This window comes from Melospiza melodia, chromosome Z (genome assembly GCF_035770615.1).
Source record: "Melospiza melodia melodia isolate bMelMel2 chromosome Z, bMelMel2.pri, whole genome shotgun sequence".
NCBI lineage: Eukaryota > Metazoa > Chordata > Aves > Passeriformes > Passerellidae > Melospiza > Melospiza melodia.
The window spans coordinates 76,874,432-77,011,852 of NC_086226.1; the positions used below are offsets into that span (position 1 = coordinate 76,874,432).

General features: G+C 47.5%; 1 pseudogene; it reads right to left on the reverse strand.

The window, feature by feature from the left end:
- Nucleotides 1-41,441: 41,441 nt before the first annotated feature.
- On the reverse strand, nt 41,442-115,962 carry LOC134432560 (uncharacterized; annotated as a pseudogene).
- Between the last annotated feature and the right edge of the window lie 21,459 nt (nt 115,963-137,421).

Below are 137,421 nucleotides of genomic sequence, written 5' to 3' on the forward strand. Positions count from 1 at the left end.
AGAGGTACAAAGAGAAACACAGGTGATAAAGGTTTCTAATGCAGTTCGGGCTGAGAATGTAATGATTGGATTAGTCAAAGATTTTGCCAAAACGCAAAACACCAGTCGAATAACTGCCTGTCTGCCAATACCAAAGGCAGCAGGAGACCCAGTAAATTGGGGAATCATAACATCAAAACTACCTGAAATACAAAAGAACAAAACAATTACATGTAAAAAGGCACCAAATCGAGGCAAGCAATCAAGGAAACTTGGGAGAAAATAGGAACATGGAAGAGACCCATGAGCGAGAAAGACTGTATGCTAACTGATGGCATACTAGGAACCCCTTATGGGAGAATCAAGAGGCATCATACAACGGCAATGCCATTTATCACACTATAAAAAGAATTTAGAAAATGTTACATGGTTTTGCAAGGGTTCCTCAGGGTGAGAGAGATAGACGAGAATCTTGGCTTCATGATCAGAAGGCTGGATTTATCATTTTATGATATATAATACATTATGACTATACTGAAAGGAATAGAGAGAAAAGTTCAGAAGCTGCTAAGCTAAGAATAGAATAGGAATCTGCTAAACAAGAGAGCTCTCTGTGAATCTGTCCCACAGAGCTTGGTCCTGTGATTGGCCCTTAATTGTAAACGTGGAACATGAGCCAATCACAGGTGCACCTATTGCATTTCACATCAGCAGATAATTATTGTTTACATTCTCTTTCTGGGGCCTCAGCTTCCCAGAAGAGGAAAAAATCCCAAAGAAAGGATTTTTATGAAAAGATGTCTGTGGCAAGAAAATGTTACAGAAACCACTCTGGTATGGAAACGTGCGGCCAAGGATAAGAAAAATCAGATAGAACCTCGGGACAGTGCGTGGTCTGTGAGTATTCTTCAAAGATTCCAATATATGGCAAACACTCCTTGGTGTATTAAGTGGGAAAGCCCCGAGAATGAAACAGATCCAGCAAAAACGAACACTGCCATTAGCAGCAGAAAGAGGGCAGACAAAGTAAGTTGGTGGGCATGTAATAAAACTTACGACTGCACTTCAGATGATGAAGAGATAGAACAGACACCCCCCCCGGCAATAGCCCTACAAATTGGTTGTGCTTGCAGAGGGATCAAACATAAACAAGGCAGAGTGAATTATAGAGTAATTATAGGGTGTACCAGGGTTACAGTCCAAGGTCCAGGACAATCTGTATGGGCAGCAAGTGATGGTACCTGGACAACACATCTGCCTGTGGACAGGAAAGTAAAGGAGATTACTTTAGGCCTGCCAACCTTATGCCCAATTTGGAAAAAGTCCCCATTTAATGGAAAACATGAACTTCTGCAGATAAGAGCAAGACGAGAAGTTCTAGACAATGAAAATCCAGATGACACTTGGCAAGAACCCTCTAGTGGAGTGAAATCTGGATGGGCCCTAGAGTCATTGCTTGGTCCTATAGCAAACTATAAGAGCAGAGAGATGCTATACAAACTTACAGGTCAGGTAGGTAGACTGGCAAGAGTCACCCGGGAAGGATTTAAAGAATTAAATATACAATTACAAGGCACCACAAAAATTACTTTACAAAATCGATTGGCCCTAGATATGTTACTCCTGAAAGAGCATGGAGTATGTGGATTCTTAAAGGGACAAGTTGATCATTGCTGCATTCATATCCCAAATGTAACTGCAGATGTAGAATATGACATCAATCAGTTGAAACAAATAGAGCATGAAGCACAAGAAGAGCAAAAGGATTTGGCTACATGCTGGTTAGGAAAAATCTTTAAAGGATTCAGGTGGAATGTGAGTTCATGGATTAAATCTATCATTGAGAGTGTGATAATCTTACTGATTGTATTCTTAGCAATTTGGTTAGTTTACAGCATCTTAAAGTGAGAGATACAGAAGAAAACATCCTGAAACCAGAGGATAATAAAGGCACTAAGACGAGATTCACACCCACCATCTTCTGGTTCTCCAGTTCGTAACAGTATCCACGACAACGTTTACATCAACCCTGATTTGAAGAACCAAGTACAAACTGAGGAATAAAGGACTGCATCAAGTGAAAACATTTACACCTATAGAAAAGTGAAAATGCTTTCAAAGGGGGGAGAATGATAATGGAGCCCTGGAAAAAGTAAAAGATAGAATCTAAAATGTTAGGCTTTGTGCTTTCCCAGATCAACTGCACCTGCGTAAGCATTATGATAAATTATATAATTGTTAGATGTGATGATAGTTTAATAATTAAACATAATTATTATATAACCATAAGAAGAATAATGACAAACTATGTTGGAAATTCAGAGGGGAGCTAAGCTTAGTTGAAATCTATGTATACAATAGAACAATATAAGTTTAATAATTAACATGAAAGTTATATAATGATAAAATATAAAAACATGATCATCGGATGTATGGTCGGAATCAGGTTTGGGTAATACCCTGATTCCCTGAGCTCTTAAATAAAAAGCACCGCATATAATCGCTCCGTGATTATGTGTTTTTGAACGCTAACACAGCAACCCCCTTCCATGATGTGCAGACATATCCAGCTGCTCCCTGGAACTCAGTCCCTCTGGGCACACAGGCTTCTGGAAACATCTGATGATTCCAGCCTTTCTCCTGCTCAAGAGAATCTAACCTAAGCTGAGCTCCAGTTTGTTCTACAAAGCTAAGGATGCTCACTTCCATGCAGCTGACAGTGTCCATGGAACTCAGCAGGTCTTCCTTATACTCCTCAGGCCAAGGAATTACTGTGTAATTTGGCAAGACATCAAGGGTACAATATCCAATGTGGTTCATGCGGAACCAAGCTCTAACACGCTAACAAGCCAAAGGGAGAGAGCTCATTCTGCTTTTGCAAGATGGCATTTAGAAACAGACTTGGAAGTCCTCAAACCTCAGCTTGCAGAATCCACCTAAAACAGACAAAAATAACAGTGGCAAGAGGCCTTGGAGGCTCTATTAAAATACCAGGATAATAATAACTCTGCACTAGTGGCAGTGAAATAGCTGGTGGCCAAAGAGACTTGTTACTTTCCTCTTCCACAAAGGAAAGGAAAAATTCCAAGCCTAAATAGGCCAATACACTCTCCTTGATTAAAAGCAATTATGGCAATTCATTCAAGTATGCAGACACGAGCAGAACAGAGGGATCACAGGTCATGCTGACATTCCCTCTTTATTGGTGGAACCTGCAAACTCTGATTTTATGCTATTTAGAAATGTGTCAATTGTTGATATAGAGCTTTTTTTGGCAAAAGCATGGGGTTTTGTTTTGTTATGTTATGGATTCCCTCTCTTGGACTTAGAAAGGTAAAATTTTAGTTAAAGGTCAAAAGCAAAGGTTTTAAATTGAAGAGGATATGGGAGGATCTTTTAGCTCACGAAAAGCATGGAACAAAATCCAATGATACGCTGGTGTTGGTTGGTGGATTTAATTGCTTTTGTAGTGCAGATTTGCCTGTGGAACAACCAAAACCAAATGTTTGGGTGACTTAAGCCAAGGCATCAGGTTTGGATATCATGTTTGTCTAATTCAGAACCAGAAAAGCCTTTCTCAACCTGTCTAGTCGGTGTGACAGTAAAGGATTTGCCCTTGGTCAAAAAGCAAGTCAGTAGTAAGCCTGATGAAATTGACAATGGGAACCATCCCCAAAACCATTTAGGACAAAGAACTTCCCAAAGCAGTATCTGAGCCCCAAGAATTAGAAATCCTTGGTCCTTTAATGATGGATTTCTGCCTTGCCGCTACATTCTGCCTTACATTGCCGAGAAGGTGATCCTGAAAACTGCAATATTACTCCCCATTATTTTGCATACAGAAATTCAAGGTTTTGGTGTAAATATTCAGACAGCACCGGTGTCTGCCACCATGTTCAGTTCAATGGACTTTCCCTTTTGGGAAATAACAGAAGAAATGAGAGGTCTTTCTTTACTTAAAATCTTAGAAAAAGAGATATGAAAGTCATTATCATCATCTAAATAGTCTTGTCCAGATAGGATATACATTTGGGAAAATAGGGACCCTATGAACAGGGTATAGGGGGGGGTCGTAACATTTTACTGTAACAGTGATTTCATTCCCAGGATCAATAGTTACTACTTCGGGGAGGATGGTAAGTTTGTCCAGTGTATGATGAGTGGCTCCAAGGAGGAACATGGTGGTGATGTGATCATGGTGAGGGGGACCCAAGTATCCTGCAGAGACCCTTACCAGATCCTCGTCGGCAAATAGCAGATGGACAGAGCTATATGAAATTGGACAAGTGTCTTGGTTCAGGTTGCAGGTTCTCCCGAAGAACCTGAGTCCCTCTTCATGGCTCCAATCCTGGGAAATGAGCCATCTGGGAATTGGGTCTCCTGGATGGTACAGAGAGAGAGAGAGAGAGAGAGAGAGAGAGAGACTTTGGCAATATGCCCTGCCATTTGGTGTCTCAGTGAGAGTCTGCTCCGCACTCTGCCACTCATTTCCTGGATGGTTTGGGGGCTGGTAATCTCCAGGCATTCTTGGAGAAGGCATACATGGTTGATTAAAGTATCCGGGGGGCAAATGAGGGCAGTTAAATTGGAAATGGCCTAATTGGCCACAGTCAAAACACCTCACATTGTTTCTGTTCACCATTGCCTCCCCCACTCCTTTACTAACAGGCAGTGCCAAAGTGTTTTTTGACAGACGAGGCTTTATTGCAAGCAACAACCATCTGGGGGATGGTCGGCTCAGGCTCTGAGGGAGAGTTCTGAGGATCTTTTCATTTCTACGTTGGCATTGGTTGTGGCCATTTTCCTCAAGAGCTCATCCCTGGCCTCAACATTATCAATTTGGTGCTCAGTGACTTCTCAGAGACGGTCAACAGACTTAATAAATGTCTCTTGAATCCCTTGGTGGATGGAAGAAAAGTTCTGGAGGGGGGTATTTCCATCAGGGGTCTTTAAAAGAGCAGTCTTTGCAGCAGCTTTGCTATCATCTAAAACATCAGTGGGTAGCATGACCTGGTCTTCTGGTCTGGAGAACTCCTCCTCCCACACTAAATCCTCAAGGCCTTCTTCCCCTTCTCCTAGCACAGTATTTAAATCTTATTTAGAAAGAATGGGCTTTAACAGCTTTCCCCATTTCATCTCCCATATTAAAAATTCAGTGGGAGAAAGTAGCGCAGTGGCAATATATCATTAAGTTATGAGGGATTAAGATGTGTCCAGTAAAAGTCCAGAATATTTTTAAATTAAGGTGAATTGCAGCCATAATCTTTGGCCACCTTTCTCAGCTCCTTCACCTCGGTGTAAGGAATTTGCTCCCATTGCAGATTCCTCCCTTGTTTTGCAATGACCATTGCCACAAAACAATCAAGGTCTCACACCAAGCCCAAATCACCCTCCCATAAGGCTTCCTCCTTGATCCGCGTCCAGCTTCCTCCCGGTTTGATTGTGCTGCCAGGGGTGTTAGTGTTCCCATTATCCTCAGAGAATGAGACCCGGCAGGCTGGGGCACAGAGTCTCTGACTGACTGGTGGGACCTGGTGTCTCGGGTCCCAGCAGACTAAGATGGCCTGCTTCTGGCCAGGCCTACTTCTGCTTCTGGCAGCATGGGAATCGGAAGAGGCTGAAGAGGGAGTGGCATGGCCTGGTGGTGGGCCTGACACACCCACTGGGGTGTGGCCTTCCTGGAGGCCAGCACACCCCACAGGAGGTTCACCCAAGGGTGTGGTGGAACAGACGGAAGGGGTGGGTCCCGACGGTGACACCATTGACGCATTTGCAACCAAAGGGAAGGGACCCGAGGGGCGGGGCTCGGTGCACAATAGACAGGAGGTGGAGGGGCCGGAACATGAGGGGGTGAAGGAGATACACCAATTTGTGGAAAATATGCTGAGCACCTGTGAAGGTCCGCCCGAAATAAACGGGTGACGAATGATTTTTGGGTGCAAAAATAACCAACAAGAGGCACAAGGGTTTTGCAGTAACAAATCAACAAGGTGCAATTTATTGATTATAACCACAGCTAAATATGCATTTGGTTAAGGGATCCGGGGAAGAGAAGGGTAAGACAAGGAAAAAAAAGGGGAGGAAAGAAGGTCAGGGAATGGGGTATAGCTACCAAGACGTGATGTCTTCGGGGTCCCGCCGCCGAAACTCGCTGGTACACGTCTTGGGGAGATCTCAAAGGACAGTCGGGCCGAACCCCAATATATATACTGTTCTTGGTTGGGGGAAGGTAACTGAAATTAGGTTTCCATGGAGGGGAGAAGTCCATTGTTTTCATGGCTGAATCCTCACATGTACGTTAAGTTTTCCCCCTCCCTGAGTTGGGAGGGAGTACAGTCCCAGTCTCTGGAAGGAGGTTGCCGGGGGGTGCCATGGGGGTGCCATGGGGTGTCAATAGGGTGCCAGAGGGGTTCTTGGTTCCTTGATGAGGAGATTTGCATCTCTGTTGGTCTGTCACGGTGGTTGAAGACAGGCAAGAGGGGTCTTCTCATGGAGCGGGGGGGAGCCACCCCAGAGCTCAGTCCAGCCAGCTCAGGAGTTTGGAAGAAAGTCCAGTTCAATTGTCCAGAAAAGGGCAGCATGCCCCCTTCGAGTACAGCATGGCGTGTTCTGCAAGCATCACTTGTGAACACACTAGATAAGCAGGAGACTTTCTTTCCCAACCGGCTCAGCACTTTTAACTCTTCGGTAGTCTTTTCTCATGACAATTGTGAGGCAAAAAATGAAGGATTTTCGGATGGACTTCTACACGACCCCGTGACTCACGATTGTCTTGAGGAATCTTCATCAGCAGAGCTCTAGAGTGTCTTCGAAACTCGTTGCACGTTGGTAGCATAACCCCGGAAAAGTAGGGATGACAGGAGAGAGGGGATAAAAGGGGAAGAGAAGGAAAAGAAAAAGGGAAAAGGGGAACCAACAAACATAAACATAATTATTACTGATCATCATAACAACTTCACACGTGGTTATTTTTTATAACGATTTCAAAAAATTATGATTAATTTTAACAATTTCAAAAAATATTCATCACTGAAAGCAATATCATTTGTTTAACAATTTCAAAATGATTAAAACAAATCACAAATAATCAAAACAACAAACAAATCATAATATTATCATCGTCTTTTAAAATTATTTTCTAAAAATTAAAGTAACTTTCTGCAAATCATACTTGATATTTAAGAAGTTGTTCTAAAGCACATATGCTTGATTCATAACCGTTTCGTATCAAGTGTTTTGGGGACATCTATTGTATTGAGTACATCAGCTAAGTGGTGTGCATTGACTACAGCTGATAGTGTCTTAAGCTTTTTCATCATTCTCCAATTCAAAATGAATAGGGCTGCTGACAAGATAAAGCCAAGCGTAACTAGGATCAAAAGAACAACAATTGGATGGCACACACTGTTCAGAACACCTGTGGCAGTAGGTAACCACCCAAAGAGAGTATCCCACCACCTATGCTCAGCATCTTGCTTTACCCTCTCCATAACCCAGTGTATTTGTCTCACGTTGTGATGAACAGTCACCAGGGTCTTCTGTCCGCTCTCCTTGATTTTCTCGAGGATGTCAATCAGGTCTTGATGGAGCAATAGTTGTCTCACGAGGGTGAGGTTCATTCTAATAGGAGTGGGCATCAGCTTCTGGATCAACGTGTAGTTGGATTGCAGTAGGTAACTGAGAAGTTACTGAGCTTCATAAGTAACTGGAGCTTCATAAGAGAAATCGCATCCTACTATCTTAGTAAAGTTACAAGCACAAAAATCTGAATGATTCTTTGCATCTACTACAACATCTTCTACAAAGACAGAATCACATGTGGTTCTAAAGCATGCACAGCCATTGCCTATGTATATAAGAGCTGTCTGGGTATCCTCATGTGGACGAATCTTGAAATGACAGATATTTTGCTTTATGTCTAAACAAATATTTGATCTATGATTGCATTGCTTTCACAGATGAACTCTTGTTGTTCTCGGACAACACAAGTTTCCAGGTTAACAGTTTGCCATTTGTCATCAACCTGACGGGCCCATCCCCTATGTTCAGTAGGATAGAGAACAGCTCCGTCATGGTTTAATCCTAATGCAATAACAGGGAAGACCAAATGTACAGAGGCATTGCATATGGTTAGGACAAAAGCAGTGGCTGTGTTTGAAATGGGATCATAGGTAAAGTTCACCAGGTTCCACCAGGATTGGAATTCTCTTTCAAATTCAGTGGCACTGTCCCAGATTATTTTCCGAATTTCTGTGGGGAAGGTGCCTTCCTCGCCCTCTCTTATAATTGCAGCAGAGACAGATTGCATCTACAATTGTGCCTGGATACAGCTGAGGGCTAAGGAAACATTGTTCTGTGTAGCACTAAGTGCATCAATTACCAATTTGTGATCATCCACATTCACTCTTTCCCAATTTGGTAATATGCTTGATAGCAGTCTCTGGTGTGTTCGCAAAAGCCAATAAGAATGACTGCAGTAGTTGCTGTAATTTGGTCAAATCTCTAATTGTGACAGCCAATTTATTCAAGTTCAATTAATTTACATGTTATGTATAATATCATCACCTGGTGTTACCATAAGGGGAAGGAAAAACATTATTTCTGTTGTTCATCACTAGTGTTATCATGGTTTGTCAGGTCTTCATGTCCCTCGGAGTTCTTCTGAAAAAGTAAACACAACAGACTCTGCCACGAAGAGGCAGAAAAGGTTAGAACAATGGAATTGTCAGAGAGGTTTTGAACAGCAGTGGTACTTCCCCTACAGCAGCAGGGGGTCCACCAAAAACAGGTTGTCCAGGGTAATGCCCTGGGTTCTTGAAATCATCTGCTCCCTGTAGTGAAGGAATTGTGCTTGGAGCTGTCTGGCAAAAAGCAGTGATTTTGGAACACTCATTTACCCCCCATCTATAGTAAGAGGTGTGAGAAGTCCATTTAATCTTTTCACCTTCTGCCCTATCCTGCACACTTTTGACAGTAAAGTGAGAAACATTACCAGATTGAATTTCCTGTGGGTTTAGGAAAATCCCAAACCATCCCTGCATTGCTTTAACAGTATTATCTCCTGTACCTCTTTTAAAAGCATCAGCCTGGAGCAACCCAAATATAAACATAGCATAGGACTTGGTGTTAATACAGACAAGAAAGTAATTCTGTCCCTCACTTTGGAAAATACTCCAAACAGTTAACAGTTCCCCAACCTGGGCATTGTCCTGTTCCTCTCTGTTAGCAGAAGTGGGGGAGAGAGGAGGGGTTGCTTTAGTCACAGAGGCAGGTTTATTTTGGCTGCTACCCAAGCTCCCAGTTTCTTGGATTGCCCAGTTCTCCTTCACCTCCCTGGGAGCCAAGCCAACCACAAACACCCCTTCCCAGGTAGTGTACCTATTCTCAGCATCTTTGAAACCATAGGAATAAAACCCAACAGGCTTTGTCAGACCCTCGGGACCCTGCTGCCAAATGTTTACTGAAAGTTGTGAGGAGGCAAATCCCCACTCCACCTGAAAGGGGTCTGTAGGATAGATAGGGTCCAGTGCTTGGTGAGCTGTCACTTCAAGAATCAGCAATTGCAATTTTTCCTTCTGAGAAGAAGTCCAATCCCATTTTATTCTTTTTCTCAGCAAGTCATAAAGGGGAACAAAAGGGTCATTCTGGTTACTAAGAAGTTTATCTGGTCTTTTTATAGGAGACAGAGCTACTATGGTTTTCTGAAGGAGAATTGCTGTAGGTTTAAGTGTTCCCGGAAGCCTTTGAGTTAAAGAGGTCATAATTTCAGGCTTTACAGGTGATTGGATTGGAGATTCAAAACCAGGAATTAATTTCTTTTCATGAATCAATTGCAGGCAGCCGGATTTGTGAATGTTTTCCAGGAGTTGGTCAAGGGTACCAACCAAAGGGTCTCTCCTTTCCAAGGGGTTAAGCCCCTCAGCCCAATGAGCTGTGTGCTGATTTGGGGACCATGGGATGCATCTGTCTGCTGTTGTTAGGAACACCCCATGTCTCCAGCACCTGCCGGCTTCTTGTTCTGACAAAAGAATCTGATCTCCCCCAGTGAGAGACACTTGACAAATGTGTTCTGTTTCAGATTTTTGGGGGAGAAGCCCGTACTGCTTTGCAAGTTTTGTTAATTCAGTAGCAGTGTACGGGATTTCTTTAGTGGTTTTGTGCGGGCTAAAATCTTCATTATTGATATAGTTGTATTCTGTTTTAATTAGAGGTTTTATGTTGTTACAGCAGTGTTTCCCACAATTTTTCATCAGGGTTAATTCTGTTTGAGAACAATTTTGACTAGTGTGAGGAGTTTCTTTCTCCTCTGTTTCTTTTGAGGAATCAGAGTTCTGTGAATTTTTAACATGTTCCTCTCTCAGGGCAGTCCGTAACAAGTTATTTACATTTCTTTCTTCATCCAATTGTTTTTGCAAAACTTCAACTAGGTTTTGGAGGGAGTCTATGATAGCATTTTCCTCACTTTTTCGCTTAAAGCAAGTTTCTATGGCTGCTGTGAGACAGGCACCCAAGACTGAGCAGAGGATGGTTTTATTTTTGCCCAGTTTAAATTTTGTTTCATGTTGCAAAGAAGATATTCTATCAATAACATTTTCTAAGTTAAACCAATTGCAGTTTGCCCATCCTTCTCCCTCCGGAGAAGGTGTGGCATTGTATTTAGCAAGCAGAGCATAAAATTCAGCTTTACCTTTTGCACTGAAGTTTTTAGTCATTTTGTGAGGGGACCAAAGCTACACCAGGGAGTTAACTTAAGTTACACAAATCACACAGCCTTTCCACTGTCCCCTTGCTTCCCTGGGTAGTTGAAGAGACAGAATCAGTCTGGGAGGCCCTGTGAGGTTGCTTCAAATTTGTCTCTTCCTTCCCAGACAGTACAGATACGCACTCACATGAACACATACACACAGAAATGTTTTCTTTGTGAGGGGACCAGAACCTAGAACAGGGAAAAAGCCACTCAGCCTTCGCTGGGCCACCCCTCGCTCCCTGTGTAGGTGAAGGGACAATATCTGTCTAAAAGGCACTGCTTAATTACTTCAAGTCTGCCCCTTCCCTTTTAGACAGTCCAGGTACAAAAAATACAGCAGTAAAAAAACAGTAACAGGTTCAAATTCACCTCAAAAACAACAGTAACAGGTTCAGATTCAATTCAAATACAACAACAACAACAACAGTATCAGTATCAGTATCAATATCAGTAACAGCATCAATATCAGGATCAGGAGAAGTATCAGTGTCAGTGTCCGTGCCGGTAAAATCAGTAACAGAAATGACAGTAACAATTTCCCCTGCTTTTGCACCGAAAAATCTTTTGTGTCAATTCCGGAGCCTGTGTGCTCAATCGAGCATGAGATTTGGCTTTGGCGTGTGTAGTTTGTGAGAGGTTACAAACTACACAAAACCTGCAAAATCTCACTGGCTGCTGGAATCCTTGTCCGTGACGCCAATTATGTGAAGGTCCGCCCGAAATAAACGGGTGACGAATGATTTTTGGGTGCAAAAATAACCAACAAGAGGCACAGGGGTTTTGCAGTAACAAATCAACAAGGTGCAATTTATTGATTATAACCACAGCTAAATATGCATTTGGTTAAGGGATCCGGGGAAGAGAAGGGTAAGACAAGGAAAAAAAAAGGGAGGAAAGAAGGTCAGGGAATGGGGTATAGCTACCAAGACGTGATGTCTTCGGGGTCCCGCCGCCGGAACTCGCTGGTACACGTCTTGGGGAGATCTCAAAGGACAGTCGGGCCGAACCCCAATATATATACTGTTCTTGGTTGGGGGAAGGGTGGCTGAAATTAGGTTTCCATGGAGGGGAGAAGTCCATTGTTTTCATGGCTGAATGCTCACATGTACGTTAAGTTTTCCCCCTCCCTGTGTTGGGAGGGAGTACAGTCCCAGTCTCTGGAAGGAGGTTGCCAGGGGGTGCCATGGGGGTGCCATGGGGTGTCAATAGGGTGCCAGAGGGGTTCTTGGTTCCTTGATGAGGAGATTTGCATCTCTGTTGGTCTGTCACGGTGGTTGAAGACAGGCAAGAGGGGTCTTCTCATGGAGCGGGGGGGAGCCACCCCAGAGCTCAGTCCAGCCAGCTCAGGAGTTTGGAAGAAAGTCCAGTTCAATTGTCCAGAAAAGGGCAGCATGCCCCCTTCGAGTACAGCATGGCGTGTTCTGCAAGCATCACTTGTGAACACACTAGATAAGCAGGAGACTTTCTTTCCCAACCGGCTCAGCACTTTTAACTCTTCGGTAGTCTTTTCTCATGACAATTGTGAGGCAAAAAATGAAGGATTTTCGGATGGACTTCTACAGCACCTGACTGTTTGGTTGGGACCATTTTGCACTTAACTGTTAACACTTTTAGAACTGGGGATTGAACAGGGAACAGGGGAGCTAGGGACAAGGGAGTGGACAGGGCTCGGGCTGGAGTGGCCAGGTCCAGCACAAGAGCGGGACTGAGTGGGGTGAGAGGCAGCAAGGAGCAGGAGAAAACCCTGTGCCTGTGGGCAGGATCTGGCTCCCATCCCACTCATAGGGGAAGCAGGGTTAGGATCAGGGAGAGAGGAACATGGGAGAGGAGAACTGGGGACCCTGTATTCCCACTTAGGTTTTAATAATTTCAGAATTGAATCTAAATTAGGATTAAACTGGCCTATTTTATAATTCCCCTTAACTTGTATATCATAAATGCTTCACCCAACTTTTCCCCAAAATAAAACCAGAGAAATGTCATCCCGAGTAATCTTGGGAAAATGTTCAAACAAAAAGCGAACGAAAGATTTGAGGTCCCTCTTTGAAAAAGAAACACCTCCCAAAACCAGGGTAGTTTTAACTTGGACATAGAACTTTTGTTGGTCTGGGGACAAACGATTACCCACCTTGGGCTGCCTTGACAACTCCCCCAGCCCACCAGATGCCTGAGCCTGGATGGTGAAATCAAAGCCTCACCAGAGTGATGAGAGGACTCTCTGCATGGCAGATCCAGCAGGGTTTATTGAGGGAAAATCCAAGGGTCCAGGTGAGGTAAGGGTGAGGCATTCCAGGTTCATCTTCTCCATGGCTGTCTCCCACACTCTGGCTTACTGTATGACATTGTGTGTCAGGTCAATGTATTTTATTTCTTCTTGTATCTCCTTCCTGCTGTTTCACATCCTCTGAAAAGGGTTTAGTATGTCCTCCATAAATTTGACATGGAATTCTCTAATTGTCCTCTGGTGCTGTGGTTTGTGTCAGGGTTTTCTTATCACTTGGACAGGTTGGTCAGTGGATGACCTTATACTGTTTTTAGTTACACACAAGCCTTTTTTTTCCCCCCCCTTATGTTTTGCTAGGGTCTATAACACAATACACTCATCACACGATTTTTTCCATAAGTGACCCATAGATATTATATTCATTACACTACTGTTTCTATCAGCAGCACAGTGCACACTTAAGCTGATAGATTGTATTAGTTTAACAAGCAGATAGAAAGAGTTGTAACTTAGGCTATTTCTAAATACTTATAATCACCAACAATATGCATAAGCTTATACATAAATGCCAAAGCCAATATTACCTGATTATTTGTCACCCAGCTGTTCATCCCAGAGCTGGAGGTTGTTTTGGAGGAGCTGTGGCTCACTGCAGAGGGCAGGTTGCAGATGGCAGGGAACGGTGATAGTTCATAACTCAGCTCCCAGCACCTTCAGCTTCAGCCATTTCAGTGAGGACTGAGGTCTCTCTATCAGCACAGAGAAAGAACCAGGCTGGGCTTCTTTGTGGCAGCTGGCACTGTCTGTGTTTCAAGCTCTCATGGGGGCCCTTTGCACTGAGAGGGCTTTGAGTTTATTGGGATACTTCAAAACTTCAAAAGTTTTGAACACTTGGGATGAGTCTGGCTCTTTGAAGAGCAGGCTTCAAATTACCAAGTGAGATTCTGCCTTTCCAGCCATCTTTTACAGTCTTTGACAGAAGGACAGTTACCTCCAAAGGGAAAGATGGACACAGGCCAATATTGACCCAGCAGTCCGTATGCTTCCCAGATTTCCACCTGATCTGCCTTGCCAGGAGGGCTGCCCTGCATGGGAAGAAGGATCAGAGGGAGAGCCTGTGACCACTGGGCAATTGGAATCCTTTCTAGTATACATAATTTATAAATTTCTATAATTATATTTCTATATCCATGTTGCTACACCGACGGACTTATAGAGATGTGTTTATATGCGCATATATATACATCTACATAGTTAAAAAATGTATATTGCTATAGATGGGATAGTTAAACTTACAGTTACATTTATAGATAGTTGCCTTTATAGACTGGGATTTCCATTGAAACTTACATTTAGACGTCTACTTTTAGATGCCTACATTTAGATGCTTACATTTAGATACTTAGATATAGATTTAAACATGTGCATAGTTATTTAGTTAGAGGTATGTGGAAGTTTAGATGCATAGATTGAGCTGTGTAGGCCTAGGCTGCATTTTCACCTGTTTCCCTCCACGGCTGCAGCAGCGACGGCCTTGAAATTATTCACCCAGGCTAGCCGGCCAGCATCAGCTAACAGCACGGGGGGACCCGTTCTGATAGCCAGGCTTCGGGACAGTGCCTCAGGGAGACACCCAGCGCTATGTTGGCAGGTGCTGCCAGGTGTGGACAAGACCGAGTAAAAGCTGCAACAAACAGGAATAAAAGAGCGCTCTCCATTTGGGGCAAGCCCAGGCATTAATACAGTTCAGGGAAGCCAACAAATGAAGAGGCCAAGGGAGTGGCAACATGGGTTTATAAAGGGAGTGGGAGGTAGGGGTGGAACTGGTACAAGGACGAATGGGAATCCAGGGGAGAGTGGGGTACATAAGATGGACATACAGAGAAAACCAATGGATACAACTCAAAGGAGGGCCCCAGTCCCTAAGCCAATCACTCCAAGCCCTGGAGAGAAGTTTCTGGATGAAAAGGTGTGAGCAGGGAGTGACTGGCAGGGCCCTGGGGTGGAGTCAAGGGAAGGATACATTGGGTTGCTGGGGTAACTGGGGAGGAGTATAAATGGATACATTTGCAACCATGGGGACCAGGGAGATTGACACATAATGGGGAGGGGAGGGAGAACCTGTGCAGAACCACTCTAATATAGGGGGAACAGAACAATCCAGCTTAAATAAAGGGAGAGCAAAACAAGTACAACACAACACACGGTTGCCTTTTTCACCTCTTGCTTTTCCCCCGGTGCCTCCTGTGTCCCCTATCCCTGTGCTGAGTTCGAGCTGGCGGCCGGGCCGGGCAGAGCAGCACTTCCAGCCCCGGCTGTCCCTGGAGCGGCGGGAGCTGCCGCTGGCCCCAGGCACTGTCCCCTGAGGAGCTGCTGAAGGACGGTGAGACAGAGGGGACTCAGGGGGCTCAGGGGGTGGTGGCGCCGAAGGGACACTGACCCTGAGCTGCTGCTGGGGCTGAGGGCTGTGGGGCAGCCGAGGCCCATGGTGGCACTGAGGTGACAGGGAAGTGGCACAGGGTCTCAGGGGTGGCGGGTCTCAGGGGACGGGATGGCTCAGAAGGGACTGAGGGGGGTGAGAGGACTGTGAGGGGCTGAAGAAACTGAAGGGAGCTGGGACTTCACCCAGAGCATGGTGGGGCTGAGGGGATGGAGCAGGCCAACAGGGAGCACAGAGGGCTCTGGGACTGCAGCTCTGCCAGACCTTGGAAGCAATTCCAGAGCCTCCACTTTTGCCACAGCTTGCAAGGAAGAGCTTGAGGACAGCCGGACTGACAGGAGGCAGCAGGGAGGAGCTGAAGGCCAGTGCAAGAGCAGTGAACGGGGACCTGCTGCTGCCAGCCTGCAGAGAGACCGGCTGAGGCCACAGGCCCGGGGAGGCAGGCTGGGGCTGAGGCTGCTGTGGGCTGTGGCCGTGGGCGCTGCCCGGCGGGGCAGGAGCGGGCCCTGCCTGTGCTGGGGCTGCTCAGCGCAGATGCCCCGGCTGGCACAGGGGCTGTCCTTGGGCAAGGCAGCTGTGCCGGCAGGGCCTGGGAGCTGTGCCGGCTCTGCCGGGCTGCCGGGGCTGCAGGACAGTCTCGCTGTGACTGCGCTCACCACAGCCTGGCCCGCTTGGCTGCTCTCTTTCTGACTCTACTGTAGAGGCTCTGACATTTCCTCTTCCTTGATGGAAGTGCAGCTGCTGCCAATGAAAACATCCCCATGCTCACTCAGTGTTCCCTTTGCTTGCCAGATGTCCCATCTGCTGTTCCTGTCCAGGAGAGCTGCTCTGCACGGGAGGAGGAGCCCAACAGAGAGGCTTTGAAGATGGGGCAGCTGGGATCCCTCTGCTTGGAGTTCCCTTTAAACATACATAGACTTGCATGTGACAGGGATTATTATATGGACATATACATATGTAGCCTGCTATTTACACAGGCATATTTCTATACATATGGCGTTATATTTATCAATGTACTATGTATATATGTACGTATAGGTACCTGCATACATACAGGTTTGCAGTTACACATTTGTATGTAAATGTAACATTGCGTCCTGGTCGTGGGAGGTGATTGGCACGCTCTCCAGAAGAGGTCGCATCCTGCCTTACACACCAGCAGGCAGGGTCACGGTACGGTCACTGGCTAGGATCCTAAACCACCGAGCGACTGCTAAACTTGTACCCAACACAGAAGGAATGAGCTAAAGGAAAAAGGAAGGACTCTGTGCTTGCATCTTCAAGCAGCTTTATTTCTTTCCCATGCAGAAGCAGTGCCGGGGCGGTGCCACTTGGAACCAGCAGCATGGCACAGGAGTTACTCTTTTCCCATGGCAGGCACAACGCTGAAGTGAGGCAGTGGAGGTAGTGGCAGTGGCAGTGGCAGTGGCAGTGGCAGTGGCAGTCTCTCCCCCGCAGCGGTTCTGTGCAGGCAGCAGCAGAGATTCCCTGTGACCGTGGTCAGAAGTGTTTGCAGGTGAAGAGAGAGGCGAGAATGTTGGTTCCATCATTAGAAGTCTTGATATATTATTTTATGAGATATATATTACGTTACGACTATACTAAAAAGAAATAGAGGGAAAAGTTCTCAGAAGGCTAGCTAAGCTAAGAATAGAAAAGAATGAATAAGAAAGGAGCTCTCTCCAACTCTGTCCCATAGAGATCTCGGTCCTTGATTGGTCATTAATTATACACATCCAACATGGGCCAATCACAGGTGCACCTGTTGCATTCCCCAGCAGCAGATAACCATTGTTTACATTCTTTTTCTGGGGCCTCAGCTTCCCAGAAGGGAAAATCCTAAAGAAAAGATTTTTATGAAAAAATGTCTGCGACAATTCCCTTCATGGTATTCCCTTCATGGTATGAGCTGTGCGGGCAATGGCAGCAACAGCAGAGTTGGTCACACAGGCTGCTGGCAATATGAGCGATCTCTCTCAGCAGGAGCCGCTGCAGTGCCGGTGGTTCAGAGGGAGCACTGGGGAGGGAGTGCAGGAGCGGCAGCATCTTTCCCCTCACCAGGACGGGACAGCTGATGCCACATGGGTGATCTCCTCTCTCGCAGCAGAGAGTGGTGCTGGCTGCATAGGGCTGCACTGCGACGGGTGCCGGTGGGCACAGGAGCTGCGCAGCTTGAAGGGAGACAGTGGCAGAGAGTGGAGAAAAGAGGAAAACAGTGGCTTTTATGCAGGAGGGGGATGGAAATCCGAGAGGGGGCTGTCTGGCTAGCTCTAAACATAACCTGAAGCAGGTAGGACACAGACCAATCGCAAAAAGGAAAAATCCTAACTGACAGGGAACTCTCCAGAAAAAGGGACCAGATCTTTGAGGATAGACAGGGAAGAATCTGGAAGTATTAACTGCCATGGTGAGACAGGGGGCAAACAACTTCAGACAGAGACCAAACATCTTCAAAACACCAATGCCACAGGCAGGGAGAGACCAAACATCCACAAATCACCACTGCCACTGAGGCAGAGTGGAAATTTTCCAGAGTAGAAATCCATTTTGATTTAGGTGGAATGTACATCTTTGAGTTAAGTCTGTAGCTTGCTGTTTAGTCTGACTGCCTGTTCTTGCAAAGGACCTGCTCTTAGAGAGACTGCTTCAGCCGAAGGACAAGAGGTAGGGGGGGAGCGGGGGGGCAGACAGAGCAGGGCAACCTGACCCAGGAATTCTTTCTGATAAAGAAGAATTAGCGGCAAGTGTCATGCCCTTAAATCAGTGGAATGAATATATATGAACCTATTGTAAAATAACATGCATATGTATTTAAGAAGGAAATAAAAGGTGATGTGTGTGGGAATCCATAAAATCAGAGGGTTTTAGGAAGGTTGTAAGAGACAGGCCTCAGATACACCAGAATTATGAACAGCACTAAAGCAGCAGAAAAAATTATTTAAGCTGTAGAGAAGATATGGGAATAAGAACAATAGAGCTGTGTATTAGTATTTGTTTGGCTTTCTAAGTTGCCAGAAGTTTATCTAGGAGATATTAAGAAGGTTAAGCTTATGAATGGTGCTCTGTGTGTTGTCTCTTATAAACAGGTATTGTACTCGAAAATAAGCAAGCACTGTTTTAGCCAAAGGTCCGTGTGCTTATGGTGATTGGATAGAATTACTGTCAATATGCTTTTGCTTTGTGTAATTGGCTTAGAAGGCTATATGGTATGCTGTAACAGTAAGTTTTCTGGTCTGCTGCCTGGACAGCGAGCTGTTCGCATCGTTCCATTATAATAATCATGTAATGAGACTGATGCTGAAAAATAAATAGCTCAAGACACTCTCCCAGCAGCCCCATCCTGTTCGCGTCTGTAAATAAACTGCCAGCATCAGATCTGGAGTTTCCGGAGGTACGCATGTGATTTTAGGGGAATGATTCCCACATGCGTCCAGCACTGTAATAAACATAAACAGCTTTACAACTTTGACAAAAGTTATGGAGTTTGTTTACTTCCACAAATCACCACAGGCAGGGCTTCAATCCCTCACTGCCACATGTATGTATCAAATTCTTTATGTATGTTGTAATATCTGTGTTTAGATTTCCATAAGTATACAGTTGTGTAGGTATCTATTTGTATTGATGTAGTTTCTGGTATATGTCTTTTTAAATAGCTATATTGGTATTTGTATTGGTATATATGTCTGATTTTATATTTTTAGCTGTGTACTGATCTATTTCTATATATGTTATATTTACATATATATCCAAATAGATACCTGTATATTTGTATTGATGCAGTTGTTTAGATTGGTAGTGCTTTTTGTCTCTTTATAGATAGGTTTGTTTTATGTATCTGTTTCTGGAATGTAATACCTAACTTTTAATCTGTATTCACATCTGTATATTGTGGTACTTGTATATGTATTCAATTCTATGTAAATGTGTATGGAGTTGTACAGTGGTAGAATTCTATTTGTTGAGTTCTTGAAAAATTCACCCAGTATTTGTCAATAATTTGTGGCAAGAGATTTGACAATACCCTATTCCTGACCCAGAGATGGAGCAACTTAGAGGCGTTTTAAAAACTTTTATTCCCTTTTCAGTCTCATGAGAAGGGTGAGACAATACAGATGTTAAAATTCACACCATCACAATCAGAAGCCAACCATTTCCTAATTCCAGCATACTAGCAGCGCTTCTTGGCCTATCAGCTTTTTGCCACACCATGCTGTAGATGCCTGAAAGCCAATCACCGAAAACTACCCCTCGTACATCCCACTACAATGCATCTTTCATATTTCTGTTTCTCCAAAGTATCAAGTCTCATTTGCAAGGCCATCCTTTGAAACCTTTTTCTAGCTCCATTTCTTTTACAACAATATCTGTCCTATTCCATGGCTAAGTCAGCATTTCTTGTCTCAAAGTTTGCATACAGATGCATATTGTGTAGGCCTCCTGTCAGGCCCTGAGAACTCTCTACAAATCCATCTCCAATGCATGGTTATGACCAAGGTTATGACCCCATAAGTAATGATTATGACCATAGTTATGACCCCATTACAAATGCCACCACTGCCTTTGCACTTACCATACATAGAGCCACAACTGATGTTATCCACCCTATCATTAATCGTGAGAAGGCAGTACTTTACCTCTCTGAACATCGGGTATGAGCCAGAATGGTAGAAAAGAAATGGCAAATTGCAAACATAGAATCCTTTGTTACTCAACAACAGTGGGGATTCATCTGTGAAAGCAATACCATTGATGCCCAACACATATGCTTAGATACTGAACAAAGTGTGTGCCACTTTGAGATCCACCCAGACATCATTCAGAAAACAGCGCATATACACACTGGTCAAGGCTCTGTATGCTTGAGAACTGCCTGTGCCTCATTAAAAATAGACAATGAAAATAGATACTTACTTATTAAAAATTACTCCAACTTTTGCATTTGTAATTTTGTTAACATTATAGACTGTGATTTTACATATTCAGTACCAGTTGTCTCTCACCAACTGATGAAGGCCAACTATAAAATGTATCACCCTTTATCACTTGCACCCATTGGCATAAACCTTACTTTAGTAAAACAGTTGATTAAAGATAAAGATCTTAGTGATATCTTGTGAAAAATGAAAGAGAATGGAGAGAAAATTTTAATAACTGTTCATCATGATGCAAAAGAAATTAGCAGGGTTCTGCAAAACATAAAGCAAGGAGCAAGTCATCATTGGTGGGATGTACTTTTTGGATGGTCACCAAAAGCAACTGGTATACTTAATGCCCTAATCCCTCCAATTATTGTTTTGCTCATTTTAGCTGCCAGAAGCTTAATTTTGTCCATTGCAACACTTATTTGGAATTGGAGGATGCTACAACTAATGGCAGTCTTGAATTCATTGCCAAGAACATATGGAATAGCCTTCAAAGATACTTACTGTATGACTTGGTTAGATGAGGAAGAAACTGTGTATTAGTAAAAGAATTTACTAACCCTATAGAAAAAGGGGGGAATGAATCAAGGATTTAACAAAACTGAAAGAATTAAAAGCTTACTAGATTTAGTATGGGGGGGAGAGTATAGCAAGAAGAGTAGAAATAATAAGGGATAGGTAACTTTTAGCAGGTAAAGTAGTTAAGGCTAGGGTAATATATCACTTGCCTGTCTTTACTACGTTTAAAGAAACAGGATGGGATGCAGATTTCTTTGTGACAAAGAGGAGGACCGTAGCCTGCACCTGGGCCCCAAAACTTCAGCTAAAGCCAAGGGGTGTGGAAGCCTGCAAACAGGTCATAAGTAAAGAGGTCAAATTCAGGAAAATGTCTCGGCCTTCATCAGAAGGAGACCATTCCTCACTTCAAAACCCACCAACCCATTTGAAGTGAAAGAATCCACTAACGTGAAGGAACTTTGAACTCAATTATAATACATTTTAAAGTGGGGGTGGGTGGATTAGCTAATGAATATGTATTAGGCATTTTGGGAATATATGAATATATAAGACATTTTTAGATAAAGAGCCAGAGCCTGTGATTCTTCGCACATGTCGTTAGGTGAAGACTCATTGTGTGCCTGCTGCTGTAATAAACACACCAACATCTAACTTTAACTAGTGGCGAGTTTTATTCTGTGCTTCACCATGATGGCTCACGATACCAACAACGTGGCAACAACAGCTCCATTATGCACTGTTCCTCTTTCAAAGGTTAACTACCCATGTGTTGTGGTGTGATGTCATGGGTTGCCTCAGGTACCTCAGGTACCCTGTAGACTTCTTCCCCAGGTGTGTCAATCACCTCTCCTTTCCCCCACCCTGACCCCTGCTGAGCACTGTCTGTCAATCCTGGCATTCCAGAAGGACATTGAGTGATTGGCAGAGTTCAAAAGATGCCTTAGACCCTGGAGGACATTGGGCCATCCAGGTGCCATTTGTCTCCTGAGACTTCCCCCCCCTTACCTGGTTTGTGGGATCCCTGCCCCTTCCCTCCCCCTCTCCCTGGGGTTAAAAGGAACAGCAACCACGCGGTTCGAGAGGTTCTGTTAGAGCTGTTACTGGATTCAGAGGCCTGTGGGCCAGGAATGAAGCTCTGGATCGAAGCCCTCTAGCAGAACCCGACTCCTTTCCTTCATCCTCGCCTTAAAGCTTCTCCACCAAGGTAAACAAGAGCTCCTGCATATCTGGACTTGTCTCTAGCACCCAGTTGCAGCATCCAGCTTAGCCAAAGTTGTGTCTGAGGTGAAAACACCACAGTTGCCTCCTTTTGATCAAGCAGCAAGGGCCAGATAAGCCCAGGCACTTCTCTTCTGGCTATATTGGTAATAATTCCAATATATTGGTGCCGCAACCTGGCAGCCCCGAGAAGACACTCCGGAGCTCCCAGAACCTCGGAAAGACTTTAAGGCAGCTTAGTGTCCACTGGCAGAGCTTTGACAGCATAGCTCTCCAGCAGAGATTTTGGGACTTATCCCACAGAGGACACTCTGCACCTCTGAAAAGTGCAGTTCCTTTTTGGTGAGCAGACTTTCCGAGAGGGAGAATAGGGTAGCCCCTCCTGCCCGTGGGGTCCTATTCAGGTTGAAGAAAAGACCCTACCAGACCATGGCAACAACATCACCAGTTTGGGCTGAGTATCTCTGCTCCATAGAGGGGTAGACGCTCAAATACAGTGTCTGCCAAGAGATCTGTTGTTGTAGTATGCTAGGTTAGTTTGTTTAATTGCTCCCCCATTTTGTATAATGGTTCTGCCCTCAACTGTCTTTCCTGCCACTGTGTTGCCAGTCATTCTGTTGCCTTGGTTACTCCCGCCTTGAGTTATGTCAATCCCCTGGTTAACTCCCAGTTCCCCTCCCCTTGTTTCCTTACATAGAGCATACTCCTCCCAGCCAGGGCCCTGCCAGTCACTCCCTACTCCACCTAATTTTCTAGAAGGTTCCTCACTTTGGGAGTTATGATTGGCTGTGGGACCGGAGCCCCTCCTTTGTGGTGTATCGATTGGTCTCCCTTTATTGTCTATTACCATAGGTTCACTCCCTCTATGCCCTGGATTGGTTCCGGTTGAACCCCTTCCCTGGATTCCTCCCCCCTTTATAACTCTGTCACACTCATTGTTCTTTGTCACTCCGTGTTGGACTTATGTTAGGTGCAAGCCAGATTGTCACTCCTTGGCTGGCCTCCATCTAGGCAATAAAGCTGACCGTCCCCAGAGAGTGTCCGTCTCTCATCTCGTCATTCCTTGCAGCTTGATATTGGACTCTCAGCGTGATCTCGTCCACACGGATGCAGCCCAAAGCCATTGCCGCTGAGGGGCGTCCATAGGAGCAACCCTGGGGCCCTGCCACCGGGGTTGACTCCCCACTGCTGTAGCAGCCAGCTGGCTGCTCTGCTAGCCAGACGGATTTTATTTTAAGGCTGCTGACCGCTCCAGTTTGACGCCCAACGTTGGGGCCCAACTGGACCCCACGGACGAGATCGCTGGATCTCACTGGCCGTCAGACTACCCTCAGTTGCAGCAGACTCCGTTTTAGGAGTGGCGCTCCTGAGGGACGCAGGACCAGATCTCCATGCATCCAAGGAGGGTTCTGCCGACGGGACCTGTTTGCCCAGGATTTTCGTTTGCTGCCGTTGGTTTAGGTAAGTTAATCTGAAACCCCAGACTTGGGGACAGTTTATCTTACCCCCCTGTCTTTTTCATTTTTCCACTGAAACCCTAGACCTGGGGACAGTATCCTCCGGCACCGCGCAGCGTTTCTCTGCCTGCCCCTTCCCTCTGCCGCTTTTCGCGTGCGTGGTTTCCCTCTGCCGCTTTTCATGCGTGTGGTTTTGCAATCACGGCACGCCGCCTGCCCCTTCCCTGCATGGCGGCGCCGGGGCGGGTTTCAGGCTCTCTTGGTGCAGCGCTGAGCAGCTCCTGCGGGTTTTTTTTGGTGCGGGGCGGCTTTTCGGCGTGGGGCGGCTTTTTCGGCACCGAGCGGCTCCCGTGGTTTTTTCAGCGTGGGGTGGCTTTTTGGCGTGGGGCGGCCACTTCCCTGCCCCCGCGGTGGAGCCCCTGCCGCTTTACGCGATTTCATAAGTGGCTCCGAGCTCCCGCATGGCGATCACATGCCATGGGAAGCCTGGCAGAAGCCACCCGCCATTTTCCCCTGTTACTCTCTGTCCTTTTTAAAACTGCGCAGTTCCCTAGCAGGGGCCAGTGGCAGGCGTGTTTGTGGTTTAGTTGCTCCTTTTCCCTGAGCAAGCAGCAATAACATCAGAGTCGTCGCTCTTTCTCTAAAACCCCAGACTTGGGGACAGCAGCGATGGGTGCTAAACAGAGCACGGCTCAAAAGAGAGTTCTTTATCAAGTTATAGGTTATCTAGTTGGGGGAGGGTTCGATATCCCCAAAGTTGAATTAAAAGAGTTAATAAAATGGGTTTTAACTCAGTTGCCCGACACCTCCCCAGAACTTGTTAGAGAGCCGCAGTTTTGGGATGATGTTTTAGCTAAATTAGAACAAGCGGTTAATTCTGGTGAAGCACATCTTTCGTCCGCGGCATACTGGGCGGGCAAGGTACTGATTTCGCTGCGCCTGCCCGGGGAACTGAAGAGGAGCCCATCCCATTTAAGTTTAGCCCCCAGTTTACCCAGTTCGTGTGTCCCTACCCCTTCTTCGTCACTCTCTTCCCCTCGGTCCGAGCCCTTGAGAGGAGCCCTTAAGGCCAGCAGCATGCAGAGGGCCCATCCTTCCTCTGCCTCCTCTTGATCGGGTCGACCTCCTCCTCCAAAGGAGGGTCTCCGAAGAGGTCCTGGCCAGACTCTTTGGAGCTCACTTTCCTATCCCACTGCCCTTCTCCCCAAGTCCCCGGTTCTCACTCCCAAAGTTGTCAGGTCCGCCTCATCACCCCAAGATGGGTCCAGGGAGTCCAAGATGGCAGCAGCCATGTGGCTTTTCCCGCCACAGCCCCTTCTTTTTCCCAAAACCCTTTTCGCTCCAAGTTCAACCCCTTCCTATCCCCTGACCCGTCCCCTTCTTTGCCTTCTCCGCCCTCTGCTCCTTCCTCTGCTCCACCCCCTGCAGACTCCACCCCAAAAGACCAGCCTCCTTATGATGCTCCACCTCCTGACTCCACCTTGGAGGCAGAGAATCCAAAAATGCCCTGCCCATGTCGCTGCTCCGCCCAGTCTCCCAGCCACACCTCCGATCCACTCCCTTCCGGTTCCCACGCTCCTCCTTCCAGTTCCCATGCTTTGGGTTCCGGGGGGGGGAAGGTGGGAGCTGGGAACTGGGGCAGGCCTCAGTACTATCAGCCGCCCTGGCGGTCACTTACCATCATAGTGGGGAGGGGAGGCCGCAGGCCCAATGGGTACCAGTATCGCAGGCTCAGATCAATGAGCTGTGCAAGGCCCAGAGGGAGTTTTCCCGGGACAGCGAATACTTCCGGGGACTCCTTCGGAATGCCCTTGCAGATCTGGTCCCTGCGGGCCATCTTCTCCAGCCTCCTAGGCGCCATTGAGTTTAGGGTTTGGGAGGTTGGGTGGAAGAAAGAGATTGTGGAAGCTCTCCCGGGGAAGTTTTCCATGGGGGAGCCCATCCACATCTCATGATACGGAGGGCTTGGTGTTGTCCACCAAACATCTGGTGGGCACTGGGAACTGGGCAAACGGGGCGGCCCAAGCTTGGGCCCTAACATCGGCCCAGATTAGTGAGACGTGTAAAGCTGCTGTGTGAGCTTTCTTCAGGCTTCCCTCTACCACTGCCCAGGGTGATTATGGGGAAATAAAACAGGGTCCTAACGAACCTTTTCTTTCATTTGTAGAACGGTTAAATAGAATAGTAGACGTACAGGTCCCAGGAGATGCGGCTAGGGAGGAGGTTTTACGCCAGGTGGCTTTTTTGAACACTACCTCTGCGTGAAAGGAGGCCATCCAGTTGCTTCCCTTGGCCCTCATCCCACAGTTGAGGAGATGATTGAGATATGCGCCAGGAAGGTGCCGCTAATGTCAACTAAGCTGGATCCGAAGGTTCTTCTCCCACCCCGTCGGGCATCTGTGGCCTTCACCGCTGAAGCTGACCCCTCGGAACAACTAGAAGCCGTGGCAGCTACCGGCTCACAAACACTGGAGCCATCCTGACGGGCATCTGCACCCTGCCACCTCTGCGGGAAACTTGGGCATTGGATGCCGCAGTGCCCATTGTGGCAAAAATTCCTTGAATTCAGAAAAAAAGAGCGCTCTGCTGCTAAGCAGGACAGTGGGGAACAAAAAAACTGAGAGTGAAGAGCAATCCCTCCTTGTGCTCAGACAAAAATAAGGTGGGAAAAACATCATCGTGCGGGGAGGGAGGAGTAGGAAAACCGCCACATGACTTGTCTAAGCAAAATTTTACGTTACCGGACTTGACACATTGCACCTGCTGGTTACAGCCCTAGCCTGTTTTAACAACCGTGTCATCTTTTTCACCCTACAGGCTGCAGCTGACCAAAGTGGTACATCTAACTAACGGCAATTTCCACCTGGTGTCTGCCGATGTTCAACATCCTGGCAGCTGGAGGAAACTTGGACGTTGCAGGTGGACCATTGTTGGTGACACTAAACATACACTGCACAATTTACACATTGTGCCGGGCCTTGTCACAATGGACCGGGACAGGTTTGCGGTGGGGCTATACTGTGTCCGACCCCCACTCTTCCTTCCCAAAGGCCAAGTTATCGCCCAGGCCATCCCTGTGCTGGAGGAGGTGCAGGAATCCAAGCCACCTAAGGGATCCTTGCCTCCAACGGTGGCCTGGGCCCAGGTCGTGGGGAGGGAGAAACCTAGATTAACATGCCAGTTATCACTAGGTAATGATAATAAGATAGTGAGGGGTATTTTGGACACTGGAGCAGATATGACGATCATTCCCTCTCGGGAGTGGCCGTCACATTGGGATCTGCAAAATGCGGCCGGTCACATTCAAGGTGTAGGGGGCCTAAAATTGGCTAAACAATCGAGGAGCTTTGTGCAAATTACGGGACCAGATGGGCAATTGGCTTCAGTACGCCCATTTGTTTTGGATTATACTGAGCCCCTGTGGGGAAGAGACCTATTAGCCCAATGGGGAGCCAAAATTGACCTTCCAAAGGCTTCCCAGGTTTTTCAGGCGGTGGCCACTGAGGAGCGCCGTACCTGGAAGCTGGAATGGTGGTCACATAAGCCAGTACGGGTATTGCAGTGGCCACTCAATAAACAGAAATTAAAGGCACTCAACGAGCTTGTTCAGGAGCAGCTGCTTAAGGGCAACATAATCTCCCTGGAATTCTCCAGTGTTTGTAATTAAAAAGCCCAATAAAGATAAGTGGCGGCTCCTGACCTGCCTCCGTCAAATTAATGATCAAATTGTTCATATGGGGTCTCTTCAACCAGGGATGCCATTCCCTGCAATGCTCCCTCAAAACTGGGAATTATCCGTTATTGACATTAAAGACTGTTTTTTCCAAATTCCCTTACACCCTGATGATGCCCCGCGTTTTGCATTCACGGTTCCTTCCATCAACCGTGAGTCCCCGGACAAGCACTACTACTGGCGAGTCCTTCCACAAGGAATGAAGAACTCTCCAGTGATTTGCCAGTGGTACGTCGCTTCTTTGCTGTCTCCGATCCGTACAGCCCTTGGGGATGTCATTGTTCTCCATCACTATATGGACAACATCCTCATGTGCGCCTCTAACAATGATCTGCTTTCCCATGCGCTTGACCTGATAATCAATGCATTGATCGCTGCAGGGTTCGAGCTCCAAGCCGAGAAGATTCAAAGGATGCCACCCTGGAGATACCTGGGCCTTGAAATTACTAAGCGGACCATTGTGCCGCAAAAATTGGCTATCAGGACAAATGTCCAGACCCTACCAGATGTCCACCAACTGTGTGGGTCCTTAAATTGGGTGAGACCCTGCCTGGGTATACCAACTGAAGACCTAGCTCCCCTTTTCAATGTATTGAAAGGGGGAGAGGAGCTTAATTCTCCAAATCCGTTTCGGCCAGGCAGGCTCATCGCTACCATCCGGGCCTGCCATTCAAATTCATTATACTGGGGAAGTTGCCACACCTTCACAGTTTGATCCATCAGTGGGACAAGAGCTTGAAGGATCAGGGCTTGAGGGACTCCCTCTTAATCATAGAGTGGGTGTTCCTCAGCCACCACAGATCCAAAAGAATAACAAGGCCACAAGAGCTGGAAGCCGAACTGATCCGGAAAGTGAGATCTAGGATCAGGGAGTTGGCAGGTTGTGACTTCTCATGCATTCACATCCCAATTGAATTAGACTCGGGCCAACTAACGAAGACTTTTGATGAACTGCTGCAAACAAACACAATGGTCCAATTTGCCTTGGATAGCTACACTGGCCGGATTGCAGTTGATCGGCTGGCCTACAAATTGTTTAATTCAGAGTTTAAATTATCCATTAAAAGGATTCAGAGCAGAGCCCCTCTGGATGCCCTGACAGTTTTCACTGATGTGTCTGGAGCATCTCACAAGTCAGTGATGACTTGGAAAGATCCTCAAACTCAGAGGTGGGAGACTGATATTGCCATTGTGGAAGGTTCTCCACAAATTGCGGAGTTGGATGCAGTTGTCCAGGCATTTGGGAAGTTCCCTGGACCTTTCAATTTGGTGACAGATTCTGTGTATGTAGCTGGTGTAGTCTCCAGAGCGGAATCAGCAGTTCTTCAAGAAGTCTCAAATCAAAATTTGTTTAATTTGCTCTCTGGCCTAGTAGAGTTGGTCTCCCACCGAGAGCATCCCTTTTATGTAATGCATGTGAGGTCGCACACAGATCTGCCTGGGTTCATCGCTGAAGACAACCAGAGAGCCGATTCTCTGGCTGCGGCTGCAGTCACGGTGGGCCCGCTCCGAGATGTGTTCGGCCAGGCTAAGATCAGCCACCAGCTCTTCCATCAGAATGCGCCTGGCCTGGTCAGACAGTTCAGACTGACTCAGGATCAGGCCAAGGTGATCGTGGCTACTTGTCCCCAATGTCAAGCCCATCAAATGCCGACCATCGTGGCAGGGGCTAATCCCAGGGGCTTGGCAAGCTGTGAAGTGTGGCAAATGGACATGACACACATCCCATCTTTTGGGAGGTTGTGTTACGTCCATGACTCAGTAGACACCTTCTCGGGTGCTATCTTTGCCTCTGCCCACACAGGGGAAAAGGCAGCGGATGTCCAGAAACACCTTCTTCAGGCATTCGCTGTTTTGGGCATCCCTAGGGCTCTAAAAACAGACAATGGCCCTGCGTATACCTCCCAGGAGCTTTGGAGCTTCCTACAGCAATGGGGAATAGAGCATAAGACTGGCATCCCCTATTCCCCAACAGGCCAAGCCATGGTGGAGAGGGCCCACCAGAGCCTCAAGAAGGTCCTAGAACATCAACAAGTGGCTGTGAAGGTGGAGACCCCCCATGTCCGATTGTTAAGGGCACTTTACACTCTAAATTTCTTGAACTGCTCCTTTGACAATTTGAACCCTCCAGTTGTCCGGCATTTCGGCAGTCACCAGCAGTGCAGCCAAAAGCCAGGCCACCGGTCCTGATTAAGGATCCGGAGACCTGGTGGACGGAAGGGCCTTTTACCTGGTCACTTGGGGGAGAGGGTACGCTTGCGTATCCACTCCCTCCGGACCAAAGTCGGTCCCATCTAAGTGGGTCAGGCCCTTTCTCCCCAAGCAAGCCAAACAACAGAGGGTTGTACCACAGGTGCATGTGGTATGTTGGTGGCGGAGAAAGGAATTCTCCTCACCTCTTGCTTCTCCATTTTCCTCCGACCTCAATCTGTTTGAAGAAACTGAGTTCTCTCCCTCCTCTTCCCCATCCCTTCCAGACTTACCTTTAATTTGTGACACCAGACCATCCTCTCCCGTCTCCTCCCAATCTTCTTCTGAGTTGAATTTATTGTTTGAGGCAGAATCATCTGTTTAAGTTTTAAGTGTCTAAATTATTTTCCTTTTATCTTTTAGCACCTCTCCTCAAGTGCCCGCTTGCCACTTCACTGATGGCCCCCAACCCAAGCTACATCCTGCTACTGATGGCCTGCGGTGTCCTGACAACACCAATGGAGTCATGGGTCGTCCCCCAGCCGAAGGCCAACATCTGGCGCACCTTGGCGCAAACATTAGGGCAAGACCATATCTGCCTAGACACAGGTTCAGCAGAGGACCCGATGTCGTCTTGCCTTGTGGGGATCCCTTTTTCTCCAGGCGAGTTTCCTCCTACCTTTCAAGTTGTCCCTTGCCCCGATTTTGGCCCGGAGCCTCCCTCCGATTTTGGCCGGAGACATTCCCTTTGGATTTGATACCAATGCTGCCTGGAGAGACAGAGTAAAGGGGCTGGTCCCCTTAGCCTCCGAGCCTGCTGAGTTAGAACTACTCGGTTCCTCGAATGCCTCAGTATGTTTTCAGTTTGATTACCCATTTGCTCCTGTCAAGAAGGGCGTTGAAATTGTCAAACAACAGAAGAAAGAATATCAGGCTCAACAGTGGTGTGCAACAGTTTTAAAGATCAACATACCCACCACCACTGGTGAGACCCCCTTCGCCCTTCCAAAGGGAGCGTTTTTAATTTGTGGCACCTGAGCGTGGGCAGGCATCCCCTCTCGTCTGATTGGAGGGCCGTGCACATTTGGGAGGCTGTCGCTGTTTACCCCCAACATGACACAAATTATAAATTGGAGAAAGACAAACATCACATCAGAATTGGCCAGATCTAAAAGAGATCTTAAAGATCTCACAGCTGAATGTGATGATGAAATTACCCATCGGTCTGAACCTAAAGCTGTCGCCCTTACCCTGTTATTGCCTTGGGTATTGGTGGCCAAATCTCTAGGTGAATTGGGTTGCCTAGAGTGTTGGGTGGCTAACCAAGCCAATCTTACATCAGCTGCTCTTTACGACCTCCTTATGGACGAGGAAATAACAAGAAAGGGCAGCGATTGATTTCCTACTGCTGCTCCACCACCACCACTGTGAGGAGTTTGAGGGCCTCTGCTGCTTGAACCTGTCTTCTAGAGCCGAGGGCGCCAGACATACCATCCAACGCCTGCAAGACCAAATCCATCAGGTGAAGCAGGAAACTTCGGACTGGCTGGGGGACATTTTTAAGGGTTGGGGCCTGAACAGCTGGGCCAGTTCCATTTTAGAAACTGTTTGTAAGATTGTGCTGGGTTTAGTTTCACTTTTGATTTTGGTTTCTATAATCCACGGGCTGGTCAAAAGACTTGTGCTTAAGATGACATTGCCAAGTGTGAATCAAGCGGTCGCTCAGTACAACGAGCTGATTGAAATGGACGACCACTCTTCAGAGGCAGAGAGAGCCGCTAATGAAGAGGGGCCCACCGCACCACCATACAGCTGCCAGTGGGTCGATGGACTCGATCTAGAAGAAGAAAACACTTGGCATGACCAGCCGTGGGTCCCTTCATTTTAAGTTCTTTACGTGGACATTTCCGTTCTTTTCAATTTTATTTAACAAAAAATGGGGAGATGTTGTAGTGTGCTAGGTTAGTTTGTTTAATTGCTCCCCCATTTTGTATAATGGTTCTGCCCTCAACTGTCTTTCCTGCCATTGTGTTGCCAGTCATTCTGTTGCCTTGGTTACTCCTGCCTTGAGTCATGTCAATCCCCTGGTTAATTCCCAGTTCCCCTCCCCTTGTTTCCTTACATGGAGCATACTCCTCCCAGCCTGGGCCCTGCCAGTCACTCCCTACTCCACCTAATTTTCTAGAAGGTTCCTCACTTTGGGAGTTATGATTGGCTGTGGGACCGGAGCCCCTCCTTTGTGGTGTATCGATTGGTCTCCCTTTATTGTCTATTACCATAGGTTCACTCCCTCTATGCCCTGGATTGGTTCCGGTTGAACCCCTTCCCTGGATTCCTCCCCCCTTTATAACTCTGTCACACTCATTGTTCTTTGTCACTCCCTGTTGGACTTATGTTAGGTGCAAGCCAGATTGTCACTCCTTGGCTGGCCTCCATCTAGGCAATAAAGCTGACCGTCCCCAGAGAGTGTCCGTCTCTCATCTCGTCATTCCTTGCAGCTTGATATTGGACTCTCAGCGTGATCTCGTCCACACGGATGCAGCCCAAAGCCACTGCCGCTGAGGGGCGTCCATAGGAGCAACCCTGGGGCCCTGCCACCGGGGTTGACTCCCCACTGCTGTAGCAGCCAGTTGGCCACTCTGCTAGCTGGACGGACTTTATTTTAAGGCTGCTGACCACTGCAGTCTGGGTTTTTTCGCTCTTATTCAGAGCACAAAAGGGCTGCACAGCCCTGTTGAGTGGTAGCGATAGCGCGTTAGGCATAGCCCAGAGAAGCGCGGCTTTGCCGTTTTTAGAACTCACATGGCAGTGAGCTTGCAGTGCGGCGCCGGCTCGGAGGAGCCAGGGGGACTCTCGCTTACCCTTACCCTTCACAGCGGCACCAGCCTGGCTTCCTGGCTTTCTCAGTGTGGGGCGGCACAGCTCGCATGGCAGCGCAGGGTGGCTCCGGTTTCAGGTTTGCTGTGTGGGCGGGGAGGCTCTGTCTATCCCCCGGGCAGCACGGTGAGTTCCAATTCCGTGCTGCTGCCGGCAGCACTTTAAAAAGCCGTACAAGCAGCTGCACTGTGAAGGGCTAAAGGTCTGTGTGCTTGTACTTCTTAACCATGGTTTTTGGAAATCACTAGCTGATTTGGTTTTATTTTTGGTAGGCAGGATATTGTGCTGTGCCTTTTACATCTAAAATGGACTCTAAGTTAAGCACAGCACAAAAAGGAGTATATTATCAGATTGTTGAAATTTTAGTTAGTGGAAATGTAACATTTTCTAAAGGAAAATTGAAACATTTTATAAGGTGTTTTTTTCTACACTTCCCACACATTTCTCCTGAACAAGTCCACAATATTCAATTCTGGGACAAAGTAGGGCATGAATTGATAACCTTGGGAAAGTCCAGGGACACGTCCTCAGCTAAATTTGTGTTTTGGAGTTCAATCAGCCTTACTCAAAAAAGAAGAAGTGGAGAAAAAGCCACACAAGGAATGTACCTCTGCTCTTCCTGTTTCTCCTCCCCCCCAGCTCTGAACCCTCTACCCCAAATCTTGGTGTTTTTAGGAGAGCAGATTCTGCTCATGCCCAGGGAAGCCGGCTCCCTGAGCACCTTAAAATGCCTGAGTTCAGCTGTCCACAAAGTCCTGGCCAGACCACGTGGAACTCTCCCCATACCCCTGTGTCCCCTGCTCTGAAACCCTGAGCACCTGTTAGCTTTTCAGAGAGCAGTCACCCCTAAAATGGCTCCCAGACCCTAGGGGGTCAAGAAAATGGAGGATGCCATGTGGCACCATGTCATATCTGGTCTCCTTCTTCCCATGATTCCCTGCAGCATCCCAAAAATCCCTCCTCACCCCCCACCCTCTCTGATCCTCCTGACACCTTCCCTCCCCCCACCTTGCCTGCCATACCCTCAGCTCCACCCCTCTACCCCTCCCAGGGGGCGTCGGCCAATGTGGTGTCACCAGGTGTCCCCGCCCCTGCCACCCCCCTGTCCCCACCCCCTGTTCCCACAATGTCCCCACCCCGTCCTGCAGTGGGGGCATGGCCACTGCTTGTCCCCATGGCTGCACCTGTGATCCCAATGCTTCTGATTCAAAGGATATAGGGCAGGGAACTGCAGACTCAATACAGGGTTCCACTTTGTCATTTGTCCCTGTTACATATCAGCATGAGGGCAAGGGGGAGGAGCCCCAACTGCTAATTGAAAAGTTTTTGGATGAGAAACTATAAGAGAGGTCTGCAAAGCACACAAAGAGTATGTGGCCCACATAGCCCACATAGCCTATACTTCTGTGGCCTTTTAAATGCCAAACGGGGTAGGACTGTAGTAGTCCCACATGATTTAAAACAGCTTTTTTCGTTCCTCATGGCCTCTACAGAATTCAAATTATGGGAATTGGCATGGAAACAACTGCTTAAAGAAGCTCTCACAGACTTGCTGATACGAACACAGCAAAAGATGCCAATGGCATGCCAATCACCATTGAGCATCTCTCCAGTGATGGCCAATGGTCCTTAGCGCCAGTCCAAGCTGCAGTATTCCTGTAGAAGCACTTGAGAGAGTCAAAGAAGCAGCTGAAAAAGCCTTCTTTACCCTCCAACCTGAAGGCCCATTCGTGCCATACAGTAAGATTAAGCAGCTACCATCAGAGCCTTTTTTTTAATTTGTAGAAAGGTTAACTAGAGCTATTGAAATCAAAGTTGAGAAAGAGAAGGCAAGAGGTTTTAGAGGAAATGGCAATTACAAATGCAAATGAACATTGTCAAGCAGCAATTTTAAGCTTACCTCTAGAAACTCCCCTGTCCTAGGTTGACTTTATGATGCTTTTATCCCAAATCATCTTGTTCTGTTTATGCTGAATAATAAGTTTTGCACCTTTAAAACTTGTTCCAGAGAGTGAAGAGGGGAGAAAAAAAATGTGCAGTTTGTTTTCAGACACTGCACTCACTCCTCCACATTCCTGCTCCTACACTGTGTTGTCTGTAGATAGTCAGTGAGACAGAGCTCTCCTTTGCTTTTAGTTAGTTTAGCTAGCTGAGGCAAAGAAGTTCCCTGGACTGTAGTTTTTTTCTTTCCTTTTCCCCTTCCTTTAGACCTGTTCAAACCTGCTCTTGACTGAACACCAGAAGAGCACTGGTAGCTCTCATCTGTGGCCCACCGGGCCGGGCCTGGGCCACGGCATTTCCAGCTCCAGAAATACTGATAAGAGACTGAGTGATCTGGGTTGCAACCTAGGGAGGGGACTTTCTGAATTTGTCATCTCTTTTGGTGCAGCAAGGAGTTTTATTGATTAATATTGTTTAGGTTTTATTGTTTAATAAACAGATTTTTTCCACTTTTCTCCAAAGAGCTATTTTCTCCTGGACCAGCTGGGGAGAGAAGTCAAATTAATCTGCTTTCCTAAAGGAACCCCTTTAGAAGTTCTCTTCCAAATCTGCCCTGAACCAAGACACCCCCCTAACTAAAAGATAATGCTTCTAGTTTGTAACAGGAAAGTGCCTCTGGTGAGTGTTGCTGAAGATGCCAGACCAAAGCTGCTGTCAAGACCAACAGAGAGTGGCCGTTTCCAGCCCAGCACCCATTCCCTCTTCACAGCAGTACCCTGGGCAGCAGCAAAAACCAGCAATGGTTGACCCCACAAAGCCATGCCTACTTTGTAACCACCTTGGGCACTGGAGTAACCAGTGCCCCCTGAAAAAGCAGTTTGATGAATTTAGAAATAGCAGGGGAGGAGAACTACAAGCACTCTCTGGTGGTCAATAACAACAAAAAAACTGAGTGGGGAGTGCCGGCCTGCCAGGCACGCAGACACAAAAACAGTAGGCCAAGGGAATGAGGAAAGCAAAAAGGACCAAGTATGCAGTAACATCCCTATTCCTCTGAGTGAAGCAGATGCTTCAAGGACCAATTCTGCTGGTCCACCGCTGAAAGTGAAACCAAATAACCTTTGCTATGACTTAGGTGCACCTATGTTGACCACAACTTCTGTAACTGAGCCTTTCACTTTGCAGCTGACAGAGCCACTCCTGAAAGACACTGACTGGCATTTTTTCTCCGTCAGCCCACAACAGCAGGGTACTTGGCACCGAATTCACTGTAAGTGCATCATCATTGGGGACACCAAACACACACCACAAGAGATCAAAATTGCTCCAGGAATGACAACATCAGATCCTGAGCAATTCGCTCTCGGCCTGCACTGTTTCCACCCACCCATTTCTTCCCAAAGGACAAATCCTTGCACAAGCTATCCCGGTGCCGAGTTTACCTGAAGGCACTGAAAAACAAGGGCCCACAGTCGCCCTGGTCCAAGCTGTTGGGAAGGACAAACCCAAAATCTGGTGTAACGTCAGAGGGAGTGGAGAGTCAAAACGTATTGAGATGCTCATAGACATGGGTACAGACTGCACAGTGATCCCAGTACAGGATCTGGGACTGGCCAGCACATTGGCCTTTGCAAAATGTGGCTGGTCACATTCGAGGTGTAGAGGGCATGCAATTGGCAAGAAAATCCAAAAGTGTCATCCAAAACAAGCAGCCAAATGGACAATTGGCAAATATACATCCGTTTGTGTTAGATTATCTGGAACTGTTGTTAGGGAGAGATTTAATGGCTCAGTGGAAAGTCACAATTGATATTCTGGACTCTCCACAGGATTTTGGGCAGCGGTCACTGAAAAGCACCTTACCCAAAAACTGAACTGGAAGACAGACACACCAGTTCGGGTAGAGCAGTGGCTGCTCAGTAAACAAAAACTGAAGGCGCTTGAGGAGCTAGTGGAAGAGCAACTGAAAAAAGGTCTCATTGTGGAGACCACATCTCTGTGGAACTCTCCAATGTTTGTCATCCAGAAAGCTGAAAATATGAAATGGCGGCTTCTCCACAACCTCCAACAAATTAATAATGTCATTGAAGAGTTGGGCTCTCTCCAACCTGGTATGCCATGCCCAGCGATGCTTCCCCAAGATCGGAAATTGGCCATTATTGATATAAAAGATTTTTTTTTTCCAAATTCCCTACACCCTGATGATGCACTGCGTTTCGCATTCTCAGTCCCCACTATCAACAGGGAAGCCCCGATGAAAAGGTACCATTGGAAAGTTCTTCCTCACGGACTAAAAGCTTTACCATCGATCTGTCAGTGGTATGTCTCTTCCTTGCTCTCCCTGGTGCTTGCAGCCGCAGAAAAGGCCATCATCTATCATTATATGGATGATATCCTTATGCCCCCAATGATGATTTACTCACCCATGTGCTTGATCTAACGATCGATGCATTGATTATTGCAGGGTTCGAGTTCCAGGAAAGGAAAATTCAAAAGATGCCATCTTGGAAGTATTTGGGAATATTCCAATTCCTTAGTAATTGGAAATAGGACCATTGTTCCTCAAAAATTAAAAATCAAAACAAATATCAAGACCCCTGCAGATGTCCACAAGTTTTGTGGGTCTTTAAATTGGGTAAGGCCCTGGCTAAGTCTGACCAACAAAGACCTTGCCCCTCTTTTTGATTTATTGAAAGGGGGAGGGGACCCGAGTTCTCCTGGGGCTATTACCCCAGAGGCACAGAAAGCTCTAGAAAAAGTTCAGACAGCAATGTCCACAAGACAGGCCAATTGATGTCGGCCTGACCTGCCATTCAAATTTATCATCTCAGGTAAGTTGCCACACCTCCATGGAATCATTTTCCAGCAGGAGAAAAAACAAACACCTAAGGCTAAGGAAACACCTAAAAAGGGCCAGGACCAGAAGGACCCTCTCTTGATCACAGAATGGGTTTTCCTCAGTCACCAAAGATCCACAAGAGTGACAAAGTCCCAAATGCTGGTAGCAGAAATGATCCAGAAAGCTAGGACCCGGATCAGAGGTGTCTAACATTGCACTTTTTGAATTGTTCTCAAAACTCGTAAAGTTAGTTTCCCCCTGAGAGCAACCATTTTATGTGATGCATGTCAGGTCACACACTGACTTGCCAGGGTTTTCTCTGAAGGCAACAGAAGGGCAGATGCTTGTGCTGCGCCTACAGAGATGGGCGCTCTCCCAAATGTTTTTGAACAGGCAAAAATCAGCCACCAGCTTTTCCAACAAAAATGTACCTGGCCTGGGTTGTCAGTCTCACATCACTCAAGAACAGGCCAAAGCAATTGTGGCCACATGCCCCAATTGCCAACAACATGCACTCCCTACAGTGAGTATGGGAGCAAACCCAAGGGGGTTGAACAGTTGTGAACTGTGGCAAACAGATGTAACACACACACACAGTCATTTGGATGGCAGAAATACGTTCATGTTAGTGTAGATATCTTTTCTGGAGCGGTCTATGCCTCTGCCCACACAGGAGAATCATCTTCCAAGGCCATAAAGCACCTCTTACAGGCTTTTTCTTTCATGGGCATCCCCAGAGTTAAAAACTGATAACGGGCCCACTTACAAATCCAAGGAATTCAGGAGTTTCCTGCAGCAATGGGGAGTAGAGTACAAAACAGGCATCCCCTGCTCCCCTACAGGTCAAGCCATAGTAGAAAGGACTCCCCGTGATATCAAAAGAGTCCTGGACCACCAACATCAGGTTCTGAAAGTAGAACCTCCCTACATCCGGTTATCCAGGTCTCTGTTCACAATCAATTTTCTGAACTGTTCTTTTGACAGCCTGAATCTGCCCTTCGTACGCCACTTTGGGGGGAGCAGTCAGATGTCAGTGAAAGAAAAACCTTCAGTCTTAGTAAAGGACCCTGAGACTTGGAAGACAATGGGAGCTTAGAAATTAGTTACATGGGGACGTGGATACGCCTGCGTGTCCAGCCCCTCTGGTTCAAAGTGGGTTCCTTCCAAATGGGTAAGCCCTACATCCCCAAATTCTCAGGGAAGTCTACAGAAGCACCCCAGGTTGCTAATGCTGCTTTGGAGAAGGAAATGCTGGGTGTGTTCCCTGGAAGAAATTCCATTTAGGCCTCCTAACTGGAATAGTTTGAGAAATATAGTAATAGTAATACTATGAGTAATAGTAATATATGTTTAAGTTCCTTGTACCAGTTGAGATCACGCTGTTCGTGTGCAGTGTCGAGACACCATGAGACTGAGCCTGCTCCTCATGATCATTTCACCAACGATCTCCTGCATTGTTCGTCATCCCAAAGCAAACATATAGACCACCCTGAAATTACGACATCAAGAGAGAAACAGATGACTGGCTGAGAGGACTGTTCAAGGGCTGGGGACTCTCAGACTGGTTGGGACCTATGCTGAAAACTGTACTTTAGTATTGTTTATTCCAGTTATTGTTATTGTAGTCATTAGCATTGTTTTCGGACTAATCAAGCGCATGGTTCACAAGTTAATTTCAAGCTCATCTTCCCCTCTGGAAGTATACCATTTGGAAGTCCTCAGTGCTCCAGTAGATGACATGGAAGTTGCAGAAGAAAACACTGACCCTCCTGAAGAGGAGGAACCAATTTACCAACTGTGGTTTGCCAAGAATTTTTCCCCCCAAACCCAGTCCTCTTCATTTTAAACAAAAAAAGGAGGAGATGTTGCGGTGTGATGTCGTGTGTTGGCTCAGATATCTCGGGTTTCTCCCTGTAGACTTCTTCCCCAGGTGTGTCAATCACCACTCCTTTCCCCCACCCTGACACCTGCTGAGCACTGTCTGTCAATCCTGGCATTCCAGAAGGACATTGAGTGATTGGCAGAGTTCAAAAGATGCCTTAGACCCCTGGAGGACATTGGGCCATCCAGGTGCCATTTGTCCCCTGAGACTTCTCCCCCCTTACCTGGTTTGTGGGATCCCTGCCCCTTCCCTCCCCCTCTCCCTGGGGTTAAAAGGAACAGCAACCACGTGGTTTGAGAGGTTCTGTTACTGGATTCAGAGGCCTGTGGGCCAGGAATAAAGCTCTGGATCGAAACCCTCTAGCAGAACCCGACTCCTTTCCTTCATCCTTGCCTTAAAGCTTCTTTGCCAAGGTAAACCTTAGCTTCTGCATGACTGGACTTGTCTCTAGTGCCCAGTTGCAGCATCCAGCTTAGCCAAAGTTGTGTCTGAGGTGAAAACACCACAGCTGCCGCCCTTTAGTCATGCAGCAAGGGCCAGACAAGTCCAGGCATATCCCTTCTGGCTATATTGGTAATTAATTCCAATACCCACAGATTGATCAATACACTGTTTCTCTTTCAAAGATTAAGTTCCTACCCATTGAACAATATACTTTTCTTCATTTCTCGTTGACCTGCTCAAGCACGGATCAAATATGACAGGGCCTCGGACGCAATTCCATTCCTGTCACAGTTGTTTGCAAAATATCCCATTCTTCAAATTCTCCTTTGCTGGTCAAGAGCCTCCTAAAAACACTTTCTTTCCCTTAAAGGGGTTCCAGCTACCTTCTTAGAAGGAACACTCTCTCTATTCTCAAGGCCAAGAAAGCCACTTGCACACATTAAGCACTGCAATGAGGAAATACAGGGTTCAGCACTGCCTGCTAAAGCTAAAGGAATTCACAAGACTAAGCCCCATTGGTTACACCTAAATATTTTCCCAGCGCCTCTCCTTCCTATTCTAGGAATCAAACAAAACATTTGTCATAAAGTCCTGCAAGTGCTATTGAAACATTACAATTTTCTTTCTGAAATTAATGAAGCAAACATAGATTCCCTACTGAAATTATTCTGCTCCCTTCCTAATCACTACTCAGGCAAAACCCTCAGGCACATCCCCAACTCCCTCTCTCCCAGCAGCTCAGAGCTGCATTGCACAGCGCTTGCTGTGTGCCAGAGAGCACAAAGCAGGCTGGCCTGGATATTCCTGCAAAACATTCTGCATCTCACACCTTTGCTCTGGCTCAGTGCAGAGCTGCAGGATTGCAGGCGCTTCCTCCCAGAGCTGTGTGAGGCGCTGGCTCCTGCAGATGGGCCCTGCCAAGCTGTCCCTACCTCACGCTGGCCTCGCTTCCCCTGGCACAAGAGCCGGGCCTGAAGGAGGCTGCCCTGTGCTCCAGCCTGCCGAGCAGCCCGGCTCCCTGCCCCGGTGCCCAGAGTGCTGCACACACTGCTGACCTTTGTCAGGAGTTGCAGGGCAGCCAGCAGAAGAGGAGGAATCCCCAGGCAGCCCAGCGGCCCTCGGCTGCCCTGGGCCTTTCTCTGATCCTGGGCACACTCCAGACGGCCAATGCCTCCAGGCTGGGCTGTGCCCAGCACGGCTGCGCTTCCCCACGGCAGCAGCCAGCTGCCACCTGGGCTCTGAGAGCAGAGGATTCGCCCGCTGCCAGGAACAGGCACCCAGGGCCCGGCTGCTGCCTCTTGCAGCTCCAAGGGCCTCCTTCCAGCCTGCCTCTGCCGGGGCTCAGCCTGCTCTGGCCTCTGCCGGGGCTCTGCTGGGGCTCCACCCCGGCCAAGGCCGGGCCCGCTCTCACCTCCCAGGCGCTGACAGCTCTGCACCACAGGAGACCTTCCCGAGCACCCTCTCTGATCTTTCTGCTTTCTCACTTGAGCAAGGCTCTCCTTCCGCCAAAGACATTGCATTTAGGGATACAAATCCAAGTGGCAGGAACCCAAATGCTCTTGAGTGACGACTGAAGTCCTGAATCCACACAGGATGTCTTGGCTGCCTCACCCCTCCTTTGGTTTTGCCTTCAAATGCCATTACCTTTTCTGCCTCAACTACAAATACCACAGCTGTGCCAAAACCAGCCAGTGGGCCATATTCCAAAGGCTGTGTGGTCTGGAGAGGATGAATGAAGAAGAACCTTCTCCGCTTACGACCACACCAAAGAAGCCGTAAGTGTGACTTAGCATCAGTAAAACACAACTGGTAATTCAAAAGAAAATGCTGAGCTGTCTGAAGGGGTCCAAAGGAGGAGAATCTTCCAAATGAGTTGATGTTTCAGAAACTTTATTTAATAATAATCCTACTCTATGAACCTATACTATAAACCTACACTATAAACCAAAACTACTCAACAATCCTACTCTAGAGTCCTACTCTACAATCCTACTCTAAGTTGATAATGGAGATAACATCTTGATTATTATATTCTTCTTCTCCAATCCTCCTTCTTCTTCTTCATCTTGATTGAGTTGATGAGTGGTGCCAAACTGTATGCTGGCTTGGCTGAACGTACAAATGGATGCTGTCCACAGGAAAAAAATACAAAAAAGAACATTGAACCATGACTTTCCAAGCTCAGCGCTTCGCAGTATCAATCAGGATTCCTTTGGGTCCTAAAAAGACCGGGAAAGAGGAGGAGTGGGACCATCTACTCCCCCAGTCATCATGTGCATGACCTTGCCATCACAGGCAAAGGAGGCCCAGAATCCCACTCATCTGTTTATTGCGATGTCTTCATCTCCCTGGGATTTTTGCCCTGCCAGTGCTCTAGAAATGGTGCTTTCTGTCCCTAGGATTTTTTCCTTTCAGGAAACTCCAAGGACTCACATAGGTCCCTGCCTTTGCAAGACAGGCACTGTGCTGATTTCCCCTAGGAGACAGAGCAGTGTCCACCTTTCCATGCCCGGCCCCTTGTGTGCTGGATGGCACCTTCCTTCCCAGCAGGGCCAGCCCAGTGGCACTGGGCCCTGCAGTTCCCTCTCTGCCACACAACCTGGCAGTAACCCTGGCACAGTTCCCGTCTGCTTGAGCGTGCCAGGCAGCAGATGGAGCTGGGACAAGTCCCTCCCAGCTGTCCCTGTTTGCGTGGCAGAAACCTCTAAGGGTGGGCTGGGGGGCACAAACCAGGGCCTCTCAGAGGCTCACAGTGAGCCCCCCAGAGCCCCTGCTGCCCACAGCCAAATCTCTGACTGCTCAGCTGGGACTGGCTTCCCTGGGTTCCTCCACCACCATTTCATGTCTCTGTACCCTGCATTGCTCTACTTCAATTCTTTTGCCATTAGATAAAATGAAACATCCCACCAAATTACAAAACAGGGTGACAGAGACAGTCAGAAAGCAAAGCACCTCTCCTCTCAGGAAATGCAGAGAGGGGTGGAGTTATTCAGTTTTGTGAAGAACAGGCCCCAGGGAGTCTTTGCTGCCACTTTCCAAGACTTCAGAGTGGCTTTGAAGAAAGTGGGGACACCTTTTTTAACAGTTCCAGTTACAATAGAATGTGATGAATATTTTTAATCAAAATGGGAATCAAGTCTGAGTAGGTCTAAGGAAGAGCTTGTTTACTTAGAGCATAGTGCAATACTGGCACAGGCTGTCCCAAGAGCTTGTACGTGCCCCATTCCAGGTCAGGTGGGAAAGGGCTCTGAGCAACCTGATCACTTTTTAAAGATGTCCCTGCTCATTGCAGGATACTTGGACCAAAGGAACTTCACAGGTCCCTGCCAGCCCAGCCCAGCCTAGGATTCCTCACCATTTTCAGCTGAAGAGCAGCAAGAGTGGAGGTGAGGAGGAAGGGGGCTCAGCTGATGCCTTGGACTTCAGAGGAGGAAGAGCCCAACCCTTGGACCCCTGTTTCACCTGCAGCCCCTTCACATTTTACCTTCAGGAGCTCCCTGGCAGACCAGCGCTTCTGCTCATCTGTCTGCAGGCAGCAGCTCAGGAAGTCACGCAGGCAAGACGAGAATCTGTTGGGCTCCCGCAGGTGTGGTCTCTCTCCCCTGGCTGTCAGCTGAGCCTACAGAAAAAGGAAACACCAGGCTGCACCTGCTACTTTCACATCTCTAGGTGTTCTCCCAGATCCCATTGGTTAAGCTCCATTCTGCAGTGGCAGTTCCTGCCCTGGCAGAGACCCAGAGATGACTTTCCTTTACCAACCAAAAACACAGACCCTGATGCAGCCACAGCTTTTCCACCATCCTGCAGATCTTGCCTTGGCAGCTGATTTCATTGACTGACCTAGTAAGTGGGAACTACATCAGCAAAGCATGTTTCCTTCCCTGAGGATTCACACTAGCTTGAGAGGCTTTTTGGAAGAGGGACTTTGCTATACTAACTCTACTATTTGCAAGGATTAGTACATGAAAGGCATCTCTACAGTGCTTGTTGGTCCCTGAAGCACAACTGCCATAAAACAAATCTCATTGAGCTTCTTTTCCTCTTCTAGAAAACAGTGGTAAGTGGAAGGAAAAAAAGGAAATCCACCAGTTATTCCTCAGGAAAAGAAAACAAACATTTGGAATCTCATATTCAACACAGACACATTAAGATGCATGCACAAATATATTGAGATGAAAATGCCTGCTTGGGTGCACAGGAGCCACCTGTAGCTCTGTCTCTCAGCTGCACATTTTGGCTTCTTTATGTTACAAAAGGAAACATTTTCATGGTCAAATCCGAAGAAGAAGTGCCGTGCTTTCGGCCACCCTCTGCTCATTTGGATGCTCAAGTCAACACATTAAAGGCGTGCCCATTGCAGAAAGTGTCAGGTAAGAAATGGGAGGTTTGGCAGCATTTCTATGACCCCAGGCTGTGGCCTGATATTCATAAAAATGCCCGTTACAATGCTAACAGCTTTGTGCTGGTGACACTGAAATAGATGGTGACCAAAGAGACTTTGTTATTATCCTCTTCAACCCAAAGGAAAATTTCCAAGCCTAAAACAACAAACACATTCTGCTTGAGTATAAATAATTAGGACGTCTTTCTTTCCTTTTCCCACACCACCAGAGGTCGCAAAGGGGTTTTATCCTGTCCCTCTGCAGCTTGCTCAGCCACTGGCCATGGTGGGGAGCTGGAGTCCTCACTGTCATTAGAACTGTGCAGGCCAGGGATGGCCCTGCCCCTGTGGTAAAGAAACACAGCACCGGCATCAACTGCCCACGTTGGATCCCAGCCCAGGCACCTGCCTGCAAGCTCATCAACTTGCTAAAGTACCAAGAAACAGCCAAGGGTTTGGTGTACAATTCTAACTGCAGTTGGAGAAAAACACATCCTAAACTTATCCAGGCATCCCACACACATGACTGAACAATGTACAGATGACTTGAAAATCTGAAAGTTTCAAAGACCCACAGGACTTGGAAAAGATGCTACAATATGGAGGAAATTTGATGTGCTGTGGTTCAAAAAGGGAAAAGAAAGCAGAACTGCCTGGGCATTGCTTTACTGGTTGTTTCTTTTTCACTTTTTCTTTTTCTGTAAAACTGAAATTGGGAAGACTCAACATCCATTTTGAAGGATATTTATCACACATTCATCTGTTTCACTGAAAAATTCTTGTCCTTCAGAGCCAGAGCTCCAACAGGGTTCAAAAAGCAAAAGAGAAATGTCAGGCATGGCTGGAGGCCAAAATGGCAACTTTCTGAACTGGTTAGGTTTCTGAACTGCCACTTCCCTTCTGATGCAACCAAATCTACAGCGGATGCTGCTGTGCTGCAGGGACATTTTTAGAAGGGGACCTTTGTGGAAGTGGTGCCAGCAGATGGCAATGGGATTTTGTCCAATGGCACACAGAAAATGGGACAGGTGAGAAAGACACTGGGATCAGTGAGTATTTGTTCCTTACCAAAACAGGAGTTGCGTTCCTGCAAGGAACTTCTCGTTCCACCATTTCAATGCCCACAATCCCAAAAGACCATATGTCTACTTTGGGGCCATATGGTTGGCCTGTCACCACTTCAGGCGCCAGCCACCCAGAAGTGCCGGCCACGGAGCTCCGTCTGCTCTGCTCAGGGGTGAGCTGAGCAAAGAGGCCAAAGTCAGCTGTGGAGAAAACAACAACCCATGAAAGCCAGCTCCAATTAGGAAACCAAGCAAAAGAATTCCCCATTCTCAGTCTAAGAATGTGCTGTTGAATCCCAGAGAACTTTCCACACTCAGTTTCCTTGGGGCTTTAGCCAAGGTAGTATGAAATTGGCCACATCCAAAAAATCCCAGTTTTTTAATGCTCCCTCCAGCAGTGGACTTTATTCCCCTGAAGCATTAGATTGTAGCTCCCTCCCTCTGGAAGGGACACACACAGACCAAGAGCAGTCTTGACTACTTGTGGTTCCTTCTCATACCTCTGTGCACGTTGCAACTGTGCCCTCAGCTCACAGCGGGTGTCCCTGCACTGCCACCAGCACCATTTTTGGGGAGCTGGCAGTCACTCTAAGCAGCCCTACACCCACATCCCTGGAACACTGCACCAGACCAAGAATACACTGACCCAGCTTGACAGAACCATTGGTTCTGAGAAGGATGTTGCAGCTCTTCACATCACGGTAGATCACATGGTTTGAGTGGAGAAAATCCAGTCCTCGCAGGCACTGTGAGAGAAAAGAGAAAGAAGAGGGGGAAAAAAAAAGTGATGGGATTTCATCACACAAGAAAGGAAGCAATCTAAAAGATTCTCTCTCCAGGGCAGAACACAGTGCCACTGAGAGGAAGAGCTTGCTGCTCCAACACTTGCAGAGCAGGACCTTTCTGAGGAAACGCATGTCAGCTTTTGAAAGAGCAACAGCACCTGCTGTTGTAGACTGTCCCCTGCAAACCAGCCAAGATGACTGCTGCTGCAGTGCATGTGCTATCTCCATGCAGAAGACAAATAAGGGTTTTGCTGAGAAAGAAAAAGTCCCTCCCTTTGGTGTGAAGAAGATCACTTTTGGATAGGAGGCTGCATGACAAAGGTTATATTGCTGGCCTCAGCACAGACTTGGAAGTATCACATCAGTCACCTTCCTGAAGTAAAGAGCATTTTGGCTGCATTCCTATCCTTTTTAGATGAGGACTGTGAGAAAGGACTTTTTTCTTTGCTGCTTGTTTCAAATCCTGCCACCAGCACCTTTGCTTTCACAGGCAAGGAATGCAGTGAAGACAGACTCCAGGCAAACATTTAGAGAGGCAAAGTGGAGAACATCAAATACAAATACATGAGACAGAGCGAGAATACAACAGCAGGAGAGAAGAGTACTGGACCTGAGTACAGGGAGTGCAGGGGCACTGGCAGGCCTTTCACTTGAAGTGCTTTTACTTGCCCATAGCATACCAGCCACACAGAAACAAAGCTTGGCACATGAAACCTCTCCTGTTCTGAGCCCCTGTTTCCCAGACAATCCTGCCCAAGCCCTCAGAAATACAGATGGGATTGCTGACCTCCCGACAGATGGCTGCCATCTGGTCTTCAGACAGGCAAGTCTTGCTGATGATGTCGCTCAGAGTGCCTCCATCCATGAACTCCATTACTAGCCAGAATTCATCACCCACAAGGTAGCTGAAAGAAGGAAACAAGGGTGTGGAGATCAACATGCATGACTAGGTTGTTTTCTTGATTGATTCTTGTTTCAGGTTCCTTTGTGACTAGGACAGAATCAAAGGAATAGACATTCCCTCTCAGCTGTGCATTGTTTGCAGTCTGTGCAGTCTCAAGAAGAAAGGCATAGCTGTGAAAAAGGAGATGTCTTAAATGGCCAGCAAGTGAAAAATGCAGTTTAGTAACAGATAAAAAAACCTGTCACACTGTGTGTTTCTGGAAATAAGCACCTAGTCTTCCATGCAAAGCAATGAAAAAGAGGGGACACAATCTAAGGGAAATTTATGTTAGTTTATGCAGATGTAAAAAGACACTTGATAAAAATCAAGCCCCAAAACAAAGTGGTGGCTGTGAACTTACAGGCTATTGATTTAGTAAGATATGACTGATCCAGGTTTTTGAGTAATTTTCAAACTATGTATGCCAGAGAAGACTCATGCAGACAAGATGCACTCTCTTCCCATCCATTAGAGGTGAGCAGAGCAATAATAATTAGCCAATAATTACAGCTCTATTTTCTGCCACTGACATAAGTGGGATTTTACCTTGCATGTTTGCTATATGTAAAGAAACATTCACAAAAACTCACCAGTCTAAATAGTTGATCAGGTTGGGATTCCTATTAATTTTCATTACCATGAGTTCATTGACTTTTAATTTCTTGCTCCTCAGTCCTTTTAGATTTATTTTCTTTATGGCCACCTAAAATGACATTGAAAATCAGCAGCTTGAGAAGTTGGTGGCACGAGACCACAACGCACACGGAGCGAGTGATTTTACAATGACACAGCTGAGCTGTGCCAAACTGCCTTGTGATTAGGCACTGCAGTAATTAGGAACTGACATTCCAACAGCCCATTTCTCTGCTCCCTTAGGGGCCAGTTACAGGACACCTGCAGCCACTGACGTTTTGCCTTGACCACTTGGTAACAGTGGTGTCTCAGCTATCACCCCCAAACCTCTGACCACAGTCTCTGCTGCTTTGTTTGGGATTCAGAAGAGGTAATCCATGCCTTAATACTCTGTGGATACATCTTGGGCCACGGGCAGGGTTTAGGGCTTTTAGGGCACCTTGCAGATCTCTCCCTATGTGCAGTTCCCAAGTGCAGCACTGCAGGTGGCTAAGGAACTAGCAGTAACTTTGAGATGGATTTTCTGGCAGCCAGAAATGAGAATTCAGGACTCTGAAGCTGTAGCCCCAAAGAGCAGTGAGGTGCTCTAAGGCACCACCTTTGTTTTAGCAATGGAGAGAAAATGAGTGCGTCCTTCTTTGAAAGGAAGCGCTGCCCTCCGTGCCTTCCTTCTGGCAGCTGAGGAGGACAAAGACTGTGCCAGATGTATTTTGCAGGCTGGCACCACTCTGAGCTTCTTGTGCCTTTTCAGCACAGCTCTACCCAAAGCTCCAGCCACAGCTCACACCAGCGGGGAAAGCCCCTCAAGAGCAGCAGAGTCTGCAGGGCCTGTTGATATTTACCTCTCCTCCTGTGGCACTGTCAATTGCTCTGCACACATCCCCAAACATCCTAGAAACAAAAAAGCAGCAAGGAAAGTAGAAGCCATTTAGATCTTGCAGTGAAAGCCAGCTCACATGAGAGATCTCTGCTGTGAGTGCTAAAAACCTGCAGGATGCAGGAGAACATTGCCAGAAGGCAGATGACGGATTTTCCTCTCAAGTGCAGGCACTGGGCCTGTTCCTGAAGTGCTTGGATTTACTGCCTCAGCTCAAAAATAGAGCTGCTTCTTCCACCTCAGGTTTCACTTTCTAAACTGTTCAGTTTTTATCCTGACCACAGAGTATTTCCTTCAGCAAACTCTTGGAAAAAATGTTCCTGAGAACTGTTATCTGACAGCTATCAGGGAGGAGGTTTCTCTTTCAGGCAAGCAAGTTTCTTCCCTCTTTATTAGTGTGGCAGTATGATTTAGAGATATAAAAAAATGCTAAGGAAATTAACACAGAGGTGTCTCACACTTGAGAGATGAGATTTTCCAGGTCCTGTTCCTTGCTGCAGGCAAGACCTCGGCAGCATGGAGGTGTCTCTGACAGTGCCTTCTGAGCAGCAAATACACAAATTCTGAGCAGCACTGAGAGATGTGACGGTCTATCTCCAATGTGGGAACATGGGGATAGATGTCTGTTTGCAGCTTGCCTGACTTCATGGTGGATAGACATTCCACCAGAAAAAGACCTGGCCCATGGTTATGTAGAAGTAACTGTGGTTGGACTCACCCACTGCCAATATATTCCAGTTTGGTGTATTTCATCCTGGGATTTTCCTTGTTTACTATTTTCCCTGAGGGAAACAAAATGAAGATGCTGACATTAAAGCAGAAACCTCAGCTTCCAGGAGATACAAAAGGCAGCCCCAGTGCTTGGAGCTCTGAGCCCTTTGTGGTCGGCTGGGTAACAACAACAACAACCAGGCAGACAGCTCTGCAGCACAGGTGGCCAGCACAGAGACTGATTTTCTACAGCAGTTCCTGTGGGGACTCCTGAATGTGCCCGTGACACCAAACTCAGGAGAAACATTTGGTACGGCTATGCTGGCACCTGCACACAATGCACTGTCCCTCAGACAAGAAATACAGCAGACGTACTCAGTAGCTCCAGAGAGTCACCCTCGACCTCCTGTTGCTGAGCAGCAGCTGGGTCAGCACGGGAGGTGAACAAACTGCCCTGGCTCCACTTCTCAGGTCGGGGAGAAAAGGCTCCTTTAGACGATGCTGCTGCTGCTGCAGCAGGTTTGGTGAAAGAGCCTGTGTAGATCTGGGACAAGAAATGAGTTGATATCAAAAAGGTGGCTGGCAGAAATTACCCTGAGATCCCTTTTTGAAATGCAAGCCCTTAGAAATGTGCTGTCAGCCACATGCAGGGCTTTTAAATGGCTTTTTTCTGATGTCCACTTCTCAAACTGGATGGATCAAAACCAAAGGCTAGTTTTACTCGAGTTCATGGCCAGATTCATGTTCCATTTTCATGGATTTTCCAAAGGATGACTGCCACAATCACCATTCTACTTCCTCTTAAAGATTCCTTTCCCCCTCCAAGAGCTGCAGACACACTTTCAGTTTCTTGTTCAAGTGTTCTGCCTCCTCCCACTGCGTTCTCTTTTCCTGTACCATCTTCAGGTCATGCTCAACCTGTAGCACTTCTGGTGGGGATGGTACCTGTGCCTCACTCCTAACTTGGGGCCCTTCAGAGCCAGAGATTTGCTGGTAATCTTCACAGGCTGCCCGGTGAGATGCCAACACTCGCTCCTCAAATGAAACAGAGCAAAGCAGTCAGAGACTCCAGCTTGTCCCTGTCAGCCAGGAGTCATTGACTGTGAGGAAAGGGAAAGAACAGATTTGCAATGGATACAGACAGCTTGTTTCAATCCTCCATCTGGGTCACCACGTTCCACTGTAAAAACACCTCAAGAAACAAGTGGAGCAGGAACAGGCCAGCAGGAATCAATTTGGATGACTGCTGGCCAAAAGGCCAAAGGAAAAAATTCCACTATCCAGGGCAGCAGAAGAGATTGAGCACACCAGGAAAAGTCCTTCAGAGTGATTGTGATACACACTTCAGCAGGATGGCACTCAGAGGCATCACCCCACTCCCTGCTGCTCTGAGTGGAAAGGCAAGTAGGGCAGAAACCACCAGTTTGGTGACTGCAGTGACTGCATCCCTCTTTCACTCACTTGCTTTTGTAGAGACTGAGGGAGGGGATTAAGTTTCTCTCTGATGATTTTTATTTCATCCTCCAGCTTCTTCTCCCTTGCCTTCATCCGAGTTTGAGCTGTCTGAAGCTCTGCGTTCAGCTGTGCCTTCATCTGCTCTAAAAAACAAGAGAGAGGATGTTTTATGGGTGGGGTGTCCACCACTCTTTCACTCACCTGGTTTTGTTGATCGCCCCTCTGCTGACTGAGATTCTCCTCTTGAATTCTTCCCACATCTTCCTTGCTCTTTCTCTTCACGTCCATGATGTCACTCTGTGCTTCGGGCAGCTCTGCTTGTGGCTCTGCCTTGATCTTCTGTACACACAAATGCAGAGCAAGTGACTGGCAGCTGCCATCAGCCTCAGTTTTTTTCCTCTTGCAGCCTCAAAATTACATTTATTCAGCCACTTCTTTCTGCTTCCCTACCCACCTCTGCTTCCGTTACAAACTTACTGTCCCAGGGCTGATCTCTGCAGATTCCAAGGCTCTGTGCTTCCAGTGCCTATGGGACTCCTGGCCTCCTAAGTCTCAAGAGATCTGGTTTATGCCCCTCTTCCTACCCTTCCCTCTGAGCCCTGGCCAGTCAGGCTTACCTGGCCTTTCTCCTGTGGCTCTTCCACCTGCTGCTCGAGCTGCTCTTCCTGCTCTTGGGCTGGGAACAGCTCTCCCTGAGTCTGCCATGGCATCTCTGTTGAAGCAATCTGCTCCTGCTCTTTCTCTAGAAACACCTGCACAGAAAGCAAGAGAAGATGGGTTTCAACTTCCCATACAAACTTTGTGGGCCAAGACTCAAAGACTGCTGGGATCACACGTTCCCAAAGCACTGTGCTGCTGCTCTCCTGGGTCATTCTCTGTTTGAGGGGAGGCACAGATTCCAAAGTGACCCTGGCCCTACAATCAGGGCCATCTGGGACAGAAGCTCCAACAGCCTCTCAGGCAGCTGGCAGGGAAGGTGTGGCATTTCTCAAGGGTCTGGTGAGGGCCTCCCTATGCTTCTACCATGTCCTGTTTGTCTTTCAGTAGTGACTGACAGCCCACCCTGTCCCACAGCTCCATCCTGGTTCTGCAGGTGCTTCCTGGGTGACCACAGCCCTTGTCAGAGACACTTCTAGAGCTCATGTTCTCTTCACCACCTAAAACATGGAATACTTCACCACTCTAGGACTGGCAGAAAATTAAAGAATTAACTGGGGGCTTCAGGGAAGAAAAGGCTGGAGGAGAAAAACAGCTCTAAGGGGAAAAAAACCACAATATCTGAAGGGGGAGACATCTCTGCCTGCTCTGAATTGGTCGAGGGAACATGTCTCTAATCCTCTCCTGAAAGGGATGCTTTAGGTGACCTTTGCACCTCCCACTGCCTTGGACCAGAATCGGGAATATTCAATTACGCAAATGTTACATAGTGTAGACAGACAGATAGACAGACAGACTGATGGATATCACCACTATCATCTCTGTTTACTATCCTCTCTTTTGCTACACACATCAACACTCGGTAGCAGTGCCCCACTCCGCAGCAATCCTGAGATTGCTCTCCTGTTGCTTCAATAGAGCACACTCTTGGGGAATCTGGAGCATGTAGTTCCTTTTGGAAAGGGATCAGGCTAAGAGTATTGCACGGGAATTGCACTCTCTGTGCATCTGTGCTTGAGCAAGTTCTTCTCCTGGACTCAACCACACTGATGGTGCTAAAGTTGCTGGAATCAGAAATGCAGCCCAGCGTTTGGAGAGTTTTGTGCAGATGTGGCTTGAGGAAAAAGGCCATGATCATATACAGCTGGTTAAGCAGTAAAAAGCAGCTGTAAGCAGTAAGCTCTCAGCCTTTTCCTTACGAGAAGAACAACAACACTGCATCCTTGAGCAAATAACAAGAAAAACACAGTGCCCTTGAATGGATTACTGTAGTCAACAGCAGGATGTAAAAACAAGTATTAGCCTCAACAAGAAAACCACAAGTATTTTGAGAATGTAGCCACAAAGAAGAGGTTGACATGTAATCTGTAAGCAATGATGAGCTTAGCTTTTGCAATATGTATGAGCTTAATTACCACTACTATAAAAGTATGTAAGCTGGAACAATAAATTTGAGACCAATGATCATCATTAGGATGTGCTTGTCTCCCTTCACTTCCATCACCCAGCCCTTCCTATCTCATCAGATCTTTGAGTACCAGCTAGAATGCAAGGGCATTGATTTCCTCCCCAAATTAAATACAACAAAAACAGATTTCTTGGCTGCAAAAAGACAGAGGTAGTGTTAGCCTGAATGTGAATTGCAAGGCGTAATTAACTAGCCTGGCAGAAGAAAAGTTCCTTCTGCACCAAGACGCACACACCAAACTATGAGTTCTAATGCAAATATATATTGCATCTTCAAGAACTAAAAATGTGCAAAATAAAATTCAATCAGAATTTCTCATGGTGCTGGAAACAGGGAGGAAAGATGTAGGAAAATCAGCAGAATAATCACCATGAACCTTATCAAAAGCCAAGAGACAGCTGGGGAAAAAGACTTTGTAGAACTAAAGAAGAATTCAAGAAAACCACAGAGCAGTCTCACAAGCTAAACACAGCTTTCCAAAATGGGAAAACAAACAAAGCCCCGTGACCTCCAGCACTACACATCTGCCCTCAGACACAGCACTGCTGAAGCCCAGAGACAGAGCTTCCCTGAGCCAAGGAGCCAGATGCTCTCCATGAGGCACCAGCCCTTTGGGGCCTCAACATCATTGGTCAAAGGCCAAGTTCTGCTGATGCTGCCTGCAGGAAATCCCGAGCTCCTGGCAGCACTCCAGCCCTCAGCATCCTCAGCCAGCAACAGGAAGCACTGGCTGCTCCAAAACTTGCACCTCTGCCTTGCACTAAAGACAGCACAACCCACATCTGGCACTTAGGACTCAGAATATTCCTACTCTGGTGTGACCAATGATGGAATCTGGCGTTCATCCACCTCAATTTGCTCCTCTTGGGCTTCTTCTTCAGGAGCAGTGAGAGCCAGGGGAGAGACGACTGTTGGTTCGGTCAGCTGTGGCATGAGAGAAGCATGAGGCACAGGCCATGACCTATCATTTAGAACTCATTTCTTTTCAGATCTTCCACTACATCTTTTAAGGAGAAATCAGAACATTTCGTTGCGACATAGCCGTTCTAAGTCTTACAGACTAAAAATAAATTGGCTACCTATAAAGAACTGTGGATGTATATAAGGTTGCTATTGCTCCCTGACTGCTATCAGCAAGCAAGGTTGTCTCTGTAAAATGGAGCTTTTAGCTCTTGAAAGCTCTGAAATGGAAAAGTAGGGAAGCAACAATGGCTTTCCTACTGCTGCTGCAGACGTGGAAAACTAAAATTAGATCAGAATCTCATCCAGGGCTGAAAAAGTGCAAAAAACGTAGTGCAGAAGCATCTTTGCTTGCTGGAAAAGGAGAAAATGAACATGGCAAACCACTCCTAGCAAAACAACAAGCCACCAAGCCAGCGCGCCAGCCAGCTTCAAGATGGCACCCATTCCAGTGCCTATTGCACTTGGATTCATTGAGGGGAAATTTAGTGGGGATATGACACTTGTGCTGAGCACTGTCGTGTAGGGATTGGTGGAAGTCTGCCTGAAGGTCCCTCATGAGCCTCCCATTGTCCAGACTAAAGCTCCCTCAGCACCTCCTCAATGGCCTTGTGCTCCATTCCCTTGCCCAGCTCCCCTGTCCTTCTGTGCACACGCTGAAGCCCATCAGTGACTTTCTGCTTCCCAGGGACCACAAGTGCACACAGCACTCCAGCTGTGGCTGCAGCGCTGCCCAGCACAGGGCCACACTCACTGCCCTGCTCCTGCTGCCCCACTGCGGCTGACACAGCCCACCATGCCCTTGGCCTTCTTGGACACCTTGTCCCAGGCTGGCTCTTATCCAGCTGATCTTCTACCACACCCCTGGAGCCTTTTGACCCACATACTTTCCCAGCCACAGAGCTGCCCATTTGACTTTCAATACAGCATCCACCATTTCAAGATGTTCTTCTTGTTCTAAGCAAGACATCACAGCAGTAAAAGACTTGCAGCTTCACCCGCATTCCAGGCTCGAAGGCACTTGCCAAAGCTTCAGACTTCATCACTAAATGCACAAACACAAACTTGCCCGTTGATGCTTTTCTGCCTCACCAGGAGGCTTCATAACTACTCACTTTCTTTCTTTGGCCACACAGGATAAGAATGGCCCCCACATCTTCATGGACAACATAACCATCTCAAAACCCAAAAGAAAGCTGGGCAAAATGACTTAGTATAACCGAAGAAGAACTTGAGAAAACTGTTGACCAGTCTCACAAGCTGTAGTGGTTTGACATTGACAGGAAGTAGGTTTTCTGGGATGTGCTGTGGTCACCAATAGGTGCTCTGATTTTAATATTGGCACCTGGTTTGGCCCCTGAGATTTGGACACACCACTGAGAACACACAGGGGTTAAAAGCAGAGCTGCGCCCCTGGAAGTTTTTTTTTTGGATTTCTGGTGGGGGGAGCAGGTCAGATCTCCCCTGCCCAGCGGGGTGGGGAAAGCCATGCAGCCCGGGAGAGGTAGGCCTGGCCCTGAGGGGCCCATGGGGGGAAGAAAGAAGTACTGGGAGGCACCAGGCAGACCATTACCACCCCCCACCTTGGAAAGAGAGAGAGAGAGAGGAGAGAGCTGTGCTGGGGACTGTTATCTTGAAACCTAATATCATTTGCTGCCTGCACGGCTTGGCCTGTGGGAAGGGGGCCAGCGAGGAGTCCAGCCATTTGAAGGAGCTTTTAACCCTTTGTGGATACTGAAAACTTTACAGAACATTAACCCTTCGTAGAAGAGAGATAAGAGTAGAGGCCGAAGAAGGAAATGGGCAAGTGATGAAGGTCTGGGCCAGAGAGAGAGATGCTGGAGGAATAGAGAAGACAGAGTGGCATTTTTGCTGGACTCTTTTTTGTATAGCTATGGACAGAGCAATGTTTCCTTGTGATACACAGACTGGATCCAGGGGGGCAATGTCCCAGACCCAGGAGGGTTCAGTGTGGGTACCCCTTGGCCCCAGGGGGTGCAAAAAATATGGGGGGGACAGATGTTCCAAAGTTGAGACTGTGCCTTTTTTTTAGAGTGGGATGAGGCATCCTTAAAAGAGGAAACCCTGGAAGCTGCCCTGGTCCATGCACAGTGGTGGGAGCACTGGGCATGGAAGGAAGATGTCACAATGGCAAATGATTTCTGGGTGGTGCCATATGTGACAAGAAGCCCATGGCACAAAGAAGGACTCCTTCTCGTCTTAATGAACTGAGGATTGAGTATTCTAAAGGGCAGTGCCGGACCAAGAGTTGGTGATTTGGGAGATGTATTGCATTGGAATTTGGTGGGGGGAGGAGGAAAATGTTTTTGTAAGGTATTCATTTTCCTTGTGTGTGTTGTTTTTCTTTCCTTGTAGTTTAGTTATTTTCTTGTAGCTTAGTTAATAAAAATTTCTTTATTTCTAAGTAGGATCCTGCTTTGCTTATTCCAGGTCACATCTCAAAGCAGACACCAAGGAGAGAGTATTTTCATAGGGGCACTGGCATTGTGCCAGTGTCAAGGCATGACACAAGCCAAAAACACCTTTCCAAAATGGGAAAACAAACAAACAAAGGCCCATGACCTCCAGAACTACCACGTGTGTACTTGGCCACGCCAAACACAACTTTCCAAAACGGGAACACAAACAAACAAAGGTCCGTGACCTCCAGCACTGCCACCTGTGCCCTTGCCCTTAGCACTGCAGAAGCCCAGAGACAGAGATTCCCTGAGCTAAGGAGCCAGATGCTCTCCATGAGGCACCAGCCCTTTGGGGCCTCAGCATTGATAGTGGAACCCTGGAAAAAGTTAAAGATAGAATCTAAAATGTTAGGCTTTGTGGTTTCCCAGATCAACTGCACCTGTGTAAACAGTATGATAAATTATGTAATTGTTAGATGCGATGATTGTTTAGTAATTAAATGTAATTATTATATAACCATAAGAAGAATAGTGAGAAACTATGTTGGAAATTCAGAGAGGGGCTAAATTTATGTATACAGTAGAACAATATAAGTTTAACAATTAACATGAAAGTTATGTAACAATAGAGTATAAAACATGATCATTTTTGATGTATGGTTGGAGTCAGATTTGGGTTGAATATACCCCGATTCCCAGAGCTCTTAATAAAAAGCACCGCATATAATCGCTCCGTGATTATGTGTTTTTGAACGCTAACAGCATCACAGGTCAAAGGCCAAGTTCTGCCGTTGCTCCCTGCAGGAAATCCCTAGCTCCTGGCAAGACTCCAGCACTCAGCATCCTCAGCCAGCAACAGGAAGTGCTCGCTGCTGCAAAACTTGCATATTTGCCTTGCACTAAAGACAGCACCACCCACAGCTGGCACTTACAGGCTCAGGATATCCAGGCTCTGGTGTGGGCAAAGATGGAGTCTGGCATTCATCCATCTCAATTTGCTCCTCTTGGGCTTCTTCTTCAGGAGCAGAGGGAACCAGGGGAGAGACGACTGTTGGTTCTGTCAGCTGTGGCAAGAGAGAAGCATGAGGCACAGGCCTCACCTATCATTCAGAAACTCATTTCTTTTCAGATCTACCACCACATCTTCTAAGGAGAAATCAGAACACTTCGTAACCACATAGCGGTTTTAAGTCCCACAGACTAAAAAAAAAATGGGTAACCTAAAAAGAATTGTGGATGTATAAAGGGTTGATATTTCTCCTGGCTGCAGCAAGCAAGGTTGTCTCTGTAAACCAGAGCTTTTAGGTCTTAAAAGCTCTGAAATGGAAAATCAGGAAAGCAACACCAACACCATTGCTACAGCTGCTGCACTAGTGGGATATAAAATTGGATCAGAATCTCATCCAGGCCTTAAAAAAGTCAGAAACATTGTGCAGAAGCATCTTACTTGCTGGAAAAGGAGAAAATAAACAGGGCAAATCTCTCCCAGCAAGCAAGCAAGCCACAAGATGGAAGTGTCACCCACTCCAGTGTCTAAAGATCTTGGATGCTGTGAGGGCATGTTTATTAGGGAAACACCGTGTGTGGTGAACATTTTCGTATAGGGATTGATGGAAGTCTGCCTGATGGTCCCTCATGAGCCTCCCATTGTCCAGACTAAAGCTCCCTCAGCACCTCCTCAATGGCCTTGTGCTCCAACCCCTTGCCCAGCTCCTGTGTCCTTCTTTGAAAACACTTCAGCCCCTCCATGACTTTCTGCTTCTCAGGGACCCACAAGTGCACACAGAACTCCAGCTGTGGCCGCAGCGCTGCCCAGCACAGGGCCACGCTCACTGCCCTGCTTCTGCTGCCCACTGCCACCATGCCCTTGGCCTTCTTGGACACCTTGTCCCAGGGTGGCTCTTGTTCAGCTGATCTTCAACTGCATCCCTGGGGCCTTTGGACCACGCAGCTCTCCTGCCACAGATTTGACCATTTGACATCAAATACAGTATCTGATATTTCAAGATGTTCTTCTTGTTCTGAGCAACACATGACAGCAGTCAAGGACTTGCTGCTTCAACCCCACTCCAGGCTCCAAGGCAATTGCCAAAGATACAGACTTCATCAATAAATGCATCAAAACAAACTTCCCCCTTCTGTTTCTTGGCTCACAAGGACGCTTCATAGCTACTCACTCTTTTCTTTGGTTAAACAGGATGAGAATGGCCCCCCAAAACTTCATGGACCATCTCGAAAGCCCAAAGAAAACTGGGCAATAAGACTTTGTAGAACTGAAGAAGAACTCAAAAAAACTGCAGACTAGTCTTACCAGACAAACACACCATTACAAAAAGGGAAAATAAATAAACAAAACCCTGTGACATGCAGAACTACCACGTGTGCCCTCGGCCACAGCACTGCAGAAGCCCAGAGACAGAGATTCCCTGAGCCAAGCAGCCAGAAGCTCTCCATGAGGCACCAGCCCTTTGGGGCCTCAACATCACAGGTCAATGGCCAAGTTCTGCTGTTGCTGCCTGCAGGAAATCCCTAGCTCCTGGCAAGACTCCAGCACTCAGCATCCTCAGCCAGCAACAGGAAGCACTGGCTGCTCCAAAAGTTGCACCTCTGCCTTGCACTAAACACAGCACACCCCACAACTGGCACTTACAGGCTCAGGATATTCCAGCTCTGGTGTGGGCAAAGATAGAGTCTGGCGTTCATCCATCTCAATTTGCTCCTCTTGGGCTTCTTCTTCAGGAGCAGAGGGAACCAGGGGAGAGACGGCTGTTGGTTCGGTCAGCTGTGGCAAGAGAGAAGCATGAGGCACAGGCCATGACCTGTCATTCAGAAACTCATTTCTTTTCAGATCTACCACCACATCTTCTAAGGAGAAATCAGAACATTTCATTGCAACTGAAGGCTGTTCTAAGTCCCCCCAACCAATTTCTAAAGGGCCAATTCAACAGAACTCTAGATGGATATAAGGTTGATATTCCTCCCTGGCTGCTATCAGCAAGCAAACCTGATATTGTAAAAGAGACCTTTTAATTCTTGAATGCTCTGAAATGGAAAAGCAGGAAAGTGACAGCATCGCCTATGCCCTATGCCACTGCTGCTCCAGAAATGGTAAACTCCAACTGGATCACCATCTCATCCAGGGCTGGATAGGGGCAGGAAACATTGTGCAGAAATATCTTTGCTTGTTGGAAAAAGGGAAAATTATCAGGGCAAACCTCTCCTAGAAAACCAACAAGCCAACAAGGCACAAGATGGAAGTGTCACCCACTATATTATCTAAAGCACTGGGTTTCATTGAGGGCATGTTTAGTAGGGAATCAGCCCGTGTGGGGAGTACTGTCACATTGGGACTGATGGAAGTCTGCCTGAAGGTCACTCATAATCTCCCATTTTCCTGGGTAAAGCTTCCTCAGCACCCCCTCACTGGGCTTGTGCTCCCTCAGCCTTGCCCAGCTCCTGTGCTCTTCTGTGCACACACTGCAGCCCCATCAGTGACTTTCTGCTTCCCAGGGCCCACAAGTGCACACAGCACTCCAGCTGTGGCCGCAGCCTGTTCCCCAGCACTGGGCCACGCTCACTGCCCTGCTCCTGCTGCCACACTGCTGCTGACACAGGACACCAAGAACTCCTTGGCCTTCTTGGACACCTGGTCAAAGGCTGGCTCTTCATCAACTGATCTTCTATGGCGCTCCTGGGGCCTTTTGACTCATGCAGCTCCCCAGCCACGGAGTTGCCCATTTGACTTCAAATAAAGCATCCACCATTTCAAGATGGCCTTCATGTTCTGAGCAACACATGACAGCAGTCAAGGTCTTGCAGCTTCACCCCCTCTCAAGACACCAAGACACTTGCCAAAGCTGCAGACTTCATCAATAAATGCAACAACAGAAACTTGCCCCTTCTTCTTTCTTGCCCAACTTGGAGGCTTCATAACTACTCACTTTTTTTTTTTTAGCAACACCGGATAAGAATGGCCCCCCACAACTACATGGGGGGGTATATATATGGGAAAATATATGTCCAATTGTGTCAGGAACCCACGCATTACCAAGGAAACCATGGGCTGTGGCAACTACATCCAGATATGGACAACACTGGACAAACCAGACCAGTGAAGACCTTTTTTTATTTTCAACACATCAGTCTCAGGACATTGTTAGACAATGGAGACAGGATGTTAACAGCTCGCTGATCCACAGGGAATGCCAAGGAGGTGGAGCATTACAGCATAGCATAAAACCATGTCAGCATAGATTTCAGCCAATCCTACATAGAACAACTCATATTGACAAGCATTCTATCCAATCCCATAAAACACACGTAATGGTAGTTAAAACGAAGACTGGTTCATAAGAGACAAAGAACAGAGCTCTATTCATGCTAACCTTCTAAAGATATACCTTAAATAACCTTGTTGCCATCCATAAGCCAATTCTACAGAGGCCTATTGTGATTTGTCACGTATGCTCTACTGCTTAGGAAACTTTTCTGCTGTACTTGCAATGCTAACAAAACTTCAGTCTGAGGCCTATACTTTTTTAACTATTTCCTAAAAACCCTCTAACTTTATGGATTCCAGAAAACACAACCACATCTTTGCACCATATGAAAAGCAAAAGTCACCTGGTCCAAACGACTTTGTAGAACTAAAGAAGAACTCAAGAAAACTCCAGACTAGTCTCACAAGCTAAACACACCTTTCCAGAATGGGAAAACGAACAGACAAAGCCCAATCACTTAAAGCACTACAACATGGGACCTCAGCCATAGCGCTGCAGAAGCCCAGAGACAGAGTTTCCGTGAGCCAAGCAGCCAGATGCTCTCCCACAGGCACCAGCCCTTTGGGGCCTCAACATCACAGGTCTAAGGCCTAATTCTGCTGATGCTGCCTGCAGGAAATCCCTAGCACCTGGCAGGACTCCAGCACTCAGCATCCTCAGCCAGCAACAGGAAGCGCTGGCTGCTCTGAAACTTCCACCTCTGCCTTGCACTAAAGACAGCACAACCCACAACTGGCACTTACGGGCTCAGGATATCCAGGCTCTGGTGTGACCACTGATGGAGGGTGGGGCTCATCCACCTCAATTTGCTTCTCTTGGGCTTCTTCTCCAGGAGCAGCGGGAGCCAGGGGAGAGACACCTTTTAGTTCTGTCATCTGTGGCAAGAGAGAAGCATGAGGGACAGGCTTTCACGTAGCATTTGAAAACTCATTTCTGATCAGAAACATCTTTCAGGGTGAAATCAGAACATTTTTTAGCAACACAGGGATTCTAAACACCACTGACCAAATTAGAATGGGCCAATGCAACAGAACTCTAGATGGGTAGATGGTTGATATTACTCCCTGACTGCCAACTGCAAGCAACACTCTGTCTGTAAAATTAAAATTTTAGTTCCAGAAAGCTATTAAATGGACAAGTAGGAAAGAGAAAGCAACTCCTTTGCTACTGCAGCTGGATACATGGAAAACTCTAACTGGATGACAATCTTATCCTGGGCTGCAAAAGGGTAGGAAACGTCATGCAGAATCATCATTGCTTGATGGTAAAGAATAAACTGAAAAGGGGCAAATGTCTCCTAGAAGACCAACAAGACAACAAGGCACAAGATGGAAGTGTCACCCACTCAAGTGTATAAACCCCTTGGTTGCAGTGAGAGAAGGTTTAGTAGGGAAACAGCCCTTGTGCTGAGCACTGTGTGGTAGCGACTGATGGAAATCTGCCTGAAGGTCCATCAGGACCCTCCCATTGTCCAGAATAAAGCTCCCTCAGCACCTCCTCACTGGGCTTGTGCTCCATTCCCTTGCCCAGCTCCTGTGCCCTTCTGTGAAAACACTGCAGCCCCTCAGGGACTTTCTGCTTCTCAGGGCCCACAAGTGCACACAGCACTCCAGGTGTGGCTGCAGCAATGCCCAGCACAGGGCCATGCTCACTGCCCTGCTCCTGCTGCCACACTGCTGCTGACACAGCTCACCATGCCCTTGGCCTTCTTGGACACCTGGTCCCAGGCTGGCTCTTGTTAAAACTGATCTTCTATGGGGCTCCTGGGGCCTTTTGACTCATGCAGCTTCCCAGCCACAGAGTTGCCCATTTGCCTTCAAATACAGCATTTAGCATTTCAAGATGGCCTTCTTGTTTTCAGTAACACATGTCAGCAGTCAAGGACTTGCAGCTTCACCCCCAATCCAGGCTTCAAGGCACTTCCCTAAGCTACAGACTTCATCACTAAATGCCTCAACAGAAACTTGCCCCTCCTGCTTTCTAGCTTCACAAGGAGGCTTCATAACTTCTCACTTTCTTTCTCTGGCCACACAGGATAAAAATGGCTCCCCACAGCTTCACGGACAACACAACCAACTCCTTGCAGCTTGTCAAAAGCAAAAAGTCACCTGGTCCACAAGACTTTGTAGAACTGAAGAAGAACTCCAGAAAACTCCATACCAGACTCACAAGCCAAACACAGCTTTCCAAAAACGAAAAACAAACAAACAAGGACTAGTGACCTACAGCATTATCACTTATGCCCACAGCCACTTCACTGCAGAAGCCATGAAATAGAGCGTCCCTGAGGCAAGCAGCCTGATGGTCTCCCAGGGGCACCAGCCCTTTAGGGCCTCATCATCACAGGTCAAAGGCCAAGTTCTGCTGACGCTGCCTGCAGGATATCCCTAGCTCCTGGCAGCACTCCAGCACTCAGCATCCTCAGCCAGCAACAGGAAGCACTGGCTGCTCTGAAACTTGCACCTCTGCCTTGCACTCAAGACTGGCACGTACAGGCTCAGGATATCCAGGCTCTGGTGTGGGCAATGATGGAGTCTGGCGTTCATCCATCTCAATTTGCTCCTCTTTGCATTCTTCTACAGGAGCAGTGGGAGCCAGGGGAAAGAAGGCTGTTGGTTCTGTCAGCTGTGGCAAGAGAGAAGCATGAGGCACAGGCCATGACCTATCATTCAGGACCTCATTTCTTTTCAGATCTACCACCACATGTTCTTAGGAGAAATCAGGACACTTCATAATGATATAGGGATTCTCAGTCCCACTGAACAAATTAAAATGGGCATATTCAACAGAACTCTAGATGGATATACGGTTGATATTCCTCCATGGTGGCTATCAACAAGCAATGTTGCCTCTGTAAAACAGAATTTTATGTTCTTGATAGCTCTCATTTGTAAAAGTAGGAAGGAGACCCCAACCCTTTGCCACTGCAGCTGAATACGTGGAAAATTCTAACTGGATGACAATCTCATCCTAGGCTGCAAAAGGGTAGGAAAAGTTGTGGAAAAGCATCTTAGCTACTGGAAAAGGAGAAAATGATCAGGGCAAACCTCTCCTTGCAAACCAACAAGCCAACAAGCTAACAAGGCACAAGATGGAAGTGTCACCCGTTCCACTGTCTAAAGCACTTGAATTCAGTGAGGGGATGATTGGCAGGGAAATGGCCCGTGTAGTGAGCACTGTTGTGTAGGGATTGATGGAAGTCTGCCTGAAAGTCGTCATGAATCTCCCATTATCCCGGCTAAAGCTCCCTCAGCACCTTCTCCCTGGGCTTGTGCTCCACTCCCTTGCTCAGTTCTTGTGTCCTTCTCTGCACACACTGCAGCCCCTCCTTGACTTTCTGCTTCCCAGGGGCCCAAAGCTGCACACAGCACTCCAGCTGTGGCCGCAGCGCTGCCCAGCACAGGGCCACACTCACTGCCCTGCTCCTGCTGCCCCACTGCTGCTGGCACAGCCACCATACCCTTGGCCTTCTTGGACACCTGGTCCCAGGATGGCTCTTTTTCAGCTGATCTTCTATGGCGCTCCTGGGTCCTTTTGACCCACAGAGCTGTCCAGTCACAGAGTTGCACATTTTCCTTCAAATACAGCATTCATTGTTCCAAGATGGCCTTCATGTTCTGAGCAACACCAGAAAGTAGTCAAGGACTTGCAGCTTCATCCCCAGCGCAGGCCCCAAGGCAATTGCCAAAGCTGCAGTCTTCATCACTAAATGCCTCAACAGAGACTTTCCCCTTCTGCTTTCTTGCCTCACTCAGAGTCTTCATAATTACTCACTTTCTTTATTCAGCTACAAAGGATAAGAATGGCCCCCCACAGCTTCATGGACAACACAACCATTTCCTTGAAGCTTATCCAAACTCAAAAGACATCTGGCCCAAAAGACTTCTTAGAACTGAAGAATTACTTAAGAATTATTGCAGAGCAATTTCACAAGCCAAACACACTGTTTCAAAAGGGGAAAATAAATAAACAAAACCCTGCGACATGCAGAACTACTACGCATGCCCTCGGCCACAGCACTGCAGAGGTCCAGAGATAGAGCTTCCCTGAGCCAAGCAGCCAGATGCTCTCCCAGAGGCACCAGCCCTTTGGGGCCTCAACATCACAGGTCAAAGGCCAAGTTCTGCTGTTGCTGCCTGTAGGAAATCTCGAGATCCTGGCAGCACTCCAGCACTCAGCATCCTCAGCCAGCAACAGGAAGCACTGGCTGCTCAAAAACTTGCACCTCTGCCTTGCACTAAACACAGCACACCCCACAACTGGCACTTACAGGCTCAGGATATCCAGGCTCTGGTCTGGCCATTGATGGAGTCTGACTTTCATCCATTTCAATTTGTTCCTCTTGGACTTCTTCTTCAGGAGCAGCGGGAGCCAGGGGAAAGACGGCTGTTGGTTCTGTCACCTGTGGCAACAGAGAAGCAAGAGGCACAGGCCATGACCTATCATTCAGGACCTCATTTCTTTTCAGATCTACCACCACATGTTCTTAGGAGAAATCAGAACACTTCATAGTGATATAGGAATTCTTAGTCACACTGAACAAATTAATATGAGCCAATTCAACAGAACTCTAGATGGATATGAGGTTGATATTCCTCCTTGGCTGCTATCAGCAAGCAATGTTGCCTCTGTAAAACAGAATTTTAAGTTCTTGAAAGCTCTGATTTGGAAAGGTAGGAAGGAGACCCCAACTCTTTGCCACGGGAGCGGAAGACATGGAAAACTCTAACTGGATGACAGTCTCATCCTGGGCTGGAAAAGTGTAGGAAACGTGGTGGAAAAGCATCTTAGCTCACTGGAAAAGGAGAAAATGATCAGGGCAAATCTCTCCTAGCAAACCAACAAGCCAGAAGCCAACAAGGCACAAGATGGAAGTGTCACCCATTCCAGTGTCTAAGGCACTTGAAATCAATGAATGGATGTTTGGCAGGGAAATGGCCAATGTGGTGAAGCAAAGTAAAAATTTTCCAAGATAGAAAGCAATTTTAATTTAAGTGAGATATACATTTTTGAGTTGAGTCTGTAGTTGGAAATCATAATTATTTAGTCAGACTGCAAAGTCTAAGCTCAGTGATGTTACTTCAGCGAAGGACAGAGATAAAGGGGGGAGACCAAAGATGATAGAGAGAGATAGGGACTGCTGTAAGGGCAAGTAAACATGACCTCAGAATTTTTTCTGATCAATAGGAACTAGTAGTAAAATTCACATGAAACCCATAAAAATAAATATGTATCAACCTATTGTGAAACTGTATGCATATGAATTTGAGAGAGAGATAATAAGAGACCTGAAGTTCTTAGAGGCACACATGACTTTTTTGAGGAGACCAATCTCTGTATGTGTCCAGCGCTGTAATAAACGCAACAAGCTTTACAACTTTTACAAACATGTGAGGTTTTCTTCTTTTCTCCACAAAACAGTGGTGAACACTGTTTGTAGGGATTGATGGAAATCTGCCTGAAAGCCCCTCATGAACCTCCCATTGTCCAGACTAAAGCTCCCTCAGCACCTCCTCATTGGGCTTGTGCCCCACACCCTTGCCCAGCTCCCCTGTCCTTCTCTGTCCTCCTCCACACTGCAGCCCCTCCTTGACTTTCTGCTTCTCAGGGACCCACAAGTGCACACAGCACTCCAGGTGTGGCTGCAGCAATGCCCAGCAAAGGGCCACGCTCACTGCCCTGCTCCTGCTGCCACACTGCTGCTGACACAGCTCACCATGCCCTTGGCCTTCTTGGACACCTGGTCCCAGGCTGGCTCTTGTTAAAACTGATCTTCTATGGGGCTCCTGGGGCCTTTTGACTCATGCAGCTTCCCAGCCACAGAGTTGCCCATTTGCCTTCAAATACAGCATCAGCCATTTCTAGATGGCCTTCATGTTCTGAGCAAGAGTAGAAAGCAGTCAAGGACTTGCAGCTCACGCGCATTCCAGGCCCTAAGGCAATTGCCAAAGCTGCCGACTTCATCACTAAATGCCTCAACAGAAACTTGCCCCTTCTGCTTTCTTGCCTCACTTGGAGGCTTCATAACTACTCACTTTCTTTCTTTGGCAACAAAGGATAAGAATGGCCCCCCACAGCTTCATGGACAAAAAAACCATTTCCTTGAAGCTTATCAAAAACCAAAAGACATCTGGCCCAAAAGACTTCGTAGAACTGAAGAATTACTCAAGAATTATAGCAGAGTAGTCTCACAAGCCAAACACACCATTCCAAAAGGGGGAAAACAAAGAAACAAAGGTCCGTGACCTCCAGCACTACCTCGTGTGCCCTGGGCCATAGCACTGCAGAAGCCCAGAGACAGAGCTTCCCTGAGCCAAGGAGCCAGATGCTCTCCCAGAGGCAACAGTCCTTTGGGCGACCAACATCACAGGTCAAAGGCCAAGTTCTGCTGTCGCTGCCGGCAGGAAATCCTGAGCTCCTGGCAGCACTCCAGCACTCAGCATCCTCAGCCAGCAACAGGAAGCGCTGACTGCTCTGAAACTTGCACCTTTGCCTTGCACTAAAGACAGCACCACACACAACTGGCACTCACAGGCTCAGGATATTCCAGCTCTGGTGTGGGCAAAGATGGCGTCTGGCTTTCATCCATCTCAATTTGCTCCTCTTGGACTTCTTCTTCAGGAGCAGCGGGAGCCAGGGGAGAGACACCTATTGGTTCTGTCAGCTGTGGCAAGAGAGAAGCATGAGGCACAGGCCATGACCTAACTTACAGGACCTCATTTCTTTCCAGATCTACCACCACATCTTCTAAGTAGAAATCAGAACACTTCATAGTGATAAAGGGATTCTTACGCCCACTAAACAAATTAAAATAGCTGAATTCAGCAGAAGTCTAGATGGATATTGGATTGATATTCCTCCCTGACTGCTGTCAGCAAGCAACGTTGCATCCGTAAACAGAGGTTTTAGTTCTTAATATCTCTAAATGGGAAAAGTAGGAAGGAGACACCAACTCTTTTACTACTGCTGCTGCAGATGTGGAAAACCCTAACTCAATAGCATTCTTATCCAGTCCTCAAAAGAGCGGGAAATGTTGTGCGGAAGCATCTTCGCTTCCTGGAAAAGGAAAAAATGAACTGAGCATACCTCTTCTAGAAAACCAACAAGCAACAAGGCACAAGATGGAATGTCACCCACTCCAGTGTGTAAACCCCTTGGTTGCAGTGAGAGCAGGTTCAATAGGGAAACAGCCCTTGTGCTGAGCACTGTGTTGTAGCGACTGATGGAAGTCTGCCTGAAGGTCCCTCATGACCCTCTCATTATCCAGACGAAAGCTCCCTCAGCAGCTCCTCCCTGGGCTTGTGCTCCATTCCCTTGCCCAGCTCCTGTGTCCTTCTGTGAAAACACTGCGATCCCTCAGGGACTTTTTGCTCCCCAGGGCCCACAAGTGCACACAGCACTCCAGGTGTGGTCTCAGCGCTGCCCAGCACTGGGCCACGCTCACTGCCCTGCTCCTGCTGCCCCACTGCTGCTGACACAGGCAACCAAGCCCTTGGTCTTCTTGGACACCTGGTCCAGGGCTGGCTCTTGTTCAACTGATCTTCTATGGCGCTCCTGGGGCCTTTTGACTCATGCAGCTTCCCAGCCACAGAGTTGCCCATTTGCCTTCAAATACAGCATTTAGCATTTCGAGATGGCCTTCTTGTTTTCAGCAACACATGACAGCAGTCAAGGACTTGCAGTTTCATCCCCACTCCAGCTTACAAGGCACTTCCCAAAGCTACAGACTTCATCACTAAATGCCTCAACAGAAACTTGCCCCTTCTGCTTTCTTGCCTCACTTGGAGGCCTCATAGCTACTCAGTTTCTTTCTTTAGCCTCACAGGATAAGAATGGCCCCCCACAGCTTCACTGACAACACAACCATCTCCTTGCATCTTGTCAAAAGCAAAAAGTCACCTGGTCCAAAAGACTCTGTAGAACTGAAGAAGAACTCCAGAAAACTCCAGACCAGACTCACAAGCTAAGCACACGATTCAAAAAACGGAAAACAAACAAAGACCAGTGACCAACAGCATTACAATTTGTTCCCACAGCCGCTACGATGCAGAAGCCTTGAAATAGAGTGTCCCTGAGCCAAGTAGTGTGATGCTCTCCCAGAGGCAGCAGCCCTTTGGGGCCTCAACATCACAGGTCAAAGGCCAAGTTCTGCTGTTGCTGCCTGCAGGAAATCCCGAGCTCCTGGCAGCACTCCAGCACTCAGCATCCTCAGCCAGCAACAGGAAGCGCTGGCTGCTCTGAAACTTCCACCTCTGCCTTGCCCTAAAGACAGCCAAACCCACAACTGGCACTTACAGGCTCAGGATATCCAGGCTCTGGTGTGGGCAATGATGGAGTCTGGCGCTCCTCCACCTCAATGTGCTTCTCTTGGGCTTCTTCTCCAGGAGCAGCAGGAGCCAGGGGAGAGATGGCTGTTGGTTCTGTCATCTGTGGCAAGAGAGAAGCATGAGGGACAGGCTGTCAACTGTAATTTAGAACCTCATTTCTTTTCTGATGTCCTACCTAAATTCTAAGGAGAAATCAGAACATTTCATAGTTACATAGGGATTCTAAATCCCACCGACCAATTTAAAATGGGCCAATTCTACAGAACTCTAGATGCATTTGAGGTTGATATTCCTCCATGGCTGCTATCCTCAAGCAACCTTCATTCTGTAAATCGCAGCTTTCAGCTCTTGAATAAAAAGTAGGAAAGCCACAGTAATGAATTTGCAACTGCAGCTGCAGATGTGAAAACTTAAAACTGGATCAAAACGTCATCCAGTGCCGCAAAAGGGGCAGGAAACGCTTTGCAGAAGCATCGTTGCTTGCCGGAAAAAGAGAAAATGATCAGGGCAAACCTCTCCTAGCAAACCAACAAGCCAACAAGCTACCAAGGCACAAGATGGAAGTGTCAGCCACTCCAGTGTCTAAAGCACTTGGATGCAGTGGGAGGATGTTTAGTAGAGAAATGGCTTGTGTGGTGAGCACTGTTGTGTAGGGATTGATGGAAGTCTGCCTGAAGATCACTTGTGAGCCTCCTGTTGTCTGAGAAAAGCTCCCTCAGCACCTCCTCATCGGGCCTGTGCTCCATTCCCTTGCCCAGCTCCCCTGTCCTTCTCTGCACACACTGCAGTCCCTCCTTGACATTCTGCTTCCCAGGGGCCCAACAAGTGCACACAGCACTCCAGCTGTGGCCACAGTGCTGCCCAGCACAGGGCCACGCTCACTGCCCTGCTCCTGCTGCCCCACTGCTGCTGACACAGCCCACCATGCCCTTGGCCTTCTTGGACACCTGGTCCAGGGCTGGCTCTTGTTCAGCTGATCTTCGACTGCACACTTTGGGCCTTCTGAGGAACGCAGCTCCCCAGCCACTGATTTGACCATTTGACTTTAAATACAGCATCAGCCATTTCTAGATGGCCTTCATGTTCTGAGCAACATCAGAAAACAGTCAAACACTTGCAGCTTAACCCTCCTACCAGGCCCTAAGTCAATTGCCAAAGCTGCAGCCTTCATCACTAAATGACTCAACAGGAACTTGCCCCGTCTGCTTTCTTGCCTGACTTGGACACTTCATACCTACTCACTTTCTTTCTTCGGCAACACAGGATAAGAATGGCCCCCCACAGCTTCATGGACAAAACAACCATTTCCTTGAAGCTTATCAAAAACCAAAAGATGTCTGCCCCAAAAGACTTTGTAGACCCTAAGAATTACACAACAATTATTGCAGAGCAGTCTCACAAGCCAAACACACCATTCCAAAGGGGGGAAAACAAAGAAACAAAGGTCCGTGACCTCCAGCACTACGATGGGTGCCCTGGGCCATAGCACTGCTGAATCCCAAAGACACACCTTCCCTGACCCAAGCAGCCACATGTTCTCCCAGAGGCACCAGCCCTTTGGGGCCTCAACATCACAGATCAACGGCCAATTTCAGCTGACACAGCCGGCAGGAGATCCCTAGCTCCTGGCAGCACTCCAGCAATCATCATCCTCAGCCAGCAACAGGTAGCGCTGGCTGCTCCAAAACTTACACCTCTGCCTTGCACTAAACACAGCACACCCCACAACTGGCACTCACAGGCTCAGGATATCCAGGCTCTGGTGTGGGCAAAGATAGAGTCTGGTGTTCATCCATCTCAATGTGCTTCTCTTGGACTTCTTCTTCAGGACCAACAGGAGCCAGGGGAGAGACGGCTGTTGGTTCTGTCAGCTGTGGCAGGAGAGAAGCATAAGGCACAGGCCATGACCTATCATTCAGAACCCCATTTCTTTTCAGATCTACCACCATATCTTCTAAGTAGAAATCAGAACACTTCATAGCGATATAGGGATCCTTAGTCCCACTGACCAAATTTAAATGGGCCAATTCATCAGAAATCTAGATGGATATGGGGTTGATATTCCTCCCTGACTGCTGTCAGGAAGCAACACTGTATCCATAAAACAGAGGTTTTAGTTCTTAATAGCTCTAAATGGGAAAAGTAGGAAGGAGACACCAACTCTTTTACTACTGCTGCTGCAGATGAAAACCCTAACTCAATAGCATTCTCATCCAGTGCTCAACAAGGAGGGAAATGTTTTGCGGAAGCATCTTGACTTGCTGGAAAAGGAGAAAATGAACAGGGCATACTTCTTCTAGAAAACCAAAACAGCAATACAGCGCAAGATGGAATTTCACCCACTCCAGTGTGTAAACCCCTTGGTTGCAGTAAGAGCAGGTTTAGAAGGGAAACAGCCCTTGTGCTGAGCACTGTGTTGTAGCGATCGATGGAAGTCTGCCTGAAGGTCCCTCATGACCCGCCAATTGTCCAGAACAAAGCCCCCTCAGCACCTCCTCCCTGGACTTGTGCTCCATTCCCTTGCCCAGCTCCCCTGTCATTCTCTGCACACACTGCAGCCCCTCAGGGACTTTCTGCTTCCCCGGGCCCACAAGTGCACACAGCACTCCAGCTGTGGCTGCAGCAATGCCCAGCACAGGGCCACGCTCACTGCCCTGCTCCTGCTGCCCCCCTGCTGCTGACACAGCCACCATGCCCTTGGCCTTCTTGGACACCTGGTCCAGGGCTGGCTCTTGTTCAACTGGTCTTCTATAGCGCTCCTGGGGCCTTTTGACTCATGCAGCTTCCCAGCCACAGAGTTGCCCATTTGCCTTCAAATACAGCATTTAGCATTTTGAGATGGCCTACTTGTTTTCAGCAACACATGACAGCAGTCAAGGACTTGCAGCTTCCCCCCCTGTCCAGCTTACAAGGTATGTCTCAAAGCAACAGATTTCATCACTAAATGCCTCAACAGAAACTTGCCCCTTTCTAATTTCTAGCCTCGCAAAGAGGCTTCATAACTACTCAGTTTCTTTCCTTGGCCACACAGGATAAAAATGGCTCCCCACAGATTCATGGACAACACAACCATCTCCTTGCATCTTGTCAAAAGCAAAAAGTCACCTGGTCCAAAACACTTTGTAGAACTGAAGAAGAACTCCAGAAAACTCCAGACCAGACTCACAAGCTAAACACAGCTTTCCAAAAACAGAAAAAAAAGCAAACAAAGACCAGTGACCTACAGCATTACAACTTGTGCCCACAGCTACTGCATTGCAGAAGCCATGAAATAGAGCGTCTCTGAGCCAAGCAGCCTGATGCTCTCCCAGGGGCACCAGCCATTTGGGGCCTCAACATCACAGGTCAAAGGCCAAGTTCAGCTGTCACCGCCTGCAGGGCATCCCTAGCTCCTGGCAGCACTCCAGCCCTCAGCATCCTCAGCCTCAACAGGAAGCGCTGGCTGCTCTGAAACATGCACCTCTGCCTTGCACTCAAGATTAGCTGTCACTTACAGGCTCAGGATATCCAGGCTCTGGTGTGGGCAATGATGGAGTCTGGCGTTCATCCATCTCAATTTGCTCCTCTTTGCATTCTTCTTCAGGAGCAGCAGGAGCAAGAGGAGGGATGGCTGTTGGTTCTGTCATCTGTGACAACAGAGAAGCATGAGGCACCTCATAGCTGCCACCTATCACTCAGAACTTCATGTCTATTCCAATGTCCCGCCACAAATTCTAAGGAGAATTCTGAAATATTCGTAGTGACATAGGGATTCTAAGTCCCACCGACTACTTTATATTGGGCCAATTCAAAAGAAACCTCGTGGCGTATACGGTTGATATTCCTCCCTGGCTGCTATCAACATGCAATGCTGTCTCTGTACAATGCAGCTTTTAGTTTTTGAAAGCTGTGAATTGGAAAAGTAGGAAAGTGTCAGCAACGCCTTTCCTACTGCTGCTGCATACATGAAAAATTCAAACTGTATCACAACCTCATCCCGAGCTGGAAAAGTGTAGGAAAGAACGTGCAGAAGCATCTTAGCTTGCTGGAAAAGGAGAAAATGAACAGAGCAAACCTCTCCTAGCAAACCAACAAGCCAACAAGCCCACAAGCCAACAAGGCAAAAGACTGAAGTGTCACGCATTCCTGCATGTAAACAACATAGATTCAGGGAGGGGATATTTGGTAGGGAAACGGCCCTTGTGGTGAGCACTGTTATGTAGGGATTGATGGACGTCTGTCTAAGGATTCCTCATCTGCCTCCCATTGTCCAGACTAAAGCTCCTCAGCACCTCCTCCCTGGTCTTGTGCTCCACACCCTTTCCCCGCTCACCTGTCCTTCTCTGCACACAGTGCAGCCTCTCCTTGACTTTCTGCTTCCCAGGGCCCACAAGTGCACACAGCACTCCAGCTGTGGCCACAGCGCTGCCCAGCACAGGGCCACGCTCACTGCCCTGCTCCTGGTGCCACACTGCTGCTGACACAGGCCTCCATGCCCTTGGCCTTCTTGGACACCTGGTCCCATGCTGGCTGTTTTTCAGCTGATCTTCTACCGCCCCCCTGGGGCCTTTTAACTCACGCAGCTCCCCAGCCACAGATTGTCCCATTAACTTTTAATAAGACATCGACCATTAGTAAATGGCCTTCCACTTCTGAGCAACAAGACAAAGCAGTCAAGGACTTGAGTTTCATCCCCACTCAAGCTTACAAGGCACTTGCCAAAGCTGCAGACTTCATCACTAAATGCAACAACAGAAACTTGCCCCTTCTGATTTTTTGCCTCACCAGGGGGCTCCATACCTACTCATATTCTTTCTTTGGCAACTCGGGGTAATAATGGCTCCCCCACAGCTTCATGGACAAAAGACCAATTCATCATACCTTATCAAAAGCCAAAAAAACCACCTAGGCCAAAAAGACTTTGTAGAAGTGAAGAAGAACTCCAGAAAATTCCAGACCAGTTTCACATGCCATTGGCCATAGTGCAGCCCAAGCCAAGAGACAGAGTTGCCCTGTGCCAAGCAGCCAGATGCACTCCCAGAGGCATCAGCGCTTTGGACCCCAACATCACAGCTCAAAAGCCAAGATCTGCTGATGCTGCCTGCAGGAAATTCAAACCTCCTGGCAGGACTCCAGCACTCAGCATCCTCAGCCAGCAACAGGAAGTGCTGGCTGCTCCAAAAGTTGTAACTCTGCCTTGCACCAAAGACAGCACAACCCACAACTGGCACTCACAGGCTCAGGATATCCAGGCTCTGGTGTGGGCAAAGATGGAGTCTGGTTTTCATCCATCTCAATTTGCTCCTCTTGGACGTCTTCTTCAGGAGCAGCAGGAGCCAGAGGACTGATGGCTGTTGGTTCTGTCACCTGTGGCAAGAGAGAAGCATGAGGCACAGGCCATGACCTATCATTCAGTACCTCATTTCTTTTCAGATCTACCACCACATCATCTAAGGAGAAATCAGAACACTTCATAGTGATATAGGGATTCTTAGTCCCACTGACCAAATTTAAATGGGCAAATTCAACAGAACTCTAGATGGATATGAGGTTGATATTCTTCCCTGACTGCTATCAGCAAGCAACGTTACATCCGTAAAACAGAGGTTTTAGTTCTTAATAGCTCTGAACAGGAAAAGTACAAAGGACACACCAACTCCTTTACTGCTGCTGATTTGGATAAGGAAAACTCTACCTCGAAAGCATTCGCATCCAGTGCTCAGCAGGGAGGGAATTGTTGTGCGGAAGCATCTTGGCTTGTTGGAAAAGGAGAAAATGAACAGGGCATATCTCTTCTAGAAAACCAAAAAGCCAACACAGCACAAGATGGAAGAGCCACCCCCTTGGTTGCAGTGAGAGCAGGTTCAATAGGGAAACAGCCCTTGTGCTGAGCACTGTGTTGTAGCGATCGATGGAAATCTGCCTGAAGGTCCCTCATGAACCTCCCATTGTCCAGAGTAAAGCTCCCTCAGCAGCTCCTCCCTGGGCTTGTGCTCCATTCCCTTGCCCAGCTCCTGTGCCATTCTGTGAAAACACTGCAGCACCTCACAAGTGCACACAGCACTCCAGCTGTGGCCGCAGCACTGCCCAGCACAGGGCCACGCTCACTGCCCTGCTCCTGCTGCCACACTGCTGCTGACACAGCCACCATGCCCTTGGCCTTCTCGGACACCTGGTCCAGGGCTGGCTCTTGTTCAACTGATCTTCTATGGCGCTCCTGGGGCCTTTTGACTCATGCAGCTTCCCAGCCACAGAGTTGCCCATTTGCCTTCAAATAAAGCATTTAGTATTTCATGAGGCCTTCTTGTTCTCAGCAACACATGACAGCAGTCAAGGTCTTGCAGGTTTGTACTTACTCCATGCTCTAAGGCACTTCCCAAAGCTACAGACTTCATCACTAAATGCCTCAACAGAAACTTGCCGCTTTCTGCTTTCTAGCCTCACCAAGAGGCTTCATATCCACTCACTTTCTTTCTTTGGCCTCACAGGATAAGAATGGCCCCCCACAGCTTCACGGACAACACAACCATCTCCTTGCAGCTTGTCAAAAGCAAAAAGTCACCTGGTCCAAAAGACTTTGTAGAACTGAAGAAGAACTCCAGAAAACTCCAGACCAGACTCAAAAGCCAAACACATCTTTCCAAAAACGGAAAACAAACAAACAAAGAACAGTAACCTACAGCATTATCACTTATGCCCACAGCCACTGCACTGCAGAAGCCATGAAATAGAGTGTCCCTGAGCCAAGCAGCCTGATGCTCTCCCAGGGGCACCAGCCCTTTTGGGCCTCAACATCACAGGTCAAAGGCCAAGTTCTGCTGTCACTGCCTGCAGGAAATCCCGAGCTCCTGGCAGGACTCCAGCCCTCAGCATCCTCAGCCAGCAACAGGAAGCACTGGCTGCTCTGAAACTTGCACCTCTGCCTTGCACTCAAGATTAGCTGTCACTTACAGGCTCAGGATATCCAGGCTCTGGTGTGGGCAATGATGGAGTCTGGCGTTCATCCATCTCAATTTGCTCCTCTTTGTATTCTTCTTCCGGAGCACAGGGAGCCATGGGTGAGATGGCTGTTGGTTCTGTCATCTGTCGCAAGAGAGAAGCATGAGGCACAGGCTGCCACCTATCACTCAGAACTTCATGTCTATTCCAATGTCCCGCCACAAATTCTAAGGAGAATTCTGAAATATTCGTAGTGACATAGGGATTCTAAGTCCCACCGACTACTTTATATTGGGCCAATTCAAAAGAAACCTCGAGGCGTATACGGTTGATATTCCTCCCTGGCTGCTATCAACATGCAATGCTGTCTCTGTACAATGCAGCTTTTAGTTTTTGAAAGCTGTGAATTGGAAAAGTAGGAAAGTGTCAGCAACGCCTTTCCTACTGCTGCTGCATACATGAAAAATTCAAACTGTATCACAACCTCATCCCGAGCTGGAAAAGTGTAGGAAAGAACGTGCAGAAGCATCTTAGCTTGCTGGAAAAGGAGAAAATGAACAGAGCAAACCTCTCCTAGCAAACCAACAAGCCAACAAGCCCACAAGCCAACAGGGCACAAGATTGAAGTGTCACGCATTCCTGCTTGTAAACGACATAGATTCAGGGAGGGGATATTTGGTAGGGAAACGGCCCTTGTGGTGAGCACTGTTATGTAGGGATTGATGGACGTCTGTCTAAGGATTCCTCATCTGCCTCCCATTGTCCAGACTAAAGCTCCTCAGCACCTCCTCCCTGGTCTTGTGCTCCACACCCTTGCCCCGCTCACCTGTCCTTCTCTGCACACAGTGCAGCCTCTCCTTGACTTTCTGCTTCCCAGGGCCCACAAGTGCACACAGCACTCCAGCTGTGGCTGCAGCGCTGCCCAGCACAGGGCCACGGTCACTGCCCTGCTCCTGGTGCCACACTGCTGCTGACACAGGCCTCCATGCCCTTGGCCTTCTTGGACACCTGGTCCCATGCTGGCTGTTGTTCAGCTGATCTTCTACCGCCCCCCTGGGGCCTTTTAACTCACGCAGCTCCCCAGCCACAGATTGTCCCATTAACTTTTAATAAGACATCGACCATTAGTAAATGGCCTTCCACTTCTGAGCAACAAGACAAAGCAATCAAGGACTTGGAGTTTCATTCCCACTCAAGCTTACAAGGCACTTGCCAAAGCTGCAGACTTCATCACTAAATGCAACAACAGAAACTTGCCCCTTCTGATTTTTTGCCTCACCAGGGGGCTCCATACCTACTCATATTCTTTCTTTGGCAACTCGGGGTAATAATGGCTCCCCCACAGCTTCATGGACAAAAGACCAATTCATCATACCTTATCAAAAGCCAAAAAAACCACCTAGGCCAAAAAGACTTTGTAGAAGTGAAGAAGAACTCCAGAAAATTCCAGACCAGTTTCACATGCCATTGGCCATAGTGCAGCCCAAGCCAAGAGACAGAGTTGCCCTGTGCCAAGCAGCCAGATGCACTCCCAGAGGCATCAGCGCTTTGGACCCCAACATCACAGGTCAAAGGCCTAGTTCTGCTGATAGGGCCTGCAGGAAATTCAAACCTCCTGGCAGGACTCCAGCACTCAGCATCCTCAGCCAGCAACAGGAAGTGCTGACTGCTCCAAAAGTTGTAACTCTGCCTTGCACCAAAGACAGCACAACTCACACGACTGGCACTTACAGGCTCAGGATATCCAGGCTCTGGTGTGGGCAAAGATGGAGTCTGGCGTTCATCCACCTCAGTTTGCTCCTCTTGGGCTTCTTCTTCTACAGGAGCAGCAGGAGCCAGAGGACTGATGGCTGTTGGTTCTGTCACCTGTGGCAAGAGAGAAGCATGAGGCACAGGCCATGACCTATCATTCAGTACCTCATTTCTTTTCAGATCTACCACCACATCGTCTAAGGAGAAATCAGAACACTTCATAGTGATATAGGGATTCTTAGTCCCACTGACCAAATTTAAATGGGCAAATTCAACAGAACTCTAGATGGATATGAGGTTGATATTCTTCCCTGACTGCTATCAGCAAGCAACGTTGCATCCGTAAAACAGAGGTTTTAGTTCTTAATAGCTCTGAACAGGAAAAGTACAAAGGACACACCAACTCCTTTACTGCTGCTGATTTGGATAAGGAAAACTCTACCTCGAAAGCATTCGCATCCAGTGCTCAGCAGGGAGGGAATTGTTGTGCGGAAGCATCTTGGCTTGTTGGAAAAGGAGAAAATAACCAGGGCATATCTCTTCTAGAAAACCAAAAAGCCAACACGGCACAAGATGGAAGAGCCACCCACTCCAGTGTGTAAACCCCTTGGTTGCAGTGAGAGCAGGTTCAATAGGGAAACAGCCCTTGTGCTGAGCACTGTGTTGTAGCGATCGATGGAAATCTGCCTGAAGGTCCCTCATGAACCTCCCATTGTCCAGAGTAAAGCTCCCTCAGCAGCTCCTCCCTGGGCTTGTGCTCCATTCCCTTGCCCAGCTCCTGTGCCATTCTGTGAAAACACTGCAGCACCTCAGGGACTTTCTGCTTCCCAGAGCCCACAAGTGCACACAGCACTCCAGCTGTGGCCACAGCACTGCCCAGCACAGGGCCACGCTCACTGCCCTGCTCCTGCTGCCACACTGCTGCTGACACAGCCACCATGCCCTTGGCCTTCTCGGACACCTGGTCCAGGGCTGGCTCTTGGTCAACTGATCTTCTATGGCGCTCCTGGGGCCTTTTGACTCATGCAGCTTCCCAGCCACAGAGTTGCCCATTTGCCTTCAAATAAAGCATTTAGTATTTCATGAGGCCTTCTTGTTCTCAGCAACACATGACAGCAGTCAAGGACTTGCAGGTTTGTACTTACTCCAGGCTCTAAGGCACTTCCCAAAGCTACAGACTTCATCACTAAATGCCTCAACAGAAACTTGCCCCTTTCTGCTTTCTAGCCTCACCAAGAGGCTTCATATCCACTCACTTTCTTTCTTTGGCCTCACAGGATAAGAATGGCCCCCCACAGCTTCACGGACAACACAACCATCTCCTTGCAGCTTGTCAAAAGCAAAAAGTCACCTGGTCCAAAAGACTTTGTAGAACTGAAGAAGAACTCCAGAAAACTCCAGACCAGACTCAAAAGCCAAACACATCTTTCCAAAAACGGAAAACAAACAAATAAAGAACAGTGACCTACAGCATTATCACTTATGCCCACAGCCACTGCACTGCAGAAGCCATGAAATAGAGTGTCCCTGAGCCAAGCAGCCTGATGCTCTCCCAGGGGCACCAGCCCTTTTGGGCCTCAACATCACAGGTCAAAGGCCATGTTCGGCTGTCACTGCCTGCAGGAAATCCCGAGCTCCTGGCAGCACTCCAGCCCTCAGCATCCTCAGCCAGCAACAGGAAGCTCTGGCTGCTCTGAAACTTGCATCTCTGCCTTGCACTCAAGATTAGCTGTCACTTACAGGCTCAGGATATCCAGGCTCTGGTGTGGGCAATGATGGAGTCTGGCATTCATCCATCTCAATTTGCTCTTCTTTGCATTCTTCTTCCGGAGCACAGGGTGCCATGGGTGAGATGGCTGTTGGTTCTGTCATCTGTCGCAAGAGAGAAGCATGAGGCACAGGCTGCCACCTATCACTCAGAACTTCATGTCTATTCCAATGTCCCGCCACAAATTCTAAGGAGAATTCTGAAATATTCGTAGTGACATAGGGATTCTAAGTCCCACCGACTACTTTATATTGGGCCAATTCAAAAGAAACCTCGAGGCGTATACGGTTGATATTCCTCCCTGGCTGCTATCAACATGCAATGCTGTCTCTGTACAATGCAGCTTTTAGTTTTTGAAAGCTGTGAATTGGAAAAGTAGGAAAGTGTCAGCAACGCCTTTCCTACTGCTGCTGCATACATGAAAAATTCAAACTGAATCACAACCTCATCCAGAGCTGGAAAAGTGTAGGAAAGACCGTGCAGAAGCATCTTAGCTTGCTGGAAAAGGAGAAAATGAACAGAGCAAACCTCTCCTAGCAAACCAACAAGCCAACAAGCCCACAAGCCAACAGGGCACAAGATTGAAGTGTCACGCATTCCTGCTTGTAAACGACATAGATTCAGGGGGGGGATATTTGTGTGGAGAGTATCATTAATAATTGGTTAGCTGAGAAAGGCCACACTGATATAATGCCACTGGTTAAACTGAAGGAGAAAAGTCAGCAGTGAGCAAGCTGAAAGGAAAAGTCAGCAGTGACCTTGCTGCAACATGAGGATAGGGAGTTGAGATTAGTCCTGAATATATCCTAAGAATTTGTAGAAAGTATCAAAAGTAGAACCATAGGAATGTAGAAGTAGGCGTAGGTGCTGATATGTAAGCTGACCAATCCTGAGCTCAACTTTTGCAATATGTATGAAGCTCATTATTAACTGCATTTAACCCGCCGTACTGATCAATAAAATTGAGCCTGTGATGATCAAACTGATGTCCTGGTTCCCTTCCCTCGACAAATGGTGGAGAATGCGGGCATAACCGAATCTCTGCCCTTTTTCTCGGATTAAAAGAAAAAGGGATTACGCCACGGTCGGGGAAGTTGGGTTTGGGTCCCAGCAGCCGGGACGGTGCCGGAATTTGAAGCACCCTTAAGGTTCACAACTGTGACTTAAGCCAATACGTGTCGCCGGAGCCTGGAGAGCTGCAACAGCGCGCGCTGATTAATAGGTATGGATAGGCAAGCGGCATATGATTTATTTACCGCCTATTTAGAGCGGCGTGGGATAAAAGGGATAGATTTAAAAAAGGAGTTACCAGGGTTATTAGCTTATGGCCATGCTAAGGGTATCTTTTCTAATCCTCATACAGTTCATGAGTTATCAGAGTGGAGAAAGTTTGGGGAAATATTGTGGGATACAATACTAGACGATGATAAGTCAGCAAAGAAATTCGGGAAGTTATGGCGAGTGGTGTATAACACGTTACTTCAGCAGGTCTCTGAGAGAAAGGCAGCAGAAAGGGCAACAGAAGCTCATAAGAGGAATATAGGGTATGGTCGTGAAGATGATCCCCTGGCACCTTCTGTAACTAAGGTACTTATGCCTAAGAGTCCCCAGCAAAGTGGTGTGGAGGATTTCTCTATAGGCGCAGTGGAACCGTCTGCACCTTTCCTGTCAGAGGGGGAGGGCGAGTCGGATGTGGGGGTAGGAGCAAGCTAGCTCTGCCTCCGCCACCAGCTTCAGGCAGGTCGGATGGTGGGAGTAGGGGCAAGCCAGCTTCGCCTCCGCCGCCAGCCTTGCCTCCGCCGCTTCCCCTCAGTGAGCCGGCTCCGGTTACAGCTTCGGTGGGGGGGTCACCTCCCCTGCCCGAGCCGGCTCCAGCGGGGGGGCTGATTGCCCCCCGCAGGCCGGCTCCGCTTGAGTCGGCTCCGGTTTCACTGCCAGCTCCAGCGGGGGGGCTGATTCCCCTGCTTCCCCCGCGCGAGCCAGCCCGTGCTTCACTGCCCCCCCCGCGCGAAAACTCGGTGTCTGCACCGAAGCGCCAGCAGCATAGCACCCTTAAAGGGCCAGATCCCATCCCAGGGGCACACCGTGATCCATGGGGGGAGATGGCTAAACAGAGGAGGGAAGCTTGGGCTGCTTTGGCGAAAGAAGTAATGCAAATGGGGGATGGTGAGGCGGTGGAAATAGCTTCTAGTCTTGCATGTCCAGTTACATACACACCACAGTATGATGCACAGGGGAACCTTACGCATAATATAGCAGAATATACTCCCTTAGATTGGAAGCTGTTAACTCAGCTACGTTCTACGGTTAGTCAGTTTGGAGTAAAAAGTGAACCTGTTAAGCAAATGTTAGATTATCTTTTTAATACTCAGGTTTTATGTCCTAATGATTTAAGAGGAATAGTTCGGTTGATATTTACTCAGCATCAGCAGTTATTATTTAATGCCCATTGGCACGCGTTGGTAAATGAATCGGTTGCTGTACAACGAGCCCAGGGAGACCCATTACATGGGGTGACAGTAGAGGAGCTGATGGGCTTAGGGGCATATTTACGTACAGAGGCACAGATGATATCGGGAGCTGATAAACTTAGAGAGTCTATGAGGTTGGTGCGTGCTGCAATAGATATGGTTAAAGAGCCAGGAGGGCTACCGGCTTATATGGGTATTAAACAAGGTAGGGAAGAATCATTTGGAAATTTTATCGATAGAACAGCTACTGCTATAGATCGGGCTGGTGTTGCAGGGCACTATTGAAGCAGGTGTGCTTTGCAAAATAGCAATCCAGCAACCCAAAGAGTGTTAGCTACTTTAGGGGCAAACTGGACTATTGAGGAAGCATTAGAGCGAATGGCATTAATGCCAACAGCTTCACAGGCATTTATAGCAGAAGCCTTAAAAGAATTAGGATTAGGGTTGCAAAAGCATAGTCTACTCAAAATCAGGTGTTAGCTGCTCTTGCTCCTCTCCAAAGCGGCTCACTGGCAGTCACGTAAAGAGGCTCGAGACCATTCATCAAGTGTTACCGATGCGCAATGAGGGACAGACACAAGTTACTGCCGTGACATCGGAGACACCAGCAGCTGCCGTGACATCGTTGCTACCTCCTGTCTGCAACCCGCAACAACACGGAGCCTCGGCTTGGACTTATCAGCAGCAGTAGACGTCACACTAATGACGAACCGGCCTGAGAGGATACCCACTGGAATAAAGGGTCCTCTTATACTAAATGGACAAACATGTGGAGCATTATTGCTGGGACGTTCCTCTATAACTATGTTGGGATTATTTGTTTTGCCTGGTGTTATCGATGCGGACTTTACAGGGGAAATACAAATTATGGCTTACACCCTTTATCCTCCGATTAAAATTACAAAAGGACAACACATTGCACAATTGGTACCACTGTCACAAATGACATCAGGAATACAATCATTTACTGGTCAAACACGGGATGAAAAAGGTTTTGGCTCTACTGGTGTTACACTTTTAACTGTGGATTTACAAAATAGACCAAAGCAAAAGGTTGAAATTACCTATGGGCATCAAAGCATAACCCTTTATAGATTATTGGATACAGGAGCAGATACTAGCATCATTTCTCCAGAAGCATGGCCACAACATTGGCCTCTATTTCCCTCATCAAACATGCTCACAGGAGTGGGAGGATTTACATTGGCAAGCAGGTCGCCGTCTTTGTCTGTGTGCATTGAGAATCAACAAATATCTGCTGTGTTTTCAATTGTTCAACTGCCTCCTACAGTTTCCTGCTTAATTGGAAGGGACATTTTAACACAATTGGGAGTGGTGTTAACTAATCAGCACCCTTTGGGGTAATTGCCATTGCTTGGACTTTCCCCATTCCACTCACCTGGAAAACGGATACACCGGTGATGGTTAAGCAATGGCCATTAAAAGGGGAGAGTCTTATGCATGCCCATGAATTGGTACAGGAACAATATACAAAGAGACACCTGCGACTGTCCACAAGCCCTTGGAATACACCTATTTTTGTAATCAAAAAGAAATCAGGGAAATATCGTTTGATACATGATTTGAGGGCTGTAAATGACCAAATGGAACCAATGGGGGCCTTACAGCCTGGTCTTCCAAATCCAGCTATGATTCCAGAACACTGGCCACTTTTAATTATTGACCTAAAGGATTGTTTTTTCACTATTGGCCTGCATCCTGATGACATGAAGAGATTTGCTTTTACTTTACCAGCAATAAATCGTGGGGAACCAGATAAAAGATTTGAATGGACATCTCTTCCGCAGGGCATGCGCAACTCCCCCACTTTATGTCAGCTTTATGTTGATGCAGCATTACAGCCACTACGTCGTAAATGGCCAGCAACTATAATATATCATTACATGGATGATATTTTGTTTGCACAGCAACAGCCATTCTCCTCTTTACAGATTAACACCATTAAAAATACTCTTGCTGCATATTCACTTGTTATTGCTGCAGAGAAAATTCAGACTACAAAGCCCTGGAAATATTTGGGATGGACTTTGACGGATCAAATAGTGATACCACAAAAATTGGAATTACAATTGGACATTAAAACTCTACATGATGCACAGAAGTTGCTGGGAGACTTACAGTGGCTGAAGCCTATTGTGGGAATACCAAATCACTTATTAGAAGCCCTACGGCCTTTGTTAAAAGGTGTGGACCCTACTACTCCTGTACACCTGACAAAGGAGCATCATCTTGCCTTGCAGCAAATTAGTAACTGTGTACAGCAAGGGTATGTGTCTCGTCGACAACTCGACCACCCCATTGACCTTACTATTTGGAATAGCCCTTGCCACTTGCTTGGTGCTCTCTCTCAGTTGCAAAAGAAAACGGGGGAGATACGGGTGTTGGAATGGTTATCACCACCACTACAGCATAAGAAAACAATATCTTCAAAAATTGAACAATTGGCTGCATTAATCAAAAAGGGGCATCTCAGAATTCTTGAAGTGGATGGTAGAGAACCTGCTACTATTAGATTACCTATGGAAAAAGAAACCTTGGACTGGTACTTGATAAATTCAAAGAATTTACAAGAAGCATTATTGATGTCACCTGCTAAAGTAGAGACTAGTAAATTAGTGCCTAGAGTTTTGCAATGGATGACAGAATGGAACTGGATTACTCGACCTTTAAGAGAAGAAAACCCCATAGAAGGAGCTATTACAGTTTTTACAGATGCAGGAAAGAAATCAAGGTGTGCTGCTGTTACCTGACAAGAAAAAGGACAATGGAAGCATCAACTCCTCACAGCAGACCCTGCAGATAGCTTACAAACTTTGGAATTGTTAGCAGTAGTATGGGCGGTGTCCAACTTACAGGAGCCTTTAAATGTGGTCACAGACTCTATGTATGTTGCAGGAGTAGTCAAACGAATAGAGGAAGCAGCAATTAAGGAAGTGAATAATAAACGATTGTATGAGTTACTGATACAGTTAAGGAAGGCTTTACGAGAAAGAAAGGCAGCATATTCTGTGATTCATATTAGGAGCCATAAGTGGTCTGAAGGTTTAGGAGAAGGGAATGAACGTGCAGATAAATTGGTTACCCTACCCATTGATAATTCTTGTCCTATTGACAAGCACACATTGGCCAGAGAAGCACATAGTAGATATCATCAAAATGCAAGAGGTTTGGCAAAACACTTTGAGCTGAGTTTGTCAGAAGCCAAGGCCATTGTCAGAGCATGTCCAACATGTAGTTATCATAATGGTGGGATAGGTCTAGGCATCGGGGTTAATCCTCGAGGTTTAAAAATAAATGAGATATGGCAAATGGATGTTACACACATAGCTAGATTCGGTAAAGTCAAGCATGTGCACGTCACCATAGATACATATAGTCATTACATATGGGCTACGGCTCAGGCAGGACAGAAAGCTATACAGGTTATCAGACATCTGTTAAGTTGTTTCGCTGTTATGGGAGTTCCAAAGAGTATCAAAACAGATAATGGTTGAGGTTATGTAAGTGCTAGGGTCCGGAAATTTTTGAATCAGTGGTCTGTTAAGCACGTGACAGGTATTCCACACTCTTCTACTGGACAGGCAATAGTGGAAAGAGCAAACGGTACCCTTAAGCAGTATATTGAAAAACATCAAGATTTGACAGATCCACAAGCATGTTTGGCTAAGGTTTTGTATGTGATTAATCATTTATGCATTTTTGGGGAAGATGATACCCCCCCTGCAATGAAACATCATCCAAGGTCAGGTCAGGAAAATACTAAGGAAACAGAGGTCTGGGTTAAGTATAAGAACCCAAGTTCAGGATTATGGGAAAAACCTGCAAAGGTATTATATTGGGGTCGGGGGTATCTTTGTGTTTCCTCACCTACAGGGCCTTTGTGGGTGCCTGCTAAGTGGACTAAACCTGTTTTTGATGCAGCCTCTGGTGGATCGCCTTACGGAGGAGGACAAGGAGCGACTGGGGAAGAAACTGCTTCTAGTCCTACAACCACTACTGTTACAATTGAAGGGGTACTTGGAAGCAATGGACAGAGCACTGACACGTCACTATCGGACGGCCCAGGAGTTGATTGGTTTCATTGACTCATTATCAACTTTTCATTTAACAGATCCAGCGAAACTACATTGCCTTGACTGTCACAATCCACATTGTGCTGCCTGGATAGCTCTACGTTGTGGGGGTTGTAAAAGAACTTTTTGGATAGAACAATCATTATTACGGGATTTGTGGTGTCATACTTGTGAACACAAGCATACGTGGGGAAAAAGCTGGCAAGATGAATTAAGGAGACAAACGGGGCAAAACGCATATATAGCTTTAAATCTTTATGAGTCTCCTGAACAGAAGGTTCTTGCTTATTATCGATGGGAAATACAACGTATTGTAAATAGAATTAGGGTTCAAAGTAAATCACGTATAGTTTCTATAAGGTGTAGGAAATTAGTGCCTCTAACACAGCATTCAGTTGTAGGACCCTTCCAAGGGGATCCTGATAGAGCATTAGATTGCTGCATTGATAAGTTGCAAAAATTAAGTTTGAAAGTGGCAGGACCAGTGAAATTAGGAGCAGCAAGATTGAAGACAGATAAGAAAAAGAAGGCAAAAAAGGGAACGGTCTCATTTGAATAGGGGTATCAGTGATTGCTAATTAATTTTCTATGATTAGAACAATTTTACTGTTGTGGGACCCTCAGGAGGATATAGTTGTTGAGGAGGATAACGAACAAGAACTACGATTACGAAATAAGATACACCTTGTGTTAAAGAAAGACCTCGAGCTGTTAGCCTCATATAGTAAAAAGGCTGAAGAGGCTTTGCAATCACCACCATTGAATTGGTTGCTTTGGGTTGAAGAAACACAATTTTATACTGGTCCTTACTTACATTCGCTTCCTTGTTATGTTTGCAAACAGGATAAAGATAAATGCTATGCATGGGTAGCTTTGCATTGTGCAGATTGTAATCAGGTTTATTGGTATTCACAGAAGTCATTGGGATATTTATGGTGTACATCTTGTTTTGGAAAGTGGATTCGAAATCATATCTGGGTTAGAGCTCTTGAACAAAGTACTGGCCTGCCAGGACGGACAGGATTACAGGTCTTTGAGAGTGCAGAACAAGTGGTTATAGCATATCTTAGGTGGAAGTTACAGGAAAACCTTAGAATGTTTGAAATTACTAAAGCCTCACGCATCATAGCAGCTCGCTGCAAAGCTGATTTGCCTTCAAATTTACCTCGTGCTATACTTGTGAGCAAGGATGCTGATTTAGAATTAGATCAGTATATTCAAGAATTGACTCAGCTTTACAATAGACAATCTAGCAAACCAGGGAAAAGACAGCGAAGAAAGGAAAAACAACGTAAGCAGAAGAAAGAAAAGGAGAAGCAAAGCAAGCAGAAAGAAAAATGAGGTTTGTTTTTGTAATACTGCTCAATGCTGTAGCAAGTGAAGCAGTAGGAGTAACACACTTTAGTCAACCAAGGGAAAATTTATGGGTAACACTTGCTAATCAAACTAACCAATCATCACTTTGTCTTAGTCTTGGAGGAGTCACTAACCCATTTCGAACATGCCTGGTGGGACTTCCGGTGTGGTCTCCGGGAGAATTTTGCAGTTTGATAAACAATCAAACCTTATGTATGTCTAACATGTCAAACATCACATTGCCGGTGCAACAAGGGTATACTGCAGGTCAGAGTGATGGCTATCGTCAATGCTTACTAATCCAATCACTTAACACCTCTTTGCACTCTCCTCCTGAGGAATTGGATCTTTTTGGAAGTACAAATGCCAGCATATCTAACACTACAGCTGGTGGATGGTTTAGCTTCAAACTTTCGGGTGCTCAGAATTTAAACCGACCTAAAGAAACATGGGCCACGCTAGATTCATCCCTGAATGTGAGTGAATTCTCTCCACAGCATTACAGTCAATGTAACGGCACAAATATCACAGCACCAATGAAATTACCCACAGGAATATTTTTGATTTGTGGAGACAGGGCATGGAATGGTATACCAGCTAAACCACAAGGTGGACCCTGTTTTTTGGGAAAATTGTCATTGTTTCATCCTAATGTGTCCTTGCTAATGCAGCTGAGTCAAAATTCAAACAGGAGAAAACGTAGCATACATGACTTAGACTGCAGCAAGATAGGAGATCCACGGTTTTGGGGCACATTCAAACAGGTGGTGGTTTCAACTATCTTACCAGGAGGATCTGCCAATAAAGCTATGAATTTAGCAAAACAATTAGGATGCTGGGCAAAGAATGAGCTGAACAAGACATCACAAATTCTAGACATGCTAACTGCAGATGTGCAAAGTGTTAACCATGCTGTTTTGCAAAATAGAGCTGCTGTAGATTTTTTGCTCTTAGCACAAGGGCATGGATGTGAAGAGTTCGAGGGAATGTGTTGCATGAATCTGTCTGATCATTCAGTGTCCATTCACACTAAGATAAAAGAATTACAACAGGGACTTCACAAACTTAAGGAAGAAGACGGTTTAGGAATTGACGAATGGCTTAAAGGCCTGGGACTCGGACCGTGGCTGAGGAACCCTGTGATCTATGCTATAGGACTGCTGGGTGTAATCTTACTGTTTTTGCTTATTTTGCCTTGTATCTTTAACTGTATCCAAAACATGGTCAGCCGTACAATAGCAAAAACATGGCAAACTAATCTCCTTGCACAAGAAGAAAACGGGGGAAATGTGGAGAGGATTATTAATAATTGGTTAGCTGAGAAAGGCCACACTGATATAATGCCACTGGTTAAACTGAAGGAGAAAAGTCAGCAGTGAGCAAGCTGAAAGGAAAAGTCAGCAGTGACCTTGCTGCAACATGAGGATAGGGAGTTGAGATTAGTCCTGAATATATCCTAAGAATATGTAGAAAGTATCAAAAGTAGAACCATAGGAATGTAGAAGTAGGCGTAGGTGCTGATATGTAAGCTGACCAATCCTGAGCTCAACTTTTGCAATATGTATGAAGCTCATTATTAACTGCATTTAACCCGCCGTACTGATCAATAAAATTGAGCCTGTGATGATCAAACTGATGTCCTGGTTCCCTTCCGTCGACATATTTGGTAGGGAAACGGCCCTTGTGGTGAGCACTGTTATGTAGGGATTGATGGACGTCTGTCTAAGGATTCCTCATCTGCCTCCCATTGTCCAGACTAAAGCTCCTCAGCACCTCCTCCCTGGTCTTGTGCTCCACACCCTTTCCCCGCTCACCTGTCCTTCTCTGCACACACTGCAGCCCCTCCATGACTTTCTGCTTCCCAGGGCCCACAAGTGCACACAGCACTCCAGCTGTGGCCACAGCGCTGCCCAGCACAGGGCCACGGTCACTGCCCTGCTCCTGGTGCCACACTGCTGCTGACACAGGCCTCCATGCCCTTGGCCTTCTTGGACACCTGGTCCCATGCTGGCTGTTGTTCAGCTGATCTTCTACCGCCCCCCTGGGGCCTTTTAACTCACGCAGCTCCCCAGCCACAGATTGTCCCATTAACTTTTAATAAGACATCGACCATTAGTAAATGGCCTTCCACTTCTGAGCAACAAGACAAAGCAATCAAGGACTTGGAGTTTCATCCCCACTCAAGCTTACAAGGCACTTGCCAAAGCTGCAGACTTCATCACTAAATGCAACAACAGAAACTTGCCCCTTCTGATTTTTTGCCTCACCAGGGGGCTCCATACCTACTCATATTCTTTCTTTGGCAACTCGGGGTAATAATGGCTCCCCCACAGCTTCATGGACAAAAGACCAATTCATCATACCTTATCAAAAGCCAAAAAAACCACCTAGGCCAAAAAGACTTTGTAGAAGTGAAGAAGAACTCCAGAAAATTCCAGACCAGTTTCACATGCCATTGGCCATAGTGCAGCCCAAGCCAAGAGACAGAGTTGCCCTGTGCCAAGCAGCCAGATGCACTCCCAGAGGCACCAGCCCTTTAGGGCCCCAACATCCCAGGTCAAAGGCCTTGTTCTGCTGATACTGCCTGCAGGAAATCCCTAGCACCTGGCAGGACTCCAGGACTCAGCATCCTCAGCCAGCAACAGGAAGTGCTGGCTGCTCCAAAAGTTGTAACTCTGCCTTGCACCAAAGACAGCACAACTCACACGACTGGCACTTACAGGCTCAGGATATCCAGGCTCTGGTGTGGGCAAAGATGGAGTCTGGCGTTCATCCACCTCAATTTGCTCCTCTTGGGCTTCTTCTTCTACAGGAGCAGCAGGAGCCAGAGGACTGATGGCTGTTGGTTCTGTCACCTGTGGCAAGAGAGAAGCATGAGGCACAGGCCATGACCTATCATTCAGTACCTCATTTCTTTTCAGATCTACCACCACATCATCTAAGGAGAAATCAGAACACTTCATAGTGATATAGGGATTCTTAGTCCCACTGACCAAATTTAAATGGGCCAATTCAACAGAACTCTAGATGGATATGAGGTTGATATTCTTCCCTGACCACTACCAGCAAGCAACGTTGCATCCGTAAAACAGAGGTTTTAGTTCTTAATAGCTCTGAACAGGAAAAGTACAAAGGACACACCAACTCCTTTACTGCTGCTGATTTGGATAAGGAAAACTCTACCTCGAAAGCATTCGCATCCAGTGCTCAGCAGGGAGGGAATTGTTGTGCAGAAGCATCTTGACTTGTTGGAAAAGGAGAAAATGAACAGGGCATATCTCTTCTAGAAAACCAAAAAGCCAACACGGCACAAGATGGAAGAGCCACCCACTCCAGTGTGTAAACCCTTTGGTTTCAGTGCGAGCAGGTTTAATAGGGAAACAGCCCTTGTGCTGAGCACTGTGTTGTAGCGATCGATGGAAATCTGCCTGAAGGTCCCTCATGAATCTCCCATTGTCCAGACTAAAGTCCCCTCAGCAGCTCCTCTCTGGGCTTGTGCTCCATTCCCTTGCCCAGCTCCTGTGTCCTTCTGTGAAAACACTGCAGCACCTCAGGGACTTTCTGCTTCCCTGGGCCCACAAGTGCACACAGCACTCCAGCTGTGGCCACAGCGCTGCCCAGCACAGGGCCACGCTCACTGCCCTGCTCCTGCTGCCACACTGCTGCTGACACAGCCCACCATGCCCTTGGCCTTCTTGGACACCTGGTCCAGGGCTGGCTCTTGGTCAACTGATATTCTTTGGGGCCTTTTGACTCATGCAGCTTCCCAGCCACAGAGTTGCCCATTTGCCTTCAAATAAAGCATTTAGTATTTCATGAGGCCTTCTTGTTTTCAGCAACACATGACAGCAGTCAAGGTCTTGCAGGTTTGTACTTACTCCAGGCTCTAAGGCACTTCCCAAAGCTACAGACTTCATCACTAAAAGCAACAAAGGAAACTTGCCCCTTTCTGCTTTCTAGCCTCACCAGGAGGCTTCATAACCACTCACTTTCTTTCTTTGGCCACACAGGATAAGAATGGCCCCCGCCAGCTTCACAGACAACACAAACATCTCCTTGCAGCTTGTCAAAAGTAAAACGTCACCTGGTCCAAAGGACTTTGTAGAACTGAAGAAGAACTCAAGAAAACTCCAGACCAGACTCACAAGCCAAACACAGCTTTCCAAAAACAGAAAACAAACAAACAAAGAACAGTAACCTACAGCATTATCACTTATGCCCACAGCCACTGCACTGCAGAAGCCATGAAATAGAGTGTCCCTGAGTCAAGCAGCCTCATGCTCTCCCAGGGGCACCAGCCCTTTGGGGCCTCAACATCACAGGTCAAAGGCCAAGTTCGGCTGTCACTGCCTGCAGGGCAGCCCGAGCTCCTGGCAGGACTCCAGCCCTCAGCATCCTCAGCCAGCAACAGGAAGCTCTGGCTGCTCTGAAACTTGCATCTCTGCCTTGCACTCAAGATTAGCTGTCACTTACAGGCTCAGGATATCCAGGCTCTGGTGTGGGCAATGATGGAGTCTGGCGTTCATCCATCTCAATTTGCTCTTCTTTGTATTCTTCTTCAGGAGCAGCAGGAGCCATGGGTGAGATGGCTGTTGGTTCTGTCATCTGTCGCAAGAGAGAAGCATGAGGCACAGGCTGCCACCTATCACTCAGAACTTCATGTCTATTCCAATGTCCCGCCACAAATTCTAAGGAGAATTCTGAAATATTCGTAGTGACATAAGGATTCTAAGTCCCACCGACTACTTTATATTGGGCCAATTCAAAAGAAACCTCGAGGCGTATATGGTTGATATTCCTCCCTGGCTGCTATCAACAAGCAATGCTGTCTCTGTACAATGCAGCTTTTAGTTTTTGAAAGCTGTGAATTGGAAAAGTAGGAAAGTGTCAGCAACGCCTTTCCTACTGCTGCTGCATACATGAAAAATTCAAACTGTATCACAACCTCATCCCGAGCTGGAAAAGTGTAGGAAAGAACGTGCAGAAGCATCTTAGCTTGCTGGAAAAGGAGAAAATGAACAGAGCAAACCTCTCCTAGCAAACCAACAAGCCAACAAGCCCACAAGCCAACAAGGTACAAGACTGAAGTGTCACGCATTCCTGCTTGTAAACGACATAGATTCAGGGAGGGGATATTTGGTAGGGAAACGGCCCTTGTGGTGAGTACTGTTATGTAGGGATTGATGGACGTCTGTCTTAGGATTCCTCATCTGCCTCCCATTGTCCAGACTAAAGCGACTCAGTATCTCCTCCCTGGTCTTGTGCTCCACACCCTTGCCCAACTCCCCTGTCCTTCTCTGCACACACTGCAGCCCCTCCATGACTTTCTGCTTCCCAGGGCCCACAAGTGCACACAGCACTCCAGCTGTGGCCGCAGTGCTGCCCAGCACAGGGCCACGGTCACTGCCCTGCTCCTGGTGCCACACTGCTGCTGACACAGGCCTCCATGCCCTTGGCCTTCTTGGACACCTGGTCCCATGCTGGCTGTTGTTCAGCTGATCTTCTACCGCCCCCCTGGGGCCTTTTAACTCACGCAGCTCCCCAGCCACAGATTGTCCCATTAACTTTTAATAAGACATCGACCATTAGTAAATGGCCTTCCACTTCTGAGCAACAAGACAAAGCAATCAAGGACTTGGAGTTTCATCCCCACTCAAGCTTACAAGGCACTTGCCAAAGCTGCAGACTTCATCACTAAATGCAACAACAGAAACTTGCCCCTTCTGATTTTTTGCCTCACCAGGGGGCTCCATACCTACTCATATTCTTTCTTTGGCAACTCGGGGTAATAATGGCTCCCCCACAGCTTCATGGACAAAAGACCAATTCATCATACCTTATCAAAAGCCAAAAAAACCACCTAGGCCAAAAAGACTTTGTAGAAGTGAAGAAGAACTCCAGAAAATTCCAGACCAGTTTCACATGCCATTGGCCATAGTGCAGCCCAAGCCAAGAGACAGAGTTGCCCTGTGCCAAGCAGCCAGATGCACTCCCAGAGGCATCAGCCCACTGGAGCGTCAAAATCACAGGTCAAAGGCCAAGTACTGCTGATACTGCCTGCAGGAAATCCCTAGCTCCTGGCAAGACTCCAGGATTCAGCATCCTCCAGCCAGCAACAGGAAGTGCTGGCTGCTCCAAAAGTTGTAACTCTGCCTTGCACCAAAGACAGCACAACTCACACGACTGGCACTTACAGGCTCAGGATATCCAGGCTCTGGTGTGGGCAATGATGGAGTCTGGCGTTCATCCATCTCAATTTGCTCCTCTTGGGCTTCTTCTCCAGGAGCAGCGGGAGCCAGAGGAGTGATGGCTGTTGGTTCTGTCACCTGTGGCAAGAGAGAAGCATGAGGCAAAGGCCATGACCTATTATTCAGAAATTCATTTCTTTTCAGATCTACCCCCACATCGTCTAAGGAGAAATCAGAACACTTCATAGTGATATAGGGATTCTTAGTCCCACTGACCAAATTTAAATGGGCCAATTCAACAGAACTCTAGATGGATATGAGGTTGATATTCCACCATGGTGGCTATCAGCAAGCAATGTTGCCTCTGTAAAACAGAATTTTAAGTTCGTGAAAGCTCTGATTTGGAAAAGTAGGAAGGAGACCCCAACTCTTTGCTACTGCTGTGGAAGACATGGGACACTCTAACTGGATGACAATCTCATCCAGGCCTCGAAAAGGGTTGGAAATGTGGTGGAAAAGCATCTTAGCTGCTGGAAAAGGAGAAAATGATCAGGGAAAAACTCTCCTAGCAAACCAACAAGCCAAAATGCACAAGATGGAAGTGTCACCCATTCCAGTGTCTAAAGCACTTGAATTCAGTGTGGGGATGTTTGGCAGAGAAATGGTCCGTGTGGTGAGCTCTGTTGTGTAGGGATTGATGGAAGTCTGCCTGAAAGTCCCTCATGAACCTCCAATTGTCCAGACTAAAGCTCCCTCAGCACCTCCTCACTGGGCTTGTGCTCCACACTCTTGCCCAGCTCACGGGGCCTTTTGACTCATGCAGCTCTCCAGTCACCGAGTTGTCCATTTGCTTTCAAATACAACATTTAGCCTTTCAAGATGGCTTGCTTGTCTTCAGTAACACATGACAGCAGTCAAGGACTTGCAGCTTCAGCCCCTCTCCAGGCTTCAAGGCACTTCCCAAAGCTACAGACTTCATCACTAAATGCCTCAACAGAAACTTGCCCCTCCTGCTTTCTAGCCTCACCAGGAGGCTTCATAACTACTCAGTTTCTTTCTTTGGCCACACAGGATAAGAATGGCCCCCCACAGCTCCACGGACAACAGAACCATGTCCTTGCACCATATCAAAAGTCAAAAACAGTTGGCCGAAAAGACTTTGTAGATGTGAAGAATAACTCAAGAAAACTCCAGACCAGTTTCACATGCCATTGGCCATAGCGAAGTACAAGCCCAGAGACAGAGCTTCCCTGAGGCAAGGAGCCAGATGCTTTCCCACAGGCACCAGCCCTTTGGGGCCTTAACATCACTGGTCAAAGGCCAAGTTCTGCTGACGCTGCCTGCAGGAAATCCCTAGCACCTGGCAGGACTCCAGCACTCAGCATCCTCAGCCAGCAACAGGAAGGGCTGGCTGCTCTGAAATTTGCACCTCTGCCTTGCTCTAAAGACAGCACCACCCACAACTGGCACTTACGGGCTCGGAATATCCAGGCTCTGGTCTCGCCAGTGATGGAGTCTGGCGTTCATCCATCTCAATTTGCTCCTCTTGGACGTCTTCTTCAGGAGCAGAGGGAGCCAGGGCAGAGACACCTGTTGGTTCTGTCACCTGTGGCAAGAGAGAAGCATAAGGCACAGGCCATGACCTATCATTCAGTACCTCATTTCTTTTCAGATCTACCACCACATCATCTAAGGAGAAATCAGAACACTTCATAGTGATATAGGGATTCTTTCACCCACTGTCCAAATTTAAATGGGCAAATTCAACAGAACTCTAAATAGATATAGGCTGGATATTCCTCCCTGACTGCTGTCGGCAAGCAAAGTTGCATCCGTAAAACAGAGGTTTTAGTTTCTAATAGCTCTGAACAGGAAAAGTACAAAGGACACACCAACTCCTTTACTGCCGCTGATTTGGATAAGGAAAACTCGAACTCGAGAGCATTCGCATCCAGTGTTCAACAGGGCGGGAAATGTTGTGCGGAAGCATCTTGGCTTGTTGGAAAAGGAGAAAATGAACAGGGCATATCTCTTCTAGAAAACCAAAAAGCCAACACGGCACAAGATGGAAGAGCCACCCACTCCAGTGTGTAAACCCCTTGGTTGCAGTGAGAGCAGGTTCAATAGGGAAACAGCCCTTGTGCTGAGCACTGTGTTGTAGCGATCGATGGAAGTCTGCCTGAAGGTCCCTCATGAATCTCCCATTGTCCAGAGTAAAGCTCCCTCAGCAGCTCCTCTCTGGGCTTGTGCTCCATTCCCTTGCCCAGCTCCTGTGTCCTTCTGTGAAAACACTGCAGCACCTCAGGGACTTTCTGCTTCCCAGGGGCCCACAAGTGCACACAGCACTCCAGCTGTGGCCACAGCGCTGCCCAGCACAGGGCCACGCTCACTGCCCTGCTCCTGCTGCCACACTGCTGCTGCCACAGACATCCATGCCCTTGGCCTTCTTGGACACCTTGTCCAGGGCTGGCTCTTGGTCAACTATCTTCATAGCGCCTTTTGACTCATGCAGCTTCCCAGCCACAGAGTTGCCCATTTTCTTTCAAATGCAGCATTTAGCATGTCATGATGGCCTTCTTATTTTCAGCTACACGTAACAGCAGTCAGGAACTTGCAGCTTCCCCCCCAGTCCAGCTTACAAGGCATGTCCCAAAGCTACAGACTTCATCACTAAATGCCTAAACAGGAACTTGCCCCTTCCGCTTTCTTGGCTCACAAGGAGGTTTCTCTCCTCTCTACTCACTTTCTTTCTTTGGCCACACAGGATAAGAATGGCCCCCCACAGCTTCACGGACAACACAACCATCTCCCTGCAGCTTGTCAAAAGTAAAAAGTCACCTGGTCCAAAAGACTTTGTAGAACTGAAGAAGAACTCAAGAAAACTCCAGACCAGACTCACAAGCTAAACACATCATTCCAAAAATCGGAAAACAAACAAACAAAGACCACTGACCTACAGCATTACAACTTGTGCCCACAGTCGCTACGATGCAGAAGCCATGACAGAGAGTGCCCCTGAGCCAAGCAGTGTGATGCCCCCGCAGAGGCAACAGCTCTTTGGGGCCTCAACATCACAGGTCAAAGGCCAAGTTCTGCTGTTGCTGCCTGCAGGAAATCCCGAGCTCTTAGAAGGACTCCAGCACTCAACATCCTCAGCCAGCAACAGGAAGCGCTGGCTGCTCTGAAACTTCCACCTCTGCCTTGCCCTAAAGACAGCGCCACACACAACTGGCACTTACAGGCTCAGGATATCCAGGCTCTGGTGTGGGTACTGATGGAGTCTGGCGCTCCTCCACCTCAATTTGCTCCTCTTGGGCTTCTTCTCCAGGAGCAAAGGGAGAGACGGCTGTTGGTTCTGTCAGCTGTGAGAGAAGCTGAAGAGAGAAGCATGAGGGACAGGCTGTCAACTGTCATTTAGAATCTCATTTCTTTTCTGATGTCCTACCTAAATTCTTAGGAGAAATCAGAACATTTCATAGTGACATAGGGATTCTAAATCCCACCGACCAATTTAAAATGGGCCAATTCTACGGAACTTTAGATGCATTTGAGGTTGATATTCCTCCCTGGCTGCTATCTGCAAGCAACCTTATTTCTGTAAATCGCAGCTTTCAGCTCTGGAATGAAAAGTAGGAAAGCCACAGTAATGAATTTGCGACTGCAGCTGCAGATGTGAAAACTTAAAACTGGATCAAAATGTCATCCAGTGCCACAAAAGGGGCAGGAAACGCTGTGCAGAAGCATCTTTGCTTGCCGGAAAAAGAGAAAATGATCAGGGCAAACCTCTCCTAGCAAACCAACAAGCCAACAAGCTACCAAGGCACAAGATGGAAGTGTCAGCCACTCCAGTGTCTAAAGCACTTGGATGCAGTGGGAGGATGTTTAGTAGAGAAATGGCTTGTGTGGTGAGCACTGTTGTGTAGGGATTGATGGAAGTCTGCCTGAAAATCACTCGTGAGCCTCCTGTTGCCTGAGAAAAGCTCCCTCAGCACCTCCTCATCGGGCCTGTGCTCCATTCCCTTGCCCAGCTCCCCTGTCCTTCTCTGCACACACTGCAGCCTCTCCATGACTTTCTGCTTCCCAGGGGCCCACAAGTGCACACAGCACTCCAGCTGTGGCCGCAGCGCTGCCCAGCACAGGGCCACGCTCACTGCCCTGCTCCTGCTGCCCCACTGATGCTGACACAGCCCACCATGCCCTTGGCCTCCTTGGACACCTGGTCCAGGGCTGGCTCTTGTTCACCTGATCTTCTACGCTTCCCTGGCGTCTTTTGACTCATGCAGCTTCCCAGTCACAGATTTGCACATTTTCCTTCAAATTCAGCATCCACCCTTCTAAGATTGCGATCATGTTCTGAGCAACACCAGAAAGCAGTCAAGGACTTGCAGCTTCATAATTACTCCAGGTTCCAAGTGACTTGCCAAAGCTACAGACTTCATCACTAATTGCATGAAAAGAAACTTGTCCCTTCTTCTTTCTTGCCTCACTTGGAGGCTTCATAACTACTCACTTTCTTTGTTTGGCCAGACAGAACAAGAATGGCCCTCCACAGCTCCATGGATAACACAACCATCTCCTTGCACCATATCAAAAGCCAAAAACAGTTGGCCGAAAGGACTTTGTAGATGTGAAGAAAAACTCAAGAAAAGTCCAGACCAGTTTCACATGCCATTGGCCATAGCGAAGTACAAGCCCAGTGACAGAGCTTCCCTGAGCCAAGCAGCCACATGCTCTCCCACAGGCACCAGCCCATTGGGGCCTTAACATCACAGGTCAAAGGCCAAGTTCTGCTGACGCTGCCTGCAGGAAAATCCCGAGCTCCTGGCAGGACTCCAGCACTCAGCATCCTCAGCCAGCAACAGGAAGCGCTGGCTGCTCTGAAACTTGCACCTCTGCCTTGCCCTAAAGACAGCACCACCCACAGCTGGCACTTACGGGCTCAGGATATCCAGGCTCTGGTGTGGGCAAAGATGGAGTCTGGCGTTCATCCATCTCAATTTGCTCCTCTTGGGCTTCTTCTTCTCCAGGAGCAGAGGGAGCCAGGGGAGAGACGGCTATTGGTTCTGTCAGCTGTGGCAAGAGAGAAGCATAAGGCACAGGCCATGACCTATCATTCAGAACCTCATTTCCTTTCAGATCTACCACCACATCGTCTAAGGAGAAATCAGAACACTTCATAGTGATATAGGGATTCTTTCACCCACTGACCAAATTTAAATGGGCAAATTCAACAGAAGTCTAGATGGATATGAGGTCGATATTTCTCCCTGACTGCTATCAGCAAGCAACATTGCATCCTTAAAACAGAGGTTTTGGTTCTTAATAGTTTGGAATTGGAAAAGTAGAAAGGAGACACCAACACCTTTAGTGCTGCTGATGCACATAAGGAAAACTGTAACTCAAGAGCATTCGCATCAGTGCTGAAAAGGGCGGGAATTGTTGTGTGGAAGCATCTTGGCTTGCTGGAAAAGGAGAAAATGAACAGGGCATACCTCTTCTAGAAAACCAACAAGCCAACAATGCACAAGATTGAATGTCACCCACTCCAGTGTGTAAACACTTGGTTGCAGTGAGAGCAGGTTTAGTAGAGAAATGGCCTGTGTGGTGAGCACTGTGCTGTAGTGATTGATGTAAGTCTGCCTGAAGGTCCCTCATGAACCTCCCATTGTCCAGACTAAATCTCCCTCAGCACCTCCTCCCTGGGCTTGTGCTTCATTCCCTTGCCCAGCTCCCCTGTCCTTCTCTGCACACACTGCAGCCCCTCCATGACTTTCTGCTTCCCAGGGGCCCACAAGTGCACACAGCACTCCAGATGTGGCTGCAGCAATGCCCAGCACAGGGCCACGCTCACTGCCCTGCTCCTGCTGCCCCTCTGCTGCTGGAACAGGCCACCATGCCCTTGGCCTTCTTGGACACCTGGTCCAGGGCTGACTCTTGTTCAGCTGATCTTCGACTGGACTCTTTGGGCCTTCTGAGGAACGCAGCTCCCCAGCCACTGATTTGACCATTTGACTTTAAATACAGCATCAGCCATTTCTAGATGGCCTTCATGTTCTGATCGACACCAGAAAGCAGTCAAGGACTTGCACCTTCACACTCCTACCAGGCCCTAAAGGCAATTGCCAAAGCTGCAGCCTTCATCACTAAATGCCTCAACAGATACTCGCCCCTTTCTGCTTTCTCGCCTCACTCGGTCGCTTCATAACTACTCACTTCCTTTCTTCGGCAACACAGGATAAGAATGGCCCCCCACAGCTTCATGGACAAAACAACCATTTCCTTGAAGCTTATCAAAAACCAAAAGATATCTGGCCCAAAAGACTTTGTAGAACTGAACAATTACACAAGAATTATTGCAGAGCAGTCTCACAAGCCAAACACACCATTCCAAAGGGGGGAAAACAAAGAAACAAAGGTCCGTGACCTCCAGCACTACGACGTGTGCCCTCGGCCATAGCACTGCTGAATCCCAGAGACAGAGCTTCCCTGAGCCAAGGAGCCAGATGCTCTCCCAGAGGCACCAGCCCTTTGGGGCCTCAACATCACAGGTCAAAGGCCAAGTTCTGGTGACGCTGCCTGCAGGAAATCCCGAGCTCCTGCAGGACTCCAGCACTCAGCATCCTCAGCCAGCAACAGGAAGCGCTGGCTGCTCTGAAACTTCCACCTCTGCCTTGCACCAAAGACAGCAAAACCCACAACTGGCACTTACAGGCTCAGCATATCCAGGCTCTGGTGTGACCAATGATGGAATCTGGCGTTCATCCATCTCAATTTGCTCCTCTTGGGCTTCTTCTCCAGGAGCAGTGGGAGCCAGAGGAGAGACGGCTGTTGGTTCTGTCAGCTGTGGCACAGGAGAATCATGCCATGAGTTACAGGCCATGATATATAATTCAGAACCTCATTTCTTTTCAGATCTACCCCCACATGTTCTTAGGAGAAATCAGAACACTTCATAGTGATATAGGGATTCTTACAGCCACTGACCAAATTTAAATGGGCCAATTCAACAGAACTCTAGTTGGATATGAGGTTGATATTCCTCCATGGAGGCTATCAGCAAGCAATGTTGCCTCTGTAAAACAGAATTTTAAGATCTTGAAAGCTCTGATTTCGAAAAGTAGGAAGGAGACCCCAACTCTTTGCTACTGCAGCTGAAGACATGGAAAACTCTAACTGGATGACAATCTCATCCAGGCCTCGAAAAGGGTAGGAAATGTGGTGGAAAAGCATCTTAGCTCACTGGAAAAGGAGAAAATGATCAGGGCAAACCTCTCCTAGCAAACCAACAAGCCAACAAGCCAACAAGGCACAAGATGGACGTGTCACCCATTCCAGTGTCTAAAACATCTGAATTCAGTGTGGGGATTTTTGGCAGGGAAATGGCCCCTGTGGTGAGCACTTCTTGTGTAGGGATTCATGGAAGTCTGCCTGAAAGACTTCATGAATCTCCCATTGTCCAGGCTAAAGATCCCTCAGCAGCTCCTCACTGGGCTTGTGCTCCCTCAGCCTGGCTCAGCTCCCCTGTCCTTCTCTGCACACACTGCAGCCCCTCCATGACTTTCTGCTTCCCAGGGCCCACAAGTGCACACAGCACTCCAGCTGTGGCCGCAGTGCTGCCCAGCACAGGGCCACGCTCACTGCCCTGCTCCTGCTGCCACACTGCTGCTAACACAAGCCACCATGCCCTTGGCCTTCTTGGACACCTGATCCCAGGCTGACTCTTGTACCTTCAGCTGATCTTTTACCACAGCCCTGGGGCCTTTTGACTCATACAGTTCCCTAGCCACAGATTTTCCAATTTGACTTTTAATAAGACATCAACCATTAGTAGGTGGCCTTCCTCTTCTGAGCAACAAGACAATGCAGTCAAGGACTTTCAGTTCCATTCCCACTCAAGCTTACAAGGCACTTGCCAAAGCTGCAGACTTCATCACTAAATGCAACAACAGAAACTTGCCCCTTCTGATTTTTTGCCTCACCAGGCGGCTCCATACCTGCTCACTTTCTTTCTTTGGCTACTCAGGGTAATAATGGCTCCCCAATAGCTTCATGGGCAAAAAACCAACTCATTGCACCTTATCAAAAGCCAAAAAACACCTGGGCCAAAAAGACTTTGTAGAAGTGAAGAAGAACTCCAGAAAATTCCAGACCAGTTTCACATGCCATTGGCCATAGTGCAGCCCAAGCCAAGAGACAGAGTTTCCATGAGCCAAGCAGCCAGATGTTCCCCCAGAGGCACAAGCTCTTTAGAGCCCCAACATCACAGCCCAAAGGCCAAGTTCTGCTGTCACTGCCTGCAGGAAATCAGGAGCTCCTGGCAGCACTCCAGCACTCAGCATCCTCAGCCAGCAACAGGAAGCGCTGGCTGCTCTGAAATTTGCACCTATGCCTTGCACCAAAGACAGCACAACTCACAACTGGCACTCACAGTCTCAGGATATCCAGTCTCTGGTGTGACCACTGATCGAGTTTGGACTTCATCCACCTCAATTTGCTCCTCTTGGGCTTCTTCTTCAGGAGCAGCAGGAGCCAGGGGAGTGATGGCTGTTGGTTCTGTTACCTGTGGCAAGAGAGAAGCATGAGGGACAGGCCATGACCTATCATTTAGAATATAATTTCTTTCCAGATCTACCACCACATCTTCTTAGGAGAAATCAGAAAATTTCACAGTGACATAGGGATTCTAAATCCCACCGACCAATGCATAATGGGCCAATTCAACAGTACTCTATATGGATATGAGGTTGATATTCCTCCCTGGCTGCTATCAACAAGCAATGCGATCTCTGTAAAATGCTGGTTTTTGTTCTTGAAAGCTCTGAAATGGAAAAGCATGGAATCGACATCAACGCCTTTGCTACTGCTGCTGCAGACAGGGAAAACTCCGACTAGATCACAATCTCATCCATGTTGGGAAAGGGACCGGAAACGTTATTGAGAAGCATCTTTGCATGCTGGTTAAGAAGAAAATGAACATGGCAAATCTCACCTAGAAAACCAATTGCCCACAAGCCAACAAGTCAGAAGATGCAAGTGTCCCCAACCGAGATCATGTTTACTAGGGAACCGGTCCTTGTGCTGAGCACTGTCACGTAATGATTAAAGGAAGTCTGCCTGATGGTCCCTCAAGAGACTTCAATTTTCCAGACTAAAGCTCCCTCAGCACCTCCTCACTGGGCCTGTGCTCCATTCCCTTGCCCAGCTCCCCAGTCCTTCTCTGCACACACTGCAGCCCCTCAGGGACTTTCTGCTTCCCAGGGGCCCACAAGTGCACACAGCGCTCCAGATGTGGCCGCAGCGCTGCCCAGCACAGGGCCACGCTCACTGCCCTGCTCCTGCTGCCACACTGCTGCTGACACAGCTCACCATGCCCTTGGCCTTCTTGGACACCTGGTCCCAGGCTGGCTCTAGTTCAGCTGATCTTCTACCGCACCCTTGGGGCCTTTTGACACATGCAGCTCCCCAGCCGCAGAGTTGCCCATTTTACTTCAAATAAAGCATTTAGTGTTTCAAGATGGCTTTCTTCTTTTCAGCAACACATGACAGCAGTCAAGGTCTTGCAGCTTCACCCCGAATCCAGGCTCGAAGGCACTTCCCAAAGCTACAGACTTCATCACTAAAAGCAACAAAGGAAACTTGCCCCTTCTGCTTTCTAGCCTCACAAGAGGCTTCAAAACTACTCAGTTTCTTTCTTTGGCCACACAGGATAAGAATGGCCCCCCACAGCTTCATGGACAACACAACCATCTCCTTGCAGCTTGTCAAAAGCAAAAAGTCACCTGGTCCAAAGGACTTTGTAGAACTGAAGAAGAACTCAAGAAAACTCCAGACCAGACTCACAAGGTAAATACACCATTCCAAATCCGGAAAACAAACAAAGACCAGTGACCTACAGCATTACAACTTGTGCCCACAGCCACTGTGCTGCAGAAGCCATGAAATAGAGCGTCCCTGAGCCAAGCAGCCAGATGCTCTCCTACAGGCACCAGCTCCTTGAGGCCTCAACATCACTGGTCAAAGGCCAAGTTCTGCTCTCCCTGCCTGCAGGAAATCCTGAGCTCCTGGCAGCACTCCAGCAATCAGCATCCTCAGCCAGCAACAGGAAGCGCTGACTGCTCCAAAATTTGCACCTCTGCCTTGCCCTAAAGACAGCACAACCCACAACTGGCACTTACATGCTCAGGATATCCAGGCTCTGGTGTGACCAATGATGGAGTCTGGCGTTCATCCATCTCAATTTGCTCCTCTTGGGCTTCTTCTCCAGGAGCAGTGGGAGCCAGAGGAGAGATGGTTGTTGGTTCTGTCAGCTGTGGCACAGGAGAATCATGAGTTACAGGCCATGACCTATAATTCAGAACCTCATTTCTTTTCAGATCTACTACCACATCTTCTAAGGAGCAATCAGGACCCTTCATAGTGATATAGGGATTTTTACTCCCACTGACCCCATTAAAATGGGAAAATTCAACACAACTCTAGATGGATAGAATGTTGATATTCCTCCCTGACTGCTATCAGCAAGTAATGTTGCCTCTGTAAAACAGAATTTTAATTTCATGAAAGCCCTGAAGTGGAAAAGTAGGAAGGAGACAACAATTCATTTGCTACTGCAGCGGAAGACATGGAGAACTCCAACTGGATTACAATCTCATCCAGGGCTGGAAAAGGGTAGGAAACGCTTTGGAGAAGCATCTTGGCTTGCTGGAAAAGGAGAAAATTATCAGGGCAAACCTCTCCTAGCAAACCAACAAGCCAACAAGCCAAGAAGGCACAAGACTGACGTATCACCCATTGTAGCATGTAAATGTGGATCAGGGAGGGGATATTTGGTAGGGAAACAGCCCTTGTGGAGAGCACTGTAATGTAGGGATTGATGGAAATCTGTCTAAAGTTCCCTCGTGTCCCTCCCGTTGTCCAGACTAAAGCTCCCTCAGCACCTCCTGAAAAATGTTGCAGACATTTTTTCACAGAAATCCTTTCTTTCAGATTTTTTCATCTTCTGGGAAGTAAAGGCCCCAGAAGAGAATGTAAACAATGATTATCAGTTGCTGTGAAATGCAATAGGATGCATCTGTGATTGGTTCGTGTTCCATGTGTACCATTAAGAGCCAATCACAAGGCAAGCTCTCTGGAACACAGGGACAGAGAATTCTCTTGTTTTAGTATCTATACTTAGCTTAGCTTAGTAAGCCTCTGCAACTTCTCTCTTTATTCTATTTAGTATAGTTATAATGTATTATATATATCATATACCAATAAATCCAGCCTTCTGATCAAGAAACAAGATTCTCCTCCTTCTCTCCCCATGTGACCTCCTCAGGTCGCAGTAATAACCTCCTCCCTGGGCTTGTGCTCCACACCCTTGCCCAGCTCCCCTTTCCTTCCCTGCACACGCTGCAGCCCCTCCATGACTTTCTGCTTCCCAGGGACCCACAAGTGCACACAGCACTCCAGCTGTGGCCGCAGCGCTGCCCAGAACAGGGCCACGCTCACTGCCCTGCTCCTGCTGCCCCTCTGCTGCTGACACAGCCCACCATGCCCTTGGCTTTCTTGGACACCTTGTCCAAGGCTGGCTCTTGGTCAACTGATCTTCTATGGCGCTCCTGGGGCCTTTTGACCCACACATCTCTTCAGTCACAGGGTTGCACATTTTCCTTCAAATACAGCATCCACTCTTCTAACATGGCCTTCATGTTCTGAGCAACACCAGAAAGCAGTCAAAGACTTGTGTCTTCACACTCACTCCAGGCTCCAAGGCACTTCCCAAAGCTACAGACTTCATGTCTAAATGCCTCAACAGAAATTTCCCCCTTCTGCTTTCTTGTCTCGCTTGGAGGTTTCATAACTAGTCACTTTCCTTCTTTGGACATGGAAAGGGAATGGCCTCGCACAGCATCCTGAGCATAACAATGATCTCTTTGAATCTTATCAAAAGCCAAAAGACAACTGGGCAATAAGACTTTGTAGAGCTGAAGAATAACTCAAGAAAACTGCAGAGCAGTCCCAGAGGTGAAACACACCTTGCCAAAAGGGAAAACAAAGAAACAAATCCCTGTAACCTCCAGCACTATAACGCGTGCCATCAGCCACAGTGTTGCAGCACAAGGCAAGAGACAGTTTTCCTGAGCCAAGCAGCCACATGCTCTCCCACAGGCACCAGCCCATTGGGGCCTCAACATCACAGGTCAAAGACCAAGTTCTGCTGTCACTGCCTGCAGGAAATCCCGAGCTCCTGGCAGCACTCCAGCACTCAGCATCCTCAGCCAGCAACAGGAAGCGCTGGCTGCTCTGAAACTTCCACCTCTGCCTTGCACTAAAGACAGCACCACCCACAACTGGCACTTACAGGCTCAGGATATCCAGGCTCTGGTGTGACCAATGATGGAGTCTGTCGTTCATCCATCTCAATTTGCTCCTCTTGGGCTTCTTCTTCAGGAGCAGAGGGAGCCAAGGGAGAGATGGTTCTCGGTTCTGTCCGCTGTGGCAAGAGAGAAGCATGAGGCACAGGCCATCACCTATCATTCAGATCCTCATTTCTTTTCACATTTACCACCACATATTTTAAGGACAAATCCGGAATTTTGATAGCAATGGAATACCAATTGAAATGCACTGCAAGTTGCTCTCATTTAAATACTTCACCCTGCCTCTTATCTGGTAACAATGTTATTTTTGTAACACCTTGCTTCAAGTTCTTTAAAGTTCTGAAATGGAAAAGCGGGAATTAGGCAGTGATTCCTTTGTTTTTGATGCTGCAGTCACCAAAAGGGATTTTTTTCTGGCCTATCCAGCTGACCCTCTACTCTCTACTCCCATTGGCCAAGCTCTCAGCTTGCTCTACATTTCTTCATCACCCCAATATGAAATCTCTCTTTCTCACTCACCTCATGAGCAGCTTCTCTGAATGTACGCCTCACGTGACCTGTAGTGGGGAAGAGAAAATGAACCAGATGCTGTGAGAAAACTGCTTGGGCTGCTGAATCCCACAGAACAAGTCAACCCAAACAGAGATGACTTCCCGTTTCACAACTTCCCTCCAAAAGACACATTTCATTCACAGCCAGCAAGAGATCAGGACAGTACTCTTGGTTGTGCCTACACTTTGGCCTGTTTTGCCATAAATGAATACAAATATGATCAAGAAAATGCATATTGTTCTTTATCACTCAGTGCTCCTTTTCTACCAAACACATCAGGCAGCTTTTTTTATCCTCTCCCTCAGGTCCTTGTTTTAAAAAGTCATGCACTAATTCTCATTAATTCTCTTGCTGGAAACAAGTTGCCCAGAAAAGCTTCCCGCAAATCACCTGGAGCTGTGGCACTTCTATTGTGAAACAGCACAGCAGCAGCTCCAGGGTTCTGCAGCAGACACTCACTGCTTTGGAATTTGCATTTCCTTGCAAAGGGAACCACTGTTTTAGCACTCAGTAAAAGATCAAGTTAGACAGTCAAATCCTTTAATGAGAAAATTTACAAAGAAAGAAGCTTTTCCGAAATTCTGGGAACAACTGCAGAGTTTTTAGAAGGCCCTCCAAGGAGGTCTCCAATTCTATATTTTCAAAGGTGTCTTGCAATTCCAGTAAACTGAGGAAATGACAGACCCTGCTGCCCTGCTCCCTTCCTGTGGAGGGAACAGAAGCCCTGCAGGTTGCCTTGCAAATGCTGCCCCTGTGGCTACAGACGATCCCTTTTTAGCTGAACTACTTGAAAGGACGTTTACCAAACTAGTGGCATTCTAATGTTCTAACTGTTTTAAAATCATAAACCCGGTCACTGAGAAAGAGCAGGAAGACATACAAAAGCCAGGATAGGTTACACCCCGGGAAAACCTCTACTTACATGCCAGCTGAGTCAAATAATAGCCAGAATAATAAACCGCATAAGCAGCGAAAATTGCAGCCTTGAGTTCCTCCATCTCTGTGGCACTGGTTTACAACTCTGCTGGCTCTGCTCACACAGTTGGAAAAAAACAGTTCTCGTCAGTGCACAGCTACCCCCGACAAATGCCTTAACCAGCAGGATGTGCCTGCTCTCAGCAAGACCTACAGCTGCTCTGACACTCAGGCACTCAGGCCTTCTGTGCACCAAGGCAACCTTCTGATGTCACTATGACAACGTGGAAACCATGCCCTGACATCACAAAGCAAACCTTCTATGTTGGTATGTGAGTTTATGCAAAGCAATAACCAACCTTCCCTACAGCAAACTCAAAGTAGCCTGCAAAGTTCTCCTCTGTCAAAAAGCAGCACAAATTCCCGTCATGGGCCAAACCCTGTTGTTCAAGAGATCCAAGAGGAACTCCAAGAGTGCACAAAGCACCTACAGCCTGGACCCCAACTGAGCACTCAGATGGGACCCAAGCAAAGGAAACCAGGCCAAGAAAATGGCCCACAGCATTGCACAGAACCAGGAGAGAAGCCACTGCTGGCATAACAGCTGAAATAATTCCTAAAAATCTCCCCACATATTTGCACATTTATTGGACATGCCCAGGGCTCTGGTGCATGTACATCTCTGCCTTTATTCCCCTTTGGAAGCAGTCAAACTGGCAGCATCTGCCCGCCCGCAGGAGCTGCTCCAGGCTGGGAATGTGATTGGCGGTGCTGATTTCCAGAAGCTTCTGTGTGCCAGGGGAAGCCAAGGCAGGAGCGGGCTGAACGGTGCTGCTGCTGCTGCTGCTGCTGCTCTGTGCCAGAGAGCCCCGGCTGGGCAGGGCACGGTGCCCACTGCGCTGCGGGCTCTTTCTCCTGCCAGAGCTGGGCACACCTGGAACAAGGCATGACAACTTGTGGGCAAACCAAGGGGTTTCTGGGGCTGCTCTGCTCTGCACACACCCAGGCCACCTTGGCTCCCAAAAAGGTCAACCAGAGGAAAATATAAGGTGAAAATGTTTCATTTTGACCTTTCTTACCTGCTAACAGAAGTTTCCAAAATGAAAGTTCCCAAGCAGGGTCTGATCCCTGCTGCCAGCTCAGGGTTGGAAAGGAGGCATTACTGTATTTTAGTACTCGGTGCATAGGGAATCACTTCTCTTACATATGTACACCCTTCAATCTCACTTACTACTTTGTATCTATGGAATTAAGATATATTCAATACAAACTCACAGGCTAAACATTGCCCCAATTTATCAAACACATTTCTATCACTTCTCAGAATTTATTGACATCAGAGCAGGAGCGTTCTCTAGCTCCTTGATGCTCACTGTCACAGGTTCAGGAGGAGACCCATGCACAAAAGAACCTAAGCCACAACCGGGCCTGCAAAGCAAATAATACATTCCAACCCCTGGATGTCCAAAAATCTGCTGAGCCAGAGAAGGAGATGGATTGTGGTGCTCGGCACCAGGGGCAGGTAGGCCGTGCACTTCCAGGACATCCCCTGGATCAAAACGCTGTGCATCTCATCCTTCTCACTCCTCCACCCCAGAACCAGGCCCTGTATCTCCGGTTCGGGAGTGGAATTTTCCCAGTTACAGCATTGGCCCACACATGGCCGGTGTGTGAGATGAGGCCATGATGGCTCACGATACCGACTCCCTGCCACCAAGGGCTCCATTATGCACTGCTCCCCTTTCAAAGCCTGACTGCCCACCGATTGACCAATACATTGTTTCTCTTTCAAGGGTCTCCTGGCCTGACTATATCATGCTTGTATCCCAGGTCTTCTGTTCTGGTTTTGCTGAATAATAAGTTTTGAACCTTTAAGACTTGTTCCAAGAGTAAAGTGGCGGGGAGAAGAAGTATGGAGTTTCATTCATAAAATGCACTCATTCCTCCACATTCCTGCTCCTGCACTGTGATGTCTGCGGATGGACAGACAGCAGGACAGAGTTATCCTTCACTTTTAGTTAGTTTTAGCTAGCTGAGGCAAAGAAGTTCCCTGGACTGTGGGTTTTTTTTCCCATTGTCTTTGGATCTGTTTAGACCTTCTCCAGACTGAACACCAGAAGAGCACTGGCAGCTCACACCTGTGACCCACCAAGCCGGGCTGGGCCGCAGCATTTCCAGCCCCGCAGGGACTGACAGGAGACTGAGTGAGCTGAGCCATAGCCCACGGAGGAGACTTGCTGAGTTTGTCTTTTTTTTTGAGCAGCAGGAGGTTTTATTGTTTAATATTGTTTGGCTTTTATTGTTTAATAAAGAGTTTTTTCCACTCTTCTCCAAGGACGTGTTTTCTCCCAAACTGGTTGCAAGAGTGGCTGATTGAATGTGCTTTCTAGAGGAACCCCTTCGGGGCTTCTCTCCCAAATTTGCCCTCAACCAGGACAAAGGGTCAAGTTCCCACCCATTAAACAAGATACCTTTCTTCATTACCTTTTCAACCTGCTCAAACATCAAATACGGCAGGGCCTTGGACACAGTTCTTTGAGAAATATTCCCATTCCTCAAATTCTCCTTTACTGATCAAGAGCATCCTAAAAACACTTTCTTCCCTTGAATGCATTCCAGCTACCATCTTGGAAGGACCATTCTCTTTATTCTCAGGGTTAAGACAGCCACTTGCACACATTAGGCACTGCAATGGGGGAAGGCAGCTTGGACACATTAAGCGCTGCCTGTTAAAGCTCAAGGAATTCACAAGACTAAGCCCCATTTGTTACACTTTAACATTTTCCCAACACCTCTTCTTCCTACTCTCAAAATCAAACACAAGCATTATGCCAAGAAGTCCTGCAAGTGCTTTTGCTGAGTGAAGACACCTTGCATCCTTCCTTCAGAAACTAATAAAAAAACCACAAATTGCCTACTGCAACCATTCTGCTCCCTTCCTAATCAGTTCACTACTCAAGCAAAACCCTCAGGCACATCTCTGATTCCCTCTCTCCCAGCAGCTCAGAGCTGCATTGCACAGTGCTTGCTGTGTATCAGAGAACACAAAGCAGGCTGGCCTGGTGGGCCTGAATATGCCTGCAAAACACTCTGCATCTCACACCTTTGCTCTGGCTCAGTGCAGAACTGCAGGATTGCAGGCATTTCCTCCCAGAGCTGCGTGAGGCGCTGGCTCCTGCAGATGTGCCCTGCCAAGCTGTCCCTGCCTCACGCTGGCCTCGCTTCCCCTGGCACGAGCCGGGCCTGAAGGAGGCTGCCCTGTGCTCCAGCCTGCCGAGCAGCCCGGCTCCCTGCCCCGGTGCCCAGAGTGCTGCACACACTGCTGACCTTTGCCAGGAGTTGCAGGGCAGCCGGCAGAAGAGGAGGAATCCTCAGGCAGCCCAGCGGCCCTTGGCTGCCCTGGGCCTTTCTCTGCTCCTGGGCACACTCCAGACGGCCAATGCATCCAGGCTGGGCTGTGCCCAGCACGGCTGCGCTTCCCCTCAGCAGCAGCCAGCTGCCACCTGGGCTCTGAGAGCGGAGGATTCACCCGCTGCCAGGAACAGGCACCCAGGGCCCGGCTGCTGCCTCTTGCAGCTCCAAGGGCCTCCTTCCAGCCTGCCTCTGCCAGGGCTCAGCCTGCTCCGGCCTCTGCCGGGGCTCTGCTGGGACTCCACCCCGGCCAAGGCCGGGCCCACTCTCACCTCCCAGGCGCTGACAGCTCTGCACCACAGGAGACCTTCCCAAGCACCCTCTCTGATCTTTCTGCTTTCTCACTTGAGCAAGGCTCTCCTCCAGCCAAAGACATTGCATTTAGGGATACAAATCCAAGTGGCAGGAACCCAAATGCTCTTGAGTCACAGCTCAATGCCTGAATCCACGCAGGGTGTTTGGGCTACCCCATTCTTCCTTTGCCTTTTCCTGCAATTGCCATTGCTCTTTCTGCCTCAATATCACAGAAATATCACAGCTAGGCAAAAACCTGTCACTGGGTCCTATTCCAAAGGCAGTGTGCTCTGGGGAGGATGAATGAAGAAGATCCGTCCCCACTTTCAAGGCACAACAAAGAAAGCAATAAATTTCACTTTGCACATTTAAGAGACAGCTGATAACTCAGAGGGAAATGCTGAACTTATTCGCAGGGTGAAAAATAATGGAATCTTCCAGATGAGTTGAAGTTTCTGAAAATTTATTGATTTACAATCCTACTCTACAGTCGTACTCTAAGCTAGTTATGGAGTAAATGGTCCTGATATCATTATCACAGTGTTACTGTCTCCTTCCTCCTCTTCACTGAAATTATGAATGGCACCAGGAATGAAGCAGGCTCAGCTGATGTTACAAATGGATGCTGCTCACAATTAAAAACCAAAACAACAACAAAAAGTGAAGCATGACATTCCAAGCTAAAGTGCTTCACAGGCTCCATCGGGATTCCTCTAATTTCTAGAAAGATGTAGAATAAGCATCAACAGGACCATCTGCACCTTCATCTTCATGTGCAGGATCTTGCCATCACAGGTAAACCTGGCCCAGAAAAATGCTCATCCATTTTTTCTGGTTGCTTCATCTTGCTGGGATTTTTGCCCTGCCAGTGCTCTAGAAATTGTGCTTACTGTCCCTGGGGTTTCTTCCTCTCAGGAAACTCAGGGCAACAAAAACAAAACAAGGCAACAGAAACAGTCAGAAAACAGAGTACCTCTCTGTGGGAATTGTCAAATCAGAGAGTTTTGAGAAAGCTGCAAAAGGCAGGCCTCAGAGACAGCAGAACTCTGAGTAGAGCTAACCAGTGTCACTGGCAGGGCACTATTTACAAATCACCAACAGAAGGGGACTGCTGTGGAATGTGCCTTGAACTGTTTTATTTTTCAGCATCAGTCCCATTACATGATTATTGCAATGGGAAGATGCCATCAGCTCACATCCCAGGCAGCAGACAAAGAATTTCATGTTACATCTTACTTTATAAGTTTCTTGACCAATCACACATAGCAAAAGCATACTGACAGGAGTTCTCTCCAATCATCATCATAAGCACGTATACTTTTGGTTAAAACAATGCTTGCTTATTTCGAATACAACACCTACTTGTAAGCCCTAAAACGCAATGCACAGAGCTCTATTATTAAGCTTCAATCTTCGTAATATCTTGCTAGATAAACTTTTCAGTAGCTTAGAGAGTTATTCTAGACAAGCATTAATACACAGACCATTGTTTGTCCTTGTTTTTCTACAGTTTAAATAATTTTTCTGCTGACCTATCTCATGGCTGCTGCTTAGCTCTAATCACAGTTCTACTGTATCTAAGGCCTGCCTTTTGCAGCTTTCCCAAAACCCTCTAATTTTGTGGATTCCCACAAAGCAGTAGCCATCAGATTTGTCAGCAGAAACCTATATAAAAAGTAGAAAAGAAATTATAAATAAAACAATGGTTTGTGTATTAACGCTTGGCTAGAATAATTCCTTAAGCTTCAGAAAAGTATATCTAGCAAGATATGAGGAATTCTAAGCTTAATAATGGAGCTCTGCGCATTGTGTTTTAAGGCTTACAAGGAGGTATTGTATTCAAAGATGTGGAAACCCAGGGCACCAGGAATATTTCTCTGTCAGCTCTGGGGGTGCCCTGATCCCCAGAGGAGCACTGACTTTGACCCTCATTCATGGAGAAAGTTGCCAAGATTTCAAGATAGACCAGAATCAACAAAAGTGTGGAATAGATTCTAGAGAGCAGTCTAGGTGAGAAATTTAGATTTGGGATTTTTAGGATGTTGTGGATGGAAGCAAGATGGAGGGCACAGGGTGTCATCCTGGGTTTCTTCTTCGTGTTTCTTCTTCCTTCTTCTTCATGGGTTTGGGTGGCATTTTGTAATTGGGGGCAGAAAAGTCCGCATTGCAAGGTCTTTGGGATCAGTTATTGGGTTGAAAGGGAAAATAATCTAGGCGTCAGTTCTTAATTGGATAGTTTAGTCTTAAAAGACTTTATAATAAGAGATTGTTAGCCATATTTGCCTTCTGAAGAAAAGCTGCCGAACTCACAGTAGTGAGACTGTTTTACTGATAAGAAATAATAAACACCTGAGTGCGAACATGAGCTACTGTCTCAAGTGCCTTCAATCCAGACCCAGAGAAACCAACAACTGGAACTGTCACAGAAATAAGCAAGCATTGTTTTAACAAAAGGGATGTGTGCTTGTAGTGGTTGGATAGAACTACTGTCAATATGCTTTTGCTTTGTGTGATTGGTCAAAAAACTTTTGAAGTAAGTTATAACATTAAGTTCCTTGTCTGCTGCTGGGGATAAGAGCTGCTGGCATCTTCCCATTGTCATAACCATGGAATGAGACTGATGCTAGAAAACAAACAGCTCGAGGCGCGTTCCTCAGCAGTCCCGTCCTGTTCCTGATTTGGACACAGACCCCTGGCCAGCAATAGAGTATAGATGTTAAATTGCATCTATGATAAATGAATATGCATTATTTCGTTCATTTTGATATATTTTTATTTCATATAGATTTGATAAATTCCTCCAGCTTGGGAGAGTGGAGATGTACAGCAGTCCAAAACCTTCTGCCCACACAGCAGTCAGCCCCGAGTGTGTGCATGCACACCCACCTACTGTGCTTGCTCTTCTCAGCATCTTGGGGCTGCTGTTTGCACAGAATTGGGATGAATTTTACCTCAACAGAGCCATGAGTAGGGTATCCAGCCTGTTACGAACACTCATGCAGCAAGGCACAACACAGAGCTCTCAAATCACAATACTACATCTTCTTTCATTCCTGTTGGGCACTGAGGAACTCTTAAAAGCACCACAGACACACAAAAGAAGTGGGAAAAATTGGCATCATGCTACTGCTGGTATCCTCCTGGAGGAAAATCTGTTGGGTTTCTTAAGGTCATAGCTTTCCAAAAACTAGGGGGAAAAACCTAGTGCTCAGCACCAGTAGCCCAATTGTGAATGATTTCCTTGGCTTGGCAAAAACTGGTGTCTTTACAGTGGACTCCATCCTTGGTTCAAATCACCTGCCCTCACCTGCAGACAAAAGCACCACCATCAGCAGCAGAAGCTACATCAGTCAATTTTCTCAAAGAGCTGTGTTAAATTTGGGAGAGGAAAGGAAAACATGTCTATCACTGAAGGGGTATGGGAGACAGACAAAGGTGATACAGAGACTCCATCATCAGAAGGCAGGAAAAGGTACTTGGGTTTTAGAAATCTACAGTTCTTATATAAAAAATGGTGGACCTAAGACCTGACTTGCCTTTAGGAATCTTCTCTCACAATATTGATGAACTATGAATAGCACACTCTTTAGAACCATATCTATAAACAATGCTTACAGAAAGAGAAATAATCATTGTTTTAATTCTTTCCTCTAAGTTTCCCAGGCTCGGCTTGGGAGAAATTATGTCTGTTCTTTTTTCGACTGAACTAAGAATATCTACATTTAACTATGTAATTGACTGAATTTTTCCGCCTTTCTAAATAGGATATGATGATACTGGCCCCTTGTGTTTACAATTCTGCATCATGTTGTTTAATTGTAATTTCATGATTTCTTACAGTATTTGTTAATCAGCTTTTGTCTACTGGCACATTTCCTCCTATATAGCCATGGCAATTCAGAAATTTGTTTTGCTCTCAGCAAATTTGCTGACAGACTGCAAATCGGACCTGTGAGGATTTCAGTTTACCTAAACTTCAGTTTACTTGCAACGTTGAACAGCTCCTGGGAATACCTCATGATGGCAGTCTATGTAATTTACAACACTTTCTGATACTTCACTGACAAATCAAGTGATACTGGTTCTGTTCTGCAAGCTGTAGCTGTGTGTTTGTCTTTTAAATCTGTAGGCTGTGACTAAAATAATCAGCATTAATTATTCAGCAACATAAAAGAAGTGATGAGTTTTCAAACACTATAAATCTAATCCATATAAAATACATTTTAAGTATAAATAAGATGAGCTAGATAAGCTCTTTTTATTGTTATCAAATGATTCTTGGAATCTTCAAGGGTCAGTGTCTCGTCTCCATCATTTATGAGACCTTCATATTAAGTTCTTTACTGTATCTAGGAGATACTTTGTGCAACCCTACTGTTAACAATGCCTGATGTTTACTAGAGATAACATGTCAATTTTGTTTTTCTTTGATGACAATTAAATTTATTGTTTGTACATTCCTAAATCAAACTTCAGACTTGTCAATATTTTAACTGGTTCATTTTTCAAAGAACAGCAGTGTTTTTCTTCCTGATTTTACTAAGAAAGAACACGAGGATAGCAAAAACATAAATGAGAACTTGCTTCTGTATAGCATTTATTCAGCTAATACTTCATACCAAGTACATATATACATTATTTTTAGATAATAGTGTAATTAACCAAGTTTACAAAGTGATGTAAAATAACTCTCAGTCATTGCTTTAAATGTTTTCCTCTCTTCCCTTCCTTTAACTTTTCTATTCCTGAGAGCCAGGAGTACTTGTAAATGATAAAGATGTTCCAAGGTATCAATTAGTCCAATGGTTTACTGTCTTTAAAATAAAAATCAAAAGTAGATACATGCCTTGTTTCCCAGAAAAAAAGAGAACAAAAGAGAAATCTTCATTTTTATTCCTGGGCATTAATCAGATTTAATGGAAATACTGCACAGAATTAAATAGAAGTTGGATAAGATTTTAATCCAAAATACAGCCCTGCAATTCTTATCTTTACTAGTTTCAGCAAAGTGTCTTTATACTATAGGTATGTTAGCGTTCAGAAACATATAATCACGGGGGATTATATGCGGTGCTTTTTATTAAGAGCTCTGGGTATAAGGGGTATATTCAACCCAAATCTGACTCTGACCATACATCCGAAATGATCATGTTTTATACTCTATCATTACATAATTTTCACGTTAATTATTAAACTTATATTGTTCTATTGTATACATAAATTTAGCCCCTCTCTGAATTTCCAACATGGTTTCTCATTATTCTTCTTATGGTTATATAATAATTACATTTAATTACTAAAAAATCATCACATCTAACAATTATATAATTTATCATACTGCAACCAGTCCTGACGTCTTATAATTTCTATGATTTATGCTCAGGTTTGCTTCCTGCTGTGGTTGGAAGAAGCCAAAGAGAGCCTGCAGGACAGGTGACTGCACTGTGACTGCAGCCCCAGGAGGTGTCACCTTGGCGGCTCAGGAGCGACTCCGCTGTCCATCCGCGATGTGCCCGCTGCTGCTGCGTCCTGCGAGTCCTGGCAGCAGGAGCTGCTCCCTGCCACTGGCCAGCTCTTCTGCCTGGAGTCCCTTTCCCTGCTGGCAGTACAAGCTCCCTCTTGCCTGCAGCCAAATGCGTGCCTGTGCCTTGGGCTGGCTTTTCCAGATCTCTTTTTCCAAGTGTTGGACTCCCAGGCTTCTGCCCCAGCCCAGGGACGTTTGTTGTTTCCATCCCCAGGTAGGTTTACATGGTGGACCATTGTGTCTTTACCTAAGAGGTGAATCATTAAGATTGTGGTGCTTTCCTGTACACAATTTCCTGTTAAGACCAAGAACAGGCTGCTCCTGCAGCTTGGTTTGTGCCTATTCCCACACCATTTATTCTACACTGCATGACTAAAGAAAATCTATCTTTTTCCATACTGAGTTTAGGCTATAGCTTAGTGAAAATACATGTTAAAGGAGAATAAATGCCATAATCCCCATACATTTTTTCCCTCTCCTCCCCAGAGAGGGTGCTGCCTGAAGGGGTTCTAGAGATAGACCACAACTCTTAGACAAATAACCTGAGAAGGATGTTTCACAGAGAAGACATGTTTATTACCCACAGCTGGACAGACCTGTGAGCAATTGGGTGCCATGGCTTGTCATACACTCATCAGAGCTTCAGGATCAGTGAAGAAATAGGCACAAACATTGGTGTGGTCACTCGTCATGAAAATGAGAAGTGCCCCAAAGCCAATGCCAGTTTAAAAGGGAACTTTATTACAGATTGCTACAACTGCACTGCTTAGACAGAGTGACCACTGTTACAGGATGGCTACAGAATGGCACAACTCTGCTGACCCTATATATAAACAGAGAAGAATCCATTTCAGTTCACACAATCCCACAAGTATGGTACAGGTTACTAAGTGCTGCCTACATATATCTGTGTGTGTGTATGTATGTAAAGAACCAAACATGGACTGAATTATCTGCATATCCACAGAGCAGGAGTTCTGTGCTCCCAGAGTTTTCTCAGCAGGCCTCAGTGGAGTCCCGGAGTTTTCTCAGCAGGCCTTTCCAGTGAGTTCTGAGCCAACGTGGGGCTCTGCTGCCATCCCAAATCTGCGCTTCCCTTGCCCAGCCTGAGTGCAAGTGGGGCATGTGCTGGGCATGGCTGGAGATTTTCATGGCCAAAATACTCCAGCATTTACATCTGCCCATGGCTTTGGGTAGCACAAATCACAGAACATCCATCTCACTTGACAAATGTGATATTTCTTGCAGACTGCTACAGCCACACTGCTGATCGACAAATACACGCTGTAGCTGCTGCTCTCTGTGAAGAGAGGTGTGGCTACAACTCACAAGAATCGATTTCAATTGAAAAATGTCCTTTTTTTACAAATTGCTACACCCATGCTGACAAAATAGAAATCTCAATTTCTATACAGAAATTGAGAACTATAGAACTATAGCTCTATAGAAATCTCAATTTAGGTTAAAAACAGGAATTTATTACATTATTACAACCAGTCCATGTTAAATTATACAAACACCAACTTCAGTTAACAAAACCTAATTTATTGCCAACCTCTACAACTCACCAAACACAAAGATCAATTAGGTGTTTAACAACTTAATTTATTACATAATTCTACAAGTATACAGCCCATATAGAAATACAAAAATATGCATTCACTCCCCAAGTAACCTTGTACCAAAAACCCTATGGATAGAATTATACAACTATCCCACTCCATGCATGTTAAAATAGTACTAAATATATATATATACCGAAAAAATATATAAATACAAATATAACACAAACCTATCTAGAAATATACAAATATCACTATGCCAAACTAAATATCCACACAAATGCATCAATACAAATAAACGACTATACATTTGGATACATAGGTAAAAATAATTACACATAGAAATGGATCAATATACATATAAAAACATAAGAATAGGCATGTATAGGCACGTATACCTATACAAATACCAATATACCTATTTAAAGGGCCATATATTTATGACTGCATCAAGAGACATAAATAGCAACAAAACTGTATACATAGGAAATAGAACTAAAGACAGATATATCAACTTCCATATGCTATGTATATGTTTATATATGGTTGTTATTACATTTATGTGTATATATGACACTTAGATATATATAAATCTATACATAGCATACATCCATAAATATAATGACATATAGAAATATGCCTGTACAAATACCAGGCTACATATGCACATATCCGTATAATAATCTCTGTCCACATGCAAGTCCGTGTATCTTTAAACAGAGCTCCAAGCAGAGGGATCCCAGCTGCCCCATCTTCAAAGCCTCCTCCTCGGGCTCCTCCTCCCGTGCAGAGCAGCTCTCCTGGACAGGAACAGCAGATGGGACATCTGACAAGCAAAGGGAACACTGAGTGAGTATGGGGACGTTTCCCTTGGCAGCAGCTGCACTTCCATCAGGGAAGAAGAAATGTCAGAGCCTCCCCAGGAGGGTGGGAAAGAGAAAGCAGCCGAGCGGGCCAGGCTGTGGTGAGCGCAGCCGCGGCGGGACTGTCCCGCAGCCCCGGCAGCCCGGCAGAGCCGGCACAGCTCCCGGGCCCTGCCGGCACAGCTGCCTTGCCCAAGGACAGCCCCTGTGCCAGCCGGGGCAGCTGCGCTGAGCAGTCCCAGCACGGGCAGGGCCCGCTCCTGCCCCGCCGGGCAGCGCCCACGGCCACAGCCCACGGCAGCCTCAGCCCCAGCCTGCCTCCCCGGGCCTGTGGCCTCAGCCGGTCTCTCTGCAGGCTGGCAGCAGCAGGTCCCCGTTCACTGCTCTTGCACTGGCCTTCAGCTCCTCCCTGCTGCCTCCCGTCAGTCTCCGGCTGTCCTCAAGGTTTTTCCTTGCAGTTGTGGCAAAAGTGGAGGCTCTGGAATTTCTTCCAAGGCCAGGCAGAGCTGCAGTCCCTCCTGTGCTCCCTGCTGGCCCGCTCCATCCCCTCAGCCCCGCCATGCTCTCGGTGAAGCCCCAGCTCCCTTCAGTTTCTTCAGCCCCTCACAGTTCTCTCACCCCCCTCAGTCCCTTCTGAGCCATCCCGTCCCCTGAGACCCGCCACCCCTCAGCCTGTGCCACTTCCCTGTCACCTCAGTGCCACCATGGCCCTCGGCTGCCCCACAGCCCTCAGCCCCAGCAGCAGCTCAGGGTCAGCGTCCCTTCGGCGCCACCGCCCCCTGAGCCCCCTGAGCCCCCTCTGTCTCACCGTCCTTCAGCAGCTCCTCAGGGGACAGTGCCTGGGGCCAGCGGCAGCTCCCACCGCTTCAGGGACAGCCGGGGCTGGAAGTGCTGCTCCGCCCGGCGCGGCCGCCAGCTCGGACCCAGCACAGGGACAAGGGACACAGGCGGTACTGGGGGAGGAAAAGTGTGTTTAAAAAACGACTGGATGTGGCACTTCGTGCCATGATGTAGTTGAGGTGTTAGAACATGGGTTGGACTCGATGATCTTAAAGGTCTCTTCCAACCTAGAAATTCTGTGATTCTGTGATTCTGTAAAAAGCAAGAGGTGAAAAAGGCAGCTGAGAGGGAAGAGAGCTAAAAATGCAGCCTAGGCCTACACGGGTCAATCTATGCATTTAAACTTCCACATACCTTTAACTAAAAACCTATGCACATTTCTAAATCTATATCTAAGCGCCCAAATGTAAGCATCTACATGCAAGCATCTAAATGTAACTCTATAAATATATAAATGTAAATCTCAAAGTCTAGAAATGTAACTAATTCTGTCCCATCTATAACAATATAGATCGATTACCTGTATAGATGTATATATATGCACATACAAACACATCTCTATAAATCTGTACTACATTGATTTAGAAATAGAATTGTAGAAATCTATAAATCTATGTGTACATTTAAGGATTCCACCTGCCCGATGGTCACAGGCTCTCCCTCTGATCCTTCCCACGCAGGACAGCCCTCCTGGCAAGGCAGATCAGGTGGAAATCTGGGAAACAAAGGGAACACTGGGTCCATATTGGCCTCTGTGCATCTGTCCTGTTTGGAAGTAACTTTCCTTCTTTGAAAGACTGTAAAAGATGGCTGGAAAGGCAGACTCACACTTGATAATTTGAAGCCTCCTCTTCAAAGAGCCAGACTCCTTCCACGTGTTCAAAACTTTTGAAGTTTTGAGGTATCCCAATAAACTCAAAGCCCTCTCAGTGCAAAGGGCCCCCATGAGAGCTTGAAACACAGACAGTGCCAGCTGCCACAAAGAAGCCCAGCCTGGTTCTTTCTCTGTGCTGATAGAGAGACCTCAGTCCTCACTGAAATGGCTGAAGCTGAAGGTGCTGGGAGCTGAGTTATGAACTAGCACCGTTCCCTGCCATCTACAGCCTGCCCTCTGCAGTGAGCCACAGCTCCTCCAAAACAACCACCAGCTCTGGGATGAACAGCTCTGTGACAAATGACCAGGTAATATTGGCTTTGGCATTTATGTATTAGCTTATGCATGTTGTTAGTGATTATGAGTATTTAGAAATAGCATCAGTTATAACTTTTTTTAGCTGCTTGTAAAACTAATAGAATCTATCAGCTTAAGTGTGCACTGTGATGCTCATAGAAATAGTAGTGTAATGAATATAATATCTATGTATCACTTATGGAAACAATTGTGTGATGAGTGTATTGTGTTACAGACCCTAGCAAATCATAAGGAGGAAAAAAAGGCTTGTGTGTAACTAAAAACAGTGTAAGGCCATCCACTGACCAACCTGTCCAAGTGATAAAATAACCCTGATACCAACCAGAGCACCAGAGGACAATACGAGAATACCATGTTAAATTTAAGGAGGACATACTAAACCCTTTTCAGAGGATGTGAAACAGCAGGAAGGAGATACAAGAAGAAATAAAATATATTGATCTGATGCACAGGACGTCATGCAGTAAGCCTGAGTGAGTGTGAAGAAGTCAAACAAATGAGTTCCCAAAACATCAGAAAGTTCCCAAGAATGTTTGAATACAGCATGACATGCATGAATATGCTTGCATCTCAGCAATGTAACCCTATAAAGATAACACTGTCTCTGTACAGCAGGTGCTCTTTGGCTGTTGGCCAGGAGCACCCAAGTGCTGCAAATATTGTCTTTTTTTATCCTATTAGTATTAAACTTTTAAAAATTCTAAGCAGTGAATTCTGTTTTTCACATGTGGGAGGGAAAGAGCTCCCTACCAGGCCTGCATTCTGCACCAGTTTTGCTCAAGAATGCAGACCCAAAGTGCTCTCTCTCTCTCCTTTAGTTCTCTCTACTTTTAAGGGGTGATTTCAGTTTTTCCTTGAGGTACTGGATTTGTGACTAATGATTTCCTTGGCCTCAGAGCTTTTGCTGCTTGTATTTTTAATGTATCTCACTACACCTATCACCACAGTGGCACTACATTGATTTAATGCTTGGAGACAAAAAGCTCAGACTTCTACACTGACCTTTTGCTGGGCTTTTCCTCTCTTGCTTCAAGAGTCACTCAGGGTTGCCTCCAGAGCACTGACATCCTGCAGCAAACTTATCCACGGACATCAGCACAAAACTGGGACACCTGGCTTGGTGACACAGCTGCCACAAGGTCTGGTTTATTCCCTGCTCTCTTGCCCCAGCAGAGGACTCAGTGTCAGAGCCTCTGGAGAAGCGTGGAGGGCAGGGCTCAGGGAGGTTGTACCCGTGCAGGATTTGAACTCAAGGCACCAAGAAGCACCAAGCCTGCAGACAGGAACTCAACCCTTCTCATCTCCCTCACTGCCAGAGGCAGGCTCAGAGCAGTCATCTCACCCCTTTCTAAACCAGTGGGGGCTCTGTCCTTACCAAGCTCCTCGGGCTCCTGGGAATTGTTCCTGCAGCTCTCGGTGCCAGGCAAAGCTCCCCCTGCTGCCGCTCTGCCCACAGGCTCCCCTCCTGAAGACTCAGGGGCAACAATAATATTGCCCTTGAAAGAGAAAGAGAAAGGAAGAAACCCTTCTCACCACTGACACAAAACACCTGGTCCAACAACTCCATGGCTCACAGTTCATAGTCTCTTGTTCCTAACAAGAACTCTGGGCCCCAAAGGCCTTCAACAGTCAAAAAGATTTGACTTCTCAAACACAGTCCAAAAGCTGTCAAAGCTGGCAGTGTTGAACATGGGGGTGGTACTGAAAACATGGAATGGCTGCTAAGGATGAGTCCTGCCAGCTCCTGCCACAGGGATGTGCCCCTTCCTCCACAGCCCTGAGAGCAGCAGTCTCATCCAAGCTGCAGCTTGGCAGGGACAGCTGCAGCTTGGCAGGGTCATCATCTTCCCACAGAGATGCCCAAGAGCAAGGGGAAAGAGCTCTGCAACATGGACAGCAAGACTGGCCAGTTTGCCCAGCTGAGGATTTCCCAGATGGAAACTGGACTGCAGGCAGCAGCTTACTGAGAAGACAAGAAAGCTGCAGCTGCAGCCCAGCCCCAGCCACGGCTCTGGGAGCGCCCACACGCACGGCAGGGCTCACACAGCAGCAGCAGCTGCAGCCCAGCCCTTGCTTTGCCTTGGCCTTCCCACCCAAAAGAGGCACAGCCCACGTCTGCTGCTGCAACAGAGGCACCTCTGGCATGCCCCTCCCTGCACGGGACACTGGGCCTTCAGTGCCACTTCTCCAAACACTCTTCTCTTCTTTCCCATCAAACAAAGCCTCTTAGAACCTGCAGAGCTTCCACTTCCTCACCACAAATGCTCCTGCATCAGGGGTTCTTCCCAGGAAAAGGAGCACCCAAACTTGGCCAACACAGGCTCACATCTTTCCATCCTTACTCATGGATGACATTTTCATTCCCTCTTCTTTAGGAAGTCTTATTTTACCAGACAAAGCCTTCTTTGTCCATTCACAGCTGAACTCAAGAAGCCTTTGCTCCTCAGCCATGCAACAACATTCAGAAGCTCCCAGTCCAGCCCCTTACTTCCCTGTTGAATGCAGTTACCTGAGCAGAGGGAGAAAACATCTCCTCCGGTGTCTCAAGCACCATGTCCAGATCTGGTGGTGGCAATTCCTCTTCCCCAGGAGTATTCCACAGCCAGCTGTGGCTGTCCATGCTGCAGAACCTACACTGGCAGCTGGAGTGCTGGGGGCTGAAGTTTCTGGGGTGGCTGCAAGAATCCAAACACATTGGTCAGGCTCCACAATGTGTCTTTGGGACACAGAGCTCTAGTGCTGCCTTGGATCAAACATCACAGGAAGCACAGAGCAACCTCTGTTCCAGAAATGTATTCAGACTTCCCAGGGGATTGGAGGAGTGAGTTCTTCCTCTTAAAAATATTTATCCGAATTGACATGTACATAGATTAAAGCATGGATTGTAAATCGGATACAAATACACACACAAACCCCTTATAATCACAGTCTTTTGCATCTTCCCAGCAGTTTTGGGATTTGGCTACATTTGGGTTCTTATCACAAAAGAACACAGTAAGTGGATTCAGCCAGGAAGAGCCCAGATCTTCAGACACACATGCTGAAATTAAACTGTGAGTTTTTCCTAAAACCATCCTTGAGGGTGAGGCTGTATTCTGTAGCTCCAACTGTTCTGGGGCACACAGAGCTCATTTCAATGACACAGCTTGATTTGCAGGGCAGACAGTCTTAAATATCTGCAGTATCCTATCAGGGTACTAGTTTGGTTTAATTCAGAAAAAGAGGGGAGTCCAACTAACACTGACTACTTGTTAGGCAATATCTTTCACCTTGCCCTTGTCCCCCTACAGAGAGGCTGTCTGGAAAATGCCCAGAACACCCTCCAAATCTGCAGCAAGGACAGGAAAAGCAGGAAGAGAATCTTTCTGTTTTCAAGGACCCTCTCCCTAGGCGCCTTGACACTTTCTACCTGATTCTCACTTGAGATGTACCCATGATAGAGCACTGCAGGAAAACACTTGAAAGGGTCATTTACTAGGACCTGCTTGGAAAGCAAGGGTAGAAGCTCTTTCCCTACCAGATGGGCTGCGGGCTGGCAACTGCTGCTCTGAAGATGTGCAGCTGCTTCTCAGTGGAGAGGCCATGGAAGGGTTGTGATGGTCTGTGGGAACCAGAGGAAGGATGAGCTCAGGGTTGCATTTAAGGTCCATGGGACCAAGCAGAATGAAGAGCTCACAGTTGAGATGAAATTTGCTTGTGCCTGGCTCCTCCAATGAAATCCCAAGAAGTCCAGATGTGGCAAACACTTTCTTGGGAGAAGGTAGAAAAACCTCAGAGTCCTGAGCACCTGCGCTTAGCCTGGAGGCAGCTCTAAATCCTCAGGTGAAGCGGTACTGAGCAACTGTACTTCTGTCAGGGAAAACAAAAGCTCCCAACATCCCAAACAGGGCGAGAAAGCAGAACACAAAGACCCCCATATATTCTGGGGCTATTCAATTAGCAATGCCTTTTCCATTTAGCTCTCCTCTATTTGTTCAACTGTCTGGGAAAACTGTGCTGCTGCTGTTTCTTGGCAGGAGGCAGCTGCCAGAAAGCCAACTGGCAGGTCTTTTCCCCAGTGCCCCAGAGGGACAGGAGGCTCCCTCCAGCTGGGCGTGACCAGGACCAAGCCCTAGGCTCACACGCACTCATGGAGAGCTCCCCAAGCATCCCAGGGCAGGGCAAGGAGCAGCGCCAGCCACGGCGCACGGCTGGGCCAGCTGCAGCTGAGCGGGCCAGGCTGTGGTGAGAGCAGTCGCGACGGGACCGTCCCGCAGCCCCGGCAGCCCGGCAGAGCCGGCACAGCTCCCAGGCCGAGCCGGCACAGCTCCTGGGCCCTGCCAGCACAGCTGCCTTGCCCAAGGACAGCCCCTGTGCCAGCCGGGAGAGCTGCACTGAGCAGCCGCAGCACGGGCAGGGCCCGCTCCTGCCCTGCCGGGCAGCGCCCACGGCCACAGCCCACACTGCCCGCAGATCCCACCCTGTCTCACTGGCTCTGGGTGGCTGCCCGGTGGGGAAGAGGGCACCACCTGCTCATTGTGGAGCTGCTGGAAGCAGCTGTGACCTTCCTGCCCTGCTGCTGCCTGTTGGCCGTGCTCCAGCGCTTGGTGTGGATAAGGAGGTTGGGGCGGTCGTGGCCATGCTGTAGTGGGGCCAGGCCCTGGCATTGCCCAGCACAGCTGAGCCAACCCAGCCCGGCACCCTGTGGAAGCTGAAGCAGTGGAGCTGGAGCACGAAGCTGCAGAACTGTGTGGCTTGGAAGGAGTACAGAGCATCACGCAGGCTGAGCAGCGCCCACTGGAAGAGGGAGAGGTCAATGAGCAGCCCCTGGGCCCGGCTGTCCCAGCGCACGGAGCGGACACGGGGGCTGTTCACCAGGTGCCTTGGCTTGGCAGGGAAGGTGCTGACGCTGAGCCCGGCGGGCAGCAGCAGCGCGGCCCCAGCCCGGGCCGGACTTGGCGGGGACGAGCACGGCAGAGCCGGGGCTGCGGGCACAGCGCGGGCTGGGCAGCTCCCACGGCTGACTGGCCTCCGCAGGGCAGGGAAGGGAAGGATAGGGCCTGGTATGGCAGAGCAGGGCACTGGAAGCCCTTGGCGAGGGCACTGGGAGCAGTGACAAGCTCTGTCCCCACACTGCATGCCATGCCTGGGTCACCATCAGTGACTGAGAGGAAGGACATTGCTCTGTCTTGACTGGGGAAAGGATAAAAAAGGGGGGAGGTTAGAAAGCATTCATTTGGTCTCCTTTTCAGCCGACTAGGTCTTTTTATCTCACCATGTCTGCATCTCTTTGGCAGAGTTGGCACATTTCTTGTGATTTGGAGTCAGCTACAGCAGCAGAAAGGGGCAGGAAGTTTTTCAGCATTCATATCAAAGCTGAAGTGCTGCCCCATTGAGAGATGTTGCTTTATTCAAAAGATTTTTGGCCTAGAATTATGGGAAACTCACACTGGTGTCTTCCCAAACAGCGTTGCCTTTTTCTTTTCTCAGGAATCACCACTTCTTCTTCCCATCTGGAGAGAGTTCCCATGCAAATGCCTCCTGCAGCTAACTCTTGTCACTGTAGACTGACAAAGGAGATCTTGCAGTGGAGAGAGACTCCCTAGAGCTGCTGTGGAGAGGTGAAGGGGGAAGCTTTGTCCTTTAGTCTTGAAGTCTTGTTGGGAGCTGCTTGTGGTCTGAGGGACGGAAACCAATGATGTTTATCCAAGCCTTGCAGTTCATTCCCGAGATTCCTGACACACCACAGACACTTTGAGGTTGTCGTATTGGCAAAGAAATTTCAGCCTGGGGACTTTTTGAAATGCTTCAAGTATTCTTTTTTTTTTTTTTTTTTTTTTTTTTGCTTTTCTGCAGAAATATTGTCATAATCTTTTGCTTCCAGAGAATCTTTTCCTACTTTCTGGGGTATTCCTTTTGCTGCTCTCCCAGATTGGGCCAATTCCCAGGGCTCCTTCCCAGAGTGAGGTGTAGCCCATGGCCTCCATTCTCCAGCTTGAATAGAAGGAAGCACAGAGCTTGCTGTTGTGGGAGAGGAGCTTTTCTTTCCTGCCTGCTTTCCCTTTGGGACAGGTTGGTGTGTGCTCATTTGATAAAGGCAGGTTTAAACTCTGAAGCAGTTGTGTTTCAAACTGGTCCCTCCTCGAGCTCTTCTGTGGGTATCGTTGGACGAAAGGCCTCTTGGTGGGAGCTCCCTGTAGGCAGGTTAAGGAAGGAGGTTGATATTTCAGGGTTGTGAATGCTGAAAGCAGCTGGTTTCTGGAGGTGTCCAGAACTGGGAGTGGCTCCTTTTCTTACCTGCCTGCAGAAAAGGAAGTTGCAAAGTGGGAATTTCATTTGTGGAGATGGCCGCCAGGGGTGTTTGCCAAGAGATGGGCTGGCAGAGAGGCAGGTCTTGTGCTAAACTGGCTGTGTGTTTGTTTAGATGGTGGGGAGGGTCAGACACAGACACCATCTGAAGGAACAGTGTAATTTACTGTAATGCAAAAGTGTGAAAAAGAGTCAGGAAAAGATAAGCTAAGCAATGCACCTCAGCATTATTACAAAAGGGTGCCTCTGGTGATTAAGGAAGATACATCACCAGGTACCACAATGCTTTCCCCTCCATCCAGAGCTGCACATCAGCTGGGGGAAGCTGTCCCAGCCAAGCCCTGCAGAGCCACGGCTGGGAACCGGGAAATGCTGCAGTGCCTCCACCTTTGCCGGCCACGAGGCTCCCGAGTGCGCTGTGAGAGTAGCCTGGCTCTGACAGTGCTGGACGAGCAATGTGCCAGAGCTTCTGCTGGGGGCACAGCTGGTTTCATTCTCCTCTTGGTTTTCTCCCCGAGCCTGCCCAGGGCTCAAGGAGGAACCAAGGCCAGGTGTGGCCTTGTCCATTTTCCTCATGCGGAAAGGTGAAGACGTGTTTCACCAGTGAATGGATGCAACAATCCTTTTGATAGTAATACTTGGTTAAGGAGCAGATACATAGAACAGTGGGTTGGAAAGGTCATCTAGAGGGCAGCTTTGGCTCAGGTCCTGTTGTGGAGGCTTCAGTTAGGGTCTGTTGTTCAGGCCTTAGTCCTTCAGTACTTTGTGGTGTAAATCAATGCTGTGCAGAGCTGGAAACAAACAAGTCTGTCTTTAGTACATTTGAGACAGGGAACAGGATTAGCCCTGCAAGGCCAGGCTAGGGCCAAGAGCAGAAGGCCAGCACCCTGCTTTTGCCCACAGGCAGCCCTGCAGAGCAAGCAGCCACTCCTGCCCAGGGCTGAGGTGCCCGAAGCTGCCTCCCTGCTGTGCAGCTCTGCAGAGCCCGCGGGGCGCAGGGTCCTGGGCAGCCAGGGCAGCCCGGCTGCCTTGGAGCACAAGGAGTGGCCCAGAGAGAATGGCTGCTGCCCTTTGCTTTGGAACTGTTCCTCAGAGTCTTGTCATTAATCCACAGTGTCTGATGTGTTTTCTTTTCCTCTCCTAGATTTAACACAGCTTTTTGAGAAAATTGACTGATGTAGCTTCTGCTTCTGGTGGTGGTGCTTTTGTCTGCAGGTGAGGGCAGGTGATTTGAACAAAGGACGGAGTCCATTGTTAACACCCCAGCTTTGCCAAGTCAAGAAAACCGTTCACAACTGAGGTACTGGTGCTGAGCACTAGGTTTTTTCTACCTAGTTTTCAGAAAGGTGATACCTTAAGAAACCCAACAGATTTTCCTCGAGGTGGTTACCAGCAGTAGCATGATTCCAGTGTTTTCCACCTCTTTTCTGTCTCTTTGGTGCTTTTAAGCATTCCTCAGTGCCCAACAGGAATGAAAGAAGATGTAGTATTGTGATTTGAGAGCTCTGTGTTGTGCCTTGCTGCATGAGTGTTCATAACAGGCTGGATACCCTACTCATGGCTCTGTTGAGGTAAAATTCATCCCAATTCTGTGCAAACAGCAGCCCCAAGATGCTGAGAAGAGCAAGCACAGTAGGTGGGTGTGCATGCACACACTCGGGGCTGACTGCTGTGTGGGCAGAAGGTTTTGGACTGCTGTACATCTCCACTCTCCCAAGCTGGAGGAATTTATCAAATCTATATGAAATAAAAATATATCAAAATGAACGAAATAATGCATATTCATTTATCATAGATGCAATTTAACATCTATACTCTATTGCTGGCCAGGGGTCTGTGTCCAAATCAGGAACAGGACGGGACTGCTGAGGAACGCGCCTCGAGCTGTTTGTTTTCTAGCATCAGTCTCATTCCATGGTTATGACAATGGGAAGATGCTAGTATCTCTTATCCCCAGCAACAGACAAAGAACTTAATGTTATAACTTACTTTAAAAGTTTTTGACCGGTCACACAAAGCAAAAGCATATTGACAGTAGTTCTATCTAACCACTATAAGCACACGTCTCTTTTGTTACAGCAATGCTTTCTTATTCTGAATACAATACCTGCTTGTAACCCTCAAAACACAATGCACAGAACTCTGCTATTAAGCTTACAAGTTCCTCATATCTTGCTAGATATACTTTTCTGAAGCTTACAGACTTATTCTAGACAAGCACTAATACACGCACCATTGTTCTATTTGTCCTTTCTTTTCCATTTCTTATATAACTTTTCTGCTGACAAAAAATGATGGCTACACTTCAGCTCTAATCAAAGATAGGCTGTCTCTGATGCCTGCCTTTTGCAGCTTTCCCAAAACCCTGTGTTTTGACAATTCCCACAGAGAGGTACTCTGTTTTCTGACTGTTTCTGTTGCCTTGTTTAGTTTTTGTCGCCCTGAGTTTCCTGAGAGGAAGAAACCCCAGGGATAGTAAGCACAATTTCTAGAGCACTGGCAGGGCAAAATTCCCAGCAAGATGAAGCAACCAGAAAAAATGGATGAGCATTTTTCTGGGCCAGGTTTACGTGTGATGGCAAGGTCCTGCAGATGAAGATGGAGGTGCAGATCCTTATTCTAAATCTTTCTAGCAACTAGAGGAATCCTGATAGAGCCTGTGAAGCACTTGATCTTGGAAAGTCATGCTTCACTGTTTTTTATTGTTTTGGGATTTTATTTGTGAGCAGCATCCATTTGTATTATCAGCCAAGCTTGCTTCATTCCTGGTGCCACTCATCATTTCAGTGAAGAGGAGGAAGGAGATGTTAACACTGTGATAATGACATCAGGACCATTTACTCCATAACTAGCTTAGATTAGGACAGTAGAGTAGGATTATAGAGTAGGATTGTAAATCAATAAATTTTCAGAAACTTCAACTCATCTGGAAGATTTCATTATTTTTCACCCTGCGAATAAGTTCAGCATTTCCCTCTGAGTTACCAGCTGTCTCTTAAATGTGCAAAGTGAAATTTATTGCTTTCTTTGTTGTGCCTTGAAAGTGGGTAAGGATCTTCTTCATTCATCCTCCCCAGAGCACACTGCCTTTGGAATAGGACCCAGTGACAGGTTTTTGCCTAGCTGTGATATTTCTAGTTGAGGCAGAAAGGGCAATATGGCATTTGCAGGAAAAGGCAAAGGAAGAAAGGGGCAGGCCAAACACCCTGCGTGGATTCAGGCATTGAGCTGTGACTCAAGAACATTTGGGTTCCTGCCACTTGGATTTGTATCCCTAAATGCAATGTCTTTGGCTGGAGGAGAGCCTTGCTCAAGTGAGAAAGCAGAAAGATCAGAGAGGGTGCTCGGGAAGGTCTCCTGTGGTGCAGAGCTGTCAGTGCCTGGGAGGTGAGAGCGGGCCCGGCCTTGGCCGGGGTGGAGTCCCAGCAGAGCCCCAGCAGAGGCCGGAGCAGGCTGAGCCCTGGCAGAGGCAGGCTGGAAGGAGGCCCTTGGAGCTGCAAGAGGCAGCAGCCGGGCCCTGGGTGCCTGTTCCTGGCAGCGGGCGAATCCTCCGCTCTCAGAGCCCAGGTGGCAGCCGGCTGCTGCCGAGGGGAAGCGCAGCCGTGCTGGGCACAGCCCAGCCTGGATGCATTGGCCGTCTGGAGTGTGCCCAGGAGCAGAGAAAGGCCAAGGGCAGCCGAGGGCCGCTGGGCTGCCTGAGGATTCCTCCTCTTCTGCCGGCTGCCCTGCAACTCCTGGCAAAGGTCAGCAGTGTGTGCAGCACTCTGGGCACGGGGGCAGGGAGCCGGGCTGCTCGGCAGGCTGGAGCACAGGGCAGCCTCCTTCAGGCCCGGCTCTTGTGCCAGGGGAAGCGAGGCCAGCGTGAGGCAGGGACAGCTTGGCAGGGCACATCTGCAGGAGCCAGCGCCTCACGCAACTCTGGGAGGAAGCGCCTGCAATCCTGCAGCTCTGCACTGAGCCAGAGCAAAGGTGTGGGATGTAGAGTGTTTTGCAGGCATATTCAGGCCCACCAGGCCAGCCTGCTTTGTGCTCTCTGGCACACAGCAAGTGCTGTGCAATGCAGCTCTGAGCTGCTGGGAGAGAGGGAATCAGAGATGTGCCTGAGGGTTTTGCTTGAGTAGTGAACTGATTAGGAAGGGAGCAGAATGGTTGCAGTAGGCAATTTGTGTTTTTTTTTTATTAGTTTCTGAAGGAAGGATGCAATGTGTCTTCACTCAGCAAAAGCACTTGCAGGACTTCTTGGCAAAATGCTTGCGTTTGATTTCCAGAGTAGGAAGAAGAGGTGTTGGGAAAATGTTAAAGTGTAACAAATGGGGCTTAGTCTTGTGAATTCCTTGAGCTTTAATAGGCAGTGCTGAACCCTGTATTCCCCCAATGCAATGCCTAATGTGTGCTAGTTGCTATCTTAACCCTGAGAATAAAGAGAATGGTCCTTCCAAGATGGTAGCTGGAATGCATTCAAGGGAAGAAAGTGTTTTTAGGATGCTCTTGATCAGTAAAGGAGAATTTGAGGAATGGGAATATTTCTCAAAGAACTGTGTCCAAGGCCCTGCCGTATTTGATGTTTGAGCAGGTTGAAAAGGTAATGAAGAAAGGTATCTTGTTTAATGGGTGGGAACTTGACCCTTTGTCCTGGTTGAGGGCAAATTTGGGAGAGAAGCCCCGAAGGGGTTCCTCTAGAAAGCACATTCAATCAGCCACTCTCGCAACCAGTTTGGGAGAAAACACGTCCTTGGAGAAGAGTGGAAAAAACTCTTTATTAAACCATAAAAGCCAAACAATATTAAACAATAAAACCTCCTGCTGCTCCAAAAAAAAGACAAACTCAGAAAGTCTCCTCCGTGGGCTGTGGCTCAGCTCACTCAGTCTCCTGTCAGTCCCTGTGGTGCCGGAAATGCCGCGGCCCAGGCCCGGCTTGGTGGGTCACAGGTGTGAGCTGCCGGTGCTCTTCTGGTGTTCAGTCTGGAGAAGGTCTAAACAGATCCAAAGAAAATGGAAAAAAAACGCCACAGTCCAGGGAACTTCTTTGCCTCAGCTAGCTAAAACTGACTAAAAGCGAAGGAGAGCTCTGTCCTGCTGTCTGTCCATCCACAGACATCACAGTGCAGGAGCAGGAAGTGTGGAGGAATGAGTGCAGTTTCCTCCGTGCTTCTTCTCTCCCCGCCTTCACTATTGGATCAAGTCTTAAAGGTGCAAAACCAGAACAGAAGACTGGGGATACAAGCATGATATAGTCAGGCCAGGAGACCCTTGAAAGAGAAACAATGTATTGGTCAATCGGTGGGCAGTCAAGCTTTGAAAGGGGAGCAGTGCATAATGGAGCCCTTGGTGGCAGGGAGTCGGTATCCTGAGCCATCATGGCCTCATCTCACACACCGGCCATGTGTGGGCTGATGCTGTAACTGGGAAAATTCCACTCCTGAACCGGAGATACAGGGCCTGGTTCTGGGGTGGATGGGTGAGAAGGATGAGATGCACAGCGTTTTGATCCAGGGGATGTCCTGGAAGTGCACTGCCTACCTGCCCCTGGTGCCGAGCACCACAATCCATCTCTTCCTGCTCAGCAGATTTTGCGAATCCAGGGGTTGGTATGTCCCACTTCAGAATAGGTATGAGGTCCTGGATCTAGAGACGCAACTAGAAGATTTAGGAGAAAATTGTCTGCCCAGTGAACCCGTCAATTATGATTCATCTGCAAGACGGATCACTACCTCTAGCATCAAGAAGAAAAGAAGGGTAATCGTAGTCGGTGATTCCCTTCTGAAGGGAACTAAGGGCCCCATATGTCAGCCAGATCCATCCCACAGGGAGATCTGTTGCCTCCCTGGAGCCCGCGTACAAAATATCTCTGAGAGACTTCCTGGGCTGATTCAGCCCTCTGATTATTACCCACTGCTGATACTCCAGGCTGGCAGTGATGAGATTGAGAAGAGGAGTGTCAAGGCAATTAGAAAGGACTTCAGGGTACTGGGTCAGGTAGTTGATAGGGCAGGAGCACAGGTAGTGTTCTGCTCAGTCCCTCAGGTGGTGGAGGAAAATTATGAAACAGGAGAATCCACATCATGAACAAGTGGCTTAAGTGTTGGTGTCATTGGCAAAATTTTGGATTCTTTGATCGTGGGGAAACTTTTACAGCATCTTCTCTGCTGGAACCAGATGGGGTACATCTCTCTGTTAAGGGCAATAGGTTTTTAGCTCATGAACTGGCAGACCTCATTGAGAGGGCTTTAAACTAGGTTTGAAGGGGGAAGTGGAAGCAGCTTAGCTGTCTGGAAGCAGGCCTAAGGGTTGCAAGGCTAAGTTAGGGGTGAAGTCAGTAGCACCCAGATGAGGTGCATGTATACCAATGCACGCAGCTTGGGCAACAAACAAGAAGAGCTGAAGGCCATGGTGCAGCTGCAGAGCTATGATGTAGTTACTGTCATGGAAACGTGGTGGGATGACTCATAACTGGAATACTGCACTGGATGGATACAAGTGCCTCAGAAGAGACAGGAAAGATAGAAGAGTAGGAGGGGTGGCCCTTTATATTAGGCAGACTTTCAATGCCGTAGAAATTGAAACTAAGGAAGATGGAGTTGAATGTCTATGGGTAAGAATTAAGGGGAAGGCCAAGAAGGCTGACACCCTACCGGGAGTCTGCTGTCGTCCACCCAAACAGGAAGAAGAGGTAGATGACTTATTTTATAAGCAGCTAGGTAATGTTTCAAGATCATCAGCCCTTGTTCTTGTGGGTGACTTCAACCTACCAGACATCTGCTGGGAACTTAATACAACAGTAAAGAGGCAGTCCAGGAAATTCTTAGAATGCATGGAGGACAACTTTTTGTCGCAGCTGGTGGGGGAACCCACCAGGGTAGGGACTATGTTAGATCTGCTGTTTGAAAATAGAGATGGGCTGGTGGGAGATGCGGTGGTTGGAGGTCGATTGGGGCAGAGTGATCATGAAATAATGGAGTTCTCAATATTTGGTGAAGTCAGGAAGAGCGCCAGTAAGACTCTTGCACTGGACTTCCGGAGGGCAGACTTTGGCCTGTTTCGGAGACTTATTCAGAGCGTCCCTTGGGAAACAGCCCTTAAAAACAAAGGAGTTCAGGAAAGGTGGGCATGCCTCAAAATAGAGATCTTGAGGGCACAGGAACAGACTGTCCCTGTGTGCTGAAAGATCAGTCAGTGGGGTAAATGTCCAGCCTGGCTGGGCAAGGATGCTTTGGAGGAACTTCGGAATAAAAAGAGGATGTATCAGCATTGGAAGGAGGGTCAGGCCTCTAAGGAAGTATTCAAGAAGGCTGCTGGAGCATGCAAAAAAAAAAAAAAATTAGGGAGGCCAAAGCTCATTTTGAACTTAAATGGCAACTTCTGTAAAGGATAATAAAAAATATTTTTACAAATAAATTAATGCTAGAAGGAGGAGCAGGACCAGCCTTTGTTCTTTATTGGGCAAGGGAGGGAACTTAGTATCTGTAGATGAGGAGAAGGCAGAAGCGCTTAATGCCTACCTTGCCTCAGTTTTTAGTGGGAAGATGACTTGCCCTCAAGACACCTGCCCACCTGGACTGGTTGATGGTGTCAGGGAGCAGAATGGTCCCCCCATTATCCAAGAGGAGGCAGTCATAGAACTACTAAAATGCTTGGATGTTCATAAACCTATGGGACCAGACGGGATCCACCCCAGGGTAATGAGAGAGCTGGCAAATGAGCTTGCAAAGCCACTCTCCATTGTTTACCAACAGTCCTGGCTCACTGGTGAGGTTCTGGATGACTGGAAGCTGGCCAATGTGGTACCCATTCACAAAAAAGGTGCAAAGGAGGATCCTGATAATTATAGACCAGTCAGCCTGACCTCAGTACCTGGCAAAATAATGGAAGAGTTTATATTAAGTGCCATCACACAGTATTTACAGGATGGCCAGGGTATCAGACCCAGCCAGCATGGGTTTAGGAGGGGTAGTTCATGTTTAACCAACCTGGTCACCTTTTATGACCAGGTAACCCGCCTAGTGGATGCAGGGATGGCTGTAGATGTTGTTTATTTGGATTTCAGCAAGGCCTTTGACACTGTCCCCCCCAGCATACTCCTAGACAAGCTGGCAGCCCACGGCTTGGACAGGAGCACTCTGTGGTGGGTTAGGAACTGGCTGCATGGCCAAGCCCAGAGAGTGGTGGTGAATGGTGCTGCATCCAGCTGGCAGGCAGTCACCAGTGGTGTCCCTCAGGGGTCAGGGCCAGTTCTGTTTAATATTTTTATTGATGAAATGGATGAGGGTTTAGAGTCTTTCATTAGCAAATGTGCAGATGACACTAAACTGGGAGCATGTGTTGATCTGTTAGAGGGACGGAGGACTTTGCAGAGGGACTTGGAACAGTTGGATGGATGGGCAGAATCTAATGGGATGAAGTTCAATAAGTCCAAGTGCCGAGTCCTGCACTTTGGCCACAATAACCCCCTGCAACGATATAAGCTAGGAACGGTGTGGCTGGACAGTGCTCAGGTGGAAAGGGACCTCGGGGTGCTGGTTGACAGTCAGCTGAACACGAGCCAGCAGAGTGTCCAGGTGGCCAAGAAGGCCAATGGCATCCTGGCCAGTATCAGGAACAGTGTGGCCAGCAGGAGCAGGGAGGTCATTCTTCCCCTGTACTCAGCACTGGTGAGGCCTCACCTGGAGTATTGTGTCCAGTTCTGGGCCCCTCAGTTTATGAGGGATATTGAGATGCTTGAGCATGTCCAAAGGAGAGCAACGAGGCTGGTGAGGGGCTTGGAGCACAAGCTGTATGAAAAATGACTGAGGGAGCTGGGGTTGTTCAGCCTGGAGAAAAGGAGACTCAGAGGTGATCTTATCACTCTCTTCAACTTCCTGAAGGGTGGCTGTGGTGAGCTGGGGGTCGGTCTCTTTCTCCGGGCAACAACAGACAGAACAAGAGGACACAGTCTCAAGCTGTCTCAAGGGAGATATAGGCTAGAATTAGGGAGGAAGTTTTTCACAGAAAGAGTGGTCAAACACTGGAATCATCTACCCAGGGAGGTAGTGCAGTCACCATCCCTCGATGTGTTTAAAAAAAGACTGGATGTGGCACTTGGTGCCATGATCTAGTTGAGGTGTTAGAACATGGGTGGGACTCGATGATCTTAAAGGTCTCTTCCAACCTAGAAATTCAGTGATTCTGTGTATTATTTGCTTTGCAGGCCTGGTTGTGTCTTAGGTTCTTTTGTGCATGAGTCTCCTCCTGAACCTGTGACAGTGACTACCAGGGACCCACTCCTACTCTGATGTCAGTAAATTCTGAGAGTGATTGAAATATGTTGGATAAAATTAGAGTAATGTTTAGCCTGTGAGTTTTGCAAAGTATTGAATATATCTTAATTCCATGGATACAAAGTAGTAAGTGAGATTGAAGGGTGTACATATGTCAGAGAAGTGATTCCCTATGCACCGAGTACTAAAATACAGTAATGCCTCCTTTCCAACCCTGAGCTGGCAGCAGGGATCAGACCCTGCTTGGGAACTTTCATTTTGGCAACTTCTGTTAGCAGGTAAGAAAGGTCAAAATGAAACATTTTCACCTTATGTTTTCCTCTGGTTGACCTTTTTGGGAGCCAAGGTGTCCTGGGTGTGTGCAGAGCAGAGCAGCCCCAGAAACCCCTTGGTTTGCCCACAAGTTGTCATGCCTTGTTCCAGGTGTGCCCAGCTCTGGCAGGAGAAAGAGCCCGCAGCGCAGTGGGCACCGTGCCTTGCCCAGCCGGGGCTCTCTGGCACAGAGCAGCAGCAGCAGCAGCAGCACCGTTCAACCCGCTCCTGCCTTGGCTTCCCCTGGCACACAGAAGCCTCTGGAAATCAGCACCGCCAATCACATTCCCAGCCTGGAGCAGCTCCTGCGGGCGGGCAGATGCTGCCAGTTCGACTGCTTCCAAAGGGGAATAAAGGCAGAGATGTACATGCACCAGAGCCCTGTGCATGTCCAATGATGTGCAAATATGTGGGGAGATTTTTTAGGAATGATTTCAGCTGTTATGCCAGCAGTGGCTTCTCTCCTGGTTCTGTGCAATGCTTTGGGCCATTTTGTTGGTCTGGTTTCCTTTGCTTGGGTCCCATCTGAGTGCTCAGTTGGGGTCCAGGCTGTAGGTGCTTTGTGCGCTCTTGGAGTTCCTCTTGGATCCCTTGAACAACAGGGTTTGGCCCATGAGGGGAATTTGTGCTGCTTTTTGACAGAGGAGATCTTTGTAGACTACTTTGAGTTTGCTGTAGGGAAGGTTGGTTATTGCTTGGCATAATTCACAGAGAAATATAGAAGGCTTACTTTGTGATGTCAGGGCATAGTTTCCACATCGTCATAGTGACATCAGAAGGTTGCCTTGGTGCACGGAAGGCCTGAGTGTCAGAGCAGCTGTAGGTTTTGCTGAGAGCAGGAGCATCCTCCTGGTTAAGGCATTTGTCATTGGACAGCTGTGCAATGACAAGAGCCTTGTCTTTCTAACTGTGTGAGCACAGCCTACAGACTTGTAGAGCAGTGCCACAATGCGGGAGGAACTCACTGCTGCAGTTTTTGCTGCTTTTGCCATTTTTTATTCTGCATATTACCTGACTCAGCTGGCACGTAAGTAGAGGTTTTCCCTGGCTGTAACTTAACCGACAACACTTGTATGCCTTCCTGCTCTTTCTTGGTGACTCCATTGAATTAGAAAGAAAAGAACAT